Source organism: Pseudophryne corroboree, chromosome 2, assembly GCF_028390025.1.
Source record: "Pseudophryne corroboree isolate aPseCor3 chromosome 2, aPseCor3.hap2, whole genome shotgun sequence".
NCBI lineage: Eukaryota > Metazoa > Chordata > Amphibia > Anura > Myobatrachidae > Pseudophryne > Pseudophryne corroboree.
Window position 1 is genome coordinate 814,277,642 of NC_086445.1, and position 144,179 is coordinate 814,421,820.

The following is a 144,179-nucleotide window of genomic DNA, read 5'->3' on the forward strand; positions in this document are numbered from 1 at the left end:
CATTTCGCTAAGTATTTCTTCCCTACCCACACTCACAGTACTGTACGTAACTCTCCCTCTGGTGCTTAACCCTAAACCTAACCTAAGCTCCCCCCCACAGCTTAACCATCTAGTCCACAGCCTAACTGTAATGTTGTCAATCTGACAATGTCCACATGTTGTCTGTGACTGTTAACATTTTGACAATGTTGATATCATAATTGTCAGCATTGTGGTGTCAACATGTTGACTACATCCCAGTGTAAGAATAGGTCGAGTACGGGATGCAGTTAAATAGCCGGCAGTCAGATACCGACGCCGGAATCTTGACTGCTGACAATGCCACCAGCCGGAATCCCAGACCCCCAAAGAGTTGAAATAGATCCTATGGTGAGCACAGTGAGCCACCGAGCCCGGAGCGAGCCCTCAAGTGGACTTTCTGCGCTCACCCCGCTGCCAGCATACTGATGGCTGGGAAGCCGTTGTCTGTGTACTGACAGCCAGCATCCCGACTGTCAGTAATTCATACTAAACCCTCAAGTACACAGTAAGGACGTGGTCACATAAATGCGACGGATGCAGACCTGGAACAGACACATCTGTAAAGAGACAGTATATTTTACAGAAGCTCAATCGCTGGTACTGTAAGATGATAAAGACAACTGTCAGTCACTTCTGATTGGCTGGGTGAGTTTGGACTCTTCCCTCAGTAATAATTTATTAGTGTTGCTACTATATTAAATGAAGTCATAACTATCTATGCACATTACATAACTGATATGTCTGTCGGCAGTTTTGTTGTGTCAGTTCAGAATATTACAAATTAATTTTTACAGGGGAATACAGGTAGTATGTAATGAATTTAGGGACAGATTCAGACCTGATCGCTGGGCTGCTAATTTTGTTGTCCTGAGTTCAGATAGTTGCTTCCCCATGGGGAGTGTAAATTCAATGTGGAAGTGTGTGATCGCATGTGTACGCCGTGTGAAAATGTCCCTAAGTCAGCGGACAGCAGCAAATCCGTTCATACCTCACTCACCATTGAATGATTTTTCCAGTGTGCGCAGCCCAGGACTTACTCCTACAGTGCGATGAGAACAGGCTGATCAGGGCCGGAGCTGACGTTACATACATGCCCTGAAAACGCTTGGGAACGCCTGTGATTTCTCTGACACTCCCAGAAAACGGTCAGTTACCACCCACAAACGGCCTCTTCCTGTCAACCAGCTCGCGAATGGCTGTGCGATAGAAATTTTCGCACCACCTTGTTGCTGTTTGCGCATGCGCAGTCAATCGATAATCGGTCGCTGTGAAAAAATGCACAGCAGCTATCAGGTCTGAGTAAGGCCCTTAGAGTGTACTTTTCTTTTGAATTAGTGTTTTGGTTTTTTACATGGTATATGTGACTTTCGTAGTTATTAATAACATTTTCCAGACACTGTTCTATTTCATGTATATGACACTTTATTACATTATGACACTGGGCCTGATTCATGTTTGTACGTAAAGCAAAAAAGCACACTAATAGGCAAAACCATGCTGCATTGCAGGTGAGGCAGATGTAACATGTGCAGAGAGTTGGGAATGCCTGATATACGAGCTCTCATCCAGTTAATCTGCACATATTACCTTGAGCATAGGTTCTCAAACTCAGTCCTCAGGTTCTCAATTACTAACGCTTCTTTTTCACCCTGGGAGGGGGGGAGTAATTCTGAGTTGATTGCAGCAGCAAATTTGTTAGCTAATGGGCAAAACCATGTTGCACTGCAGGTGGCAGATATAACATGTGCAGAGAGAGTTAGATTTGGGTGGGGTGTGTTCAAGCTGAAATCTAAATTGCAGTGTAAAAATAAAGCAGCCAGTATTTACCCTGCACAGAAACAAAATAACCCACCCAAATCTAACTCTCTCTGCACATGTTATATCTGCCTCCCTGCAGTGCACATGGTTTTGCCCAACTGCTAACAAAGGACCTCATTCCGAGTTGTTCGCTCGCAAGCTGCTTTTAGCAGCTTTGCACACGCTAAGCCGCCGCCTACTGGGAGTGAATCTTAGCTTAGCAGAATTGCGAACGAAAGATTAGCAGAATTGCGAATAGAAATTTCTTAGCAGTTTCTGAGTAGCTCCAGACTTACTGGTTTGACGTCACAAACACACCCAGCGTTCGCCCAGACACTCCCCCGTTTATTCAGACACTCCTGCGTTTTTCCCAGAAACGCCAGCGTTTTTTCGCACACGCCCAGAAAACGGCCAGTTTCCACCCAGAAACACCCACTTCCTGTCAATCACAGTACGATCACCAGAACGATGAAAAATACTCGTTATGCCGTGAGTAAAATACCAAACTTTTGTGTAAAATAACTAAGCGCATGCGCTCTGCGAACCTTGCGCATGCGCAGTAAGCGACTAATCGCAATATAGCGAAAATCGGCAACGAGCGAACAACTCGGAATGACCCCCAAAGTTCTTGCTGCGATCAACTCAGAATTACCCCCATGGTTTTGCCCAACTGCTAAGAAATTTGCTGCTGCGATCAACTCTGGGTCTTCAAGTAGCCACACACTCGCAGCTGGAGGCCACAGTCACTGCAGTTGCTACCTTGTTACAGTTCCCATTACTTGCAGGTGGTGGAAGAGCAGCTGCATAGCATGCTCAGATGTAAAGCCCATATTAAAGGGGTAATTCAGAGTTGATCGCAGCAACAAATTTGTTAGCTAATGGGCAAAACTATGTGCACTGCAGGGGGGGGGGGCACATATAACATGTGCAGAGAGAGTTAGATTTGGGTGGGGTGTGTTCAAACTGAAATCTAAATTGCAGTGTAAAAATAAAGCAGCCAGTATTTACCCTGCACAGAAACAAAATAACCCACCCAAATCTAACTCTCTTTGCAAAAGTTATATCTGCCTCACCTGCAGTGCACATGGGTGGTCATTCCGAGTTGATCGCTAGCTGCATTCGTTCACTGTGCAGCGATGAGGTAAAAAAAGGCACTTCTGCGCATGCGTATGCGGCGCAATGCGCACGTGCGATGTACTATTACAACGAACAATGTAGTTTCACACATGGTCTAGCGAAGTATTTCAGTTGCACTGCTGGCTGCAGAGTGATTGACAGGAAGTGGGCGTTTCTGGGTGGCAACTGACCGTTTTCAGGGAGTGCTCGAAAAAAATGCATTAGTGCCAGGAAAAACGCAGGCGTGGCTGGGCGAAGGAAGGGCGTGTTTGTGATGTCAAAACAGGAACTGAACAGTCTGAAGTCATCGCAAGCACTGAGTAGATATTGAGCTACTCTAAAACTGCACAAAAAAACTTTGCCGCCGCTCTGCGATCCTTTCTTTCGCACTTCTGCTAAGCTAAAATACACACCCAGTGTGCGGCGGCATAGCGTTTGCACGGCTGCTAAAAACAGCTAGCGAGCGAACAACTCAGACTGATCACCATGGTTTTGCCCAACTGCTAACAAATTTGCTGCCACGATCAACTCTGAATTTGCCCCTAAGAGTGGTCAGTACAACACTATTTATCCGCTTGTGAGAGTAGCTGACTCATTATCAGCGTGCAACTTCATCATCGCTTTTGGAAATCTTTTTTTTTTCTTGGTGAAATCCTGTAAATCGTTTTATTGTTTTATAGTCCTACAGTACTAGTCTCAGTGAGAGCTTGATGCATTTTGTGCACCGCAAGTATGCATGAAGATTCTGTTGCAAAAAAGGGAGTGGTATATTAAGTTGACAATCATAATGTCAACTACAAGAATGTCAACATGGTTTGAATGTCGACATGTACAAAGACATTGCCTGAATGTAGACATTGTGAATGTCAACAGTTAGCAAGTTGACAATTAGTTTAACTTTCTATCGTGTAAGTCTAACCTTAATTTAACCCTAAAATTGGTTGCAATTATTGTGGCTTTTAACATTCACAATGTCAACATTCTGTCTACAAATCGCAAAAAAGCATATTTCTTTTACCAATAACATACATCCAACTTAAAAAATGTCTGTATTCTGCTCCAGGTGTACAGATCATAGAAATCAAAGGCAAACTCCTTTAGAGATTCAATGGGCATTTCTTTTTTGCAGTATTCCAAATATGACAAATAAATATTGCAACTAGACAGCCACTCCTTGATGTAATATAGACACCAAACTAATGACATAAGTACTATCATCTGGTGTATATCTTTATACCAAGGATCTAATTAAGGGTGTCCGAGCAGTGCCATTGCACAGGGACCTGAGGACAGTCCCATCATTGCTCCATGGCATTTGCATTTCCCTGCAGCTGATAGCTTTACTGCAGAGCTGCGGGCAGGCACCCTGTAACCTGCATAGGCAAATGCAGGGGGACTTTTGGTTGCCCAGAAACAGTGCTGTAACTACGTGTGTGCCAGGTGTGCCTGGCACACAGCGCAGTCGCACTGAAGGTGCAACGGCCAGCGGCTTGTAATGCATCAATGTGACTCATTACAAGCTGCCTGAGCCAGAGGAGGAGAGGGAGCAGCGGAGAAGGATGAGGAGGGAGGGGGAGGAGGGAGCCGCAGCAGCGCTATGTAATTGGTTGCGGCGCCGCTGCAGCAGTCCCTCTCCTTACGCATTGGATGTCCCAGCACTGCTGTGAATGCTGGGATGCGCTTCCTTCATCCCAGCATTCACAGCGGTGGCGGCCAGCCAATGCTGAAGGAGAGGTACAGCTGCATGCAGTGCCGCCGGTAATTACAGTGCGCTGCTGCGGCTCCCTCCTCCTCCTTCTCCCCTGCCACCCGGGCTTGAAAGCACCGAGGAGCCTGACTGCCTGAGATATGGTAAGTATCATCTATTCTATTCTATCAGGCTGTCTAGCTAATGTGTAAAAGGGGGACTCTATCTGCTGTAATGTGTAAAAAAGGGGACGCAGTTTGCCGTAATGTGTAAAAAGGGGGACGCTGTCTGCCGTAATGCGTAAAAAAGGGGACGCTGTCTGCCGTAATGTGTAAAAGTGGACGCTGTCTGTCGTAATGTGTAAAAAGGTGTAAAATAAGATTTTACTTACCGGTAAATCTATTTCTCGTAGTCCGTAGTGGATGCTGGGGACTCCGTAAGGACCATGGGGAATAGATGGGCTCCGCAGGAGACAGGGCACTTTAAGAAAGAATTAGGAATACTGGTGTGCACTGGCTCCTCCCTCTATGTCCCTCCTCCAGACCTCAGTTAAGGAAACTGTGCCCGGAAGAACTGACAGTACAAGGAAAGGATTTTGGAATCCAGGGTAAGACTCATACCAGCCACACCAATCACACCGTATAACTCGTGATAAACTTACCCAGTTAACAGTATGAACAACAACAGAGCACCAGATACACCTGATGCAACCATAACATAACCCTTATGTAAGCAAGAACTATATACAAGCATTGCAGAAGAAGTCCGCACTTGGGACGGGCGCCCAGCATCCACTACGGACTACGAGAAATAGATTTACCGGTAAGTAAAATCTTTTTTTCTCTAACGTCCTAGTGGATGCTGGGGACTCCGTAAGGACCATGGGGATTATACCAAAGCTCCCAAACGGGCGGGAGAGTGCGGATGACTCTGCAGCACCGAATGAGCAAACACAAGGTCCTCCTCAGCCAGGGTATCAAACTTGTAGAACTTTGCAAAAGTGTTTGAACCCGACCAAGTAGCTGCTCGGCAAAGCTGTAATGCCGAGACCCCTCGGGCAGCCGCCCAAGAAGAGCCCACCTTCCTTGTGGAATGGGCTTTTACTGATTTTGGAGGCGGCAATCCAGCCGCAGAATGAGCCTGCTGAATCGTGTTACAGATCCAGCGAGCAATAGTTTGCTTTGAAGCAGGAGCACCCAGCTTGTTGGATGCATACAGGATAAACAGCGACTCAGTTTTCCTGACTCCAGCCGTTCTGGCTACATAAACCTTCAAAGCCCTGACTACATCTAGTAACTTGGAATCCTCCAAGTCACGAGTAGCCGCAGGCACCACAATAGGTTGGTTCAAATGAAGAGAGGACACCACTTTCGGCAGAAATTGCGGACGAGTCCGTAATTCTGCCCTGTCCATATGGAAAACCAGATAGGGGCTTTTATGTGACAAAACCGCCAATTCTGACACACGCCTAGCCGAAGCTAAGGCCAATAGCATGATCACCTTCCACGTGAAATATTTTAACTCCACGGTTTTAAGTGGCTCAAACCAGTGTGATTTCAGGAAACTCAACACCACGTTAAGATCCCAAGGTGCCACTGGTGGCACAAAAGGGGGCTGAATATGCAGCACTCCCTTTACAAACGTCTGAACTTCAGGAAGAGAAGCCAGTTCCTTTTGAAAGAAAATGGATAGGGCTGAAATCTGGACCTTAATGGACCCCAATTTTAAGCCCATAGTCACTCCCGACTGTAGGAAGTGAAGGAAACGGCCCAGCCGGAATTCCTCTGTAGGGGCATTCCTGGCCTCACACCAAGCAACATATTTTCGCCATATACGGTGATAATGTTTAGCCGTCACGTCCTTCCTAGCCTTTATTAGCGTAGGAATAACCTCATCCGGAATGCCTTTTTCTGCTAGGATCCGGCGTTCAACCGCCATGCCGTCAAACGCAGCCGCGTTAAGTCTTGGAACAGACAGGGCCCCTGTTGCAACAGATCCTGTCTGAGAGGCAGAGGCCATAGGTCCTCTGTGAGCATTTCTTGCAGTTCCGGATACCAAGTCCTTCTTGGCCAATCCGGAACAATGAGTATTGTTCTCACTCCTCTTTTTCTTACGATTCTCAGCACCTTGGGTATGAGAGGAAGAGGAGGAAACACATAAACCGACTGGAACACCCACGGTGTCACTAGTACGTCCACAGCTATCGCCTGAGGGTCTCTTGACCTGGCGCAATACATTTGTAGATTTTTGTTGAGGCGGGATGCCATCATGTCCACCTGTGGCAGTTCCCATCGACTTGTAATCTGTGTGAAGACTTCTTGATGAAGTCCCCACTCTCCCGGGTGGAGGTCGTGCCTGCTGAGGAAGTCTGCTTCCCAGTTGTCCACTCCCGGAATGAACATTGCTGACAGTGCTTTTACGTGATTCTCCGCACAGTGAAGAATTCTGGTGGCTTCCGGCATCGCCACCCTGCTCCTTGAGCCGCCTTGGCGGTTTACATGAGCCACTGCGGTGATGTTGTCTGACTGAATCAGCACCGGATGGTTGCGAAGCAGAGGCTCCGCTTGACTTAGGGTGTTGTATATGGCCCTTAGTTCCAGGATATTGATGTGCAGACAAGTCTCCTGACTTGACCACAGACCCTGGAAATTTCTTCCCTGTGTGACTGCCCCCCACCCTCGGAGGCTTGCATCCGTGGTCACCAGGACCCAGTCCTGAATGCCGAACCTGCGACCCTCGAGAAGGTGAGCACTCTGCAGCCACCACAGAAGAGACACCCTGGCCCTGGGGGATAGAGTGATCAGCCGATGCATCTGAAGATGCGATCCGGACCACTTGTCCAACAGATCCCACTGAAAAGTCCTCGCATGGAACCTGCCGAAGGGAATGGCCTCGTATGACGCCACCATCTTTCCCAGGACTCGCGTGCAGTGATGCACCGACACCTGTTTTGGTTTTAAGAGGTCTCTGACCAGAGTCACGAGCTCCTGAGCCTTCTCCGTCGGGAGAAAAACCTTCTTCTGGTCTGTGTCCAGAATCATGCCCAGGAAGGGCAGACGCGTCGTAGGAATCAGCTGTGACTTTGGAATATTCAGAATCCAGCCGTGCTGTTACAACACTTCCCGAGAGTGTGCTACGCTGATCAGCAACTGCTCTCTGGACCTCGCCTTTATGAGGAGATCGTCCAAGTATGGGATAATTGTGACTCCTTGCTTTCGCAGAAGCACCATCATTTCTGCCATTACCTTTGTAAATATTCTCGGTGCCGTGGACAGACCAAATGGCAACGTCTGGAATTGGTAATGACAGTCCTGTACCACAAATCTGAGGTACTCCTGATGAGGTGGATAAATGGGGACATGCAGGTAAGCATCCTTTATGTCCAGAGACACCATAAAATCCCCCTCTTCCAGGCTTGCAATGACCGCTCTGAGCGATTCCATCTTGAACTTGAACCTTTTCAGGTAACTGTTCAGGGATTTTAAATTCAATATGGGTCTGACCGAACCGTCCGGTTTCGGTTCCACAAACATTGTCAAATAGTAACCCCTTCCCTGTTGAAGGAGGGGAACCTTTACCACCACCTGCTGGAGATATAATTTGTGAATTGCCGCTAACACTATTTCCCTCTCTATGGGGGAAGCTGGCAGGGCCGATTTGAGGTAACGGTGAGGGGGCATCACTTCGAATTCCAGCTTGTATCCCTGAGATACAATCTGTATAGCCCAGGGATCCACCCGTGAGCGAACCCACTGGTGGCTGAAATTTCGGAGACGCGCCCCCACCGATCCTGGCTCCACCTGTGGAGCCCCAGCGTCATGCGGTGGATTTAGTGGAAGCCGGGGAGGACTTCTGTTCCTGGGAACTAGCTGTATTGTGCAGCTTCTTTCCTCTACCCCTGCCTCTGGCAAGAAAGGACGCACCTCGGACTCTCTTGCCTCTTTGTGATCGAAAGGACTGCATTTGGTAATATGGTGCTTTCTTAGGTTGTGAGGGAATATATGGCAAAAAATTTGACTTCCCAGCCGTAGCTGTGGGAACTAGGTCCGAGAGACCGTCCCCAAACAATTCCTCACCCTTGTAAGGTAAAACCTCCATGTGCCTTTTTGAGTCGGCATCACCTGTCCATTGCCGAGTCCACAGGACCCTTCTGGCAGAAATCGACATTGCATTTATTCTAGAGCCCAGTAGGCTAATGTTTCTCTGGGCATCTCTCATATATAGGACAGCGTCTTTTATATGCCCCAGGGTCAGTATTATAGTATCCTTGTCTAATGTATCAAGTTCCTCAGATAAAGTATCTGTCCATGCTGCTACAGCACTACACATCCAGGCCGACGCAATTGCCGGCCTTAGTAGGGTACCTGAATGTGTATAAATGGACTTCAGGATACCTTCCTGCTTTCTATCCGCAGGATCTTTTAGGGTGGCCTTATCCTGTGACGGCAGGGCTACCTTCTTAGATAAGCGTGTCAAAGCTTTGTCTACCCTAGGGGAGGATTCCCAGCGTAACCTGTCCGTTGGCGGGAAAGGATACGCCATAAGCAACCATTTGGAAATCTGCATTTTTCTATCTGGAGATTCCCAAGCTTTTTCACATAACACATTTAACTCATGTGAAGGGGGAAAGGTCACCTCATGCCTTTTTTCCCCAAACATATAAACCCTCTTGTCAGGGACTGGGTTTTCCTCTGAGATGTGCAATACATCCTTCATTGCTATAATCATGTAGCGGATGGCTTTAGCCATTTTAGGCTGCAACTTTGCATCATCGCCATCGACACTGGAGTCAGAATCCGTGTCGATATCTGTGTCAACAATTTGGGATAGTGGGCGCTTCTGAGACCCTGACGGCCTCTGCGCTGTAGGAGCAGGCATGGGTTGAAACCCTGACTGTCCCAAGGCTTCAGCTTTATCCAACCTTTTATGCAAAGAATTAACATTATCATTTAAAACCTTCCACATATCCATCCAATCGGGCGTCGGCGCCGTCCCCACATTCATTTGTACCTGCTCTGCTTCCACATAGCCTTCCTCGTCAAACATGCCGACACAAGCGTACCGACACACCACACACACAGGGGATGCTCTATTTGAGGACAGAACCCCCACAAGGCCTTTTGGAGAGACAGAGAGAGAGTATGCCAGCACACACCCCAGCGCTATATGACCCAGGAATTACACAGTAACTTAGTGTTTACTCAGTAGCTGCTGTATATACTGATTTTGTGCTAAATTTATGTGCTCCCCCTCTCTTTTTACCCTCTTTCTACCGTGAATCTGCAGGGGAGAGCCTGGGGAGCTTCCTCTCAGCGGAGCTGTGGAGAGAAAATGGCGCTGGTGAGTGCTGAGGAAGAAGCCCCGCCCCCTCAGCGGCGGGCTTCTGTGCCGCGATTTTGTGTAAAATAATGGCAGGGGCTCATGCATATATACAGTGCCCAACTGTATACATGCCCACTTTGCCAAGAGGTCTCTAATTGCTGCCCAGGGCGCCCCCCCCCTGCGCCCTGCACTCTACAGTGACCGGAGTGTGTGGGTTTAATGTGGGAGCAATGGCGCACAGCTGCAGTGCTGTGCGCTACCTCATATGAAGACTGGAGTCTTCTGCCGCCGCTTTTGAAGTCTTCTTGCTTCTCACGCCGGGTTCTGGCTCTGCGAGGGGGCGGCGGCGCGGCTCTGGGATCGGACGACCAAGGGTGCGTTCCTGTGTACGATCCCTCTGGAGCTAATGGTGTCCAGTAGCCTAAGAAGCAAGACCTATCCACAGTGAGTAGGGCTGCTTCTCTCCACTCAGTCCCACGTAGCAGAGAGTCTGTTGCCAGCAGATCTCTCTGAAAAGAAAAAAATCCTAACAAAATACTTTCTATTTAGCAAGCTCAGGAGAGCTCACTAAAGTGTACTCAGCTCGTCCGGGCACAGATTCAAACTGAGGTCTGGAGGAGGGACATAGAGGGAGGAGCCAGTGCACACCAGTATTCCTAATTCTTTCTTAAAGTGCCCTGTCTCCTGCGGAGCCCGTCTATTCCCCATGGTCCTTACGAGTCCCCAGCATCCTGTAGGACGTTAGAGAAAAAGGGGACGCTGTCTGCGTAATGTGTAAAAGGGGACGCTGTCTGCCATAATGTTTAAAAAGGGGATCTCTGTCAGCCGTAATGTGTAAAAAGGGTAATCTGTCCGCCATAATGTGTAAGAGGGGCTGTACGTGGTGTAGTGGCGCTACTGTGCTGCGCAATTTGAATAATGGAGACTACTATAATATGTAATGTGAATTGGTATTATTTTGTTGCCACACCCCTTCTCCATGAAGCCACGCCCCTATATATCTTTCACGCTCGCCTGCGGCGCGTACTGCACCCTTTTTTTATAAAGGGAAGGGGGGGCGGGCGCCGATGCCCTATCTTGCACACAACGCTAAAATGTCTAGTTACGGCACTGCCCAGAAACCCCACTCCTCTTGGCAAGTGGCTCAAATTATGACAACAATGGCAATTGTATATAATACAATTACTAGAGCTGCCACCATATCATGCAGTTTAATGGACAGAGCAGAGTTGCTGCACATGGCCAGTGGTAGAAGCTTCTTCTACCGAGTTTACTGTGTGTGGATCTGAGTGCTCAATCAGTGCACTGGACCAGAGCGTAACTAGCAGGAAGAAGAGACAGGAGCCGTACTTTGAGGTGGGAGAATGTGTGCTTAGAAAGTGCAGTACTGGTTCTATTGTGTTTGTGTATTTATTTATTATGGTATGTTTAACCTTTTCCTGACCACTTACTTAGATTAATTAAATATGTTTGATACAGCCTATACTATAGACCACCCATAGTGTTAAATAGTAATACCGTATTATACAGTGTATAAAAAGACCAATGTTTACATTACTGTCCAGGGTTATTTCTAGGTCCTTCTGCCCCCCACCCCCCTGACTTCTGAGTAGGAGATTGTTGACTGCATTTGGAACCCCCCCCCCCTCTAGAAATCCTGCGTTTACCACTGGCCTGAGGGATGTTCCGGGCAAAACTCTATTTCCCAGAGCCAGCAGCCCTGCCCCCTAGGTGTGTCTTTGTGACATCATGGGTTTAGGAGACATGACCAGCACATGGTACTCTGTTGCCCTATTACGGCGTTGCTTTATACCGCTACCCACAAAAGATACGCCTCCTAAGATAAGGATTTGTCCAAGTATAATTATGCCACATCTCCTGTGCGCATATTACACTTATATCAACATACCCTCAGTATACTCAACTTACAACTGACTGCCACTATTCCTCTCAAGCTATTGAAGGACAAAAGACTAAAGGCCCATACACACTGGCCGATATATCGGCCGTTCTATTGAACGGCCGATATATCGCGGGACCATCGGCCAGTGTGTTCGGCCGATACGTCTGTGAACTCCGTCGTTCACAGACGTATCGCGTCGGCCCCGCAGCACAGCCGACGGCCAATATATCTACCGATATATTGGCGCGTCGCTGTGTGTGTACGGGGCGGTAGGCCGACCGCCCGTACACACGCTGCGGCGGCCGGCGGTGATTGACAGCTGAACTGGGCGGGCGTGTGTACACGCCCGCCCAGTTCATGACGTCAGTCCCTGATGGATCGGGCAGTGTGTATGCACAGCACACTGCCCGATCCGTCCATAGATATATCTGCAGATCAATTGATCTGCAGATATATCTTTCAAGTGTGTACCCACCTTAAGTTACATTCTAGTCATAAATTGGAAGCATTTTGGTGTGCATGTGCAGCACAGAAATGTGTATACTATATGTAGTATACAATATAATATTTTTATCCAGATATGAACCCCTGATGAAGTCCTTTGGGACGAAACGCGTTGGGTTGTGGTTCAGATGTGAGAACATCAGATATTCATTGAAAGACATTATTGGATGAACTCATTAAGTAATTTTATGTCAGATCCTAAATTGAAGTCTGTATTTTAAACATTGTCATGTACACATTACCTACTGCAAATGTACTGTTCAGTGGCAATATGTGAATAAATTGAACGTGTTTTAATGATTCTGTGGTCAAATAATCTAGGAAGAAAATTTTCATCTAAAGTTATAATTACATAGCTCCTTTAGACATTTTATCTTAGTACTCCAGCTAACAGAGGGTACGTCTTAAGGTTGGAGCTCATACATAGCGCGGAATTAGGTCTACACCACATCTATATATATAGATCCCCTTGATGAAGTCCTGCTGCTGACGGACGAAACGCGTTGGGACTACCTGCGGACATTTCCTCCTATGGACATATAAGCCATATACAAGTTTGAACTCTGTACGCATGCCTTCCAGCTATTTATGGACAGATAAACTTGATATATTCTCTTATTCTGTACGCATGATATACAGCTATTCATCTACTTTTATGTACTTTTCTATATTTTTATGTCATTTTGTGTATTAAATATTTTTTTTTTATATATACACTGCTCAGGCTATACATTGATTGTGTTTTGGGAATATGCTGGTTCCCTAATTGAGCCTATGGAACTTTTGCAGTGATATGCTTTGAAATTTTAAACGGTACACACTATGTTTGTTCTTCTTTGCTTTATCCACATGTATTAAGCGACAAAGAAGTACCGCTTGAATTAAGCTTCTCTGGCTATCAGATAAGTTGTCTAAACCGGTTTCCTTAAATACCTTCATTCACCCTGCTATACAAATTACACTCTTGGGCGCTTGTATTCACCAATTCCTTTAATATATATATATATATATATATGTAGATAGATATATATATATATATATATATATATATATATATGTATCTGTAAAGGGGCCCAGACCATGCATTAATGGTTAGCCAAGCCTCTAAGCATGGGCCCCCACCACTGCATTCCCCCGGTGGGCCCTTCAAGCCCCAGTGCAAAACTGTATGGCCTACACTGTGAGCAGGGCCGGTCGAGTCTAATATTTGTGATAAGCAAACATAGTTTTGGCCCCTCACTATGGATATTATGGGAGGAGCTACAACATGGGTGGGGCATTAACTGGTGCATAAAACTGTCAAAGTTTGGGCTGTGAGGGTGGGTGCTATTATAACAATCTATCATAATATATGAAACTATACCATACCTCTGAACTGTCCCGATTTTCGCAGGATAGTCCAGTTTTTTGGGGATTGTCCCGCTGTCCCACCCATGGCCCGCAGTGTCCCGTTGGGGGGGGGGGCAGTTGGGAGGATCTTGTCGCTCTTAGCAGCACCGGAGAGTCTCAGGAGACAGAGGGACTGGGAGCATGGCTAGCAGCTCACAGAGTGCTGGCCATGCCCCCACTGTGATGAAAACAGAGGCGTGGCAGGCGGTAGCGGTGCTGATACGTGGGTGCGGCTTTGCCACACAGAGCAGTCCCGATTCATTTATAATAAAAGTTGGGAGGTACGCTATACAAATACAGAAATATACATTAGGAGAGAAAATTGCTGCAAATTCACACATACGCACACACATACACACAGAGAGAAAACCAGTATCTATTCTAAATATATCGGGAAAGCCACAATGATTATATGTATGTGTGTGTGTGTGTGTGTGTGTGTGTGTATAAAACGCCAGATCCACATAAAATACAATGAAAAAGACAGATTCTATCTATCTGTCTATCTACAATATCTATCTACCTCTGACACCTCTCCTTCTCTCGGGTGTAGTATTGAAGGTCGACCACACTTAGGTCGACAGTGTCTAGGTTGACCACTATTGGTCGACAGTTACTAGGTCGACAGGGATTCTATGTCGACAGGGTCTCTAGGTAGACATGGTCTAGGTCGACAGGTCAAAAGATCGCCATGAGTTTTTAAATCTTTTTTGGTGTTGTTTTCGCCGTACAGTGACCGGGAACCGTAATTAGTGCACCGCGTCCCCTCGCAAAGTATGATAAAGTTCAAAAAAAATATATTTAAAAAACAACTCATATCGACCTTTTGACCTGTCGACCTAGAACATGTCGACCTATACACCCTGTTGACCTAGAAACCCTGTCGACCTAGTTGCTGTCGACCAATAGTGGTCAACCTAGACACTGTCGACCTAAGTCTTGTTGACCTAGATCCCCTTCTCTCACCCTTTGCACTTTCTATTTCTCACTCATGTACATTTCACACCTTCCTTCCCTCTATCAGACATACACGTCTCCTTCCCTCCCTCACCCTTTACACCTCTCACTCCCTACTTCCATTTCTCAGTCCTGTTCCTCTCACTCCTTCCTTGCCTCTGTCAGACACACACCTCTCCTTTCCTCCCTCTCTCACCCTTTGCACATCTCATTACCTCATTCCATCTCTCACTCCTGCACCTCTCTCTCACTCCCTCCCTCCTTCCAGGGCCGGCTCCAGGCATGTTGGAATAGAGCGGCCTCGCAGGGCGCCACCCTTAATGGGCGCCGCGCGCTGGTGCCGCCATATTCGAACTTGGAGCCAGCCCTGTGCAGCATTGTGCCTTGAACTCTTGTGTGTGCTATGCGTGCTGAGCGGCACCGGTGTCTAACATCAGGCGCCGCGCAGAGTGCATAGCGCACACAAGCGCTTTAGAGGCTGCACGCCCTCCCACCCGCCCGCACCCGGACCTGCACCCGCCCGCACCCGGACCTGCACCTGCAGACAGCAGTACTCTTCCCCCTCCCAGCGCCGCAGGTATTTGGGGGGGGGGGGGGCATTTATGGATGGCACTGTGTGGGGTCATATCTGCACTGTGGGGGCATGGCACTGTGTGGGGTCATATCTGCACTGTGGGGTCATTTATCTGGCACTGTGGGGGCATTTATCTGGCACTGTGGGGGCATATCTGCACTGTGGGGGCATTTATCTGGCACTGTGGGGGCATTTATCTGGCACTGTGGGGGCATTTATGTATCTGGCACTGTGGGGGCATATCTGGCACTGTGGGGGCATTTCTGTATCTACAACTGTGGGGACATATCTGGCACTGTGGGGACATATCTGGCACTGTGGGGGCATTTATCTGGCACTGTGGGGGCATTTATCTGGCACTGTGGGGGCATATCTGTATCTGGCACTGTAGGGGCATTTATGTATCTGGAACTGTGGGGACATATCTGGCACTGTGTGGCCATTAATGTATCTGGCACTGCTGGGGGGCATGTCATGTGTTGCTGGCACTGCTGGGGGGCATGTCATGTGTAGCTGGCACGGCTGGGGAGCATATCATGTAGTGTTCCCGCTAGGCGTCTGTGGCTAGGCAAAGTGTCTAATGTGCTCTGCCTGGCGCAAAGTGTCTAACGTGCTTTGCCTGGTGCAAAGTGTCTAACGTGCTCTGCCTGGCGCAAAGTGTCTAACGTGCTCTGCCTGGTGCAAAGTCTCTAACGTGCTCTGCCTGGCGCAAAGTGTCTAACGTGCTCTGCCTGGCGCAAAGTGTATAACGTGCTCTGCCTGGCGCAAAGTGTATAGGAGGTTCTACCTGGTGCAGTGTGTATTAACTGCACTAATGTGTGGTGTAATGCGAATTGCCACTATTATGTGGCCACGCACCTTCCCCACGAAGCAACGGCCCTAAATTTTTGCTGCGAGCCTTCGGCGTGCACTGTCCATGCTTTACCATGTAGGTAGATGAGCACCAAGCATTACAGTATGTACATCATTTTGCCTTCCTAACTTAAAAATGTGCCCTCCCTGTGATCAGCACCCTGCCCTAAAAAGTGAACACTATCATGTGTAGCTGGCACTGCTGGGGGGCATATTGTGTGTAGCTGGCACTGCTGGGGGGCATGTCATGTGTAGCTAGCACTGCTGGGGGGCATATCATGTCTATCTGGCACTGCACATTATGTGAATCTGGCACTATACTGGAGACATTGGGGGTGATTCCGAGTTGTTCGCTCGCAAGCTGCTTTTAGCAGCTTTGCACACGCTAAGCCGCCGCCTACTGGGAGTGAATCTTAGCTTATCAAAATTGCGAACGAAAGATTAGCAGAATTGCGAATAGACACTTCTTAGCAGTTTCTGAGTAGCTCCAGACTTACTCGGCATCTGCGATCAGTTCAGTCAGTTTCGTTCCTGGTTTGACGTCACAAACACACCCAGCGTTCGCCCAGATACTCCTCCGTTTCTCCAGCCACTCCCGCGTTTTTCCCAGAAACGGTAGCGTTTTTTCGCACACACCCATAAAACGGCCAGTTTCCGCCCAGAAACACCCACTTCCTGTCAATCACATTACGATCACCAGAACGAAGAAAAAACCTCGTAATGCCGTGAGTAAAATACCTAACTGCATAGCAAATTTACTTTATTTATAGTCTAATAATATGACGTTGTGAGGCCACGCCCACTTTTCCTGAGGCCACACCCACTTTCCTGGAGTTGGGGGGGGGGGCGCGCTTTTACATGTTCTCGCTCAGGGTACTAGTAGGCCTGGAGCCGGCCCTCCCTCCTTCCATATCTCACTCCTGGAGGAATAGCAAACCCAGTCTTAGCTCCAAGGAAACACAGGAGACAATTCACATAACAGATTATAATTTGGATACTATAAAAGTATACAGAGCAGCTGATTAGTTGTCATGGGCACCTTCTCCACTGGCTCACTTTTCCACTTGTATCACTGCTTAGTACATGTCCCCCAGAGAGTCAGACTCCTTAGAGCAGTGGCAGCACTAATTCGGGTGAGTAGGCTAGTAAAATCGGGCACTAAAGGGGAGCACTGAGCAGCTGAAAGGAGTACAGCCCTGGGATCACAACGAGCATAGGGCAGCACTGTGTCCCATGGGTGAAACAGCACTCAAAGAAGCACTAACAGAGGCAGTCTTCCAGGCGGGACGTCCGACTTCCCGAATCGCGATGAGAGCTGGGGCATCATGGGTCGAACAGCAAGAAGAGCTCTTTCAGCAGCAATAAGCAGCAGCCCGCGAAGAAAGAACCGCTGCAGTCTGGAAAAGCTGGTAACAATCTGCGGGTCTCCCGTCACTCCCAATGAGCAGAAGGTAGTGAGTCCTGAAGACAGGCTGAAGGGAAATGCCAGCCAGACCCGCAACTGTTTGGAACCATTATCATAATCACAGTTAGGTGGGTGATAGGCAGCCCTGGAGACAGAGATAGCCATGGTGGCATTTCAAATGTGGGGCCAGTCATGAGCCAATTGGAAATCGCAGTCTACCAGCCAATTAGGAGCTGACGCTGATGGACGCTCCTGATTGGCTGCCGGTCTACAAGCTCCAATTAGCTCACGTCTGGCATCTCTGTCTCCATGGCTGCCTGGCACCCTCCTCACTGTGGCGCTCTACTCAGCCGTGTAACCGACGTAATGGTCGGGCCTGCCCTGACTGAGATATCTGAGTGTATGGCCATGCTATCTGATCGGTGTCAGACTCTCAGATAAAATGTCTGTCAGTCTGACAGGAATTTTATCTGCCTGTGGGCCTAGTTCTGACCTCATCGCAACAGCAAACCTTTTCTCTAATGGGCAAAACCATGTGCACTGCAGGTGGGGCAGATATAACATGTGCAGAGAGAGTTAGATTTGGGTGGGGTGTGTTCAAACTGAAATATAAATTGTAGTGTAAAAATAAAGCAGTCTAACATTTGTGGGCTACATGCAAAAGCAGCTGGTATTTACCCTGCACTGAAAAAATATAACCCACCCAAATCTAAATCTATCTGCACATGTTATATCTGCCCCACCTGCAGTGCACATGGCTTTGCCAATTAGAGAAAGATTTTGCTCTTGCGATCAGATCTGAATTAGGCCCTGTGTATGCTCAGCATTAGGAATGAAAGTTAATCATCTGAGTGTATGAACATATTATTTGTTTGCCTAAGAGCCTGATTCAGAGGTGGAAGCAGTGTAGATGGGGGACGCAAGCGATCGATGGTTTAAATCTGCGCATCCATCTTAGTCACACTGCGCATGCGTCTCAGTGATTACTGCCAGCCAGTGACGTACGGTGTGGTGAAGCAGGTGAGGCAGAGACTTTCCTGTCATACTAACATATAACCCAGAGTTTTGACTATATAAAGTATATGAAAAATACAAAGACTATGGGGGTTATTCAGAGATGGAAGCAGATCGTTGCATCCGTAGCAAGATCTGCGTCCATCTCCTCACGTGCTGGGTGACCCCCAGCATGTGAGGAGATGGACGCAGGTCTTGCTGCGGATGCAACGATCTGCTTCCATCTCCGAATAACCCTGCATGTGTGGGAACGCCTCATGATGTGTCCGCAATTTATTTGCGGACGCATCGATTTAAGGTCAACCAATGCCTGTGCAGCCTGGCTGCGCTGGCAGGCAGTACACCACCATTTTGTTTATCAAAGCAGCTGCGTATGATGTCATGCAGCCGCCCCAAAAACACTTGCGACGTGCCCCGTTTTGGCCGTCATGCTCATGAAACGCCGCCCCTCGAACACCCGCCGCTATCAATCACCTTGCAGCCGCAAGGAGAAGGGTTGCGCACTGTGGCTGGTGTGTGTTGTGCAGACCAGATGGACGCGGCCGCTGCATACAGACGCGCGACTGCGTCCATCTCTGAATCGCCCACTATATTAGAAATATCTTCCCTGTATTATTCTAATTATTTTTATAGTCATAACTCTGGAGTAAATCTGGCTCTGGTACTAGTCAATGCCTCCTGAGCCATTTACCTCACCTCACATCCCTGTCGCCACCGTTCGCAGAACAAATCTGGGCGGTAACAGCCCGACGCAGCCATGTTCCAATGGACATTCTGTGTAACCATAGGGCAGCTCTAATCTCTGCTGTGCGACCGATGTGCGTTCAGTGGTGCATCTTTGTACGCAAGCGGTGGATTAGAGATGCAGCTGATAGGTCTTTAAGAAAGGTTCAGGTAGCACAGAGCAATTGCTCCATCTGGTCATAACATGTGTGAAAACACACAAAACACGGTTTGAACTTCCCTGGGTCATTACTACCAGAGTAAACTGCAATGGCGCTCTTGTTTTTTCCTTTACCTCATAAATCCCAGACATATAACTCCAGATGGTCGATGCACACACTACTGTAACAAATTTGTAGCCACGGTTACAAATTGTTTTTCCCAGGGTCGGATTAAGGGCCACATGGGCCTGGATCTTAAAATGATCAAAAGCCTGTTGTTATTGTTAAATGCAGAGGAGCTATGACCAGTGCGGTGTGGGTGTGGCCGTGCCATGTGGCCCCTGCACTATCGGCCCCAATAGCTCCCTAAATACAAGACATAATAAAGTGACGAGTGCTAAACACAAACTGAACGTTGAGGTGTGAAATAGTACTAAAACTTATAAAGTTGTTGTCACATGAAACAGTGATGTGGATGATTACATATACCGTATAAGAAGAGTGGAGGGGGTGGACTGAGAATCTGAAGAGCCTTTACTTACCTCGGCCCATGCCAGAACTACAGCATGTGGAGGGTGCCCCCTCCCTGGGTTTTCGTGCAGGGAATGGTCGTGAGATTGTGACATCAAATCCCTGCTACTGGCGGCAAGAGCAGGACCACTGCAGAGAGAAAGAGTCTGCGACTCGGAGAAATGAGGAGAGGGGAGGGGACCCTCCTCTTCTCCAAGGGTGACGCAGGTTTTTCTGTCACCTGGGGCAAAGACTCATTATGGTAACCCCTGTCCTAGTGGATAGCATTCACCCTTTACCTATATGACGACCTTATAATACAGACAGTATCAGTGACCACAATGTGCTGCAAACAGTATCAGTGACCTACATATACTACAGACAGCATTAGTGACAGCACTATACTACAGACAGTATTAGTGACAGCACTATACTACAGACAGCATTAGTGCCCGCTGTATACTGCATACAGCATTTGTGACCTACACATATGTTACACACAGCATTAGTGACCTATATATACTACAGACAGCATTAGTGACACTATATACTATACACAGCATTAGTAACTTACATATACTACAGACAGCATTAGTGACCCTATATACTACACAGAGCATTAGTGACCTACATATACCACAGACAGCATTAGTGACACTATATACTATACACAGCATTAGTAACCTACATATACTACAGACATCATTAATGACACTATACACAGCATTAGTGAACTACATATACTACAGACAGCATTAATGACACTATACACAGCATTAGTGAACTACATATACTACAGACAGCATTAATGACACTATACACAGCATTAGAGAACGACATATACTGCAGACAGCATTAGTGGCGCTACAAACTACACACAGCTTAGTGACGCTATATACTAAACACAGCATTAGGGACACTAGAAATAGGTTGACATGGCCATTAGGTCGACATGAACATGGTTGACATGAGAAAAGGTCGACATGAGTTTTTCATGTTTTTTTGTGTCGTTTTCTTTTAAAGTGGCCTGGAACCCCAATTAGTGTTCCGTGTCCCCTTGCACGGGCAAGGTGCCTCGCTCCGCTACCACTGCGCTCGGCACCGTTTCCAATCGTAGTCCACGTGTATCGTAAAGTATGAAAAATTAAAAAAATTAAAATAAATGTGAAAATCTCATTTTGACCCTTTTGCATGTCGACCTTATTCATGTCAACCTAATGGCCGTGTCGACCTATTTCTAATGTCGACCTAGCCACTTGTCGACAAATGGGTGTCGACATAAGTTGTGTCGACCCAGAGTCCGGATACCATCCCAGCAATAACCCAGGTTTTTCAGGCAGTGTAAAAGGCGTATTAGTTTCCTGACTCTGGGATAATACAAGGAGAAGGGCACAGTTACTATATGCTGCAAAACAATCTGTGTGAACTGGCATTGCAGACACTGCTCTTGACTTTGCCACTTACTTCACATCCAAAATTGACTCCATATGTCAGGACATCACATCACACCACACCACACCAGACCATCAGTAACCAGCCTTCTCCCATCCCATACCAACCCTCTACATCCCTCGCACCAACTCTGACATCTTTCTCCCATGCATCTGGAGAGGAAGACATGGCCCTCATTCGTTCCTGTCCCCTCACCACCTCCCCACTTGACCCTATCCCCTCCCACCTCCTCCGCTACCTCTGTCCTTCTGCTTGTTCCCATCTTTCCCACCTTCTCAATCTCTCCCTCTCATCAGGCACTGTCCCTTCTGCCTTCAAGTATGCACTCATCTCTCCTATTCTTAAAAAAACCTACCCTTGACCCAAACACTCTCTCCAACTACCGACCCATCTCTCTCGTCCCTTTTGCATCCAAACTCCTTGAGTGTATTGTCTACAACCGCCTTACTTCCTTTCTTTCCTCACACTCACTGCTTGACCCTTTCCAGTCTGGCTTCCGTCCTCTCCACTCCACTGAAACTGCCCTTACAAAAGTATGCAATGACCTCCATGCTGCTAAATCTAAGGGACACTACTCTCTACTTAATCTCTCTGCTGCTTTTGACACTGTGGACCATCTTCTCCTACTGCAAATCCTTCACTCCATTGGTCTGCGTGACACTGCCCTCTCTTGGCTGTCTTCCTACCTTTCTGACCGTTCATTCTCTGCCTCCTCTCATGACTCCACCTCCCTCTCACTTCCACTAACTGTAGGGGTTCCCCAAGGTTCTTTCCTTGGTCCTCTTCTCTTCTCTCTCTATACGTCCTCACTAGGTAAGCTCATTAGTTATTTTGGTTTCCAATATCATCTCTATGCTGATGACACCCAAATCTATCTTTTCTCTCCTGACCTCTCCCCTGCTCTCCTTACTCGTATCTCCAACTGTCTCTCTGCTACCTCTTCCTGGATGTCCCAGCGCTTTCTTAAACTTAACATGTCTAAGACCGAGCTGATCATCTTCCCTCCCTCCCGCATAACCTCACCTCCTACAATCTCATTATCTATTGATGGCACTACTATCTCCTCTAGCCCCCAAGTGCGCTGTCTTGGAGTAATCCTTGACTCCTCCCTCTCCTTTAAACCACACATTCAGCACCTCTCACAAACCTGCCGTTTTCATCTAAAAAATATTTCCTGGATCAGACCCTTTCTGACCTAGGATGCTACTAAGACTCTTATCCACTCACTGGTCATCTCCAGACTGGACTACTGTAATCTCCTCCTGACTGGCATTCCTGACAAATACCTCTCTCCACTCCAATCTATCCTCAATGCTGCTGCCTGGCTCATTTTCCTCACCAAACGCACTACGTCCACCTCTCCTCTCTTACTAGACCTTCACTGGCTCCCCTTCCCTTTCAGAATCCATTTCAAGCTTCTCACACTCGCTTACAAAGCCCTCACCCACTCCTCTCCCATCTACATCTCTGACCTTATCTCCCTTTACATTCCCACCCGTCCTCTTCGCTCTGCTAATGCAGACTCTCCTGCCTACGGATTACTTCCTCCCACTCCTACCTCCAAGATTTTTCACGTGCTGCACCACTACTCTGGAATTCCCTACCTCTCCCCCTCAGACTCTCCACAAAACTTCAAACGGGCTCTCAAGACCCACTTCTTCACCAAACCCAGCCAAATCTCATCCTAACCCTCTGTTCCACACTCTCTATATACCCCATCTGTGTCACCCCTGTCTGTCTACCCCTCCCCTTTATAATGTAAGCTCTCACGAGCAGGGCCCTCTTCCCTCATGTGTTTATCCTTTGTCTTACTTTAATAATCTTCAACTGCACCAAATCCAGCAGTCTTCTGCCACGATACTTATTCCAGTGTCATCTGCTGATGTAACTATGTTTATTTACCCTGTACTTGTTCTATACTGTCATCAACTGTACTCTGTAATTGGGCGCTGCAGAACCCTTGTGGCGCCATATAAATAAAGGATAATAATAATAATAATAATAATAATAATAATAATAAATTTACAGTTGGATGTAAATGAAAGTTGCTCCTTTTTTTGGTTGTAGCTTGTGTTTTCACAATCTGGGCCTTTTTCAGGCAATTTGCGCCAAGGTGGGAGCATGCAGAAGCACTTTAGTAGACTAAGGGCACATTGCAGGTTTGTTGACTGCGGCCAAGATGGCCCCCTGAAAGACACGTATGCGCCTGTTTGGAGGGACAATATTTGCAACTACTCCATCCCTGGTGCAAGTTGTCAGCTGATGAGGATGCAGGCTGCAACTGATTTGTTTTATATGATTAGCATGTCACATGCCTCAAGCACCTTGGGTGCTTATCTCTAGTTTCTAGCCAGGTAATGTAGTGCGTATGAATTATGTACTGCGATGTTTAGCACCTTATGTACTCACAGTGAAGCCACACCTCTTACTGTATTGCTGGTTCATCTGCACCTGTTACTAGCATGAGGAGGAGAGCGCAGTTGCTACCTACAGAGCAGGATCTGGTTGCATATTGCGTTTAGGTCAAAACAGGCAGCAATATGCACTCTTTTCACTGGGCACATTTTACATTTACATCTAACACTTGACTGATGTCAGAATGCAGCTGGGGCCGCTTTTTCAATTTGGTTTCTATTGGGGAATAGTAAGATGTTTAATTGAACGTAATTCCTCCTGCAGAATGATGAACCCCGTAATATCCATTTTTTTTAAATGTCGTTTTCCAAAATTATAACTTCACAATAGTATATGTCCTCTAAAATGTGTCTTAGATAACAATGTATATGGAAAAATGACATTTTCCCTAAGCTCGTATGAATATAAATGTCAGACTGACATTTATATTCATTGTCAGTGTACAGTAATAATGGAACCTGTTTATCGCTATTATCCAGCATATATAGCAGCATATAGTACCTCGCAGCACACAGGGGATGAAGCATTAATATAACAAGCGCGACCACATTCAGAGTGTACGCAGTGTGCTGCTGACAGTGAGTGTAGCGATGTACGGTTGCACTAGCAGCGCATGTATAATCATCGCTGTCTGCAGACAGGGAGGAACCCGGCGGCTCTCACCACACTGCTGCTGCTGCCGCCGAGGCCACGCCCACACACAACCCCGCCCCGTGTTGGGATCTCCTGCGAGTGACGTAACCGCTGATAGAAATAGCCGGCTGTGTGCTGCGTGATGTACAGACGGGAGTGAGAGACACTACTCGGGTCACACATCCCCCTGTTCCTGCTGCTGCTGTATGACAGGTAGGGAGCGGAGCCGGCCTCATGGGCTCATCACTTACCCTGAAAAAGTTTCATGTAGACTTTCCCCTCATGTTGTGTGTTTTTGTATTGCGGCGTTTTGTCTCCATCTGAGCCCCCGCGTTATGAAGAGACGTCATGAGATGGGGGCTTATTACTTGTCACATAGGAGGAGGCATATGATTAGTTCTGCTCCTTCATTGGGCGAGCTTTGTGGGGATATACACCTGTGCTATCATCCAGCAGCAGCAGCAGCAGCAGCACATAGCTGTGGATGGTGGCGGGAGGGTGATGTGAGATGCAGCGCGGATGGAGAGTCCTGTGTGTGTGCGCAGCACGAATTGTGCCACACAGACAGGAGGGCTCTGCTGCCCCTCACCCAGCGCAGATCTGCCCGTCTCTATGGGCTGTTCTCCCGACCCTCTCCCAGGCTGTTCACCTACCCCTCACCCAGGACTGCTCTGTAGCCCCTATCCATTGCTGTTTCCTTGCCCCTCACTCAGTGCTCTCTTTTGCCGCAAACTCGGGGTTGTTCTGTTGCCCCTCACCCAGTGCTGTTCTCCTGCACCCCATGCAATGCTGTTCTGTATCATCTAGAGCAAGTCCCCTGCCTCTCACCTGCCACTGGGCAGATGTACTAAGCCTTGGAGAATGATAAAGTGGAGAGAGATAGAGTACCAGCCAACCAGCTCCTAACATGCAGTTAGGAGCTGATTGGCTGGTTCTTTATCTCTCTCCACTTTATCACTCTCCAAGACTTAGCACATCTTCCCCCTGACAGTTCATCTATCCCTCTATAAGGACTCTTCCGCCGTTCATCCAGCGCTGTACCATTCCTGCCCCTCATCCAGGACTGGGTTCGTGCCCCTCACTCTAGTCTAGACTGTTCTGTCCCTCATCCAGGGCTGTCCAGCCCCTCATCCAGCTCTGTTCTCATGTTTCTTGTCCAGCGATGTTCTTCTGACGCTCATCCGTTGCTGTAATACTAGTGTGTTTGGCATATCCATGACACCAGTGCATCCCGCTTAATAGCATTACCAGTGGATTGAAATTCAACAATTTGGCAATAGCAATTAGACTTACTGTAATGTGCTTACATAATATGATGTCAGGACAGGTAGTGCCATATTCCTCTACTAAAGTGTTTTGGCATATTATTCCTTAGCTGTTCAACCTATTGCTGCTAAACACTTTACCAAACTTAATGTAAAAAGTCGCCACTGCCACTTTAATACGTAAAACAATGTATCCTATACATACAGGTTCAGTGTTGCTGAGTGTACAAGTAGAAGGGGGGCAGAGGTATGTTGGAGCCGACATGTCGGCATGCTACTACGATGATGTCATGTTGAAGGTTGTAAATCAGAGATGGTGACAATGCCGTACAGCGCAGTACTAGCATGTCAGGTACGACATACCGCTGTACCTCTTCCGCTTCTCCACATTGTAACTGTCACTCTGCCAACTACATCCCATTACAACAATAAATGTGTCACAATGAGAAATCTAGATGAAGTTACTACACACAGTAATACAACTACACAATAAGTGATTACAGTAAGTGTATTGCAGTGTGTGACCGCCCAGCCCTTGAGAGTTAACCTTAGAAAACTGCTGTAAAGACTGAGCGTTGTATGCTAACCACAGATGGAGATCTGTCAGTATATAATGGAAATGTATTGCTTTACTTGAGCAATAGAAACATGTATTAAGCATATTATGTTGTGCTCTAAGCCTCTAGTGCTCTAACCCTCTAACACGTACACAGTATTGGCATGCAACGTGTGCCCCTGACAGATCACATTTGGACCAGTAGTTCCACGGCAGCTGGGTAGCTAATGTTGCCTTATCCTGCTATACAGTAAAAACGACATTATTATATATCAATATTGAGAAAGTACTGAAATGTTCAGTGTGGAAATACCCACTAGTAAGGTCTGTACTCCTACAGACCTAATGAACAGCAGTAAAATGTTACTGAAGTAGCAATGTACATAGTACTCGGGTATCAGCGGAGTTGAGTTCAGGTAATCCCACACCTAACTCACCTTGTCACATTCATCGCGTGACGAGACATTTCAAACATATGGTCTGCTAGATAACAATATGTCTAGGTGTACATTATTATGACTTGTTCTCTCTTTCACCTGCACTGTATTTGCCTGCACTTAAATACATATGCCATAAATCAAAGGTTAACAGTTTATTTTTACAAGCCTTATAATGCGCCCATAACCATAAGTCTATATTTCTATGATCATATGTGGATCAGAACTAAGTCTTTCACTGTATTCTTCTAAACCAGCTATACGTATACATGCAGAATGCACTGTGCATTATTGTTTATGTAATGCATAGCATAGTTATACCCGGCGATGACTTACAGAAATGTGTGTCTCTTCCCTAAATCCTACATAATGATGTATGGAACGTATGTCCCGACATGTTCCTCTGTGTTCATGTGAAATGCTCTGGGGTACAGTATGCTTGTTTTGTGTAACGTTCTGTGCATCCTATTAATGAGAGGTGAAGCATAATCTCAGGTTCTGGTCTCATTTTACTCTAGGGCACCGCGCTGGTAGAACTTCTAGTTGTATTCTAGCTCATGGCACATCAATCTCTTCAACCAAATGACTCAGAGGGGCAGTGAAACACTCCATTCACTCTGCTGCTCAACATGTCCCGGGATACGGTCATTAGGTCGACCACACTTAGGTCGACACGGTCACTAGGTCGACATGAAAAAAGGTTGACATGCGGTTTTCACTTTTTTTTAAAAACTTTTTCATACTTTACGGTCCACGTGGACTACAATCGGGAATAGTAACCTGTGCCGAGCACAGCGGTAGCATAGCGTGGCACCTTTCCCGAAGCGTGGCGAATGACGCGAGCCATGCGAGGGGACACGGTGCACTAATTGGGGTTCCCCGTCACGTTGCGGAGAAAACGACACCAAAAAAAGTACAAAAACTCATGTCGACCTAATGACCCATACCCCATGTCCCACACATTTACATGAGTCTGTTCTCCATAGCAACCCAATAATCTACTGGATTTTCTGCTTTGATTTTAATTGTAAGGCCCTGGACCAGGCATGTCCAAACTGCGGCCCTCCAGCTGTTGTGAAACTACATATCCCAGCATGCCCTGACACAGTTTTGCTGTCAGACAATGCTAAAGCTGTGTCAGGGCATGCTGGGATGTGTAGTTTCTCAAGAGCTGGAGGGCCGCAGTTTGGACATGCCTGCCCTATACAGTTATCTATAAAGAAATGGTTAACTTTGCAATTGAAGAAGATATAATTTCATTTAAAGGCTGTATGTCCGCCCTCGAGGCATGTCATGACTTGTTCTTTGTATTGTGTCTGAGAAACAACAAGTGTCATTACTTAGGTGATCATTTGTCTTTACATGAGATCAGTGTCATTTAACTGAGAGCGCAAGTGATAGATATCAGTGGAAATCTAGATTTACTTACCTTTTTCATTCGAGTTATGCAACACAAGTGTGTCACAAGCACAGACTGGATCATTGTGTCACCAGATGTTACAGTATTTTTTGAATGCACTCCTTTTTTCACAATTAGGGTTTCTTAAGTGATAATATTGTAGCATGGGTTATGAAAACAAATAGCCTATAGTGACAGTAGGCGTGTCACAACATCATAAATGCTGAGCTATAGAATACTGATTTCTGAAACTGGGTGGGGTCTTGTGTTGATTTGAGTTATAAGGAAACATAGTATTGGCATGGAAATCTCCTTATGGTTACTGAAATGACAGTGCACCCTCTTTAGAACTGGAGCACTTTAGTATCTGCATCTGTCCGTCACTTCAGATAAATTATTTCGGAAGATCTCGACAAGCCAATTTAGAGGGTCACTTAAGCTGGGTACATATTAGACAATGTGGAAGCGGCACAGTGATCTTCCTGATTTCCCTTGAATTCCCGGACAAACGATATAGGACCCAATTCAGACTTGATCGCTGTTTTGCGAATTCGCACAGCGAGCGATTATCGAATGACTGTGCATGCGTGTGCACCAAAATGCGCAGGCGCGTCCCCAAACAGCGACAGGATGGTACAAAAATGTAGTTTGCATCGGCGTTCCCACGGTGCTTGACAGAAGAGGACGTTTGTTGGTGGTTGTTGGCTGTTTTCAGGGAGTGTCAGGAAAAACGCAGGCGTTCCCAAGCGTTTTCAGTGCGGGTGTGTGATGTCAGCTCCGTCCCCAATCAGCCTGTTTGTATCGCACTGCAGGAGTACATTGCATTGCAGTCATAGGAGAAGACGTGACAGACGACGCACGGAAATGTGCGTACACACTGGCCGATGTTGATGATTTGTCGCTCTGGTTTGGTTCATAACAGTGAATCGTCCCATTTATAGCACAGTGTGTACCCAGCTTTAGCTATTTTGAGAAAGGGGGCGGATCCCCAAAACGCATTGACGCTGTAGGACTTGTGAGCAGTTCTAGGAGAGGAGAATCACCAATCCGCACGTCTGAGGCTGTTGCCGGGACAGCGTTCTGAGACATCCCGGGCGTCTCAGCAGTAGAGCGCAGCCTCACCTAGGAAGGGGTACGATTTCCACTGTTCTGTGAACGCACCTTCTTTTACCTTGTAAAATAAATTCCCTGATGGGATCTTTTATTTTTACTTACGAGGTATTCAATTATGGCTATCTGTGATTTATCCACAGCTACTACTGGGATTGTGGGATTGCACTTTTAAAGCTACCTTTTGGTGAACATCATTCATTTATTTAAAGTGAGTGTCATTACATTAGAGAGCGACACAGCAAGGACGGTGATCTTGTTGATTCGATCCACCCTTGATAGTATATATTTTGGTGTGAAGTTTGCACAGCTATCTCTGCATATATAAACTTCATCCTATAGCCTTGATGGCTAACCTTGACATTCCAGCTGTTGTTGAACTACACATCTCAGCATGCCCTGCATCAGTTTTAGCCAAATAACAAAACTGTAGCAGAGCATGCTGGGATATCTAGTTCAACAACAGCTGGAGTGTCAAGGCCATCACTGTCCTATAGCATTCAGTGCTGCCCACTTCACTTATTTTGTCTGATTATGCTATGTTATATAACATAAGATACAAACATGGAAGCATTAGTGGGTTGTTGCATATGCAATTGGTCTATTTTACGTCTTACTTGTCCTCCTTCATAGTATGAAAAGTTGCCTACATTTCAGTTCCACTGAATGTAAGTGTAATAAAGATAGTTATTGCATTTAAACAATAATAGTGAAAAAAAATCAGTGTTATAAAAGACAGCTTCATTAATTACGGTATAACTTCATTAATTACGGTATAGGTTCATTTCAGTACTTCTAGTTATAGAAATCTACATGAGTTCTCTTAGATCCTCATTGGCTTGTATAAAACTACTGGTCCTTTCTTCGTGTGCGCAGATCTTTCCAAGCCTCAGCGTTTTTCCTTCATGTAAGCAAATCTTTCTGAGCATTGGTGTCCTCGTCATGTATACAAAACCTTAAACCTTAACAGGTCTCTCATCCACAAGTACAAAGGTTTGGAAACATAGATCTTTAATTTACATTTGAAGCTTAGAAGTTTGGTAATAATAACCCATAATTTCTGTAGGTGGGGGAAGCTCGTCATGGCTACACAAAGTATTAAGTGGAACATAAGGAGTGGCTGTGGCAAGCTCTGAGACTCCTGTGGCTTGTAGAAACCTAAGGATAACTCGTGTATAAGTCCTAATTAGAGGTGACACACCAAATTATCATGCACACTATCATAAACATGTCATTTAAAGCTTTGGAGATTGTATCTAGGGGGATATGGTAAAACCAGATTAACTAGACAGTCTCCTCCCTAGAGATGATGATTTGCACATAATGTCACAATGTATGCATTATATGTTCAATAACAGGTGGTTTTAATTCATCTTTATAGCTGCTGTAAGTTTCTGTTTTTATTTGATGCCTATTATGAAGTAACCACCTATTAGTTTCCTTGTTTCATCAAAATGTGAAAAGAGTTAATTTGCTTAGAATGAAGTTTGTAACTCCGTCTGAACTAAAAGAAAAAGATACATTTTTATTAATTTTAAGGGACACAAAAAGTTCAGAGAAGTTCTGTAGAGTGTCAAGATACAGAAGTAGAGCTAAAATAAAACAAATCAACTATATAAATATGTAGCTAATTTGGGCACATACTGTACGTTGAGTACAAGGTTTTACAGATCTGGTTATTCAGTGCTTACAGTTCAGACTCTAGTAGACCTACACATTGTTGATGACATATACAGACATATACTTGCCTGCACTCCAAGATATTCTGAGAGACTCCGAAATTTGGGGTAGTTCTCCCAAATAAACACCCCACCTGAATCCTGTCCACATCTCCATTACATTGCAATCATGCAGCCTACTGCGTAACGGCACCCACTGCTCCCACCTCTGACCTTGACACCCCCCCACCACAGAGGACACCCAGGGCTGCCATGACATCTGGCAAACCCTGCTGCTGGATAGTGGGTGCAGCTATATGCACCCGTAAAAACATCCACTTATTTCAGACAACCAGATTACATTTTACGCCTGGAATGTCCGAGAGACAGTTGTTGGGCTCCCCCAGACTCCCTAGAGAGTAACGCATCCTTCTGGTCCCACCCACTTCCCCAGTGAATTGTCAGGACTGGGATGTAATTATGCAATTCATGGTGAAGGACGTCGTTCTAGCCTTGCCTCCCATTGCTTGATAGCTCAATCATAGCATTTTGCAATGGGGGAGGGGGTAGGGGGGCTGGGATGATACAAATCACATTGTCATGCACCACACACTGGCACCCTGGATATCCCCTCCAGGATCCAGGATGGAGAGCAGGAAAGAGTCAGTAAGTAGGATGCAAAAGTAAGGTGCAAAAAAGTTTTGGCAACAAGGCTACCAATCAGATGTCTGCTTTCATATTCTCAAATACTGCCAACAGTGCTGACAGCTCATTAACAGTGCACCAACTTTTATAAATGGCAACCCCTGAAAGTTATGTTGTGTGTTTGATGGTGCGACACAGCCAGCAGAAAAATGCACTCTATAGTCACAACGTGCTGCACTCGTGATATGTCGGATCTAGGGGGATCCGATCGGATGCCCATGGGAACGTGCATCAGATCGGGGTCCTATAGACACACACCTGTTCATTTTCAGATTTCATTTTTTTACTACTCATTCCATTCTGCTCTAGCAAACTACAGACGCATACTCATACATCCTGCCGCAGTACGCCATGCAGCGTGAGATACCTGGTGTCATGCAATGCTCATAGCATCGGGCATCTTCTTTTGCAGAACATGTGTTTTAGTCACAACGCTATACAACTAAGACGCACCAGGAGACTGTGCTGATTAATTTGATATATGAGTTGAGTATATCTGTATGCGACGATCAAATTAATCAGCGTTGCGATTAAGCCGCATTTTCCGCAAACGAAGGTCAGACGCTAGCAGATTCTTGTGGAACATGGCGTGCCGGGAGGGGCCATTTGTAGCAACTGCAGCAATGATGTATGAGGACACATCTGTATCTCGCTGTGAGTTAATAGGGAAATATCCTGCATATATAAGTAAAGTTTATGTTTTTGCAGTCTTTAGCTGTTAAGGAAAACAGATATTTCTCTGTATGTAATATGAAGGAGACCACCAATCTTCTCACCCACTTACAGTAATATAAAAGCGAAACAATCAGAAAAGAGAGGATTACATGGGAGGTGGCAGCAAGCAATACCTGGTAAATCACATCTCTTTCGGTTATACTTTTACAAAAAAATTTGCTTACATTTCATTAGAGTGAACATTACACAGAGACACTAACGCTATAGTGTAGTGCATGAGTATGCAGAGGAATATGCTTGGACATGTCCCAGACAGTGCCTCTCTCCTCCCTACGACGTGTGACTAAACAGGGACCCAGATGACACTGAATGACGCTGCAGTGTTGTGAGCAGCTGGGTGACTCAGCCCTTTACACACCAACATGGGAAATGTGCCTGTTCTAGGAACAGAGAAAGAAATAGTAATATTCATGTCTAAATAAGGGGCCAGGGTTTCTGCACAATTTTTCCTGTAATACACGTTACATGTCTTTTACTTTGAATCCACTTCCTCTTTATTTAAATAGTTTTCTTTTCCTGAAAACTACCCTTTACTATTCCAATTAAGTACCACATCGTATGATACTGAAACTAACAGATATTCTGTTTCTCCAGAAGAAGGTCAGCACTTCTGTGTAATTGCGAGTATATTTTTGCTGTATATTCTGTTATATTAAGCTCGGTACACACTGGCCGATATATCGTGCATCCGATCGAGCGGGTGATATATATCACAAGCCCGTCAGTGGGTGCTTACCTCCGATATGTCTGTGAATGATGTTGTTCAGATATATCGGTGCATCTGGTTGTTGGTTGCTGCCGGGGGGGGGGGGGGGGGGGGGGAGTAGAAGCTGACCTCACGTTACCCGACCGACACGTCGAGCAGCCAATCGATAACGTTGTATACTTACCTGGACAAGGCACTCGGCGGGTCTGCCGGAGTGTCGGTCAGGTGTGTACTTGGACTGTGTATGAATAAATCTATCATAAACTGTTCCACGGTAGGTCGATTCAATTCACTGACAGTTGAATAGCGCCGGGAATTAGCTCCCGTCGCTATTCAATTCAGCTCAAGTTAAGTCCGCAAATGCCCGTTCTCCCGGACTTAACAGGTTGATTTGTCGGGAAAACTGGCATTCTCCAACTTAACTTTCCGCCGCGATGCTGATTCCCAACAGAATCAGCCTCGCGCCGGCCACGCGGCAGCACTTTTATCGGATTTCCTCTCGCATCCCCTGGGTGTGAGAGAAGAATTCCCGACAATTGAGTGTCACTTGGCGCTGTATTGAATAGCGCCGGGAGGTAATTCCCGGCGCTAATCAACTGTCAGTGAATTGAATCGACCCCTATGAGTCTTAAGCTGGATTGTAATATGACACCATACGGGATAGGTACGAAATGTCAATATTCATCATGTGGACATGAGAATGTCATCATCATGTAGACAGTGAGTAAATGTTGACATGTTAGAATGTTGACATTTCATCCTAGTAGCCCAGCGGTGACTAACTTTTCCTTGTGTCCCTGTGGTCATGTGACTATCACTTCTGGGTCAGACCTTCGATTCACCTGTGTTCTGGCGCTTATTTCTCAGCTATCCCTAACCATAACCCGCCCACTAGTGCCTAACCCTAACCTTCCATGCAGTCTAATGTTGACAGTCTAACAGTGTCAACATTTCACCTGTCGACATCCTGGCACTGTCGAAATGTTGCATGTCAGCATTTCAACAATGTCGACATTGTTATTGTCGACCTTTTGACTACATCCCCACCAGTCTGCTGTGTAACTAGCCTTGCTGTGACATGGCCCTGGTGAATTGTCGCTTTAAATGTATTTAAAGTTTGCAGACCTATGCCTTAGTCAGTGCACAGGTTCTCAAACTCAGTCCTCAGGACCCCACACAGTGCATGTTTTGCAGGTCTCCTCACAGAATCTCAAGTGAAATAATTTGCTCCACCTGTGGACCTTTTAAAATGTGTCAGTAATTAATACACCTGTGCACCTGCTGGGTTACCTGCAAAACATGCACTGTGTGGGGTCCTGAGGACCGAGTTTGAGAACCTGTGCCTTAGTGCATCACATAATTTCTTCCAATAAAAGAATGAACATTTGATGAATACCTTAAAAGTATTATAGAGGAAGCGATGATTTTGCACACCATATTAGTATGTTTTATTGGACTGTTGAAATTATAGCTTGGTGAACTCAAACAAGCATTGCATACCTCCCAACATGACCCTCTCCAGGAGGGACACAATGCTCTGCTAGTGGGCTTCCCTCTTAATTTATGATTGCCGGCACCTGTGTTGAACAGGTTTATGGATAAGAAAGGTGTTTCAGCACAGGTGATGGCAATCATAAATTAATAGGGAAGTCCAGGTGCAGAGCATTCTGTCCCTCCTGGAGAGGGTCATGTTGGGAGGTATGGCATTGTACATTGATGTATTGATCAGATGACAATATGACAATTTATGTGAACAGTAGTAGCTAACATCCATATTGATGAACACAATTCTGCGTAAGAAGGAGGGGTGAGTGGTCAGGATATAGATAGCAGTGTACAAATAAGTACCATCCGTATTGATTTTAACATCTGTTAGTTAGCTGTTATTTGCCATGATATAGTGTTCTCTTAGTAGCAGCAGAAAGTTTGTGGAGTCCAAGGTTAAAGCAAAGATAAGACTATATGATTTGTTATAAACAACATGTAATCACTACCTGAATTCTTCCCTTCCGTGTTATAGGGAAGATTGCCTCAGAGGTGACAGGTGTTTACGACAGCTTATTAAAAAGGGAAACTGATTCTTTTTGGCAATTTTCATGTATTGTTTTTCTTTTCATTTCTCTTACATACTGTAAATGGAAACTAACACATTCTGCTCTTTGGGCCGCCGTTTTGGGGGAGCGGTCCGGACCGTGCAGGGGGCAAGCAGCGGCGGCTGTGTGACGTCACAAGCAGCCGCTGCGACCCGTGATGCGACAAGTAGCTCCCTGTGCTGGTAGGAAGCTATTTGTCAAGTACAAAAGCATCGCCGGCGTGCGTTGCTTTTGTACTTGTGCGGGGGGGCCTGACATGCGGGATGGACTAGCCCCGTGCTGGGCGTCCCCCCGCATGTCAGAGTAAATGATCATAGATCTGCTAAATTACCCCCCATGGTCCTTGTCTTTGCTTTGTTGGCAATGGATGACTAATTGTTGCTGTGAATCGACAGAGCCACAGTTTACAGCCTACTGTAAATGATATATGATATATTTGATAAAAAAGAAATATGGATAACTGAGCACTGTAATACATTCTGCATTGTAGTTTGAGCTACAAATATTGCCACCTTGTGGGCAAAACAAAAAATTGTAACAATCACTGATTTCAGTAACTCTGGAACATCATACATACATATCCATTACTAGCGTTTGCCAGCGGCTTCGCTCGTGTGGATGCCTGTTATTGCTCAGCAGAACTAATTTGTCAAAGACAGCAGTGCCATCTAATATTGTGATGTTTATTTTATACTGTAGACACTGATCACAAAATGTATTTGTAACCAACGTTTGCAGTTTTTCCTGGGGCTACAAACGCGTGGGTAAGGTACGTGAGGCTACACATGGGAGAGGCAGCTGGTCCTGAGATCATACAGTACACCTGCAGCCCTGAGTGTTTGCCCTACGACTTGTTGATAGTCATAGCTAAACAGCTGCTTACAGGAAACTGCAGGCGCTTGAATTGAAAAGGAAAACTGTTGGGGATAAGGAGTATACACAATCTCACCTGGGCCACATCCTGTTAGAATCTTTGCCTCAGTTAGGTTCCTCTGCAGAGCAGTCACATTAAGTTGGGTTCCGTTGCATAACTTGGGCAAAGTCAAGTTCCACAGAAGCATGATCGGAACACCAACTTTCAGTGCGCAGAGTGTCAAGCATCTGGTTTTCCTTTATTGCCCCTCTCCCTGATGTCACATCGAGATCATACATTCCTCATATTTTTTTCTAGGTCACTAAGCTATACAATAGTGAAAACATGATCCAAATTAATCCAGTAGTTTTTGTGTGATGCTGGAACCAACAGACAGACAAAAATTCAGATATTTTTTTTCCGTCTCCAAAGTTTATAAACAGTCCATAGAGGTATATTTCTTAAAGAAATTGCTATGTACAGACACCGCCCTTTACGGTTTTATTATTTGTATAGATCACTATGGACAATTCATCATGAACAGTTTTATCTCTGCTTCTCTTTCCAAAATAGCTTTTCCTTCTGAGTCTAATCTGGGGGTTATATGTGTACTGTCTATAGCAGGCTTTTTCAACCAGTGTGCCGCGACCAGTTGCAAGGTGTGCCGCGGAGCCAGAGCAGCTTCCTGCACCTTTAGAGTGAACTGTTGGCCCAGGCTTTTTTTAGAGGATCAGTCGTGCTACAGCCATGACCTATGCCTTGAAAACGGTGTGATATCATATGTCACAGCCGCCGTGTCTCACCACCCAGCCAGCCCACCTGCTGCATACACATCTTCCAGTTCCCGCCTGCATACACAGCTTTCCTTGCCAACCCACATCCACACCTGCCCGACCGCCCGCTGCTCAGTATTCGCAGAACTCCACTATGAACAACCCCCCGCCACTGAGGGACGGAGGAGGACAGCTGATAATAATATTTGTTATTTTATTTCTGCTGTGGGGAACAATAGGATTTCAATAGGATTTATGTGGGGAGAATAAGAATTTATGGATGTATTTGGGGAACAATGTGAATAATTTATGTGTGGAGCAATAGGATTTATGTAGGGAGCAACATGATTTATGTGGGGAGTGATTGTTTTTTCTGTGTAGGCCAATGTGTGTGTGGATTTTTGTTTTACTGTGAGGGCCAATGTGTGTGTTTTGTTTTTTTTCTGTGGGGAACAGATGGTGCGCTTGGCAATTGAAAAATATTGTTCGGTGTGCCGCGAGTAAAAAAAAGGTTGAAAATCACTTGTCTATAGTATATGTATATGTATAATACTGTTATATGGAGAGGGAACATGGCTTCTGCACATGTATTGTCGTTATATCTCCATGTCACCTTGGTGGCTATTCAATATCTAGTACTAAATCTGCCTTCTTCCATTTGTACATTTTACAAAGATTTGGTATTATGCAGTATTTGTAGATCAACAGAAAGTGTTTGCAGGCTTAAGTATCATTATTATATAAGGTGATTATTGTGTAGTTTGTATAGGAGAAAGCATTGCGATAGGAGTGTACAGGTATCACTTTACTAACAATTGTTTGCATAATAATGTTATCTGACAACTTGACATATCCTGCAGCAGCAACAGACTGGCTATTGGCCAAAGGTACTTAGGCCTTGTCTAGGAGCTTGTTTACTAATAAGTGCTGCAAGCATGAGTTTTTTTTTGTAATAACATTATATTGCATTACTATTGTAGTTATTATATTGCTGTTAAGAATGCATCTGTAATGTGTTTATTCAAGCTGGACATCTGTTTTAACTAATATTGTAAAACACCCAATTTTTATATAATAGTTTACTGGTGTAACAATATATTAGACTAATACAATAAAAAGCCATGTACAATCCCAGTGCAATTTCTGACTAGTTGTTCATTTAAAATATCTTTTAACCCCTAAATATCAATGACACATCCGACCTGATTCTGGAAGCACCAATGTGCAAACTGAAATCTAAATTGCAGTGTAAAAATAAAGCAGCCAATATTTACCCTACACAGAAACAATAACGAACTCTCTCTGCACATGTTATAGCTACCCCCCCTGCAGTGCACATGGTTTTGCCCAACTGCTAACAAATTTGCTGCTGCGATCAACTCTGAATTACCCCCACTGTCTGCTTTCAATCTATGGATAGTTGATGTACTCTTGGATAAGAAAATAGCTTGACAGTTCCTAACAAAGGAAATACAGATGTGTCCTCATACACCCAGCCTCAATATACCATATAGTACTACTCTGCTAAAGGTATACCTCAATATACATATGGTATGCCTCAATATACCATATGGTATGGTATGACTCAATATACCATATAGTGCTACTCTGCTAATGGTGGTCATTCCGAGTTGATCGCTAGCTGCCATTGTTCACAGCACAGCGATCAGGCTAAAAATCGGCATTTCTGCGCATGCGTACGGGCCGCAGTGCGCACGCGCGATGTACTTTCACACAAAACTATGCAGTTTCACACAAGGTCTAGCGACACTTTTCAGTCGCACTGGTGATCGTTGAATGATTGACAGGAAAGGGGTGTTTCTGGGTGGTAACTGCCCATTTTCCGAGAGTGTGCTAAAAAAAACGCCGGCGTGTCAGGTAAAAACGCAGGCATGCCTGGGGAAACGGGGGAGTGGCTGGCCGAACGCAGGGCGTGTTTGTGACGTCAAATCAGGAACTAAACAGACTGAAGTGATCGCAAGGAAGGAGTAGGTCTGCAACTACTCAGAAACTGCATGAAAAAATTTCAGCACTATTCTGCTAACCTTTCGTTCGCACTTCTGCTAAGCTAAAATACACTCCCAGGGGGCGGCGGCCTAGCGTTTGCACTGCTGCTAAAAGCAGCTAGCGAGCGATCAACTCGGAATGAGGGCCAATGTCGGGTGTTTTTGCCAAAAATGCATTCTATTCGAACCACAATAGGACGCACGAGGAGACTGTGTTGATTGATTTGATATATGACACTTGTATATTGTGTGTACGGAGCAGAACAGAACTTGTATTGAGAAAAAATTTGTGGCTGTTTCATTGTGGCAAAATAAGATGCATTTTTAGCATAGAATAAGCAAAAAAAGACACCTACACTAGAAGAGTCTCGCGTGACCTGGCGTGCCAAGAGCGGCTCTTTGGCGGGACTGCAGCAAAACTGTATGAGGACGCATCTGTATATGCAAATCTGCCCAGACACAGTGTATTTTTGTGTAGAATAATAAGCACAAATATTTACTAACCATTCAGGGGATGCGTTCAATTTGCCGGCTGTCGGGATCCCGGCGGTCAGGATACTGACACTGGAATCCCAACAGCCAACAATGCCGCCAGCTGGAATCCCGGCAAAACAGGACTATTCCCACTCGTTGGTGTCCATAAGGGGACTCTTTGCGCTTGCCCCGCTGCTGGTATTCTGGTGGGCAGGATGCCGCTGTCGGGATATGGACAGCTGGCATCACGCCCGCCGGTAAATCATACTGATTCCCCATTAATGGCTCATACACGTAAACATTTCTCTAACGTCCTAGTGGATGCTGGGGACTCCGTCAGGACCATGGGGAATAGCGGCTCCGCAGGAGACAGGGCACAAAAGCAAGCTTTTAGGATCACATGGTGTGTACTGGCTCCTCCCCCTATGACCCTCCTCCAAGCCTCAGTTAGGTTTTTGTGCCCGTCCGAGAAGGGTGCAATCTAGGTGGCTCTCTTAAAGAGTTGCTTAGAAAAAGTTTTTAGGTTCTTTATTTTCAGTGAGTCCTGCTGGCAACAGGCTCACTGCATCGAGGGACTTAGGGGAGAGAATTTCAACTCACCTGCGTGCAGGATGGATTGGATTCTTAGGCTACTGGACACCATTAGCTTCAGAGGGAGTCGGAACACAGGTCTCGCCCTGGGGTTCGTCCCGGAGCCGCGCCGCCGACCCCCTTGCAGATGCTGAAGATTGAAGAGGTCCGGAACCAGGCGGCAGAAGACTTTTCAGTCTTCCTCAGGTAGCGCACAGCACTGCAGCTGTGCGCCATTGTCTGTCAGCACACTTCACACAGCGATCACGGAGGGTGCAGGGCGCGGGGGGGGGCGCCCTGGCAGCAATGTAGAATACCTGTATGGCGAAAAATACATCACATATAGCCCTTGAGGCTATATGGATGTATTTAACCCCTGCCAGACTTCACAATCTCCGGAGAAGAAGCCCGCCGAAAAGGGGGCGGGGCCTATTCTCCTCAGCACACAGCGCCATTTTCCCTCACAGAAAGGCTGAGGGGAAGGCTCCCAGGCTCTCCCCTGCACTGCACTACAGAAACAGGGTTAAATCAGAGAGGGGGGGCACTGATTTGGCGATATACATATATATTAAATGCTATATGGGAGGAACACTTATATAAGGGTTGTCCCTGTATAATTATAGCATTTTGGTGTGTGCTGGCAAACTCTCCCTCTGTCTCCCCAAAGGGCTAGTGGGTCCTGTCCTCTATCAGAGCATTCCCTATGTGTGTGCTGTATGTCGGTACGTGTGTGTCGACATGTATGAGGAAAATGTTGGTGAGGAGGCGGAGCAAATTGCCTGTAATGGTGATGTCACTCTCTAGGGAGTCGACACCGGAATGGATGGCTTACTTATGGAATTACGTGATAATGTCAACACGCTGCAAGTGGGTTGACGACATGAGACGGCCGGCGAACAAATTAGTACCGGTCCAGGCGTCTCAGACACCGTCAGGGGCTTGTAAAAACGCCCATTTACCTCAGTCGGTCGACATAGACCCAGACACGGACACTGATTTCAGTGTCGACGGTGAAGAAACAAACGTATTTTCCTTTAGGGCCACACGTTAAGGGCAATGAAGGAGGTGTTACATATTTCTGATACTCCAAGTACCGCAAAGAAGGGTATTATGTGTGAGGTGAAAAAACTACCTGTAGTTTTTCCTGAATCAGATAAATTAAATGAAGTGTGTGATGATGCGTGGGTTTCCCCCGATAGAAAATTATTGGCGGTATACCCTTTCCCGCCAGAAGTTAAGGCGCGTTGGGAAACACCCCTCAGGGTGGATAAGGCGCTCACATGCTTATCAGAACAAGTGGCGGTACCATCTACAGATAGGGCCGTACTTAAGGAGCCAGCTGATAAGAGGCTGAAAAATATCCTAAAAAGTATACACACACATGCTGGTGTTATACTGTGACCAGCGATCGCCTCAGCCTGGATGTGCAGAGCTGAGGTGGCTTGGTCGGATTCCCTGACTAAAAATATTGATACCCTTGACAGGGACAGTATTTTATTGACTATAGAGCATTTAAAGGATGCATTTCTATATATGCGAGATGCGCAGAGGGATATTTGCACTCTGGCATCAAGAGTAAATGCGATATCCATATCTGCAAGAAGATGTTTATGGACACGACAGTGGTCAGGGGATGCAGATTCCAAACGGCACAAAGATGTATTGCCGTATAAAAGGGGAGGAGTTATTTGGGGTCGGTCCATGGGACCTGGTGGCCACGGCAACTGCTGGAAGATCCACCGTTTTTTACCCTAAGTCACATCTCTGCAGAAAAAGACACCGTCTTTTCAGCCTCAGTCTTTTCGTCCCTATAAGATATCTGCCCAGGGATAGAGGAAAGGGAAGAAGACTGCAGCAGGCAGCCCATTCCCAGTAACAGAAGCCCTCCACCGCTTCTACTAAGTTCTCAGCATGACGCTGGGACCGTACAGGACCCCTGGATCCTACAAGTAGTATCAAAGGGGCACAGATTGGAATGTCGAGGCGTTTCCCCCCTCGCAGGTTCCTGTAGTCTGCTGTACCAATGTCTCCCTCCGACAGGGAGGCAGTATTGAAAACAATTCACAAGCTGTATTCCCAGCAGGTGATAATAAAATTACCCCTCCTACAACAAGGAAAGGGGTATTGTTCCACACTATAGGGTGGTACTGAAGCCAGAAGGCTAGGTGAGACCGATTCTAAATCTGAAAAATTTGAACACTTACAAGGGTTCAAATCCAGATGGAGTCACTCAGAGCAGTGATAGCGAACTGGGAACAGGGGGACTATATGGTGTCCCGGGACATCAGGGATGCTTACCTCCATGTCCCAAAATTTGCTTTTCTCACCAAGGGTACCTCAGGTTCGTGGTACAGAACTGTCACTATCAGTTTCAGACGATGCCGTTGGAGTGTCCAAGGCACCCCGGGTCTTTACCAAGGTAATGACCGAAATGAGGATTCGTCTTCAAAGAAAATGGACGACCTCCTGATAAGAACAAGGTCCAGAGAACAGTTGGAGGTCGGAGTAGCACTATCTCAAGTAGTGCTACGACAGCACGGGTGGATTCTAAATATTCCAAAACCGCAGTTGTTCCGACGACACGTCTGCTGGTCCTAGGGATGATTCTGGACACAGTCCAGGAAAAGGGTGTTTCTCCCAGAGGAGAAAGCCAGGGAGTTATCCGAGCTAATCGGGATCCTCCTAAAACCAGGAAAAGTGTCAGTGCATCATTGCACAAGAGTCCTGGTAAAAATGGTGGCTTATTACGAAGCGCTTCCATTCGGCAGATTTCACGCAAGAACTCTTCAGTGGGATCTGCTGGACAAATGGTCCGGATCGCATCTTCAGATGCATCAGCGGATAACCCTATATCCAAGGACAAGGGTGTCTCTCCTGTGGTGATTACAGAGTGCTCATCTTCTAGAGGGCCGCAGATTCGGCATTCAGGATTGGATGCTGGTAACCACGGAGGCCAGCCTGAGAGGCTGGGGAGCAGTCACACAGGGAAAAAATTTCCAGGGAGTGTGATCAAGTCTGGAGAATTCTCTCCACATAAATATACTGGAGCTAAGAGCAAATTTGTAATGCTATAAGCTTAGCAAGGCCTCTGCTTCAAGGTCAGCCGGTATTGATCCAGTGGGATAACATCACGGCAGTCGCCCACGTAAACAGATAGGGCGGCACAAGAAGCAGGAGGGCAGTGGTCAAAACTGCAAGGATTTTTCGCTAGACGGAAAATCATGTGATAGCACTGTCAGCAGTGTTCATTCCGGGAGTGGACGACTGGGAAGCAGACTTCCTCAGCAGGCACGACCTCCACCCGGGAGAGTGGGAACTTCATCGGGAAGTTTTCCGCATGATTGTGAACCGTTGGGAAAGACCAAAGGTGGAAATGATGGCGTCCCGCCCGAACAAAAAACGGGACAGGTATTGCGCCAGGTCACGAGACCTTCAGGCGATAGCTGTGGACGTCCTGGTAACACCGTGGGTGTAACAGTCGGTGTATGTGTTCCCTCTTCTGCTTCTCATAACCAAGGTATTGAGAATTATAAGACGTAGAGGAGTAAGAACTATACTCGTGGCTCCGGATTGGCCAAGAGGGACTTGGTACCCGGAACTTCAAGAGATGCTCACAGAGGACTAATGGCCTCGGGAGCTAAGATGGGATTTGCTTTCAGCAAGAACCATGTCTGTTCCAAGAGGAACCGTGGCATCTGCCTCTAAGAAAGGACCTGCTCCAGCAGGGACCTTGTCTGTTCCAAGACTTACCGCGACTGCGTTTGACGGCATGGCGGTTGAACGCCGGATCCTAAGGGAAAAGGCATTCCGGAAGAGGTCATACCTACCCTGGTCAAAGCCAGGAAGGAGGTGACCGCACAACGTTATCACCACATGTGGTGAAAATATGTTGCGTGGGTGAGGCCAGGAAGGCCCCACGAAAAAATTTCAACTAGGTCGATTTCTGCACTTCCTGAAAACAGGAGTGTCTATGAGCCTCAAATTGGGGTCCATTAAGGTTCAAGTTTCGGCCCTGTAGATTTTCTTCCAGAAAAAATTGGCTTCAATTCCTGAAGTCCAGACGTTTGTCAAGGGAGTATTGCATATACAGCCCCTTGTGTGCCTCCAGTGGCACCGTGGGATCTCAACGTAGTGTTGGGATTCCTCAAATCATATTGGTTTGAACCGATCAAATCTGTGGATTTGAAATATCTCACATGGAAAGGGACCATGTTGTGGCCCTGGCCTCGGCCAGGCGATTGTCAGAATTGGGGGCTTTGTCTTAAAAAAAGCTCATATTTGTTTTTCCATTCGGACAGGGCAGAACTGCGGACTCGTCCCCAGTTTCTTCCTAAGGTGGTGTCAGCGTTTCGCCTGAAACAACATATTGTGGTGCCTGCGGCTACTAGGGACTTGGAGGACTCCAAGTTGCTAGACGTTGTCGGGGCCCTAAAAATAGATATATATATATTTCCAGGACGGCTGGAGTCAGAAAGTCTGACTTGCTGTTTATATTGTATGCACCCCCAAAGATGGGTGCTCCTGCTTCTAAGCAGACTATTGCTCGTTGGATTTGTAGTACAATTCAGCTTGCACAGTCTGTGGCAGGCCTGCCACAGCCAAAATCTGTCAATGCCCATTCCACAAGGAAGGTGGGCTCATCTTGGGCGGATGCCCGAGGGGGTCTCGGCTTTAAAATTTTGCCGAGCAGCTACGTGGTCAGGGGGGAACACGTTTGTAAAATTCTACAAATTTGATACCCTGGCTGAGGAGGACCTGGAGTTCTCTCATTCGGTGCTGCAGAGTCATCCGCACTCTCCCGCCCGTTTGGGAGCTTTGGTATAATCCCCATGGTCCTGACGGAGTCCCCAGCATCCACTAGGACGTTAGAGAAAATAAGATTTTACTTACCGATAAATCTATTTCTCGTAGTCCGTAGTGGATGCTGGGCGCCCATCCCAAGTGCGGATTGTCTGCATTACTTGTACATAGTTATTGTTACAAAAATCGGGTTATTATTGTTGTGAGCCATCTTTTTTAGAGGCTACTTCATTGTTATCATACTGTTAACTGGGTTCAGATCACAAGTTGTACGGTGTGATTGGTGTGGCTGGTTTGGGTCTTACCCGGGATTCAAGATCCTTCCTTATTGTGTACGCTCGTCCGGGCACAGTACCTAACTGAGGCTTGGAGGAGGGTCATAGGGGGAGGAGCCAGTACACACCATGTGATCCTAAAAGCTTGCTTTTGTGCCCTGTCTCCTGCGGAGCCGCTATTCCCCATGGTCCTGACGGAGTCCCCAGCATCCACTACGGACTACGAGAAATAGATTTATCGGTAAGTAAAATCTTATTTTGTCTTCTGCTGTTTTAGGCTTGTAAAATTAGGAATAAATAATCTCTATGGAAAATGGTTCATCGCTACGTAACGGTCATTGACCTGGATTCTGTGGACTTTATTATTACATTTAACATATCCTTAACAATAAGGTTACACTCTTAAATAATTAAGGCCCCCCTAACTCTGTTTAGGTAGCACGTCTGTTATTTAATATATAAAAGATCTTAGGGATAAGATGCAAATGTAAGTGCTAACACATAAGTAGCTATTCTCTAACTCTTTCTTGCTTAGTGCATAGTGAAACAGGGAAAATATAAGCAACACCTATACCTGTTGTTATACAGTAGCTCATAAGCAATCGAGGAACATTACACAATGGAGATACTCTATATAGTATAACCACTGTAAACAATAACATAGACATACGCTGAAGAGTAATGAAGGGAGGGGGGCCCTAGTTTGCACACCATAATTAAGTAATGAGGTGCTACTCTGCTTGAGACTTGATACAGTATACAAGGGGAAAGAGGTGCAGGTGTACTATCTCACACTAGCTCAACCTGTAATAACCAAAGGCATTTAGCATAATCCTGGCCAGGGCTATGAGCTGATGAGTATGTATTTTCATTGAAGTAAAAAGACAAATAGTTATGAACAATATTGTCCCAAGTATGTTTCATTTTATTTATATTTAAACTTCTATGTATATATTGTAGCGTCAACATTCTATATACTTACAGGTTTCTTTCACATTTTAAATCATGCATTGCACACTTACCTACGAAGAAGTCTGTCATGGTACACCGTACACATGTGCAGTGATGTTCTGATCGGTTGCTGTTGAGGCACGTGTGCCTGTCACTGCCTACTTTCCAAGAGCAATGTATGGGACACCTCCCCACAGCTCCCTGACAACTGATTGGGATAATACTAAGCCTATAGAGGGGTACACAGGGAGAGATCCGTGCTTAAATTCTAATCAATATGACTAGATAGCTTAGAAATTAAGCACGGATGTCTCCGTGTGTATGCCCCATAGCGATGTGCGGCGCTTTTGCCAGTGCTAGATTGGCCAGCATGCAGGCACAATCTAGCACATCGCTCATTACACAGCTGGGTGAAATGAGCGCCCTCCCTCGCCCCCCCCCCCCCCCCCCCCCCTCGCTCTGCACACATCGCGATTTGTGCTAAGCGGTCTGTGCTAGATCACTCGGCTCACATCTCTGGGAGATATCTCCCTGTGTGTAAGGGCTTTAAAACCTGCCTGGGATAATAGCCTACACAGTGGTAAAAACCACTTTGCAATCGGATCAGTGGTTTCAGGGTTTATTGCATTCAGACAAACAAAGAAACACACGTTGATATAGAAGAAGTGTATAGTCAGAATTCATTTTCTTTAGCTAGGGACATTGAAATAGAAGTGTCTCAATGTTGTGAAGATGACATCACTAATGGTACAGAACATTCCGATTTATCATAGACATTAGTGTGAGTTTTCCATAGCTTCCAACTGCTTTGGTTACTATAGAAGTAAATAAGAAAAAGACTTCTGACAGAGATGAGATTCCATGTCTTTGTGTTATCACTTTTCCCATTTGTAGCAATATCCTGTCCAATGTTTCACCTCTAAAAAAAAAATCATTTTTATTTTTGTAGAAAAACGTTTTAATTAACAAAATAATAATATTTTTTTAATTACATCCAGGACCATTTATGTATAACTCAATTCTGGCGCTTAAATATTGTCTCACGTTTCATAGCTTTGTCTTGAGGAATTTTCTCAATTTCTCTAACGTCCTAGTGGATGCTGGGGACTCCGAAAGGACCATGGGGAACAGCGGCTCCGCAGGAGACTGGGCACAAAGTAAAAGCTTTAGGACTAGCTGGTGTGCACTGGCTCCTCCCCCTATGACCCTCCTCCAAGCCTCAGTTAAGATTTTGTGCCCGAACGAGAAGGGTGCAATCTAGGTGGCTCTCCTGAGCTGCTTAGAGTAAAAGTTTAAATAGGTTTTTTTATTTTCAGTGAGACCTGCTGGCAACAGGCTCACTGCATCGAGGGACTAAGGGGAGAAGAAGCGAACTCACCTGCGTGCAGAGTGGATTGGGCTTCTTAGGCTACTGATAAATATATAAATCTCTGATAAACTAGAGACAAACATAAGGAGCGCTGGTTTAAAATTCAATTCATAAATTTAATATCAATTTAAACACACATAGTATAGTAAAAACTCAATTGAGTATCTATATAAGCTGACGCTTCAATAAGCTCATAAAAGTGCACATAACTGTATTTAAAAGTTCAAAGATAGATTCCAATCATGATCTACAGCAACAGAAATCAGCTGGTAATTGTCGGTCAAAGCTTAATTAGCAATCCAGGGTTCCTTTTATCTGCCTTTCAGTTGTAATTATGTCCTCCAAGTGCGCAGATGATTAGAGAGCATAGAATGGTTTTATGATAATTCAGATTAGAGCTCTATAGCAGTTCAATTATCCGTTTAGTATAATCACACAGACAATGCAGAAGATGGAATTACCAGACCAGGCTGTCACGGAAATTTCTCCACCAAATTGCTAGTATTTTTCAAGCTGACACTGCATGGATACTTAACGGTGTTGGACCCAGCGGTCAGGATGTCCCGGGAGGGCTTGCCGGATATGGCGGTCACGGCGTTCGGTCCTCACAACTGGTAGACGCACTGAAAGGTTTGCACACTGAGGAAACGAGTGGCAGGGAACCAGGCTGACTGTAGCATACACGGTGCACAATGGAGCGTCCTCTACGCGTTTCTCCGCTCTAGTGGTAAGCGGTTTCCTCAGGAGGTTACTGGACATTAGCTCCAGAGGGACGATCACAGGCCCAGCCATGGATGGGTCCCGGAGCCGCGCCGCCGGCCCCCTTACAGAGCCAGAAGAGTGAAGAGGTCCGGAAAATCGGCGGCAGAAGACGTCCTGTCTTCAATAAGGTAGCGCACAGCACCGCAGCTGTGCGCCATTGCTCTCAGCACACTTCACACTCCGGTCACTGAGGGTGCAGGGCGCTGGGGGGGGGGGGGCGCCCTGGGACGCAATGAAAATACCTTAAATGGCTAAAAATACATCACATATAGCTCCTGGGCTATATGGATGTATTTAACCCCTGCCAGTTTTCCACAAAAAAGCGGGAGAAAGGCCGCCGAAAAAGGGGCGGAGCCTATCTCCTCAGCACACAAGCGCCATTTTTTCCTCACAGCTCCGTTGGAGGAAGGCTCCCTGACTCTCCCCTGCAGTCCTGCACAACAGAAACAGGGTAAAACAAGAGAGGGGGGGCACTAAATTGGCATATTAATATATACAGCAGCTATATTAGGGAAAAACACTTATATAAGGTTATCCCTGTATATATATAGCGCTCTGGTGTGTGCTGGCAAACTCTCCCTCTGTCTCCCCAAAGGGCTAGTGGGGTCCTGTCCTCTATCAGAGCATTCCCTGTGTGTGTGCTGTGTGTCGGTACGCTGTGTCGACATGTATGAGGAGGAAAATGGTGTGGAGGCGGAGCAATTGCCTGTGTTAGTGATGTCACCCCCTAGGGAGTCGACACCTGACTGGATGGTCTTATGGAAAGAATTACGTGATAGTGTCGGAACTTTACAAAAGACTGTTGACGACATGAGACAGCCGGCAAATCAGTTAATACCTGTACATGCGTCTCAAACACCGTCAGGGGCTATAAAACGCCCGTTACCTCAGGTCGATACGGACACTGACTCCAGTGTCGACGGTGAGGAAACAAACGTATTTTCCAGTAGGGCCACACGTTACATGATCACGGCAATGAAGGAGGTTTTGAACATTTCTGATACTACAAGTACCACAAAAAAGGGTATTATGTGGGGTGTGAAAAAACTACCCGTAGTTTTTCCTGAATCAGATGAATTAAATGAGGTGTGTGATGAAGCGTGGGTTTCCCCCGATAAAAAACTGCTAATTTCTAAAAAATTATTGGCATTATACCCTTTCCCACCAGAGGTTAGGGCGCGTTGGGAAACACCCCCTAGCGTAGATAAGGCGCTCACACGCTTATCAAAACAAGTGGCGTTACCGTCCCCTGATACGGCCGCCCTCAAGGAACCAGCTGATAGGAAGCTGGAAAATATCCTTAAAAGTATATACACACATACTGGTATTATACTGCGACCAGCAATCGCCTCAGCCTGGATGTGCAGTGCTGGGGTGGCTTGGTCGGATTCCCTGACTGAAAATATTGATACCCTGGACAGGGACAATATATTATTGACTATAGAGCATTTAAAGGATGCATTTCTATATATGCGAGATGCACAGAGGGATATTTGCACTCTGGCATCAAGAGTAAGTGCGATATCCATTTCTGCCAGAAGAGGATTATGGACGCGACAGTGGTCAGGGGATGCGGATTCCAAACGGCATATGGAAGTATTGCCGTATAAAGGGGAGGAGTTATTTGGGGTCGGTCTATCGGACCTGGTGGCCACGGCAACGGCTGGAAAATCCACCTTTTTACCCCAAGTCACCTCGCAGCAGAAAAAGATACCGTCTTTTCAGGCTCAGTCCTTTCGTCCCCATAAGGGCAAGCGGGCAAAAGGCCACTCATATCTGCCCCGGGGCAGAGGAAGGGGAAAAAGACTGCAGCAAACAGCCTCTTCCCACGAACAGAAGCCCTCCCCCGCTTCTGCCAAGTCCTCAGCATGACGCTGGGGCCTTACAAGCGGACTCAGGCACGGTGGGGGCCCGTCTCAAGAATTTCAGCGCGCAGTGGGCTCACTCGCAAGTGGACCCCTGGATCCTGCAGGTAGTATCTCTGGGGTACAAATTGGAATTCGAGACGTCTCCCCCTCGCCGGTTCCTGAAGTCTGCTTTACCAACGTCTCCCCCCGACAGGGAGGCGGTATTGGAAGCCATTCACAAGCTGTATTCCCAGCAGGTGATAATCAAGGTACCCCTCCTACAACAGGGAAAGGGGTATTATTCCACGCTGTTTGTGGTACCGAAGCCGGACGGCTCGGTGAGACCCATTTTAAATCTGAAATCCTTGAACACTTACATAAAAAGGTTCAAGTTCAAGATGGAGTCACTCAGAGCAGTGATAGCGAACCTGGATGAAGGGGACTATATGGTGTCTCTGGACATCAAGGATGCTTACCTCCATGTCCCAATTTGCCCTTCTCACCAAGGGTACCTCAGGTTTGTGGTACAGAACTGTCACTATCAGTTTCAGACGCTGCCGTTTGGATTGTCCACGGCACCCCGGGTCTTTACCAAGGTAATGGCCGAAATGATGATTCTTCTTCGAAGAAAAGGCGTCTTAATTATCCCTTACTTGGATGATCTCCTGATAAGGGCAAGGTCCAGAGAACAGTTAGAGGTCGGAGTAGCACTATCTCAAGTAGTACTACGACAGCACGGATGGATTCTAAATATTCCAAAATCACAGCTGATTCCGACGACACGTCTGCTGTTCCTAGGGATGATTCTGGACACAGTACAGAAAAAGGTGTTTCTCCCGGAGGAGAAAGCCAAGGAGTTATCCGACCTAGTCAGGAACCTCCTAAGACCAGGCCAAGTGTCAGTACATCAATGCACAAGGGTCCTGGGAAAGATGGTGGCTTCTTACGAAGCGATTCCATTCGGCAGATTCCACGCAAGAACTTTTCAGTGGGATCTGCTGGACAAATGGTCCGGATCGCATCTTCAAATGCATCAGCGGATAACCCTGTCTCCAAGGACAAGGGTGTCTCTCCTGTGGTGGTTACAGAGTGCTCATCTCCTAGAGGGCCGCAGATTCGGCATTCAGGATTGGGTCCTGGTGACCACGGATGCCAGCCTGAGAGGCTGGGGAGCAGTCACACAGGGAAGAAATTTCCAGGGCTTGTGGTCAAGCATGGAAACGTCACTTCACATAAATATCCTGGAACTAAGGGCCATTTACAATGCCCTAAGTCAGGCAAGACCTCTGCTTCAGGGTCAGCCGGTGTTGATCCAGTCGGACAACATCACGGCAGTCGCCCACGTAAACAGACAGGGCGGCACAAGAAGCAGGAGGGCAATGATGGAAGTGGCAAGGATTCTTCGCTGGGCGGAGAATCATGTGATAGCACTGTCAGCAGTGTTCATTCCGGGAGTGGACAACTGGGAAGCAGACTTCCTCAGCAGACACGATCTTCACCCGGGGGAGTGGGGACTTCACCCAGAAGTCTTCCACATGATTGTGAACCGTTGGGAAAAACCAAAGGTGGACATGATGGCGTCCCGCCTCAACAAAAAACTGGACAGATATTGCGCCAGGTCAAGGGACCCTCAGGCAATAGCTGTGGACGCTCTGGTAACACCGTGGGTGTACCAGTCAGTGTATGTGTTCCCTCCTCTTCCTCTCATACCAAAAGTACTGAGAATCATAAGAAGGAGAGGAGTAAAGACTATACTCGTGGCTCCGGATTGGCCAAGAAGGACTTGGTACCCGGAAATTCAAGAGATGCTCACGGAAGACCCGTGGCCTCTACCTCTAAGAAAGGACCTGCTCCAGCAGGGACCATGTCTGTTCCAAGACTTACCGCGGCTGCGTTTGACGGCATGGCGGTTGAACGCCGGATCCTGAAGGAAAAAGGCATTCCGGATGAAGTCATCCCTACCCTGATCAAAGCCAGGAAGGATGTAACCATACAACATTATCACCGTATTTGGCGTAAATATGTTGCGTGGTGCGAGGCCAGGAAGGCCCCTACAGAGGAATTTCAACTGGGTCGTTTCCTGCATTTCCTGCAAACAGGACTGTCTATGGGCCTCAAATTAGGGTCCATTAAGGTTCAAATTTCGGCCCTGTCAATATTCTTCCAAAAAGAACTGGCTTCTGTTCCTGAAGTTCAGACGTTTGTCAAGGGAGTACTGCATATACAGCCTCCTTTTGTGCCTCCAGTGGCACCTTGGGATCTCAATGTAGTTTTGGGATTCCTAAAATCACATTGGTTTGAACCACTCACCACTGTGGACTTAAAATATCTCACATGGAAAGTGGTAATGCTGTTAGCCCTGGCTTCAGCCAGGCGTGTCTCAGAATTGGCGGCTTTATCCTATAAAAGCCCTTACCTAATTTTTCATACGGACAGGGCAGAATTGAGGACTCGTCCTCAATTTCTTCCTAAGGTGGTTTCAGCATTTCACTTAAACCAGCCTATTGTGGTGCCTGCGGCTACTAGGGACTTGGAGGATTCCAAGTTGCTGGACGTAGTCAGGGCCCTGAAAATATATGTTTCCAGGACGGCTGGAGTCAGAAAATCTGATTAGCTGTTTATCCTGTATGCACCCAGCAAGCTGGGTGCTCCTGCTTCTAAGCAGACGATTGCTCGTTGGATTTGTAGTACAATTCAGCTTGCACGTTCTGTGGCAGGCCTGCCACAGCCAAAATCTGTAAAAGCCCATTCCACACGGAAAGTGGGCTCATCTTGGGCGGCTGCCCGAGGGGTCTCGGCTTTACAACTTTGCCGAGCAGCTACTTGGTCAGGGGCAAACACGTTTGCTAAATTCTACAAATTTGATACCCTGGCTGAGGAGGACCTGGAGTTCTCTCATTCGGTGCTGCAGAGTCATCCGCACTCTCCCGCCCGTTTGGGAGCTTTGGTATAATCCCCATGGTCCTTTCGGAGTCCCCAGCATCCACTAGGACGTTAGAGAAAATAAGAATTTACTTACCGATAATTCTATTTCTCATAGTCCGTAGTGGATGCTGGGCGCCCATCCCAAGTGCGGATTGTCTGCATTACTTGTACATAGTTATTGTTACAAAAATCGGGTTATTGTTGTTGTGAGCCATCTTTTCAGAGGCTCCTTCTGTTATCATGCTGTTAACTGGGTTCAGATCACAAGTTGTACGGTGTGATTGGTGTGGCTGGTATGAGTCTTACCCGGGATTCAAAATCCTTCCTTATTGTGTACGCTCGTCCGGGCACAGTATCCTAACTGAGGCTTGGAGGAGGGTCATAGGGGGAGGAGCCAGTGCACACCAGCTAGTCCTAAAGCTTTTACTTTGTGCCCAGTCTCCTGCGGAGCCGCTGTTCCCCATGGTCCTTTCGGAGTCCCCAGCATCCACTACGGACTATGAGAAATAGAATTATCGGTAAGTAAATTCTTATTTTTACCGTCTTTTATTTAAAATTGAACTACTTCTATTTTTCTAACTGCAGGATGCAATGCTCATTATGTACGTGGATCAGAGTTGCCTGCAATTCTGTCTGTGTACGGACTACACAATTTTTAGCAAAACCAAGCATGCTGCCTACAAAGCTTGGAGCTATTATGGGTGATTCTGAGTTGCATGGGTCTAAGTGGCCCATTTATCAACAAGTTTTAGTTATTTAAATGTCTTTACGTATAACAAATGGTGCTCCAGCCAATTAGCTTCCAACTTTCACTTTTCAAACACATGACAGTTAGAAGCTGATTGGCTGGAACACCATTTATCATATACGCAATAAGTTTAAAATCAGCAAAAACTCATTGATAAGGGGCCTCTTAGTTGGATCTCCACTTTTGTCTGAATTGAGAGTATGGGGCAGAAGCTACATACAGTATTTGCAAATAGGATAATAAGCATTCCATGGGTGTGCTATAGGCGTGTTGACGGAATCGCTGTCTATTCAGAGGTGAGCGCATGCAGAGATCGGGCTGGTGCACATGTATGCATGCTGCTTATGATGATGGTGGCATGGTCGCATAGATGCGGCCAACTCTGAATACAAGCATAGATCTGCATTTATTTTTGATTGTGGTAAGAGGCCACAATTGTGGACACTTTATGTGCAACTTTAAATCAGCCTCTTTATGTTTGTGTGTTATTCGCTGTATAAGTTATATTTATTGACAGGGAGTATTTCTAATACATAATACTGATGGCAGTGAGTACTACCGTGGGGCCACCTCCAAGGGCGCAAGGCTAATGGGGCAGCATGGCGACAGAGTTACTTCCCAGTTTCTGAAATGCTTGGAGAGGTACCTGGCTACCCATATAGCGGCCTGGTGCCCAACAACCTGCTTTCTGGTTCTGGCATTGTCATTGCAGGTAGGATCATCGAAGTTCCCTGCACTGTACATAATGGTATTTATAATACAGTACAACTAAATCATGACATTGTTTACTGGATGCGACATGGTGGTGGTGTGTTGGCAGTTACAATAGTTGTGTAGTTTTGTTAAACTAGCCATAAATGTGGGGATCTAGCTGTTGGTAACAATTTGCTGAATGCTCATATATGTGGCTAGTTTGGATACATATTTAGAATGCTAAACTGGACAGATTACAGTTGCCACATGCTGATCGTGCAGTCAGTTGGTATCAGGCCAAACATATCATGACGTCATGTCACAGGTCAGTTTGTTGAAAAAAAATTAAATCAGCATATCTAGATTTTTCTGTTGATTCTCACATGAACTGGGATACCAGCAACAATGGGTACATGCATAGCTACCATAGGTGCAGGGAGTGCACTACTATGGATCAGAATATGAACAGGGGCACTATGGGGCATAACACTAACTAAGGCACTACTATGGATCAGAATATGAACAGGGGCACTATGGGGCATAACACTAAGGCACTACTATGGATCAGAATATGAACAGGGGCACTATGGGGCATAACACTAAGGCACTACTATGGATCAGAATATGAACAGGGGCACTATGGGGCATAACACTAAGGCACTACTATGGATCAGAATATGAACAGGGGCACTATGGGGCATAACACTAAGGCACTACTATGGATCAGAATATGAACAGGGGCACTATGGGGCATAACACTAAGGCACTACTATGGATCAGAATATGAACAGGGGCACTATGGGGCATAACACTAAGGCACTACTATGGATCAGAATATGAACAGGGGCACTATGGGGCATAACACTAAGGCACTACTATGGATCAGAATATGAACTGGGGCACTATGGGGCATAACACTAAGGCACTACTATGGATCAGAATATGATCAGGGGCACTATGGGGCATAACACTAAGGCACTACTATGGATCAGAATATGAACAGGGGCACTATGGGGCATAACACTAAGGCACTACTATGGATCAGAATATGAATAGGGGCACTATGGGGCATAACACTAAGGCACTACTATGGATCAGAATATGAACAGGGGCACTATAAGGCATAACACTAAGACACTACTATGGATCAGAATATGAACAGGGGCACTATGGGGCATAACACCAAGGCACTACTATGGATCAGAATATGAATAGGGGCACTATGGGGCATAACACTAAGGCACTACTATGGATCACAATATGAACAGGGGCACTATGGGGCATAACACTAAGGCACTACTATGGATCACAATATGAACAGGGGCACTATGGGGCATAACACTAAGGCACTACTATGGATCAGAATATGAACAGGGGCACTATGGGGCGTAACACCAAGGCACTACTATGGATCAGAATATGAACAGGGGCACTATGGGGCTTAACACTAAGGCACTACTATGGATCAGAATATGAACAGGGGCACTATGGGGCATAACACTAAGGCACTACTATGGATCAGAATATGAACAGGGGCACTATGGGGCATAACACTAAGGCACTACTATGGATCAGAATATGAACAGGGGCACTATAAGGCATAACACTAAGACACTACTATGGATCAGAATATGAACAGGGGCACTATGGGGCATAACACCAAGGCACTACTATGGATCAGAATATGAATAGGGGCACTATGGGGCATAACACTAATGCACTACTATGGATCAGAATATGAACAGGGGCACTATGGGGCATAACACTAAGGCACTACTATGGATCAGAATATGAACAGGGGCACTATGGGGCATAACACCAAGGCACTACTATGGATCACAATATGAACAGGGGCACTATGGGGCTTAACACTAAGGCACTACTATGGATCAGAATATGAACAGGGGCACTATGGGGCATAACACTAAGGCACTACTATGGATCAGAATATGAACAGGGGCACTATGGGGCATAACACCAAGGCACTACTATGGATCAGAATATGAACAGGGGCACTATGGGGCATAACACTAAGGCACTACTATGGATCAGAATATGAACAGGGGCACTATGGGGCATAACACTAACTAAGGCACTACTATGGATCAGAATATGAACAGGAGCACTATGGGGCATAACACTAAGGCACTACTATGGATCAGAATATGAACAGGGGCACTATGGGGCATAACACTAAGGCACTACTATGGATCAGAATATGAACAGGGGCACTATGGGGTATAACACCAAGGCACTACTATGGATCAGAATATGAACAGGGGCACTATGGGGCATAACACCAAGGCACTACTATGGATCAGAATATGAACAGGGGCACTATGGGGCATAACACTAACTAAGGCACTACTATAGATCAGAATATGAACAGGGGCACTATGGGGCATAACACTAACTAAGGCACTACTATGGATCAGAATATGAACAGGGGCACTATGGGGCATAACACTAACTAAGGCACTACTATGGATCAGAATATGAACAGGGGCACTATGGGGCATAACACTAACTAAGGCACTACTATGGATCAGAATATGAACAGGGGCACTATGGGGCATAACACTAAGGCACTACTATGGATCAGAATATGAACAGGGGCACTATGGGGCATAACACCAAGGCACTACTATGGATCACAATATGAACAGGGGCACTATGGGGCTTAACACTAAGGCACTACTATGGATCAGAATATGAACAGGGGCACTATGGGGCATAACACTAAGGCACTACTATGGATCAGAATATGAACAGGGGCACTATGGGGCATAACACCAAGGCACTACTATGGATCAGAATATGAACAGGGGCACTATGGGGCATAACACTAAGGCACTACTATGGATCAGAATATGAACAGGGGCACTATGGGGCATAACACTAACTAAGGCACTACTATGGATCAGAATATGAACAGGAGCACTATGGGGCATAACACTAAGGCACTACTATGGATCAGAATATGAACAGGGGCACTATGGGGCATAACACTAAGGCACTACTATGGATCAGAATATGAACAGGGGCACTATGGGGTATAACACCAAGGCACTACTATGGATCAGAATATGAACAGGGGCACTATGGGGCATAACACCAAGGCACTACTATGGATCAGAATATGAACAGGGGCACTATGGGGCATAACACTAACTAAGGCACTACTATGGATCAGAATATGAACAGGGGCACTATGGGGCATAACACTAACTAAGGCACTACTATAGATCAGAATATGAACAGGGGCACTATGGGGCATAACACTAACTAAGGCACTACTATGGATCAGAATATGAACAGGGGCACTATGGGGCATAACACTAACTAAGGCACTACTATGGATCAGAATATGAACAGGGGCACTATGGGGCATAACACTAACTAAGGCACTACTATGGATCAGAATATGAACAGGGGCACTATGGGGCATAACACTAACTAAGGCACTACTATGGATCAGAATATGAACAGGGGCACTATGGGGCATAACACTAACTAAGGCACTACTATGGATCAGAATATGAACAGGGGCACTATGGGGCATAACACTAACTAAGGCACTACTATGGATCAGAATATGAATAGGGGCACTATGGGGCATAACACTAATGCACTACTATGGATCAGAATATGAACAGGGGCACTATGGGGCATAACACTAAGGCACTACTATGGATCAGAATATGAACAGGGGCACTATGGGGCATAACACCAAGGCACTACTATGGATCACAATATGAACAGGGGCACTATGGGGCTTAACACTAAGGCACTACTATGGATCAGAATATGAACAGGGGCACTATGGGGCATAACACTAAGGCACTACTATGGATCAGAATATGAACAGGGGCACTATGGGGCATAACACCAAGGCACTACTATGGATCAGAATATGAACAGGGGCACTATGGGGCATAACACTAAGGCACTACTATGGATCAGAATATGAACAGGGGCACTATGGGGCATAACACTAACTAAGGCACTACTATGGATCAGAATATGAACAGGGGCACTATGGGGCATAACACTAAGGCACTACTATGGATCAGAATATGAACAGGGGCACTATGGGGCATAACACCAAGGCACTACTATGGATCACAATATGAACAGGGGCACTATGGGGCTTAACACTAAGGCACTACTATGGATCAGAATATGAACAGGGGCACTATGGGGCATAACACTAAGGCACTACTATGGATCAGAATATGAACAGGGGCACTATGGGGCATAACACCAAGGCACTACTATGGATCAGAATATGAACAGGGGCACTATGGGGCATAACACTAAGGCACTACTATGGATCAGAATATGAACAGGGGCACTATGGGGCATAACACTAACTAAGGCACTACTATGGATCAGAATATGAACAGGAGCACTATGGGGCATAACACTAAGGCACTACTATGGATCAGAATATGAACAGGGGCACTATGGGGCATAACACTAAGGCACTACTATGGATCAGAATATGAACAGGGGCACTATGGGGTATAACACCAAGGCACTACTATGGATCAGAATATGAACAGGGGCACTATGGGGCATAACACCAAGGCACTACTATGGATCAGAATATGAACAGGGGCACTATGGGGCATAACACTAACTAAGGCACTACTATGGATCAGAATATGAACAGGGGCACTATGGGGCATAACACTAACTAAGGCACTACTATAGATCAGAATATGAACAGGGGCACTATGGGGCATAACACTAACTAAGGCACTACTATGGATCAGAATATGAACAGGGGCACTATGGGGCATAACACTAACTAAGGCACTACTATGGATCAGAATATGAACAGGGGCACTATGGGGCATAACACTAACTAAGGCACTACTATGGATCAGAATATGAACAGGGGCACTATGGGGCATAACACTAACTAAGGCACTACTATGGATCAGAATATGAACAGGGGCACTATGGGGCATAACACTAACTAAGGCACTACTATGGATCAGAATATGAACAGGGGCACTATGGGGCATAACACTAACTAAGGCACTACTATGGATCAGAATATGAATAGGGGCACTATGGGGCATAACACTAATGCACTACTATGGATCAGAATATGAACAGGGGCACTATGGGGCATAACACTAAGGCACTACTATGGATCAGAATATGAACAGGGGCACTATGGGGCATAACACCAAGGCACTACTATGGATCACAATATGAACAGGGGCACTATGGGGCTTAACACTAAGGCACTACTATGGATCAGAATATGAACAGGGGCACTATGGGGCATAACACTAAGGCACTACTATGGATCAGAATATGAACAGGGGCACTATGGGGCATAACACCAAGGCACTACTATGGATCAGAATATGAACAGGGGCACTATGGGGCATAACACTAAGGCACTACTATGGATCAGAATATGAACAGGGGCACTATGGGGCATAACACTAACTAAGGCACTACTATGGATCAGAATATGAACAGGAGCACTATGGGGCATAACACTAAGGCACTACTATGGATCAGAATATGAACAGGGGCACTATGGGGCATAACACTAAGGCACTACTATTGATCAGAATATGAACAGGGGCACTATGGGGTATAACACCAAGGCACTACTATGGATCAGAATATGAACAGGGGCACTATGGGGCATAACACCAAGGCACTACTATGGATCAGAATATGAACAGGGGCACTATGGGGCATAACACTAAGGCACTACTATGGATCAGAATATGAACAGGGGCACTATGGGGCATAACACCAAGGCACTACTATGGATCAGAATATGAACAGGGGCACTATGGGGCATAACACTAACTAAGGCACTACTATGGATCAGAATATGAACAGGGGCACTATGGGGCATAACACTAAGGCACTACTATGGATCAGAATATGAACAGGGGCACTATGGGGCATAACACTAAGGCACTACTATGGATCAGAATATGAACAGGGGCACTATGGGGTATAACACCAAGGCACTACTATGGATCAGAATATGAACAGGGGCACTATGGGGCATAACACCAAGGCACTACTATGGATCAGAATATGAACAGGGGCACTATGGGGCATAACACTAAGGCACTACTATGGATCAGAATATGAACAGGGGCACTATGGGGCATAACACTAACTAAGGCACTACTATAGATCAGAATATGAACAGGGGCACTATGGGGCATAACACTAACTAAGGCACTACTATGGATCAGAATATGAACAGGGGCACTATGGGGCATAACACTAACTAAGGCACTACTATGGATCAGAATATGAACAGGGGCACTATGGGGCATAACACCAAGGCACTACTAAGGATCAGAATATGAACAGGGGCACTATGGGGCATAACACTAACTAAGGCACTACTATGGATCAGAATATGAACAGGGGCACTATGGGGCATAACACTAACTAAGGCACTACTATGGATCAGAATATGAACAGGGGCACTATGGGGCATAACACTAACTAAGGCACTACTATGGATCAGAATATGAACAGGGGCACTATGGGGCATAACACTAAGGCACTACTATGGATCAGAATATGAACAGGGGCACTATGGGGCATAACACCAAGGCACTACTATGGATCACAATATGAACAGGGGCACTATGGGGCATAACACTAACTAAGGCACTACTATGGATCAGAATATGAACAGGGGCACTATGGGGCATAACACTAAGGCACTACTATGGATCAGAATATGAACAGGGGCACTATGGGGCATAACACTAAGGCACTACTATGGATCAGAATATGAACAGGGGCACTATGGGGTATAACACCAAGGCACTACTATGGATCAGAATATGAACAGGGGCACTATGGGGCATAACACTAAGGCACTACTATGGATCAGAATATGAACAGGGGCACTATGGGGCATAACACTAAGGCACTACTATGGATCAGAATATGAACAGGGGCACTATGGGGTATAACACCAAGGCACTACTATGGATCAGAATATGAACAGGGGCACTATGGGGCATAACACCAAGGCACTACTATGGATCAGAATATGAACAGGGGCACTATGGGGCATAACACTAACTAAGGCACTACTATGGATCAGAATATGAACAGGGGCACTATGGGGCATAACACTAACTAAGGCACTACTATAGATCAGAATATGAACAGGGGCACTATGGGGCATAACACTAACTAAGGCACTACTATGGATCAGAATATGAACAGGGGCACTATGGGGCATAACACTAACTAAGGCACTACTATGGATCAGAATATGAACAGGGGCACTATGGGGCATAACACCAAGGCACTACTAAGGATCAGAATATGAACAGGGGCACTATGGGGCATAACACTAACTAAGGCACTACTATGGATCAGAATATGAACAGGGGCACTATGGGGCATAACACTAACTAAGGCACTACTGTGGATCAGAAAATTAACTAGGGTACTGTTCTAGAAAGTAAAATTAACAGCACTGTACATGGTCCAGTAAGGCTGTGGGTATGCAGTCATATAGTTGACATTCACAATGTTGACACTGTAATGTTGAATGGTTCTGAAACTCAGCATTCAGAATGTCGACTACCTTTTTACATTTTCAACATGTCAGCAGTGATATCGTTTGGGTTAGGGGTTGGGTTAGGCTGTGGTCAGGGTTAGTTAGTATGGTCCTTACATCTACATGCATAATGCTTATGTTGAATATGTTGACATTATATCAGTTCCAACATAGAGTGTCTACATGTTGCATTTCGACTTTTAGACCCTGAAGACATTCAGGCCATGTTGTCTTAACTCGTATGCTACACCCACACAATCTAATGATTGTTGTTGTCAAGTCTTATTAAAAGGTGACTAGGGAAACAGGCCTCAGTTATGCCAGAAATGGTCCAGCCGCACTGAAGTGGCCGAATAACTGGGTCTTGTCTATTTTTGGCCACCTTTATGTGTCCCCATATTAGACATTGACCCTCATACATTGGCCGGATGTGTCCTGTGCATCCACATTTACAGTTGTGTATTTAGAGTTTTTGAGAAAAACATTCCCTGTATTTATATGTAAAGTTGCTTTTTTATGGCTTGGTGCCCATCCTAGTTTATTGAAAGGTTTGGTTCTAGAGCCTAATTCTATATTAGCATAATGGTTGCATTACACAGACACATTGGACGGTATTCAATTGATTATGTAAAGGGCGATATTCAAGTATATCTGGCTTTCGCGCTAATCGCGCCCATAGAAGTCAGGTTTAGCTGCGTAAAGCAGCTAAAGCCGACCAAAGTGCTGGATGCGATTGCGAAAAGTGCCATTTGGGCAACCAAGCGAGTAATTTTTTGCGCATTTCAGCTGGTCACCCCCTGGGGGTGCGAGCTGAATTGCAGGCACGCCATCATGCACAAACATAGCTACAATTGAATAGCTCTGTTTGGGCGCCATCTAGTGGCGTGATAACAATTGAATATCACCCATTGGGTAAATTCAGTTGTTGTTTTCGTGGCTGCCACTAGATGGCACCTGACGGTAGCAATTCCGTTTTTTTGCCGTTCGGGTGCCAATTAGCTGCGGAGGACACTTTTTTTTTCTCTCACAGCTTCCTGAGGTGTGAAAAAAAATGTGTGCAAACACGGCACTTTGGGCGTCCAAACTTTAGATTGGTTTAGCCATTTTACTAAGCTAAACCCTTTCTGTTTTGGGTGAAATATCCATGTGCGCCCAAACAACAATTGAATTGTTGCAATTATTTGGAGGTCTAAACAGTCCCATTTAGATGATCAGATAAATCTGTAAGATTTTGACTATATAATCTTATGAAAAGTGCATATCTCAAGGTGTTAGGCAGCTTGCGATACAGATTCGATGCCGATGCGCGCTCCCGTGGGGTCGGTATCGTAAGGCTAGAATGTGCAGGCAAGTCAATCTTGACTATCTAGTGTACAATCTAGTACAAAGTATAGTCAAAATTGGCACTTTGTCAAAATCGTACATAGACAAAATCTCAAGCACAGATAGTCAAAATCTGTACAATCTGTGCTATCTGGGCTTTGGGGGAGTGGAGTTCAAGGGAAATCGCATAGTCAAAATCGGGCATAGCAAGGATCTCACCGTGGGTACACACCTTTAGTCTTTGTATTGTTTAAAGTTTCTAAATATTTTTTCCATTTTGGTTTTTTAAATATATATTTTTTTATTAGTGAAACTAAAACCCCAAATCTGTCACTGACATGTATACAGAGACTGGCCCAGTAAAGCAGTTTAACCCTTTCTGATCTGAGTCCGTATCTCTAGGCCAGAATAGTACCCCTCTGCTGTCTGGAAAATAATTGTTTGCCAAAAAAACAAATATAAAACAAATTGTGCTAACCACAGCAGATAAACAGGCACCTAACTCTGGACACAAGAGCTGAGGTTTGTACTTGTACTGACATGTTCCTTCTAGTTCAAGGGCAAGGTGCATGTTTGAGCGGGTTGGGACATGCCTGACTCACTGTGCAATGATGTCAGCATGGGACTGTACTGGGTGGGAACAGTAGTAATATGATACAAGCAAACAAAACTATTTATATCACATTTGTTTTCCTTCTCTCTTTGCACAGAGTATTCCTCAGTGACTAACTTTATTGGCACATACATGTTTTATCAGCGGGAAAATGTGTGTGTACTGATGGGTATATGTAACCTTAACAGGATTGTTCAACAAATTTTATTTCCATGAGTAGATCAATACTGTCAATACACTATTTTATCTTGTTTATAGCAACGTATCTAGAATGGGTGCAGGGTACCTGGTCCAGGGAGGTCCACACTGCACCCCCTGCTCCCATACTTTATACTCACTTGTCTATAGTCTGGAGCCGCTGCAGAAATCACTGCGCTCACTGCCATTTTCCCAAGGATTTGTGCATGCACCGTAGAGAAATCACTGGGAACATAGTAGGGCTCATTCAGATGTGGTTGGAGTTGCTATTACTGCTGCTTCCTTGGGAGCGGCAGTGATAGCGCTGTATGGTGATGCAGCAGGAGGCGTCTATTACAAGTAGAGGCTTCCTGCTGCAGTAATGATCCGACCTGCGTCCTAGGATGCAGGTGTCAGATCACTGACTCACCATTGGACGGCTTACAGCACCCATGGTGCCATGCAAATCACCTGGTGCAGAGGCCAGGAAATGTTAATGCAAACACAGAGATCCCTGGCCTTTTCCATCCCTCAAATGGCAGTAACACCGCTGTTTTTACAAACGAAGGTCGTCGCCACCTCCTCCCCGCCGCCAAACGTCCTCAGACTGTCAATCACTGACAGCCTGATGCTGGACTGAGTTGTGTGTCACAGGACCCATTCACACACACACGCAGAACGGGTCCTGCACATGCTCAAAGTACCAATAATCTGTTCTTTTTGCATCAGGGCGTAACTACAACCACATCTGAATGTGCCTAGGGGTGGTCTTCAGGTTGCCGGCTGTCGGGATCCCGGCGCACAGTATACCGGCGCTGGAATCCCGACAGCCGGCATACCGACACTTTTTCTCCCTCTTGGGGGTCCACGACCCCCCTGGAGGGAGAATAAATAGCATGGCACGCCACCGTACTCGCAGCATGGCGAGCGCAGCGAGCCCGCAAGGGGCTCATTTGCACTCGCCACGCTGTCAGTATGCCGGCGGTCGGGCTTCCAGCGCCAGTATGCTGGTCGCCGGCATACCCTACTACACCTGTGCCTAGTGTGCACATGAGCAGTAGACTCTGGAGCAGTTCCAGAGTATACTCGCAATTACGCCACAAGAGAGGAGGGGGCCCTACGGAGACCCCCACCTCTCTTTAACCGCCCTTGCTTGCATAGCTGACACTTAATTCCATTATTTTATTGTGTATAAATAGGGTTATTTGTCTTTCACATTTACTGCTAACACTGTCAAGCCACATCCCTTTACTATCTCAATCCCTGCACTTCCTATCAGCTATTGTGACGCATAAATGTACACACTTATCACTCCTGACGTGAACCTGAATAGTGATGGAGATTTGGCCAGCCCACAATATACACATGCTTAGACATGTGCTCTTTCACGTGTCCTACACATGAGCCCCATGATGCCTAGTTTTTTAAATCTTAATCAATACAATTCTGTATTGTAATTGGATCATATATTGTATGCTATACTTAAGGGCCCTACACACTATGCGATCCACCGCCGAGCTGCCCGACGGCGGATATGGCTGACGGGCGACCTGGTGGTGGGGGGAACAGTGACGGGGCAGTGAAGTTTCTGCACTCCCCGCGTCACCCGGCTCCATAGCAGTACAGGCAAATATGGACGAGATCGTCCATATTGGCCTGCATGCACAAGCGACGGGGCACCAGTGATGAACGAGCGTTCATCGCTGGTGCCTCCACACTGAAAGATATGAACGGTATCTCATTCATTAATGAACGAGATCGTTCATATCTTTCAGTAATATCGCCCAGTGTTATTAGGCTTTTATTATTGTTCAATAATCAGTGAAAATTTATTTTTATACATGTCATTTTTATTTCTTGATTTAACTCTCAGGTTTATTATTTCATAGAAAACATGCGTTGCGCCAGTGCCATCCTGAAGTCCAATGACCGCGTCAGCAGAGAGGTTTGTCGGAACCTTTTTGGACCTGTGGATCATGAACGCCTTAAAATGGACTATAAAGCAGCGATAAGTGAGTCTGTGGAAGAGGCCAAACGCAGATGGAACTTTGATTTTGTCAATGAGGTTCCACTGGAAGGTGAATTTAAATGGGAGAAAGTTGAATTCCCAGATACTAATGGTCGCAAACGAAAACAAAAACTTATTACAGGTAATTCAAAATATTCTACAGTGTTTTTTGCAGGGGAAGGCCTACAGAGTTTCCAGCTAGCTTTGCTTTAAATAAAAAATATAGTCCATTAAGAACTGAGTTTATGTTCAATGTAATGATCAATAAAGTTTATGCAGTAGAGCAGTGTTTTTCAACCACTGCCGTGGCAGACTAGTGTGCTCTGAGCAGTCTCCAGGTGTGCCGCCATAGAACCAGAGCCAGGGCCGCCCGTGTTTTGCGCTACTGAGGCCCTGGAACGATCAATACTGTTGGGTTTAGTGGTTGCAGAGTCAGTTCTAATTTTGGGCCCGGGCACTCTTCTGGCTTTCTCAGATGTGGCTCAGGCTTTACCTATGGAGAAGCTGTGACATGACACAACTGCACCATGCATCACCAATATATTTGAGTGTGCCTTGGCAATATTTAGATCTTGTTCAGTGTGCCGCGAGTTGTAAAAGGTTGAAAATCTCTGCAGTAGAGGTATATTATGGTGTAAACCATAGTATGGTATAAAGACTAGACTGGGTGGTATTCAAATGATATATCACGCCCAATCGCCTTTCTGAAGTGATCCCCGTTATTGCGCATATCGTGCCCATAGTAATCAGGTTTAGCTGCATAAAGGGTTGGGTGGTTCGAGTGGAAATGATTATACCACACCCGTCAGCAGAAACAAAACGGGTGTGGTATATACAGATGATCGTCTTTGACATCAAATGGATTGCCTTGTGTTGTCATTATGCCAAATATCAGCTTCAATGTAACCATTTATATTCTCTGTATAATTTCTTATTCAGCCATAATGTTTGTCCAGTAGCCATAGCTATGACATTTTGGCCTAGAGCTGTAGTGCTCAAGAGACAAGCTAGAACTGCACTGGAAGCACACATACATCTGAACTGTACCTCTTTAAGTGGGACTGTTCCAATTTCAGAAAAGGAATCTCCCGTTCACCACTTCTATGCATAGCAGAGCTGCAGGGAATAGGTGCCACATGCACCGCAATGAACAGGTGTTTGGAGGTGAGGGTAGGGGACTAAGGGCCAGACTGTCGCTTTACAAGTGCTAGGCATGTCCATCAGGACCCTGACTGTGCCCCCATTCCTAGCTTAATATCATTGGAGCACAGTACATAGATAGGACGTGCATAGCTCCAAACTTTGCTCTTCCTTCAACCATTAATGGGAATGTGACCTTGTTATATGCTAAATGTCTAGTCGTCTAGTTACTCCTCTTAACTTTAATACTGATAACACAGTTTTTTTCCCTCAGCTTCACTATATTGATTTTCAACTGCATAGTCCTTTATAGATGTGTGTCATTAGTTACTGGACTAATGTGTCTTTGTGAGCTGTGACATATCCAGTCATATACGTACATTTGAAAATATATAATGAGCGGGCCGCCATCGAAGGGGAACTGCCGGGGCCCGCTCAGCCAGGCTGTCTCACACTGCTTACCGATATGAGCTGATGCATAGTGTCATAAGTGTGGCGGGTGGGTTGCAGGGCTACTGGGATTTTCGTTAGGCAGGGGAGCAGTGATGTAGCGTTAGTGACCCCCACCTTCACCCCAGACGATCACTACCACAGCCTTGTCATTCTTTTCTGGTCCTGCACCTTCGGTAAGTGTCACAGACCCCCTGCACTGCAACCTGTCACCACAATCCACCCCATCCTCTTCCTGACCTCAGGACATACACTATCCACACCCCAGGGACATACATTTCCAACCTTATCCCGGCCTCACCCCCCTAGACATACAGTAACCCCACCCATGGACATTCACTACCTGCCCTACAACCACCACCCCTGGCCCCAGGGACATATACTACCCGGCATCAGGAATATATAGACTCCCCACCCTACAAACCCCCACAGCCCCGGGGACATACACTGCCCGCCCTACCCCCTGGCCCTAGGGACATACGCTACCTTTTCCCCTGCCTTAGGGACATAAATCACCTGCCCTGCCCCTAGTCCCTGACACATACAGACACATGCCTGCTTAGGGCGCTGCGGCTCCTCGTTACGCCTCTGGCCGGGAAATGAACCAGCCAGGTGCCCCGCAGTTTGGGAGTAGGCTGCCTATTTTGTTAGGCCAGGGACATATGTGTCTCAGTGCTGGTCTGCATCTGTTTGCAATTACATGAACACGCCCGTACCGTACCAGGACAATGCGGTATGCCCAACTCAGGTTCAGGCCCTGTGTGTTTTTGAACCAACCCAGAGAAAGAGGATAGGAATGCTCAGAGCTCTTTGTTAAAGAGGAATTTCCACTGATACATAACAATGTGCCATAGCACACCCTTATGAACCACAGGTGTACTAGGTACATAGAATTATTACTTGGGTTATATTGTCTGTAGTATTGCCACTTCAGAATAATATTATAACAGCCACAAATTATTTAATGTTGTGATGGGTTAAATGCAGTTCATCTATTTTTGTATGAGTTTTTTTTAATGCAAGATGTTCAATTAATTTCACTTTGCTCTTTCCTCAGAGTTCTTTCAAGTGAAACGTCGCTGCTCTTCCTTCTCTAAGCCAGTCTAGCCCCTGACTGGCCCAGTTCCAGACTTCACAAAGCTTGTTTTCCAAGCGTCCTTCCTCAGGACAAGAATTAAAAGTATGCGTTTCCATATTAATATCCGTTTGAGGATGTAAATCGTCTACTTATGAATATATATAGACAATACCTGGATTGTTGAACAGCTGGAAATATAAATGCACTTCATACAGACTCTGGAGAGCGTCTAACCCCTTTGTTGCTATAGGAAAACAGATTTAGCTCAAAAGAAGTCATTAATCACTGCATATATATGAAGAAAGTTTTCCAAGGGCTAATGTGTGTCATGTGTACATATGTATTTTGTGGAACTATATAAGTTATAATTTCAAATTACAGTAAGCACATCAATATTTAAAAAGGGATGCTGTGAATGTAAACATGTTCACCAATGGGCGTTTTTATAAAAACAGATTAGAAGCATTTTAATGCTCTAAGTCATTCCTAAAATGCCTCCCTCTCCATTCACTTGCATTGGAGTCTAAACAAACAAGGCTATGAATATTTTCTCTTTAGAACCCGCCTTGTACAGTGATGTACATTTTCCACACACCTAAATGTTGCAACATGAAGAAAATTGCCTATAGCCATATATGTAATAAAAAAAAAAAAAGCCTGTGCGGTGTTAGTGTGGCGCAGCATATAATGGTCTGTATTCTATACACTCTATATAGCGAAGAAGAAAAGACAGGCTAAAAACACAAATGTAAACACAACACTTATACAAATACTGAATTTGATGGTACAGATGTATTAACTGAAACTATGCTTTTGTAAAGTGTTGCTGCCCTTAGTGTACTGTTATTTACTATACTGTATTGGTGGATGTTTAGGCAATTTACAATGTTTATTATACTAAGCACTCTGGGTTTTGGATCATATACCGTTTTCCTATATTCATCCTGCAAATCCATGTACAAACTCTCTGTTGTCTGACTTGTGTTGTGAAATGTTTTATTTATGTTTTGGAAATGTTAAGTGTATGGCAATATTTTGGGCTTTATGCTAATTTAAGATGTGGTAGAAACACACACATTTGTGTATATATGTTACTAAAGAAATTATATTAATTTATGTGCTTTAATAATATAATGTTTAGATTTTTGGCAACATTACTTTTAAGGACTGAAATATTTTTCTATTGTACAAAGTATAAGAGGGCTAAAATCGACAGAGCTACAGCTGTATTGCTTGTGTAATGTGTTGTTTACTTTACATCTTGGTTCAGGCCTGGCCAACCTGTGGCTCTCCAGCTGTTGTGAAACTACACACCATTCCATAATAGCAAAACTGTGGCAGGGCATGCTGGGACATGTAGTTTCACAATAGCTGGAGAGCCGCAGGGCTGTTTTAGTCGCGATTCCTTTGTTTGTACACAGGTGTACTCTGCACAGATTAAGATTACCATTACCTATGTATATTTCAATGCCTTGGGTACAGGGAAATGCTGGGTCTCTGTGACCTGCAATACTTCCTTCTACATACCAACACTTCAAGAGTGGGGTTTAAATGTAGCAGGGCAAAGTGTCCAATAAAATTAGAGGTTTGTATACAAGATCTGTGGTAAAATAAATCTGCTGTGATTCCGACACTTGTTACTTGGACCTTCCCCTGCAGCATAACATGGCTTAGTCTCTGTAAAACATTGCACCTTCTACTTGGAGTTACATTTAAACAAGGCCCAATACAGTATGTAGAGGTTACTACAAATATACATATGTATATAATATATATATATATATATATATATATATATATATATATATATATATATAATGTGTATATGTTGCAACACTAAAAGCCTCGATTCACGTCAGCACTTTACATTCAGCCAAACTTTGCACTTGTGTCCTTATACTGCAGGGCTGCGTTGTTTCAACAGGTGTCGGTCTTCTAGTTGGCCACATTCATTGTAAATATCTACAAGAGCCATGTAACCTTGTAAACAAAATAATTATACCTTTCTTCAAGGCTGCATTAAATGCTAGTTTGACCAAAATTATTAACATCTACTGTACATCCTCCCCACTATGTAATAAAATTATTACTACAACATTTTAAATGGCTTCCATTTAAAAATGGAGACCTACAGTAACTTCATAATAATAGTATTGTACTACTAGCTGGGTCCTGAGCAATCTGATAAACAGTAAAAATAAAGAGCTGTAACCAATAGCAACACTATTTACTTTCTTTTTCATTGCACACATAAAGTTACATCTGTAATCTATTTGCTTGCTGTAAGTTACACACCAGGTTCTATGAAACAATTTCATAAATGTTCCCCAGTGTTTTTCCAGTTTTGTTGCAGAATCTTAGGCTGGGTACACTACACACATGTCGATATATCGTTCACACAGCCGACGAACGATATATCGACTGAGCCATTGGCTCATGTGTACAGCCGATATGTCTGTGACACAGACATATCACATTGCCTGAGCAGCATGACAAATGGCGATATATCTTGCAGATATAGCGGTTCATCTGCCTGTGTTTATAGGCATCCTGACGATAAACCAATGTGCCCGCCATGGGAACCGCACCGCAGACAATGATGTCCACCAGTTCCTGTGGCCAGGCATGTTGGGCGGTGGATTGGTAAGTATGTATGCGCAGTTCTTTTGTGCAGAACACTTACCAAATCGTTGGATTTGTTGGCCCATTACGCAGCCAGCTCATCCATTATTAAGTTGTGTACCCAGCCTTACTCTATATTAAATGGTAACTTTTAATGCTTAGAAATCTGTCAATTTCAAAGGAAAAAAAATACATTTTAAATGTTATTTTAAATAACACATTTGTGCGAGCAATGTAGATATAGCTCTCTCATATTTGGGTTTAGCGGACCTTTGGGATTTGCAGGAGTTGGGTTCCTGCTGGGCTAATCTATATACATAGAAATGCAAAAGATATATACAGATGGATACTTCAAATTGTTAATAAATTTGTGCCAATATACATAAAAATGTATAATTGAATTATTGTAGTTCTTGTGTTTTAATTATTTTTGTGTGCGGGGATACTTGGCATAAAACATAGAGTATCCACTGAATCTTGGGTGGTCTTCTGGTTGCTGGCGGCCGGGCTCCTAGCGACCAGCATACCGGCGCCGGAATCCCGACCGGCAGCATACCGACATCTTTTCTCCCTCTTGGGGGTCCACGACTCCCCTGGAGGGAGAATAGATAGCGTTGTGCGCCACCATGCCCGCAGCGAGCCCGCAAGGGGCTCATTTGCGCTCGCCCAGCTGTCGGTATGCCGGCGGTCAGGATTCCGGCGCGGGTATGCTGGTCGCCGGGACCCCGACCGCCGGCAAACCATACTACACCCCTGAATCTTTTGTGGACATTTATAAAGAGTGGTACAAAAGTTGCTGTTCCCATGGCAATCAACCATGTTTGCTTTAATTTTCTAAACTGTACTACAAAAATGCGGAATACATCCACTCTCTGCAGAGGTTTTCAGGCATCCACCAGTCTGCAGAGGTTTTCAGGAAAGTTAATACTTAAGGCCATAATTTTTCAAACAATAATAACGTGTAAAAAAAGTTAGTAAGTACTATGAAGGGTTTCCAACTTTTGTGCTCTTCCAATGTTCATGTTTACTATAATGCACTTTGTATGCCAAACTGTTAGCACTAATTATTATTTTGTACATACTATGCTGGAGCATTGTGTAATTAAAAGCCTACAGTGTATTTATTAAGAATAAAGGAGTAATTCTAAGTACCTGGTCATGTGTTTCTTTATCTACATTTTGTGTTATTGTTTCTGATTTACGGTGACTGCAAATGTAAAAATGATAATCAAAGAAAAAGAGTTCAGTGATCAGACTGAGCAGAATGATCCTTTGGGCATAGGCATGCGCAGCAGCTGACACGGGTGTGCCGCTCTGGCACTTTCCCCCTCCGTCAGGTAACGGACTACCTCCTCCACCCTTTGCTATGGGACATAGGGCCTAATTCAGACCTGATCGCACGCTAGGTTTTTTCGCTGCGCAGCGATCAGGCCTGTACTGCGCATGTGCGTTGTACGGGTACAAAGCGGATCGGTGCTGTGCGATGGATTTAACGAAGAATCCATTCGCACAGCCGATCGCAAGGTGATTGACAGGAAGAAGGCGTTTGTGGGAGTCAACAATTGACCGTTTTCTGGGAGTGTTTGGAAAAATGCAGACGTGTCCAAGCGTTTGCAGGGCGGGTGTCTGACGTCAATTCCGGGCACGGATAGGCAGAAGTGATCGCAGCAGCTGAGTAAGTCCTAAGCTAGCAAAAAAGGGGTTTGGGTAAGGCCGCACTGGAACTAACTAAACAATATATAGATACCTCAGAATTAACTGACACTCTTGGGAAATTCTCTCCCTTGATTGGTCAAATGTATACCTACACCGAATTGGTATTATTGGTAACAAAAGATTTTGACGGTCAGTGGTGCTCCCAAGGGTATGAAAACACGTATCACAAAAAAGACTACAGAGAAGACAAGATAACCCTGGTAGGGAGCACTCTTATCTGAGGTAACAAAATAATTTTTTATATTAATGAAACAATCTTAAAATTACAAATTTTATTAGATATGCCTTAAAAATTGAAATCTACAAAGCCCGTGTGGTTTCACTAGTAAATATGTGATCATATGCGAAAATATGTTGGATAATATATATATAGTGTCTTATCTAAATGACCTCAGAACAATTAAATATGTTAAAGTCCGTCTGCGTAATAATTCCCTTAACACTGGTGTGTGGCTAAATAAGGATATATTTAAAAATTAAGTGGTGTGACCATCATCTTATCAATTGTATAGCCCATATACAGGTTTCTCAGGGCAATCAGTTTGAATCACAGGTCACTGATTGGTTATTTTAGATTGGGTCACCTATACAACAGTGTGAGGCCCAGTTGTCAAAGAAAAATATCTGTAGAGCTGTTTTCGAGAATATAGTGGACATGGACATACCATCCACCAGCCGTATGGTATTGCCACCTGTGTGAAAAAATGGTTGGTTTATGTTAAATCACACACATATATACTGAATAAAGGGGTGTGAGGCCCTGGTACTTAGAAACAATTGCCCAAGAGGGACACAGTTGCTCTATATCAGATAGTCATGTGCTAATCACTAAGAAACAGAAACAAAACAGTTTACCTTCAGTATAAATCAATTGTGCTTTATCGGAGGTATGAGGCACATATACCTCAATTTCTCAGCAGCTGCCAAACAGTTTCAAAATGCTGGATTCATAACGTAGTAATTTTAAATATTGATTACAGTCATGCTTAAACAGAGGTATGAAGCACATATACCTCAATTTCTCAGCAGCTACCAAAGGGTTTTAGAATGCTGGATTCATAACATGTATACCTCAATTTCTCAGCAGTTACCAAATGGTTTCAGAATGCTGGATTCATACAGTAGAAATTTGAAAAATTAATTACAATCGTGCTTTAAAGATTTTAGAATGCTGGATTCATAACATATATACCTCAATTTCTCAGCAAGAGATCGCATCGCATCCCAGCAGTCACAGCGGCGGAGGGCAGCCTATGGTAAAGGAGAGGTCCAGCAGCAGCAGCGCTTCTACCAATGACATAGCGCTGCTGCGGCATATCTGGCACTATGAGGGCATATCTGGCACTATGAAGGCATATATGGCACTGTGGGGGCATATGTAGCACTGTGGGGGCATATCTGGCACCGTGGGGGAATATCTGGCACTATGGCAGTATGAGGGCATATCTGGCACTGTGGGGGCATATCTGGCACTGTGGGGGCATATCTGGCACTGTGAGGGCATATCTGGCACTGTGGGGGCATATCTGGCACTGTGGGGGCATATGTAGCACTGTGGGGGCATATCTGGCACCGTGGGGGAATGTATGGCAGTATGAGGGCATATCTGGCACTGTGGGGGCATATCTGGCACTGTGGGGGCATATCTGGCACTGTGGGGGCATATCTGGCACTATGAGGGCATATCTGGCACTGTGGGGGCATATCTGGCAGTATGAGGGCTGTGTACGGCTAGAGTTGCATTTCCCACCCTAGGCTTATACTCGAGTCAATAAGTATTCCCAGCTTTTTGGGGTGAAATTAGGTGCCTCGGCTTATATTCGGGTTGACTTATACTCGAGTATATACGGTACCTACATCCCACGCCGGTCACGTCCACTTGTCCAGTAGAATCCAATAGGGGTACCTATAAAAATGAGAGAGAGATTACTTACCTACATCCCACGCCGGTCACGTCCACTTGTCCAGTATAATCCAATAAAACCTGTAAAACAAGTAATTTAGGGAGGGATGTACTAACCTCCGCCATCGCGATAACTGCACTTTTCTCTGCGCTCTGACACTCCCCGCTCCGCTGCCCGCCGCTCCCCTATCTGCTTTCTCATCCCCTTCTCCCTCTTCCTCACTGCCGCGGCCACTGTATTCTCTCATCGCTGCGCTCCCCCATGCCGTTTAGCGCATGTGCATCCGGGTTCTGCTTTTCCGGGCATGTGCACACTGGTTCATCAATAAGTCAGTCCGCGCATGCCCGGAAAAGCAGAACCTGGATGTGCATGCGCCAAACGGCCAGGGGGAGCGCAGCGATGAGAGAATACAGTGGCCGCGGCGGTGAGGAAGAGGGAGAAGGGGATGAGAAAGCAGACGGGGGAGTGGGGGGGAGTGTCAGAGCGCAGAGAAAAGTGCAGTTTTGGCAGAGGTTAGTACATCCCGCCCTGAGACATAAAAACTTCAATACAGAGGAGGGGCAAAAAAAGGAGAGAGAGAGAGTGCTCACCGATGCTCCCCGTCCTCACGGCCTTCCGCATTATCACCTCCGCAGCCAATGATTTCCCCCGCGCTTTCCGTGCAGCTTACTCAGCGCTGCGCCCCCGGCTCTGACGGAACCAGCCACGTGATGCGCCTCTAGCCGCAAAGTGTCCTCCCCTGGTCCCGCACTGGCCAATCGCTGCTTCAAAGCGGCACTACAAGTAGGTGCCGCTTCTAGGAGGTTTTTTCAATGCTTTCTCCTGCCCTATTCCTAGCCCCGCCCCCCGCTTCCGGCCCTTACACACAGACACCGGGAGGCACTGACAGCGCTGCCTCAACAACACTGACAGGACCGCTTTTACACAGGTACGAATTGCTAAAATAATACAAATAAAAAAAACATTTAATAATAAATATGGTGGAAACAACCACTTTGAGTAATTATTGGAAGTTTAAAAACAAAAATAGTGCAAATACATATACATATATAAGTATATTTCACATTCACAGTGGATGAATTAGCCTAAAAACGGCTTAAGTGCCCAATATATAGTTGCAGTCCACAATCATAGAGTAAGCTGGTTGCTTTCCGTACTGTTGGGAATTTGATACCAGCGCTCCTTTAATGTTTTTTATTGAACATTAAACCATATACCTTTGATTAAGGCACCCAGTTGCCCGTTAGGAGCTGCTATTATAAGAGATATATATACTCTTTATCAGGTGTTTTTTAAATATACTTTACTAGCGCCCGATCTAATGGGGTACATACTCCCCGTAACTCTTTTTTTCTGAATCTATTTGTATCTGGACAAATCGTTTGGGCAGCTCTTAGAATAGTTTTTTAACAATTTTTCTTGTTTATGCAACTTTGCAGTTTATCTATTTATTAATTTGTGTTATGGCATCCCAGAGGAGATTTTTAGAAAGGAATGAAAGACGTAATGTACTATTACAAGAGCGGCTAGCTGCAGAGTCTCACTCCACGGAGGCTAATCCTTTAGATATGCATCATCTATTTAATATATTGGAAAGCCTCCTTAAAGCAGAAACCAGACATTGGCTTGACAAAATGACATTATCAAAATATATTAAAGAAAAAATGATTCCTAGGGGCCTGAGGCTACATAAGTCATGTTCCTTTAAGGATGATGCGGATCTGCTTAAAAAGTGGAATGAGATTCTGGACAGCTGCTCTTTCTCCTTGATGGAGCTCCTTGTAACCTATCGTGAAAGTAAGGTTACCAACATATGCACTGAGATAGAAAAAGTACAAAATATGTTGGAACCATTTAACATTAGGTCGGATTTCAACAATTGCGATTATGTTCTGAATCAGAGAGTAGAAGAATTTGAAAAGGAGATTATTTTCAATAAAAACAAGAAGCTAGATAGAGATAGACATGACTACTCTAATAATACTGTACATTCCTATAATAGAGGGGGGAGAAGGACATCAGATATGCTTAAACAACCGTATGGTGCTAAAAAACAGCCAGATCCCTCCAAGAACTATTATAAAAATAATAAAACTACCTCTAACTCTACCAGAAGTAATATACAGACAGAGCAGAGGAGAGATCTGAGACAAACATCACCTAGGGCAATCCCGACACATGTAAGTGAGTATGCCCAAAAAGGAGCGAGACCTAAGCACTCACCACAAATGTCTATTAGACATGAGGAGTCAAGGAAGGTACCCGATTCACAGTCTTTTTTAGAAGAGGAACTCTACCCCATCTGGAAGAACAGGAACAGATTCAACCCCCTAGACTCAAGGTCACCAAATGAGGGAGGGATTCCAATTTAGAGGATGTAGAGGAGGAAGAAACGAATCCCGCAAAAAACTCAAAACAAAAGTGAGAAATAAGGGGATCTTTAATCTTTCCTCCAGAACACTATCTGAGAGTGAAAAGGCTATATTAGCCAAAGGGCTAAAATTCGCTCCCACCAAAGGTCCCCAACTCTTCGACCTCTACATCGAACTAAATAGGTTCACACGTGATCTGTGCAGAAAGAGATACTTCTTGAATAAAAACTTGAAGAAAAAGGGGATCCTGGGAACCCCCATTATATTAGACTCTAGTGATCAACCCTCCCTAGACATCCTCATAGATCTACAATCTGAGGGGAACCAAATACAACCTATTCCAATTTATGATACAAAAAAAAGTAATAACGTCTTTCGAAACAAAAGTGAATTCTATCCCACATACTATAAAAGCGGTTATATCGAATCATTCTATGCTACCACTCTCCAGGATTTGAGAAACCTCTGTGGAGATGTGGGAAACATGAGAGAGGGAAAAAATAATTACAAGAGAGCGAAATCCAGGGATAACTTACACACCAATGAAAGACAGGCCCTTAAGACTCTTCAGAAAGATAAATCCATTATAATCAAGGCAGCCGACAAGGGGGGCGTAACAGTTATACAGAATGTCTCAGATTACCTGCAAGAAGCCTACCGTCAACTCTCTAACACTAAATTCTACTCCAAATTACCCGGAGATCCCACCCCGAGGTTTGTGGGGGAACTCAAGGGGCTACTCTTGCAGGCTGTCGAATGTGGCGCGATATCCAGGACTGAGTATCATTATTTGCTTAACACCTATCCGGTTATCCCCACTTACTATCACCTCCCCAAAATACACAAATCACTTACCTCACCACCTGGGCGTCCTATCATTTCGGGAGTGGGTTCACTTACCTCTAATTTATCAGCATTTGTAGATACATACCTTCAACCTTTTGTCAAAGATCTTAAATCATATATCAGAGACACTACCCATTTCCTAAATCTTATTAAAGACATCAAGTGGAAGGAGAACTATCTCCTAGTCACTTGTGATGTCGAATCACTTTACACCAATATTCCTCACGATAAAGGTATCAAAATCATTAAGCACTATTTAGATCTTGAACCGTCCATCTCTAGTAATCTTAACCAATTCATTCTTAAAGCTATACACTTCATACTCACACGTAACTATTTCACATTTAGTGGTGATTTTTATTTACAGACTCACGGCACCGCCATGGGCACCAGGTTCGCCCCTAGTTTTGCTAATCTTTATATGGGTCACCTCGAAGATGAATACATCTGGGGGGGCCCCTTTGGGGTGAACCTGGTGCTCTATGGTAGATATATAGACGATCTCTTTATCATTTGGGATGGGGATTATCACTCTGTCACTCACTTTGTAGATCACCTTAATACTAACACTTTTGGGCTCACTTTCACAAGTACTATTCACCACACTGATATCACTTTCCTGGATATCGCGTTACATATCGACCCAATTTTAAATAAAATATCAACTAAAACATTCAAGAAACAAGTGGACTGCAGTTCCTTCCTAAACTATTCAAGTTGCCACTATCGTCCATGGATAACTAATATCCCTAAGAGCCAATACTTGAGGCTAAAAAGAAATTGTTCGAACGAAATCGACTTTCTAACACAGAGCAATGAATTAACACAGTCCTTTATAGATCAAGGCTATCCCCAAGAGGTTTTGGACAGAGCTCTGGTTGAAACACAACAAAGAAATAGAGACGATTTATTAAAAATAAGAGCCATTGATACTTCCTTCTTCTTTAGAACCTAGTGATAGTGATAGTGAACCTATATTTATTTCGAAATACAATAGTGCCTCACATTCGGTAAGGAAGATTCTCAATAAGAATCTTCCCATACTTAAAATGGATAGAATCCTTGCAGGGTCTCTGGAAAAGGAAGTGAAGATCATTTTCAAGAAAACCACGAATCTCCAAAACCTTCTGTCTCCTAGTCATTTTTCAAACCCTCTTTTTGGTTCTAGCCTTGACCCCTCGAGTCTAGAAGCTAGCTCAGTGACACCCTCCTCCATCTTTGGACATGGGAAACGCAGAACAGGATGTCAAAAATGTAATAGATCTAGATGTATAACCTGTCGATTTATCATTGAGAGTAGCCAATTCTCCTCATCCAAAACTGGAAATACCTTTGATATTGTTGGTCACATCACATGCCAAACGTCCTTTGTAATCTATCTAATTACCTGTAGTTGCGGGGTACAATATGTAGGTAGAACGATTAGACATCTTAATACTAGATTCTTAGAACATAGAAGACTGGTTCTCAAAAAATCAATGAAACACAGTGTACCTCGACATGTCAATTCCCTGCATAATGGGGACTGTAGGGTCCTGTCAATACAGGGGATAGAACATATCAGCAAAACATCACGGGGTGGGGATAGATACAACCACCTCTGCAATAGAGAAGCTTTTTGGATTTGCAATCTGGAAACTCTGCACCCTATGGGTCTTAACGAAAATATCGAACTTAATGGTATCTGACTTCTTTTTATTAATAAACCATCTGTACATGTGGGTGTGTGCATACGTGCCTATATGCCTGTGCGCGCAATTGGTACGTGCAGGCATGTTGGCATGTTGTTCACATACACACCTGTTACAGATTATTTGCCTTAGGTTGGTGCTTATATGCTTCTGTCCTTGTGAGTTGGTCACATATTCTGACCAAATTAATTTACTAGAAGCACTCTCTCCTCTATTGTATTACACAGCCTTGGTCCCAATTTGAACTGTGTATGACCATATTTATTGTTAGATTGTTATGATCTCTCATCTCTCTCTGTATATAAGAATAGATATTTATTATATATATAAAAAATAGTACTACTAGGATTAACTAATTCTCCTTATTCTTCCGTAAAACTGACTGTGAGAATTTGCTCCTTGTCCTCATCCTTGAACTGATGACCCTGTGGCTGAAGTCTGTAGCTCTAACCACTGGGCTACTGCAGCTGTGAGAATAAATTGGTTCTCTATATTTAGTTAACCTCTCTGGGATGCCATACCAATGTTATTAGCCGCCGCCACTATCGAGGTGAGGAAACAATGTTGATTACCATCAAATAATAAAAACTAAAATAACTAAAAAATCAAATTATACTGTATCAAGGGTGGTCAAAAAAGTAGACATCTGATAACCCCTGTATATTATATACTTTAGGAGCGCAAAGCTCACGAGCTCCATATGCTAACTATATAAACCATTTATATATATCTAAATTATAAGATCTTCAATATATATTTCCTTGATACCTCGTATACTGACAGCGGCAATTTGATGCTTATGTTTTTTATGTATTTTTACATTTTTCTCTATGAAGCTTATTTTGCTTTTTATTATTATCATCTGGTAACTATTCAATATATACACCTGATGTAAATCAAACAAATCAATCATTGAACAGATCATGTGCAAACGATTCAACCCAGGGTGATATCCAACTATAACCTTCAGGTGTGAATCAAGAGATTACAAAGCTGATTGGCTGTTGACCATTTAAATACATGCACACCTGAAAAACAGGTATCCACACCTCCTGAGGAAACCGCCGGTATCGTGGGCAGAGAAACGCGTAGAGGCTTACTTTCACTCCTGTCCACTGCTGGAGATCTTCATAGACTTTCCGTCTCTGAGACTGGGGATCCCAGGACGTTCTCTTATCACCCAACTGGAATAATTATCTGCCAAATAAACCCCCGCTGTGCTTGAAAAGGCCCCGTTCTGCCGAGGTATCACGCTGTCTGCATGACTCTCCTTTCTGGACATCCTGACATAGCCACCGTCAGATGCTGAGAGCTACCTCCGCTGATTGCTATCGACGGGAACCAGCGCTCATACTAACGGGTGAGTACGGATTCTATCACCAGGGGTGAGCAATTGCAATCCAACTTTTCGTTCTAAACCTAACAACAGATTTCAAATTAAATTGTTGAGACTATTTTTACACCCCCCAACAGTACGGAAAGCAACCAGCTTACTCTATGATTGTGGACTGCAACTATATATTGGGCACTTAAGCCGTTTTTTAGCTAATTCATCCACTGTGAATGTGAAATATACTTATATATGTATATGTATTTGCACTATTTTTGTTTTTAAACTTCCAATAATTACTCAAAGTGGTTGTTTCCACCATATTTATTATTAAATGTTTTTTTTTTTTTTTTTATTTGATACCAGCGCTCCTTTAATGTTTTTTATTGAACATTAAACCATATACCTTTGATTAAGGCACCCAGTTGCCCGTTAGGAGCTGCTATTATAAGAGATATATATACTCTTTATCAGGTGTTTTTTAAATATACTTTACTAGCGCCCGATCTAACGGGGTACATACTCCCCGTAACTCTTTTTTTCTAAAATAATACAAAGGCTAAAGCAGATACTTATAACACATAACATGTGTCATAAGTATCTTCTTTGTATTATTCCAACATTATTCCAACATTAATGTCAGGGGAGGCACTGCCTCCCCTGACTGCACGTCCCTGGCGATTACACAGCCCAATTCGGGCATTTGGGTCGATATATTGGGTGAAATCGGGCATTTTGGCTGTGTATCCAATCCGATGCGCTTCCCCATGAGTGTCGGATCGGATCCTCCAGGCCGCTAGTGCTGCACTCGTGATATATCGTGATCGCCTGGAATCGTATGAAAAAAGGTGTGCCCGCGATATATCGCCTGCGATACGTTGTAGGAAGTTTGACTGGCATTCTCAGGACACTCCCATCAGCGGCAGCAGCAGCAGCAGCAGCAGGAGGAGATCACACAGATATATCCTATTTGATTGGATTTCTCATTGCCCCAAGTACAGTATGTATTTCCACACTGACCGCCAATCACTGTCCACCAGTGTAATCATACTGACCACCAATATAATCACACTGACCACCAATATAATCACACTGACCACCAATATAATCACACTGACCACCAATGTAATCACACAGACCACCAATGTAATCACACTGACCACCAATGTAATCACACTGACCACCAATGTATTATAAATAATTGTTCACATTTTAGTATTTTCATGTGGGCCCAAAGTCATTTTCAAACCCCCTTATGGCCATGTGTTTCCCCGCCACTGTACCCCAATGCTGTACCATGTGTTTCTGTGTGCCCAAAGTAATTTTAACCCCTTATGGCCATGTGTTTCCCCACCACTGTACCCCAATGCTGTACCATGTGCTTCTGTGTGCCCAAAGTAATTTTCTCTTACATCCTAGAGGATGCTGGGGACTCCAAAAGTACCATGGGGACTCCAAAAGGACCATGGGGTATAGACGGGATCCGCAGGAGACATGGGCACACTATAAGACTTTGGATGGGTGTGAACTGGCTCCTCCCTCTATGCCCCTCCTCCAGACCTCAGTTAGATTATGTGCCCAGAGAGACTGGACACACACTAGGGGAGCTATCCTGAGTTTCTCTGAAAAGACTTTATGTTAGGTTTTTTATTTTCAGGGAGACATGCTGGCTACAGGCTCCCTGCTTCGTGGGAGTGAGGGGAGAGAAGCAGACCTACTTCTTCTGAGTTAAAGGCTCTGCTTCTTAGGCTACTGGACACCATTAGCTCCAGAGGGTTCGATCACTTGGTGTGCCTAGCTGCTTGTTCCCGGAGCCACGCCATCACCCTCCTCACAGAAGCCAGAAGAAAGAAGCCGGGTGAGACTTCAGTGACGGCAGAAGACTTCAGTAATGAGGTACAGCGCAGCGGTCGCGCTGCGCGCCCTGCTCCCACGCATACTTCCAACGGCACTTACAGGGTGCAGGGCGCAGGGGGGGCGCCCTGGGCAGCATGTTACTGAGGTAAAGACTGGCTGAAAGAGATATATTATAAGTGCCTAGGCACTAAATATAAGCCCCCACCAGTATAAAGATTCACAATTGAGCAGGACTATAGCGCGCAGAGGTGGGGGCGTGGCTTAGCCCTCACAGCTTACCAGCGCCATTTTCTCTCTTCACAGACTGCAGAGACACTGGCCCGGACCTCCACTCTCCTGATCAAGTACAGGGAGCAAAACGGGGGGGGTGATGGGGGCACAGTAATTTGGTGCTATTATAACAGCGCAGACATCTGATATTCTTTCTCAGTATTGAAATAGGCGCTGGGGTGTGAGCTGGTATACTCCCTCTGTGTTTCTCTAACAGGCTTCCCTGTGGGTCTGTCCCCTATAACCAGTGTGTGTGTGTGTGTGTGCGTGTCGGTATGGTGTGTCGACATGTCTGAGGCTGGGTGCTCCTCCCCGGAGGAAGTTGCTGGGGGCGCAGAGAAGGATTTGGGAGTGACTCTGACTGCTGATTGGGTTAATATGTTGAGTACATTGAATGCAAATGTGGCGTTATTGACTAAAAGGCTGGATAAATCTGATTCTCAGACACAAACGAGGAGGAAATCCATGGAGGACGCCTTATCCCAGGTACAGGCCCCCTCAGGGTCACAAAAGCGTTCATTTTCCCAAATAGCGGATACGGATACCGACACGGACTCTGACTCCGGTGTCGACTATAGTGAGGCCAGTTTACATACAAAATTGGTTAAGAGTATTCAGTACATGATTGTGGCTATTAAAGATGTTTTACATATTTCTGAAGTACCTGCTGTTCCTGATACAAGGGTTTGTTTGTATAAGGGAAAGAAGCCTGAGGTGACGTTCCCCCCCCTCTCATGAACTGAATGCTCTTTGTGAAAAGGCTTGGGAATCTCCTGATAAAACGTGGCAGATTCCCAAGAGAATTTTTATGGCATATCCTTTCCCCTCTGACGACAGGGAAAAGTGGGAGTCATCTCCCAATGTGGACAAAGCTCTGTCACGGCTGTCCAAGAAGGTGGCGCTTCCGTCTCCCGACACTGCTGCCCTCAAGGACCCTGTGGATCGTAAGCAGGAAACGACATTAAAGGCCATTTATGTCACTACGGGTGCACTCCTCAGACCTGCCGTGGCGTCGGCATGGGTGAGTAGTGCTATTGCTAAGTGGGTGGATAATTTGGCATCTGATATGGATACCCTGGATAGGGATAACATTCTTTTGACTCTCGGTTATATCAGGGACGCTGCAGCTTACCTAAAGGATGCAGTGATGGATATTGGCTTCTTGGGATCAAGGGCCAATGCCATGGCAGTCTCGGCCAGGAGAGCGCTGTGGATTCATCAATGGAATGCTGATGCTGACTCCAAGACAGCTATGGAAGCTCTCCCATATAAAGGTAGTGTCTTGTTTGGTGACGGCCTCACTGACCTGGTGTCTACCGCTACAGCGGGTAAGTCATCTTTTCTTCCTTATGTTCCAGCACAACAGAAAAAGGCACCCCATTATCAGATGCAGTCCTTTCGGCCTAATAAACACAAAAAAGGAAGAGGATCATCCTTCCTTGCCTCTAAAGGTAGAGGTAGGGGAAAAATGTTCCCTGCAGTGCCAGGTTCCCAGGACCAGAAGTCCTCCCCAGCCTCTGCCAAGTCCACCGCATGACGCTGGGGCTCCCCTACGGGAGTCCATACCGGTGGGGGCGCGTCTCCGACTCTTCAGTCAGGTCTGGTTTCACTCGGGCCTAGATCCTTGGGTGTTAGACATAGTGTCCCAAGGGTACAAACTGGAGTTTCAGGAGGTGCCCCCCCCCCACGAATTTTCAAATCAGCCTTGCCAGTTTCTATCCCAGAAAGGGAAGTAGTGAGTGCTGCGATACAAAAGCTGGGTCAACAGAGTGTCATTGTCCCGGTACCCCCGTCTCAACAGGGAGAAGGGTTTTATTCGAGCCTCTTTGTCGTGCCAAAGCCGGACGGCTCAGTCAGACCGATCCTGAACCTAAAATGCCTCAATCTGTATTTGAAAACTTTCAAGTTCTAGATGGAATCTCTTCGAGCAGTGATCTCCAGTCTAGAAGGGGGGGATTTTATGGCGTCAGTCGACATAAAAGATGCCTGCTTACATGTGCCAATATATCCTCCACATCAAGTTTTCCTGAGGTTTGCGGTGCAGGATTGTCATTACCAATTTCAGACGTTGCCGTTTGGTCTTTCCACGGCCCCGAGGGTCTTCACCAAAGTGATGGCGGAAATGATGGTACTCCTACGCAAGCAGGGTGTCACAATTATCCCGTACTTGGACGATCTCCTGATAAAGGCGAGATCAAAGGAGCAGCTGCTAAGAAATGTGGAACTCTCCCTGACGGTTCTGCAACATCATGGTTGGATTCTAAGTTTGCCAAAGTCACAGTTGATTCCGACAACTCAGCTGCCTTTCTTGGGCATGATCCTGGACATGGAACTGCAGAGAGTGTTTCTTCCAGCGGAATAAGCTCTGGAAATCCAATGCATGGTCAAGGAGATTCTGAAACCGGCAAGTGTGTTGATTCATCATTGCACTTGAGTGCTGGGGAAGATGGTTGCGGCTTACGAAGCCATTCCGTTTGGCAGGTTTCATGCCCGGGTGTTTCAGTGGGACCTGCTGGACAAATGGTCCAGGTTTCCCCTGCACATGCACCGGAAAATAAGTCTATCTTCCAGGACCAGAATATCTCTCCTGTGGTGGCTTCAAAGTTCTCACCTCCTAGAGGGACGCATGTTCGGAATCCAGGATTGGGTCCTGCTGACCATGGATGCAAGTCTCCAAAGCTGGGGAGCAGTCACACAAGGAAGAAGTTTCCAGGGAAAATGGTCAAGCCAGGAAACTTGTCTCCACATAAACGTTCTGAAATTAAGGGCCATTTACAACGGCCTTCTGCAAGCGGAACACTTTCTTCGAGGTCTACCTGTCCTGATTCAGTCAGACAACGTAACAGCGGTGGCGTACGTAAACTGCCAGGGCGGAACAAAGAGCAGAGTGGCGATGGTGGAGGCCACAAGAGTCCTCCGCTGGGCGGAAAAGCACGTGAGCGCTCTGTCAGCAGTCTTCCTTCCGGGCTTGGCAACTGGGATGCAGACTTCCTCAGCAGGCATGATCTCCATCCAGGAGAGTGGGGTCTTCATCAAGAGGTCTTTGCAGAAGTGACAAGGCGTTGGGGAATTCCTCAAATAGACATGATGGTGTCTCGCCTCAAAAAGAAGCTTCCGAGATATTGTTCCAGGTCAAGGGACCCTCAAGCCAGTGCAGTGGACGCCCTGGTAACTCCGTGGGTGTTTCAGTCGGTATATGTGTTCCCTCCACTTTCTCTCATTCCAAAAGTGTTGAGGATCATAAGACGAACAAGGGTTCCGGCAGTACTCGTAGTTCCAGATTGGCCACGGAGGGCCTGGTATCCGGATCTTCAGGAATTGCTCATAGAAGATCCTTGGCCTCTTCCTCTCGGAGAGGATCTGTTACTGCAGGGGCCATGCGTATTTCAAGACTTACCGTGGCTGCGTTTGACGGCGTGGAGGTTGAACGCCAAATCCTAGCTCGAAACGGTATTTCCGGGGAAGTCATCCCTACTCTCCTTAAGGCTAGAAAGGAGGTCACGGCGAAGCATTATCACCGTATTTGGAGAAAATATGTGTCGTGGTGTGAAGCCAAGATAGCTCCTACGGAGGAGTTTCAGCTGGGTCGTTTCCTGCATTTTTTGCAGGCAGGTGTGGATGCAGGCCTAAAATTGGGTTCCATAAAAGTGCAGATTTCGGCTTTATCTATTTTCTTTCAAAAAGAATTGGCCGCCCTTCCAGAGGTTCAGACTTTCGTGAAGGGAGTGCTGCACATCCATCCTCCGTTTGTGCCACCCGTGGCTCCGTGGGATCTTGACGTGGTGTTGCAATTTCTTATGTCTCACTGGTTTGAACCTTTGCGAAAGGTTGAGTTGAAATTTCTCACTTGGAAAATGGTCATGCTTTTGGCCTTGGCGTCCGCAAGACGGGTGTCGGAGTTGGCGGCTTTGTTTTACAAGAGCCCCTATTTGATTTTCCATGAGGATAGAGTGGAATTGAGAACTCGTCAACAATTTCTGCCGAAGGTGGTTTCTTCGTTTCACATAAACCAACCCATTGTGGTGCCTGTGGCTACGGGTGCCTTGGCTATGTCAAAATCTCTCGATGTTGTTAGGCTTTGAAAATTTATGTCGCCAGAACGGCTCAAATTAGGAAATCAGAGGCTCTGTTTGTCCTATATGCTCCCAACAAAATTGGGGCTCCTGCTTCCAAGCAGACTATTGCACGCTGGATCTGTACTACGATTTGGCATGCTCATTCTATGGCTGGATTGCCGTTACCGAAGTCAGTGAAAGCTCATTCTACCAGAAAGGTGGGCTCATCTTGGGTGGCTGCCTGAGGAGTCTTGGCGCTTCAACTTTGCAGAGCAGCTACGTGGTCGGGTTCAAACACTTTTGCTAAGTTCTACAAGTTTGATACCCTGGCTGAGGAGGACCTCATGTTTGCTCAATCGGTGCTGCAGAGTCATCTGCACTCTCCCGCCCGGTCTGGAGCTTTGGTATAGACCCCATGGTCCTTTTGGAGTCCCCAGCATCCTCTAGGACGTAAGAGAAAATAGGATTTTAATACCTACCGGTAAATCCTTTTCTCCTAGTCCGTAGAGGATGCTGGGCGCCCAGCCCAGTGCGGACTGTTACTTGCAGTTGTATTGATAGTTGTTGTTTTCGGTTACACGAAGGTTGTGTATCGGTTATATTCAGCTTGTTGCTGTCTTTAGTTCATACTGTTATCTGGTATTCCTGGTAATCCAGTTGTACGGTGTGTTGTGGTGTGAGCTGGTATGTATCTCGCGGGTGTAGTACGGCTGACCGGCGGTCTCCTGACCGCCGGTCAGCTTACCGACGCCGGGATCCCGGCAGCATACCGACGCCGGGATCCCGGCGGGGAGGGGCGAGTGCAGCAAGCCCCTTGCGGGCTCGGTGGCGACCTGCAGTCGCCACGGGTTCTATTCCCACTCTATGGGTGTCGTGGACACCCACGGGTGGAAATAGTCCCTGTTGGTCGGCATGCCGACCATCGGGACAGTGACCCGTCGGGCTGGTGGAGGAGGTCATTTGACTGTCGGTCAGCTGACCGGCGGTCACATGAATACCACCCGTATCTCACCCTTAGTTTAACAAAAATCCTTTTCCTCAAAATGTCCGTCTCCCTGGGCACAGTTCCTATAACTGAGGTCTGGAGGAGGGATATAGAGGGAGGAGCCAGTTCACACCCATTTAAAGTCTTATAGTGTGCCCATGTCTCCTGCGGATCCCGTCTATACCCCATGGTCCCTTTGGAGTCCCCATGGTCCTTTTGAAGTCCCCAGCATCCTCTACGGACTAGGAGAAAAGGATTTACCGGTAGGTATTAAAATCCTATTTTAACCCCCTTATGGCCATGTGTTTTCCCCGCCACTGTACCCCCATGATGTTCTATTGATGTTTGTGTAATGAGGAAAGTATTTACTAAAAAAAAATCTTTATTTATAAATAATAATAATTATTACAAATTAAAAACCATTTAACCATAAAAACTTTAAACCATAAAAACATTTAACCATAAACCATTTGTAACACACTAAATATGTGCACCACTTTTTTTTTTATCATTACAGATATGTCTCTAGATAGTGACAATGACTTTATCACCGGCCTACTGGAGATGTACTGTGGACATGAATGTCTCTGGAAGGTCAAGGCCAAGGGGTATTCCGATAAAGTGCGCCGGAATGCGGCATTGGAGGAGTTAGTGGACTACTGTAGGCCCTTTGTGTCCACTGCAGAGAAAGAATGGGTCAAGAAAAAGATCCAGAACCTGCGTACAGTATTCCTGAAAGAACACAAAAAAATGGAGCAGTCTAAAAAGTCTGGAGCACGTTCGGCCCAGATTTACAAAACCTCGCTCTGGTACTACAGCATGCTGGAGTTTGTCCTGGACCAGGAGCATACCCGGACAGGTTTCACCTCCCTCCCTCGGACTGCCACACAAGAGACACCAGAGCCTGAAGACGGTGACCTATCTCTGACAGCATCTGTAAGTATATTTTTTTAAATACGTTTTTAAGTTTATCAAAGTTCCACCATCAGTCCAACACAGTACACACACAGTACACTAATTAAATGTGGGCCTCTTGCCAATCGACTGCACCCACCCTGTTAAAATAGGCCAGGTACTCGTTCCACAGAGGGAAATGGTGAAGTCTCCTCCGGGTGTTCTGGGTCTGGGTTTCTGGGCGCTCCTCTGGGCTGTGTCCTATGCTGGGTGGTTTTGCTGCGCAAATAGTTATGCAGAATACAGCACGCAGTCACCACCCAATCAATCTTCTCCACCTGCAAATTGATAGCCGTAAGGAATATGCGGAAGCGGCTAGACAGGATCCCAAAAGTGTTCTCTACAATTCGCCGTGCCCGAGATAGCCTAAAATTGTAGATGCGCTTCTTCCTTGTCAGGTGCCTTTGGGGGTACGGCTTCATAATGTTCTCGTGGAGTGCGAATGCCTCATCAGCCACGAAAACAAAATTGAGGCTGTGCTGGGTTTGCTCCCTAGATGGCAAGCTCAGTGCCTTTGTGGTGAGCCGCTCGTAGAAGGTGGTATTCTTCAGTGACCCACCATCTGATGCACGTCCGATTTTGCCAACGTCAATGAAGATGAATTCATAGTTGGCATTCACCACTACCATCAGCATGATGCTGAAATACCTTTTATAATTATAATAAAGAGAGCCGATGTTTGCAGGAGGGTTGATGCGGACGTGCTTGCCATCTATCGCTCCCCCACAGTTGCGGAAATGCCAGATGGTGGCAAACTCCTCTGCCACAGCTTGCCATTCAGATGTACTTGCAGGGAGCTATAAAAAAATAGAAATAAAAAATAATAAAACATGTATTTTAACAGTGTTTTTTTTAATCTACTACAGACTGGAAGTGTGGAGATTCCCGCCACTTCAGACCTCAGCATCATCCACAATACAGAGGAATCCCAGCCCCAAGTTCCTACCCCTGAAACACCCGCTACCGCGGATACCCCTGCATCAACAGCTCCTCCGCCGCGCCCCCGGAAGAGAGCCCAAAAAAGAAAGGACATCACCCAGGAGGGTGAAGACATTATCTTTGAGCAGATTAAGGCAAGACTTGCTCGCCTCCACACCCCCGTTAGAGGCACTGAGTACCGCCTATGGAAGAAGTAACTGGATGTTACGAAACGCGTCTAGGACTCCCTATTTAAGTGATTGCTGAATAGTTCAGACTTCTGCCCGGCACCTCCAGAACACTCGGCACCCGTTACCAGCTTATCGTGTAGGACGCCATTTATTCAGTGCCGCAGTGATCAGTGCTTTCTGGATGCCGGAGCGGCTGTGCGTTTGACCGCTCGAACGGGTGTAGCAAGAGTGTTAACCCACTCGTTGGAGCTGCCTGGCTGCCCGTACGGAAACCTCCCATCAGCGTGACTCATCCAGCCGCACGGTTAGAAGCCGCTAGCTAACTGCACTACACCGCTACGGTTCACAGGTAACAGCCGTATATCGCATCGTGCATCCCCGGGGACGCTCGGCTGCACTAAAAACTCCTCGTACTGGCAAACAGGTCCCGTATTACAAGCATAAGGGACAGAGTGAGCAAATGTACCTGTGACCGATTTTATCTGTGGTGCACAGCTTTTGGATATAAATACCGGTGTCCTTTGGACTCAATTATCGGGTGCAATTTAACACGGAGGATTCCATTCCTCACTGAACTTGTGGCTTAATTCTTGTCAGTTTGGACAATATACTTTTCAGCACACTTATTTATGATGAGAATTGTCTCTTTTTAATTGCTATATTGATGTATTTGAGGGTGTTGTGACCACACCAGATCTTAAACATCACAAGAATAATATATGTTTATATGGTTATATGTTTTAAATAAATATTTGATAATTGAGAATGGTGTGGAACAATTAATTGGCTCTATAGCGCAACCTCTTTCTTATTCAATCCTATATCCAAATTGTGATAAACTGTTTTATTTTTATGTGCCATGTTGGCAACTAATTGCATAGAGTTCTTTGTGCCATGTTGGCAAATAATTGCATAAATTTGCACAGTTGGTTAAAAAAAACCCCCACAACTTTGTTTTCTATAAACCGTTTAAAAGTAACTAAACAGGTGTGTGTATTTTATTTACCTTTAAATACTGGTCCTGCAGCACCTTCACAATGGCCTTGCAGGTGTCAGGGATTATCCGGCCCAAAGCCTGGGAGGAGATGAGTGTCCCAAACTTCATGTCCTCCAGTGACCGCCCTGTAGCCAGGAACCTCAGCGTAGCAGTCAGCCTCTCCTAGACAGTCAAAAGGTCAACAGACAATAGATTGACAGGTACAAAACGGTCAACAGAGTAAAAAGGACGACATGAAAATGGTTGATATAAAAAGGTCTACACAATTTTTTGGGGGTGTTTTTAGTTTAACCATATGTGACCCATCTTAGTAGAAACGTGCCCCCATGCTGGCTCGCATCGCTGTTTACGCTTCTGTCACAGCGGCTCTCTCTGCTTACCACAAGGTTACTAACCATAATAGTTTGTGATATGGATAGCAAATTCAGCAAAAAATTGTAAAAGCATGAAAAAAAAGCGTTAACCATGTGTGTTAACCTTTGTTATGTTGACTTTTTGAACCTGTCGGCCTAATGTACCTGTCCACCTTTTGTTCTGTCTACCTTTTGCATGTCGACCTTTTCACCTTTTGTACCTGTCGACCTGTTGACTGTGGACCATATGGTGTTGACCTATTGACTGTGGACTATATGGTGTCGACATATTGACTGTGGACCATATGGTGTTAATCTATTGGCTGGACTATACGGTGTTGACCAATTGACAGTGGACCATATGATGTTGACCTATTGACTGTGGACTATATGGTGTTGACCTATTGACTGTGCACCATATGGTGTTGACCTATTGACTGTAGACTATATGGTGTTGACCTATTGACTGTGGACTATATGCTGTTGACCTATTGACTGTGGACCATATGGTGTTGACCTATTGACTGTGGACTATATGGTGTTGACCTATTGACTGTGGACTATATGGTGTTGACCTATTGACTGTGGACTATATGGTGTTAACCTATTGAGTGTGGACCATATGGTGTTGACCTATTGACTGTGAACTATATGGTGTTGACCTATTGACTGTAGACATTATTACTGTCTATCTATCATCTACCCCGTGCAAAGTATCAATTATTTCCAAGTACCTCTAAATGTGTTAAATGTCTGCTACATTACTTCTTTATGGTTTTAAACATTTAAAAAAAATGGTTTAGTTTCTTTAGTGCTTATACTGTATGTAAGGTAATTTAACAGGTGGAAGAACCCCTTGAACTTGGTTGAGACACTTTGGTTTAGGTCCCTGGTTCCTGACAGGTAACAGACTTATGTGTGCAGGCAAGATCATTTAGAATTTTATTTTGTTTCAAATAGTCATCAGTATTCTATAGTAGGTGTTACACTCTATACAGTTGACACCAATAAAATTGCACACTACTCTAGGGACCAATTGAAATACCAATAATAGTGGAAGAAATCATAGTCATAGTATCTAAGGTTGAAAAAAGACAATTTGTCCATCAAGTTCAACCTATTTGTGGTCTCCTATGCAGGATTATTTTGGTCTACATTTTATCTGATGCTGATGTCAGCCGTTGTGTTTTATTCCTATTTTCGTAGTAACTATACTGCGCGACTACGCTCCATAACCCTGGATATCCTTATCCATTAGGAATTTATCTAACCCATTCTTAAAGGTGTTGACTGAGTCCACCATTACAACTCCATCAGGCAGGGAATTCCAAACACGTATTGTCCTTACTGTGAAAAATCCTTTACGTTGCATTGTGCGGAATCTCCTCTCCTCTAACCTAAGCGAGTGTCCACGTATCCTCTGCGCTGATCTTACCAAACACAGGTCCCGTGCAAGCTCTGTGTATTGTTGCCTTATATATTTGTAGATGTTAATCGTGTCCCCTCTTAATCTCTTCTTTTCCAGTGTAAACATGCCTAGCCTTGCAAGCCTTTCCTCGTATCCCAGCATCTCCATGCCCTTAATTAGTTTGGTCGCCCGCCTCTGAACCTTTTCTAGCTCCAGAATATCCTTTTTGTAGTATGGTGCCCAAAATTGCACACAGTATTCAAGATGTGGCCTCACTAGTGATTTATATAATGGTAGTATAACACTCTCGTCCCTTGCATCAATTCCCCGTTTTATGCATGCTAATATCTTATTAGCCTTCTTTGCTGCAATCCTACTTTGGGTACTGCTGCTTAGTTTGCTATCTATGTAAACACCTAAGTCCTTTTCCAGTACAGAATCCCCTAATGTTACCCCATTTAGTATGTAGGTGTAATTTTTGTTCTTGGTACCATAGTGCATTACCTTACACTTGTCTGTATTGAAGTGCATTCTCCATTTGTCTGCCCATGCTTCTAATTTAACTAAGTCGTTCTGAAGAGACTCAGCATCCCCCTCCGTATTTATAACTTTACACAATTTGGTATCATCTGCAAAAATTGACACAATACGCTCTAGACCTTTTGTTAGGTCGTTAATGAAAATGTTGAACAATAGTGGTCCAAGTACAGACCCTTGTGGCACACCGCTTAGCACTTCAGTCCAATTTGAAAATGATCCATTAACCACAACGCGCTGTTCCCTATTATCTAACCAATTTTTGACCCAAGTGCATATTGTGCTCCTTAGCCCTATTTCTTGTAGCTTATAGATAAGATGCATGTGTGGTACAGTGTCGAAAGCTTTGGCAAAGTCTAAAAAGATTACATCCACCTCCTTACCCTGATCAAGGTTCGCACTTACTGTTTCATAAAAGCCAAGCAAGTTGGTTTGACATGATCTGTCTTTCACAAATCCATGTTGATTCCAGTTAATGACCTTATTGACTTCAAGGAACTTCTGAATACTGTCCCTTAGAATACCTTCCAATACTTTCCCCACTATAGATGTAAGACTAATTGGTCTATAATTACCCGGTTCAGCTTTACTTCCCTTTTTGAATATTGGCACTACTTCCACTATATGCCAGTCTTTGGGAACCATACCTGATATAACTGAATCTTTAAAGATCAAAAATAGCGGTCTTGCAAGTTTAGAGTGAAGCTCCATTAGAACCCTTGGGTGAATTCCATCGGGACTCAGTGACTTATTAATCTTTACATTTTTTATCGGTCACAGACTACCTCCTCACTTAAATAAGCACTTATCAGTGGGACATTATCATTATTGAGATTGTGTGTTAATCCCTGAATTTGGTCCTCTCTTGTAAATACTGTTGAAAAAAACTCATTTCGTTTGTCCGCTATGTAATTATCATTTTTGACTAAGACTCCCAACTTGTCTTTTAAAGGGCCTATACACTCCTTCTTTAATCTCTTGCTGTTGATGTATTTAAAGAATTTTTTGGGATTCGCTTTGTTTTCCTTTGCTACTAGTTTTTCTGTTTCTACTTTAGCCGCTCTAATTTCTTTTTTGCATATTTTGTTACAGTCCTTATATTGCTGAAATGCATTCCCGTCAGATTTGTATTTTTTGAATGCTCTCCTTTTCTTGCCCATAAATTCCTTTATCTTTTTGTTAAGCCACATTGGTTTGGGATTTTTATTCCTTTTTTTGCTGCTCGTGGGAATAAATTGGAGAGTATTTTTAACTAGCAGTGATTTTAATACATCCCATTTCTCCGTAGTATTTTTCCCTTGAAACAAAATTTCCCATTCAATATCCCTTAAAGCTTCCCTCATCATGTCAAAGTTGGCTTTGCTAAAGTTTAGTGTCCTAGTTGAGCCATTATAGGACTGTTTATGAAAACTGATATTGATCGTTTCCTATGGGCTCCCCTACTATAATATTTGATAGAAATGATCCATTGTTTGTTAATACCAGGGCCTATATTTACTAATAATCCGAGTTTGTCCGATTAGTGTTTTTTTCTCTAAGTCCCAACACGGGAATTCACTAAGCACAAATCTCGGCAGTGTTTGGGCTATTCGTAATGGTTTGAATGACAAAGTTCAGAAATACGAATGAATATACCATCGGTCAAACGCGGCTGTTATTTCATACAACACGGGTATTCACTATTCATTCGTATTTGGGTGTTAGTCTCTGAGTGATCAATTGCGGTCGTATTATTTTGCGAATCGTAAATAAAACCAGCAAAAAAATAGACCTGCTTTTTTCAGGTGTGTTTACATGTGTTGGCACTTACAAATCATTCACACCTGAATTAGGATGCCTATAAAAGGGACACAAACTTGTCTCATCCAAAATAATTTATTGCCTTATGTTTGCTGGAGTAAACTTGGAGATTTGTAAGTCAATACACATTTTTCAACATATATCCATTATTATACACATTAGTGTTAAACTTCAAATATTTCACATTTTGTTGGTTCTGCCTCATGTTTTTTTAATATGATTACTCATTTTTAACACACACAAACATGCCACAACAATAATGTCATTCATTTTGGCCCTGAAATTTAAAAATTTGACCCCAACATATTAGGACACTTTTACCCAACTCTATTGTGTTTTTCTTGTAAACTCGTCTACAGAAGAAATGTAAAAGAGTTTTAAGTCACATTCTAAGTTGCATTGGTCATGGATGAATCTGCCTGGCTGCCAATTATTGTGTCTGCATGAGATGAGAATGATTGGAATCTAGAAAGAGTAATTATTAGAAAAAAATCAAGTGGTCTGGTTACTGCATGCTAAAGACATTCTGCCTGGCTGCCAATTATTGTGTCTGCATGAGATGAGAATGATTGGAATCTAGAAAGAGTAATGATTAGAAAAAAATCAAGTGGTCTGGTTACTGCGTGCTAAAGACATTCTGCCTGGCTGCCAATTATTGTGTCTGCATGAGATGAGAATGATTGGAATCTAGAAAGAGTAATGATTAGAAAAAAATCAAGTGGTCTGGTTTCTTCATGCTAACATCTATGTGCAGCTCAAACAACATTTTCCTCCTCCAAAAAAATACAAAGATGGTAAAGAATAAATGTGCATACAAATTTCTTGTTGTTGTTTGTACCAGTTATAATTAATGATGTTCTACAAATTGTCAAGGAGCTAAGTGTTATATCTATTCTGACAAACATACACTTACTATTTTTTTTATTTTACTTCTCTTTAAAGAAATCGTTGTGGTTTATATTTTAACTTTTTTTGGGTGGCTGCTTGTCCTGGCCTTTGCCTTTACCACTGTCATGTTGGCATGCTCTGGTGGAGCGCCTTGGTGGTGATGACACTGGCATTATAATTGGAGTAGTCGTACCAGAACTGCTGCTTGGTTGCTGTTGGTGCAGGGATCTGAGTGTTTCATTGAGGTTAGTGAGAGTGGCATTGAGTTTGCGTGTTGCAGCATTTTGATTGTCTACAATTCTGGAGATAGATTCATTGATCTTTTGATTGTTTTCTAAAATGTTGATATAGCTTTGCTGTTGTCTGTGCTGTTCTTCCATTATGCGCTGTAAGTTGCCCATGACATGTGTAATGTCTGCACGCATGATTTCCATGGTATTGCCAATTCTCATGGTTTGTTCATTTTGTCTACTCATATTTCTGATGATTCTTCTGAGGTGAGATGGTAGGCTTGCAAACATTTGTGTCTGCCTACGCAGGCAATCTTCATTAGTGGCCTGCTGTCTAGCCCAAATGTTCCAAAACACTTGATCAGGGCCTTGGGTTACTGGTGTTGTTGGGCTGTGTTGTGGTGGTGGTGTGCTTTGCTGTGGTGGTGTACTCACAGGTGCTGGGGGGCTGATTCCTTGGCTTAATGGCTGCATTTCTAACATGATTGTCTCATCCATGTCACTGTGTTGCTGGTGTTGCGTAGGGATGCTGGTACCAGGACTAGAAGCTGAAATTATAAACATTTATCCATTAGTTATCCATATGTTTGAGAAATTATAACAAAGCACTAAACATGGAACACATGTCATTGACTGGTGCTTTCAGATATCCTGCCTAGCAACATCATCACTCATAACTTAAATACATACATATGCCTGTTTGTGGCAAATGTGTCTGGTTACTTCATTCTGAAAGCAAACACATGAGTTGTATGGTAGATCAGACATACTCCACCATAAAAACACATTGTAATCCATAATGTGTTGCCTTATAGTGTCTCAAACAAAAACATAGTAATGTTTTTGTATGTATTTGGCAATGTTAGGTCAAACACACATGTGAAAATGATTAAAACAACCTTACTATTTGCCAAGCTTACACATGAGTTTCTGTTGCAGCATCTTCCACACAATGTGCTACTGTATGGCTGAAGTAGACATACATATCTTTACTGGATGTGGACAAAGCCATTTTGCTAGGATTCCATTTCATGTTTTACTGACTTCGGTTACTATAGCAGATTTTGATGGGTTTTGACTTAATGCGTTTAAGTAAATGGATTATTAAGATCTGACATTTATTTAATTTATTTCAGTTTGTTACTCACAATCAAGATGAGGGGAGTGTGGTTGGCGTCTTGGAGGTGTGTCCAAAATTTGGAGTGGGGGGACCGAACATACTGACGATAATCTTCGTGGCGGGGTAGCCTGCTGTGGTTGGCCCTGGACATCAGACCTTGCTTTTTTTGCTGCAACATGTTTTATTTTGTGGTGTGTTACAGAAGTCCGCCTTCTGCTGCTCAAGACTTCTTTTGATGGACCTAGTATTGAAAGTGACATTTTGTTATGGTCATTCCTTTACAAACATAACCTATACTACAATGGACACTTTACCTGCTTCCGGTGCGTCATCATCATCAGATGTCATGGGAGTGACTGTAGGACGACCAGTACTGCTTTTTTCCAACACTGTAAATCAAGAAACAAATAACATAACTCATGTATTCATGCTATTGTTGATACATCCACCCATTATGCTTATAAACATTAAATCTTTAAAAAAAAGGTTGTTTTTTTATGACTCAAAACATAAGGACCTTAAACCAAAAAACCACAACATAAAACCAAAAACATTGTCCAATACTATGGAAAGTGCAACACAGGGAATCATGTACAGGACACAGACATAGGACACAATCACAAATACATACACTAACAAGCCAAAACACACACATCTTCATTTTGTAATGAAAGGAAAAAAATTACAGATGCAATATAGAAATTGCTCTGTGATGTGGCACTCCAAACACACATTACCACAATATGAGCCAACCAAACCCCCTTCCCCCAAAAAACAAACAAAAAACAAATAGTAAGGTAACTAAAGGTGGGTACACACTAACAGATATATCTGCAGATCAATTGATCTGTGTCAGGATTCTGATTTTGTCTGTCCCCGGCGGGGGCGCTAGTGGGTCAGTGTTGGTGTGACGTAATACACGAGGAGACCGAAGAATAGTCCTGCGCATAGGCGCTGATATTTATTATGTCACAGGGATCACAAAGCAATTGAATAACAGGTGCAGTGGAATGCAATTGCAGTGGAATGCAAAACCAGAAATAACAGGAAATAAATATTCAAAAGTCACTGGTAACTATGATTGAAACAAACAGAACTCCGGTAATTGTAAAAAGCACACAGTCTCAGTATAACTCAGGATGAAATAACTTTGGAAAAACAGAACTCTGATAAATGTACAGTCTCTATGAAGCACAAGTCCAGATAGCCTAACGGGCTTAAGCAGGAGACAGTCTCTAAGCAAATAGATGTTAACTGCTGAGATGCACAGATGGTAATGATAAAACACCTGAGGAGAGTCTCTTACTGCTGGTGGATTGTGGCTGGCTGTGGCTGGAGTTTGTAGTTCCACAGGAACACTGGAACAGGGAGATGACTTGGAGATGCCAGAAATGAAGACTGCTGGAAACAAAGGATTGAAGACTGGAACCTGGAACTGGAAACTGGAACGGAACTGGAACTGCTGGGACCTGTAGTTCCACAGGTCCAATACACAGGGGTATCTCTGCAGACAGAGGACTGCAAACAGGAGATGCCTGTTCACAGAATGTGACGTGTTGTCCAAGGCGATGAGACTGAGCCAGGAACTGGAGTTTATACCCCTTGGTCTGTGATGATTGGATGTTGCATCTGTGAGGACACACCCTGCTGGATTAGGTGTTCAGATCAGCTGTGGGTTAGCTGAAGCACTGTGTACTCCAGGCTGCAGTAGACTGAAAACTGGAACTGGAACAGAACTGAACTGCTGGAACCTGTAGTTCCACAGTAGTGATGCGATGGAGAATGCAGATTCCTGACAGTACCCCCCCCCCTTTTATGGGTGGGCACCGAACACCCACGCTGAAACTTGGAAGGCTGAATGTCAATTGAAGTCTCAGAAGACACTGTAGGACACTTGAAAGTAGAGGACTGGAATAAGCATTCATAAGCAGGAGTAGAATCAACTTGAAATACTCTAGGGTGGAGAGAGGACATCATCTCCAAAACTGACAGGAGTTTCTTACTTGACACACTGGAGAGAACCACACCGGGTTCGGAGGAACTGGAATCGGTAGGAACCGACGGCGACTTTGGACAGACGGATGGAACCGGGATTTGTCCAGGACTACTTAAATTGACTTGAACTGAAGGAAGCTGATCTGTACAGACGGATGGGACCGAATTGGGTCCAGAAAAGCTTGAACCGGCTGGAACCGGAGGAGTCCTCGGACTGACGGATAGGACCGGATTTGATCCGAAGATGCTGGAATCGGCTGGAACCGAAGGAGGCTGATCCGGACTGACGGATGGAACCGGATTGGGTCCGGAAGAGCTTGCACTGGTTGGAACCGGAGGAGTCTTACTGGAATAGGCAGGAACCGAAGGAGGCTTATCCGGACAGACGGATGGGACCGGATTGGGTCCGGAAGAGCTTGAACCGGAGGAGTCTTACTGGAATGGGCTGGAACCGAAGGAGGCTTACTGGAATCGGCTGGAACCGAAGGAGGCTTACTGGAATCGGCTGGAACTGAAGGAGGCTTACTGGAATCGGCTGGAACCGAAGGAGGCTTACTGGAATCGGCTGGAACCGAAGGAGGCTTACAGGAATCGGCTGGAACCGAAGGAGGCTGACCCGGACAGACGGATGGGACCGGATTGGGTCCGGAAGAGCTTGAACCGGCTGGAACCGGAGGAGTCTTACTGGAATGGGCTGGAACCGAAGGAGGCTTACTGGAATCGGCTGGAACCGAAGGAGGCTTACTGGAATCGGCTGGAACCGAAGGAGGCTTACTGGAATCGGCTGGAACCGAAGGAGGCTTACAGGAATCGGCTGGAACCGAAGGAGGCTGACCCGGACAGACGGATGGGACCGGATTGGGTCCGGAAGAGCTTGAACCGGCTGGAACCGGAGGAGTCTTACTGGAATCGTCTGGAACCGAAGGAGGTTTACTGGAATCGGCTGGAACCGAAGGAGGCTGATCCGGACAGACGTATGGGACCGGATTGGGTCCGGAAAAGCTTGAACCGGCTGGAACCGGTGGAGTCGTCGGACTAACGGATAGGACTGGATTTAATCCGAGGATGCTGGAATCGGCTGGAACCGAAGGAGGTAGCTCAGCATTGGAAACATAGCTACTCGGGCTGGCTGGAACCAGAGGAGGCTGACCCGGACAGACAGATGGGACCGGATTGGGTCCGGAGACAGTTGAATCAGCTGGAACTGATGGAGTCAGAATCCGGTTAGAACCGGAATGAGTGGTATCCGAGTGTTCAGTTAGACCATCCTGGATCTGGTCCATGCTGGATGCCAACAGGGTGGTGCTCTCTGAAGACAGCAAACAGGAGTTCATAACTGCATCTGTAGCACAAAAATTTCCATCTGAGAACTTGGCTCTGGATACTTCCCTTGGGGCTGAAATTTCGGTGACCCCTCCTGGGGTTGACGAATCAGACACCTCTCTCAGGGTTGTTTTCTCCAGCACCCCTCCTGGGGTTGACAGATCAGAAACTCCTTTTTGAGAAGACTCATATGCCCCTACTAGAGCTTGAACATTGGATACCCCTCCTTGGGCTGTAGACACAGACGCCCCTCCTTGGGCTGTAGACACCAAACATTGGAGTGACCCTGACCCCACACTCTGACCACCGTCCGGGTCCATGGGCCTTGGACAAACTGTCAGGATTCTGATTTTGTCTGTCCCCGGCGGGGGCGCTAGTGGGTCAGTGTTGGTGTGACGTAATACACGAGGAGACCAAAGAATAGTCCTGCGCATAGGCGCTGATATTTATTATGTCACAGGGATCACAAAGCAATTGAATAACAGGTGCAGTGGAATGCAATTGCAGTGGAATGCAAAACCAGAAATAACAGGAAATAAATATTCAAAAGTCACTGGTAACTATGATTGAAACAAACAGAACTCCGGTAATTGTAAAAAGCACACAGTCTCAGTATAACTCAGGATGAAATAACTTTGGAAAAACAGAACTCTGATAAATGTACAGTCTCTATGAAGCACAAGTCCAGATAGCCTAACGGGCTTAAGCAGGAGACAGTCTCTAAGCAAATAGATGTTAACTGCTGAGATGCACAGATGGTAATGATAAAACACCTGAGGAGAGTCTCTTACTGCTGGTGGATTGTGGCTGGCTGTGGCTGGAGTTTGTAGTTCCACAGGAACACTGGAACAGGGAGATGACTTGGAGATGCCAGAAATAGAAGACTGCTGGAAACAAAGGATTGAAGAGTGGAACCTGGAACTGGAAACTGGAACGGAACTGGAACTGCTGGGACCTGTAGTTCCACAGGTCCAATACACAGGGGTATCTCTGCAGACAGAGGACTGCAAACAGGAGATGCCTGTTCACAGAATGTGACGTGTTGTCCAAGGCGATGAGACTGAGCCAGGAACTGGAGTTTATACTAGAGATGAGCGCCTGAAATTTTTCGGGTTTTGTGTTTTGGTTTTGGGTTCGGTTCCGCGGCCGTGTTTTGGGTTCGAACGCGTTTTGGCAAAACCTCACCGAATTTTTTTTGTCGGATTCGGGTGTGTTTTGGATTCGGGTGTTTTTTTCAAAAAACACTAAAAAACAGCTTAAATCATAGAATTTGGGGGTCATTTTGATCCCAAAGTATTATTAACCTCAAAAACCATAATTTACACTCATTTTCAGTCTATTCTGAATACCTCACACCTCACAATATTATTTTTAGTCCTAAAATTTGCACCGAGGTCGCTGTGTGAGTAAGATTAGCGACCCTAGTGGCCGACACAAACACCGGGCCCATCTAGGAGTGGCACTGCAGTGTCACGCAGGATGTCCCTTCCAAAAAACCCTCCCCAAACAGCACATGACGCAAAGAAAAAAAGAGGCGCAATGAGGTAGCTGTGTGAGTAAGATTAGCGACCCTAGTGGCCGACACAAACACCGGGCCCATCTAGGAGTGGCACTGCAGTGTCACGCAGGATGGCCCTTCCAAAAAACCCTCCCCAAACAGCACATGACGCAAAGAAAAAAGAGGCGCAATGAGGTAGCTGTGTGAGTAAGATTAGCGACCCTAGTGGCCGACACAAACACCGGGCCCATCTAGGAGTGGCACTGCAGTGTCACGCAGGATGTCCCTTCCAAAAAACCCTCCCCAAACAGCACATGACGCAAAGAAAAAAAGAGGCGCAATGAGGTAGCTGTGTGAGTAAGATTAGCGACCCTAGTGGCCGACACAAACACCGAGCCCATCTAGGAGTGGCACTGCAGTGTCACGCAGGATGTCCCTTCCAAAAAACCCTCCCCAAACAGCACATGACGCAAAGAAAAAAAGAGGCGCAATGAGGTAGCTGACTGTGTGAGTAAGATTAGCGACCCTAGTGGCCAACACAAACACCGGGCCCATCTAGGAGTGGCACTGCAGTGTCACGCAGGATGTCCCTTCCAAAAAACCCTCCCCAATCAGCACATGATGCAAAGAAAAAGAAAAGAAAAAAGAGGTGCAAGATGGAATTGTCCTTGGGCCCTCCCACCCACCCTTATGTTGTATAAACAAAACAGGACATGCACACTTTAACCAACCCATCATTTCAGTGACAGGGTCTGCCACACGACTGTGACTGATATGACGGGTTGGTTTGGACCCCCCCCAAAAAAGAAGCAATTAATCTCTCCTTGCACAAACTGGCTCTACAGAGGCAAGATGTCCACCTCATCTTCACCCTCCGATATATCACCGTGTACATCCCCCTCCTCACAGATTATCAATTCGTCCCCACTGGAATCCACCATCTCAGCTCCCTGTGTACTTTGTGGAGGCAATTGCTGCTGGTCAATGTCTCCGCGGAGGAATTGATTATAATTCATTTTAATGAACATCATCTTCTCCACATTTTCTGGATGTAACCTCGTACGCCGATTGCTGACAAGGTGAGCGGCGGCACTAAACACTCTTTCGGAGTACACACTTGTGGGAGGGCAACTTAGGTAGAATAAAGCCAGTTTGTGCAAGGGCCTCCAAATTGCCTCTTTTTCCTGCCAGTATAAGTACGGACTGTGTGACGTGCCTACTTGGATGCGGTCACTCATATAATCCTCCACCATTCTATCAATGTTGAGAGAATCATATGCAGTGACAGTAGACGACATGTCCGTAATCGTTGTCAGGTCCTTCAGTCCGGACCAGATGTCAGCATCAGCAGTCGCTCCAGACTGCCCTGCATCACCGCCAGCGGGTGGGCTCGGAATTCTGAGCCTTTTCCTCGCACCCCCAGTTGCGGGAGAATGTGAAGGAGGAGATGTTGACAGGTCGCGTTCCGCTTGACTTGACAATTTTGTCACCAGCAGGTCTTTCAACCCCAGCAGACCTGTGTCTGCCGGAAAGAGAGATCCAAGGTAGGCTTTAAATCTAGGATCGAGCACGGTGGCCAAAATGTAGTGCTCTGATTTCAACAGATTGACCACCCGTGAATCCTTGTTAAGCGAATTAAGGGCTGCATCCACAAGTCCCACATGCCTAGCGGAATCGCTCCCTTTTAGCTCCTTCTTCAATGCCTCCAGCTTCTTCTGCAAAAGCCTGATGAGGGGAATGACCTGACTCAGGCTGGCAGTGTCTGAACTGACTTCACGTGTGGCAAGTTCAAAGGGCATCAGAACCTTGCACAACGTTGAAATCATTCTCCACTGCACTTGAGACAGGTGCATTCCACCTACTATATCGTGCTCAATTGTATAGGCTTGAATGGCCTTTTGCTGCTCCTCCAACCTCTGAAGCATATAGAGGGTTGAATTCCACCTCGTTACCACTTCTTGCTTCAGATGATGGCAGGGCAGGTTCAGTAGTTTTTGGTGGTGCTCCAGTCTTCTGTACGTGGTGCCTGTACGCCGAAAGTGTCCCGCAATTTTTCTGGCCACCGACAGCATCTCTTGCACGCCCCTGTCGTTTTTTAAAAAATTCTGCACCACCAAATTCAAGGTATGTGCAAAACATGGGACGTGCTGGAATTTGCCCATATTTAATGCACACACAATATTGCTGGCGTTGTCCGATGCCACAAATCCACAGGAGAGTCCAATTGGGGTAAGCCATTCCGCGATGATCTTCCTCAGTTGCCGTAAGAGGTTTTCAGCTGTGTGCGTATTCTGGAAAGCGGTGATACAAAGCGTAGCCTGCCTAGGAAAGAGTTGGCGTTTGCGAGATGCTGCTACTGGTGCCGCCGCTGCTGTTCTTGCGGCGGGAGTCCATACATCTACCCAGTGGGCTGTCACAGTCATATAGTCCTGACCCTGCCCTGCTCCACTTGTCCACATGTCCGTGGTTAAGTGGACATTGGGTACAACTGCATTTTTTAGGACACTGGTGAGTCTTTTTCTGACGTCCGTGTACATTCTCGGTATCGCCTGCCTAGAGAAGTGGAACCTAGATGGTATTTGGTAACGGGGGCACAGTACCTCCAACAAGTCTCTAGTTGGCTCTGCAGTAATGATGGATACCGGAACCACGTTTCTCACCACCCAGGATGCCAAGGCCTCAGTTATCCGCTTTGCAGTAGGATGACTGCTGTGATATTTCATCTTCCTCGCAAAGGACTGTTGAACAGTCAATTGCTTACTGGAAGTAGTACAAGTGGGCTTACGACTTCCCCTCTGGGATGACCATCGACTCCCAGCGGCAACAACAGCAGCGCCAGCAGCAGTAGGCGTTACACGCAAGGATGCATCGGAGGAATCCCAGGCAGGAGAGGACTCGTCAGAATTGCCAGTGACATGGCCTGCAGGACTATTGGCATTCCTGGGGAAGGAGGAAATTGACACTGAGGGAGTTGGTGGGGTGGTTTGCGTGAGCTTGGTTACAAGAGGAAGGGATTTACTGGTCAGTGGACTGCTTCCGCTGTCACCCAAAGTTTTTGAACTTGTCACTGACTTATTATGAATGCGCTGCAGGTGACGTATAAGGGAGGATGTTCCGAGGTGGTTAACGTCCTTACCCCTACTTATTACAGCTTGACAAAGGGAACACACGGCTTGACACCTGTTGTCCGCATTTCTGGTGAAATACCTCCACACCGAAGAGCTGATTTTTTTGGTATTTTCACCTGGCATGTCAACGGCCATATTCCTCCCACGGACAACAGGTGTCTCCCCGGGTGCCTGACTTAAACAAACCACCTCACCATCAGAATCCTCCTGGTCAATTTCCTCCCCAGCGCCAGCAACACCCATATCCTCCTCATCCTGGTGTACTTCAACACTGACATCTTCAATCTGACTATCAGGAACTGGACTGCGGGTGCTCCTTCCAGCACTTGCAGGGGGCGTGCAAATGGTGGAAGGCGCATGCTCTTCACGTCCAGTGTTGGGAAGGTCAGGCATCGCAACCGACACAATTGGACTCTCCTTGTGGATTTGGGATTTCGAAGAATGCACAGTTCTTTGCTGTGCTGCTTTTGCCAGCTTGAGTCTTTTCATTTTTCTAGCGAGAGGCTGAGTGCTTCCATCCTCATGTGAAGCTGAACCACTAGCCATGAACATAGGCCAGGGCCTCAGCCGTTCCTTGCCACTCCGTGTGGAAAAATGGCATATTGGCAAGTTTACGCTTCTCCTCCGACAATTTTATTTTAGGTTTTGGAGTCCTTTTTTTACTGATATTTGGTGTTTTGGATTTGACATGCTCTGTACTATGACATTGGGCATCGGCCTTGGCAGACGACGTTGCTGGCATTTCATCGTCTCGGCCATGACTAGTGGCAGCAGCTTCAGCACGAGGTGGAAGTGGATCTTGATCTTTCCCTAATTTTGGAACCTCAACATTTTTGTTCTCCATATTTTAATAGGCACAACTAAAAGGCACCTCAGGTAAACAATGGAGATGGATGGATTGGTTACTAGTATACAATTATGGACGGGCTGCCGAGTGCCGACACAGAGGTAGCCACAGCCGTGAACTACCGCACTGTACTGTGTCTGCTGCTAATATATAGACTGGTTGATAAAGAGATAGTATACTCGTAACTAGTATGTATGTATAAAGAAAGAAAAAAAAACCACGGTTAGGTGGTATATACAATTATGGACGGGCTGCCGAGTGCCGACACAGAGGTAGCCACAGCCGTGAACTACCGCACTGTACTGTGTCTGCTGCTAATATATAGACTGGTTGATAAAGAGATAGTATACTCGTAACTAGTATGTATGTATAAAGAAAGAAAAAAAAACCACGGTTAGGTGGTATATACAATTATGGACGGGCTGCCGAGTGCCGACACAGAGGTAGCCACAGCCGTGAACTACCGCACTGTACTGTGTCTGCTGCTAATATATAGACTGGTTGATAAAGAGATAGTATACTCGTAACTAGTATGTATGTATAAAGAAAGAAAAAAAAACCACGGTTAGGTGGTATATACAATTATGGACGGGCTGCCGAGTGCCGACACAGAGGTAGCCACAGCCGTGAACTACCGCACTGTACTGTGTCTGCTGCTAATATATAGACTGGTTGATAAAGAGATAGTATACTCGTAACTAGTATGTATGTATAAAGAAAGAAAAAAAAACCACGGTTAGGTGGTATATACAATTATGGACGGGCTGCCGAGTGCCGACACAGAGGTAGCCACAGCCGTGAACTACCGCACTGTACTGTGTCTGCTGCTAATATAGACTGGTTGATAAAGAGATAGTATACTACTAATATTATATATACTGGTGGTCAGGTCACTGGTCACTAGTCACACTGGCAGTGGCACTCCTGCAGCAAAAGTGTGCACTGTTTAATTTTAATATAATATTATGTACTCCTGGCTCCTGCTATAACCTATAACTGGCACTGCAGTAGTGCTCCCCAGTCTCCCCCACAATTATAAGCTGTGTGAGCTGAGCAGTCAGACAGATATATAATATATATAGATGATGCAGCACACTGGCCTGAGCCTGAGCAGTGCACACAGATATGGTATGTGACTGACTGAGTCACTGTGTGTATCGCTTTTTTCAGGCAGAGAACGGATATATTAAATAAACTGCACTGTGTGTCTGGTGGTCACTCACTATATAATATATTATGTACTCCTGGCTCCTGCTATAACCTATAACTGGCACTGCAGTAGTGCTCCCCAGTCTCCCCCACAATTATAAGCTGTGTGAGCTGAGCAGTCAGACAGATATATATAATATTATATATAGATAATAGATGATGCAGCACACTGGCCTGAGCCTGAGCAGTGCACACAGATATGGTATGTGACTGAGTCACTGTGTGCTGTGTATCGCTTTTTTCAGGCAGAGAACGGATTATAAATAAAACTGGTGGTCACTGGTCACTATCAGCAAAACTCTGCACTGTACTGAGTACTCCTAATGCTCCCCAAAATTAGTAAATCAAGTGTCTCTCTAATCTATTCTAAACGGAGAGGACGCCAGCCACGTCCTCTCCCTATCAATCTCAATGCACGTGTGAAAATGGCGGCGACGCGCGGCTCCTTATATAGAATCCGAGTCTCGCGATAGAATCCGAGCCTCGCGAGAATCCGACAGCGTCATGATGACGTTCGGGCGCGCTCGGGTTAACCGAGCAAGGCGGGAAGATCCGAGTCGCTCGGACCCGTGAAAAAAAACATGAAGTTCTGGCGGGTTCGGATTCAGAGAAACCGAACCCGCTCATCTCTAGTTTATACCCCTTGGTCTGTGATGATTGGATGTTGCATCTGTGAGGACACACCCTGCTGGATTAGGTGTTCAGATCAGCTGTGGGTTAGCTGAAGCACTGTGTACTCCAGGCTGCAGTAGACTGAAAACTGGAACTGGAACAGAACTGAACTGCTGGAACCTGTAGTTCCACAGTAGTGATGCGATGGAGAATGCAGATTCCTGACAATCTGCAGATATATCTATGGACGGATCGAGCAGTGTGTTCAGCATACACACTGCTCGAACCGTCGGGGACTGACGTCATGAACTGGGCGTGCGTGTACACACGCCCGCCCAGTTCACCTGTCAATCACCGCCGGCCGCCGCAGCATGTGTACGGGCGGTCGGCCGACCGCCCCGTACACACACAGCGACGCGCCAATATATCGGTAGATATATTGGCCGTCGGCTGTGCTGCGCGGCCGACGCGATATGTCTGTGAACGGCGGAGTTCACAGATGTATCGGCCGTACACACTGGCCGACGGTCCCGCGATATATTGGCCGTTCAGGAGAACGGCCGATATATCGACCAGTGTGTACGGGCCTTAAGTCTGCAGTGTTGTGTCAGGGTACAAATACAGACTCAAACTGAACAAACAAATAGTGGGTTTGTCTTAAACAATATTACATTCAGTACTAATGAAATTACACATGTAAATGGATTCAAAGCCACTTTGCACTACTCCAGCCTCTAACATGACAACCACTGTTTTGGCAACATTGCACATGGATAACCAAAATAAAAAACATAGGTGGTCATTCCGAGTTGTTCGCTCGCTAGCTGCTTTTAGCAGCATTGCACATGCTAAGCCACCGCCCTCTGGGAGTGTATCTTAGCTTAGCAGAATTGCGAACGAAAGGTTAGCAGAATTGCGAATAGAAATTTCTTAGCAGTTTCTGAGTAGCTCGTGACTTACTCCTACATTGCGATCAGTTCAGTCAGTTTTGTTCCTGGTTTGACGTCACAAACACACCCAGCATTCGGCCAGACACTCCCCCGTTTCTTCAGACACTCCCGCGTTTTTCCCAGAAACGCCAGCGTTTTTTCGCACACTCCCAGAAAACGGCCAGTTTCCGCCCAGAAACACCCACTTCCTGTCAATCACACTACGATCACCAGAACGATGAACAATCCTCGTTATGCCATGATTAAAATACCTAACTTTTATGTAAAATAACTAAGCGCATGCGCTCTGCGAACCTTGCGCATGCGCAGTAAGCGACTAATCGCAATATAGCGAAAATCGGCAACGAGCGAACAACTCGGAATGACCCCCATAGTCAAACTTTAAAACTGTTAAATGTGCAAAAGTAAAACATTATTGCTGGACAATTCAATGACACACCAAGTCCAAACTACACATGGAAAATGTACTGAAAAAAAAAACACATGACAAACAATAAAGTAATATGTTACATTGGCTTTTGTAGAAAACATTACCCAAAACAATGTATTTGCTTACACACACTTGAAGATGGGAGTAATATGCAACGTCACATGACACACATTTTTTTTTTTTTTAAAAGCCAGAAGTAATGTCATAGAATGTTAAGGCAAATACACATGCTCACCATTCTTCCTGGGCCGATCGGAATCCCGGACATGGGTTGCAGACAGTAGCGGATCTTGCCACGGGCAAGCAGGACTTTTGCCCGGGGCGCCGGCGCCATCCGGAGGGCACCGCACCAGGGCAAGATCCGCTGCTGCTGTGCCCCCCGCTGCCCGCTGCCGCTGGCCGCTGTGAAGGGAAACTAGAGTTTCCCTTCGTGGAGAGGTCCTTTACTGTGCGGTGCGCGATGACGTCATCGCGCACCGCACAGCAAAGGTCCTCTCCACGAAGGGAACTAGACGCTACGCGTCTAATTTCCCTTCGTGGAGAGGACCTTTGCTGTGTGGTGTGCGATGACGTCATCGCGCATCGCACATTAAAGGACCTCTCCACGAAGGGCTTCCCGCAGCGGGCAGCGGGGGGGCACATTTCAGAGCGCTACAGTAGTCTGTACAGGGGACGTAAATGAACACGCCCCCTGTACGAAGCCACGCCCCCCATTGCCGCCCGGGGCGCGCAAAGCCCCAGAACCGGCCCTGGTTGCAGACACTACTTCTGGAGGTATTAAACTCCGCATGGGCTCCTCATAGTCCAGATATCTTGCAATAAAGGGCTGGCCTTCACCGGTTTTTCGAGCCGACTTCGCCTCCTTGGCCATTTTGGACTTGACACGTCGCTTTAAGTCATAGTACCGTTTGCAGCACGTGTCCTCCGTCCGCTTGACCACCCCCTCACTATTGACAGCAGCAACAACTTTCGCCCACAACATCGTCTTCTTCCGTGTTGGTAACTTGGCGGACTCAGGCCCAAATAGCTGCCGCTGATACTTCATCAGCTCCCGCACCAATGCCACATTTTCTGCATAACTAAACTTGACATTCCGCCCAGTCTTAGTAGTGGTGCGTGGCTGCGGAGCTGTCTGACTGTCACTATCACTGTCACTTGAGGCTGCTGCAGCAACCTCACCCACCTCACTAACCTCACTCTCACTCACCTCCTCCACCTGACCAACCTCCTCCCCCTCACTCACACCCTCCACCTCACTCACCTCAGCCACCTCTGAGTCACACATAATTGTGTGTCTAAACACTTAACACAGAAAAAAAAAACAACAACACACCCCTCCACTATCACTGCACAACTCAGACACACACACACACACACACACACACACACACACACACACACACACACACACACACTGACAAGGGACTATAAAGAAAAAAAACTTGGACAAAAAATGAGACAAAACCAAAAAAAACAAGACTACAAGAATGACAAGATGACTTTCAAACACAATACTACACTCAGAAATCGCAAACAACACTCCTCGCCAAACCAAAAACTCACCAACCTCCACAGCACAACCTCCCTCCTCACCACTAACTAAACCCACGAGGTGCGGACGGTTTGGGGCGTATTTATATGGTTGCGCACAGACACTCCTACATCTGAAACACAACCAATCACGAATAGGGATGAAAAACGAGACTAAAAGTCAAAATGCGGCAGTGGTTGAAAAATAACCCTGCCGCATTTAACATAAAAAAAACCCCTGAAAATACTACAAAAACACGTACGCAAACGACAATGACGGCCGTAAATGTGCCACAAAAAAAAAAACGACTGGCATCGACATCGGAAAACACGAAAACCATAAAGTCGACTGCTTAGTAACTTGGCGTATATAGTTTCAAAAAGTTGCATGAAAATGCACCCGATACAAAACGAGTTTAAACACTACACAAACCGACTCAAACACGAATATTAGTAAATATAGGCCCAGGTCTAAAGGTGTGTACACATGGTGAGATCCTTGCTATGCCCGATTTTCACTTTGCGATTTTACCTGAACTCCCCGAAGCCCAGCACCACCGATTTTGACTAACTTTTCTTGAGATATGGACTATGTGTGCTTACAATTTTGGCTTATGTGAGATTTTGGCTTATGTCAGATGTAATTGACATGTGAGATGAACTAGATAGTATAGTACACCATTCTAGCAAGGATTGACTTGCCTGCACAGTCTATCTTTTCTTGCGATGCCGACCCCGTGGGAGTGCGCATCGGGACCGAATCGGGATCGCAAGCGGCATAACACCTTGCGATTTGCACTAACTTTTCTTGTGATTTTGACTATATAGTCAAAATCAAAAGAAAGGGCAGCGACAGACAGAGCCTCCCAACTGACCCCCCCACCGCGGGACACTGCGGCCCGCGGGTGGGACAGCGGGACAGTCCCCAAAAAACGGGACTGTCCTGCGAAAATCGGGACAGTTGGGAGGTATGCATACAACTAAGATAAGTATTTCCCCTTGTGCTTAGGACATCACTCACTTTATGCAGCATCGATGACCCGTATTCGTTATTAGTTAGTGTTATGATAAAACCTTTTTTAGTACCCATGTATATACCCTTACCGGCTACTCTTCCCCTCCCCCCTATTCATCCCCCATTTCGTTTACTACCGCCATCCCCTCTATTCTCACTGCAAGACCCGTAGTTTCTATCTAAACCCTCCCCCCAGGCTCCTAGTTGTTTCTCCAATCATCGTATGTGTATATAACAGCCTTCTCTCCCCATATTTTGAAAAACCCTGCTGAGCTAACACTGTTATACACATTGGCGTGCGCACGGGGGGTGCCTGGTGCGCACAGGCACCCCCTAATGTCCGGCACCCCCCACATGCAATGTCTGCAGCACGCTGCTCATTCCTGTTCCTGCCACAGCGCCGGCATTACAATGAGTCACATTGACTCATGTTATGCTGCTGCGCCGCCCGCTAATTCTCCCCCAGAGTCTTCAGCAAGTACAGCAACGCGGCTGCGGCAATGAGCGGGTCCCGACCGGGAGGGGGAGGAGGAGCCACGCTCTCAGCCCCTCCCCCCAGAGTCAATAATGATGCCTGTGTGGGACTAGCTGGCCGGAGGGGAGGGGAGTGGCCGCTCTCTCAGCTCCTCCCCCATATTCCATAATGCTGCCTCTGTGGGACTCCCCAGCTGGAGGGGGGAGGAGGGGTTGATCTCTCAGCTCCTCCCCTTTCATACTTCTCCACATGCCCTGATGTCCCCAGCTCCAAAACGTCAATTGGAGGGAAGCAAAGGCGCTGACCATAACGACGTGTAGCAGCACTTGATTGTCCAAGTAGGAGAAACACAATCCTAGATCTGTTCAAGTGCTGCTCAGCATCTCTGTCTCTCCATCGCCCCCCCCCTCTCTCTCTCTTTCCACTTCAGTTCCCAGTCTCTCTTGCCCCATCCTCTCTCTCTCCCTCTGCCTTCTCTCTCTTGTGCATTATTTCTCCCTCGGCCCCTCTCTCTCTCTTTCCACTTCAGTTCCCAGTCTCTCTTGCCCCATCCTCACTCTCTCCCTCTGCCCTCTCTCTCTTGTGCATTATTTCTCCCTCGGCCCCTCTCTATCTCTCTCTTCACCACCACCCTCTCTCTCTATCCCCCCACCTCTATTTCCCACTTCCCTGTCTCTTTCTCTGCCCCCCTCTCCCCCTCTTTATCTCTCTCTGTCTATACCCTCTCTCTCTGTCTCTCCCTCTACGCCCCTCTCTCCATCTAATGTCTCTCTCTGTTCCCCTGCACCACTCTTCCTTCCTCTTCACCCCTATCTCTCTCCCTCTCTCTCCCTCACTCTCTCCTATTCCCTAATATAATTCCTCTTCTATGCCTCTCTCTGTGTGTCCCCCTCTCTATCTGTCTGTCTCTCTCCATCTCTGCTTCTTTCTCTCTGCCCCCGTTTCTCATTCTCCACTGCTCTCCCTCTCAAATCTCCTGTGTGTGTGTGTCTCTCTCAAACTCCCCCATCTGCCTCTCTCTCCATCTCCACCCCTCTCTCTCTGTCTCCACCCCCTCTCTCTCTCCCTCTGTGTGCTTCTCTCTTCCCCTGCACCTTTCTTCCTTCTTCACCACTCTCTTTATCCTTCGCGCCATCTCCCCTGTCTCTCGCTGTCTACCCCTTCTCTCTCTCTGTCTACCCCCACTCTCTCTGTCTACCACCTCTCCATCTCCGCCTCTCTGTCTCTCTCTATCTCTGTCTCCGCTCCTCTCTCTCCCTCCATCTCCTAATAGGTGATTCTAGACACGCCCCTCCAATCGTGCACCCCCTAATAAAATGTGCTGCGCACGCCTATGGTTATACACCAACCAATGGAGGTTCAGACTCAAGTGAATAACTTTTAAGATATTGTCTGTTGTAGTTGCATTTGTTCTGGAGAATGCGTGATATGGAGAGTACTGTAGTCTTTGTATTACCACTAATAACAATCACAGTATCAGCATCAGTAGAAAGTGCACAGTAGGGAGTGGTACAGAGCAGTCTAGACGTTACATAAGCTGGCCATTCAGGAATACGGGTGTAGTACGGGTGACCGGCGGTCTCCTGACCGCCGGTCACCTTACCGACGCCGGGATCCCGGCAGCATACTGACGCCGGGATCCCGGCGGGGAGGGGCGAGTGCAGCAAGCCCCTTGCGGGCTCGCTGCGCTCGCCACGCTGCGGGCTCGGTGGCGACCTGCGGTCGCCACGGGTTCTATTCCCACTCTATGGGTGTCGTGGACACCCACGAGTGGAAATAGTCCCTGTTGGTCGGCATGCCGACCATCGGGATAGTGAGCCGTCGGGCTCACGGAGGAGGTCATGTGACTGTCGGTCAGCCGACCAGCGGTCACATGACTACCACCCCAGGAATACAATAGGTGGTCAAAGAAAAATCAATGAAATGGAAAGCTTCATATTGTAGTTATACCTTAGTTATGCTTTGTGTTTTTCATTAAGACAGTTTCATGAAAAATGTATGTTACAAGCAATCAAGGGGGTAAAAAAAGGCTGGGAAAATAAAAACTACATCAGTTTCTACTCACAATTTTACTGATAGTTCTATTACATGAGTACATGGGAACTTTTTTATGAACATAGATGTAGAATATGTGAATTTCATATTTAATAGTAATTCTCCTGTTGACATAAAATATTTTACTTATTGGACAGAATAGTGTATACAGTGGTAATACTTTGGATACATTTATTACCAAAGAGAATCAGATTGGATTCCATTTTTAAGACATGCAGGAATGTAAATATGGCCCTTTTGTGCCATGATATTCTGCTCCTATTTTTTCCCTAGTGAAAGGTGAAAAATATTTTGATTATAGCTTATTTTAGTTCCTGTCACATGGTGACTTGATTGGATCGTACACCTGTAACGCTATGGTAATAATACTGTACAATGGTTAGCATAGTGTAATTTGATTAATACTTTGATGTTCAAAAGTACTGTATTATGCCATTTGCCAAAAAAAAAAAAGTACACTCTATGGAAAAATCTGTTCGTAATTCTAAATGACTACCTAAGTAAGGATTCCTCACAGAGATTTAGGGGGTCATTCCGAGTTGATCGCTAGCTGCCATTGGGGGTCATTCCGAGTTGTTCGCTCGCAAGCTGCTTTTAGCAGCTTTGCACACGCTAAGCCGCCGCCTACTGGGAGTGAATCTTAGCATATTAAAATTGCGAACGAAAGATTAGCAGAATTGCGAATAGACACTTCTTAGCAGTTTCTGAGTAGCTCCAGACTTACTCGGCATCTGCGATCAGTTCAGTGCTTGTCGTTCCTGGTTAAACGTCACAAACACACCCTGCGTTCGCCCAGACACTCCTCCGTTTCTCCAGCCACTCCCGCGTTTTTCCCAGAAACGGTAGCGTTTTTTCACACACTCCCATAAAACGGCCAGTTTCCGCCCAGAAACACCCACTTCCTGTCAATCACATTACGATCACCAGAACGAAGAAAAAACCTCGTAATGCCGTGAGTAAAATTCCTAACTGCATAGCAAATTTACTTGGCGCAGTCGCACTGCGGACATTGCGCATGCGCATTAGCGACTATTCGCTCCGTTGCGACAAAAAAATAACGAGCGAACAACTCGGAATAACCCCCATTGTTCGCAGCGCAGCGATCAGGCTAAAAATCGGCTTTTCTGCGCATGCGTATGCACCGCAATGCGCACGTGCGACGTACGGGTACAAAGCCCTTTGTGGTTTTGCACAGGTTCTAGCGAAGCTTTCAGCCGCACGACACAATGCAGGAAGATTGACATGAAGTGGGAGTTTCTGGGTGTCAACCCACCTTTTTTAGGGAGTGCTTAGAAAAACACAGGCGTATCGGGGAAAACACAGCGTGGCTGGGTGAACGCTGGGCGGGTGTGTGGCATCAAAAGCCATCCCTCCATCGTTAGAATCAACGCACACGAAGAGTAACTACAGGGCTGGTCTTGTTTTGCACAAAAAGATTTTGCAGGCGCTCTGCTGCACAACCGTTTGCACTCCTGCACAGCGAAAATATACTCCCCAGTGGGTGGCGGCAATGAGTTTGCACGGCTGCTAAAAACTGCTAGCGAGCGATCAACTTGGAATGACTCCCTTAGTTTGTACCTCAGTCCAGTATTCTTACTGTACTATAAAATAAGAATTTACCATAGGAGTTCTTTTAATCATTGTGGCCCCAAAGTGCAGTATTGCAAGTGATATTGGGCTATTAAATGAGCGCAATGTCACATAATTAGCAATGACACAATCAGCAGGGTCATTATGATTCTCTGTCCACTTTGGGGGACATTTACTAAGCAGTGATAAGAGCGGAGAAGTGAGCCAGTGGAGAAGTTACCCATGGCAACCAATCAGCACTGAAGTAACATCTATAATTTGCATACTATAAAATGATACAGAGCTGCTGATTGGTTGATGGAGAAATTTCTCCACTGGCTCACTTCTCCGCTCTTATCACTGGTTAGTAAATGTCCCCCTTTATCTCTTTCCAAGGCTTAGTAAATAGCCCACAAAGTACCAACCAGTCAGCTCCTGCCATGTTACAAGATGTGTTTGAAAAATGTCAGGAGCTGATTGGCTGGTACTTTATCTCCTTCCACTTTAACTCTCTCCAAGGCTTAGTGCATAGAGCCCTAAAGACTTTATTAGCAACATCCCATCAGCCAAATGAACAACCCTGGAGTTCTACTTATATGCCACAGTCAGGTACTTTACAAATAAGAGAGGAGATTTATCAAATCTTGGGGAGAAATAAAGTGGAGAGAGATAAAGCAACAACCGTTATTTTTCAGACTGACAGAAGCTGATTGGTTGGTACTATATCCACTTTATCACTCTCCATGGCTTAGTACATCTGCCCCTTTAGCTCAACATTATCTCTCTCCAAGATTTAATGAATCTCCTCTAGAGCCCAGGGGAGTTTTAAGAGTGGAAGAGGCTGTGTGCATCCGCCTCTGTCCAGACTTCCTCCTCTCTAGCTGGCAGCACTGTATAGTCTGGGCATTAGGGGCTTAGACTAAAATACGCATGCACAGATCTCTGGGAAAATGCCATGGTGGTCATTTTCCTGGTGATTTCTCTACTGTGCATGCGCAAAATGTGAGGAAAATGGCTGCTGCGCTATTATTACTATTATTACAGAGATTATTTGTGCTCTTGCTGCCGCCGACGGGGGACATCAAAGAGGTGAGAATTAAAAATATGAGTGCGGTGTGGGCCTCCCTGGACTCAGGGACCATGTGCACAGCACACACTGCACCCATTATAAATACGTCAGTGCTAGAGCCGTACTCCTGCATTCTGGGTGCTATTCTCAGTCACCATCTTAGGAGAGGTTTAGGACGCAGAGATGGTGCCCAGCATGTTTCATTTGCACTGGGCACTGGGGGCAGCCCTGGTAACAAGTACATAACTAAATACTTCCAAGTTTATCAAACTTCTGGACAGAAATCACAAAGTAACTTATAGAAAAGAAAAACACTGTCTTGAAAATGATGTCGTTACAGTCAATTCTAAACTACAATCTTCTTTGTAATGGTGTTTGTTTATAATTTATGGTCATTGAAAGGATTACTATATATTTAAATCTACTATAGATTTAAATCTGTATTCTACTTTTAAAACTTCCAGTTAAATCTAGAGGTGGGTACACACTGGCCAACATATCGGCCGTTCTATTGAACGGCCGATATGTATCGCGAGTCCGTCGGCCAGTGTGTATGGGCGATATGTCTGTGAACTCCGTTGTTCACAGACATATCGCGTCGGCCCCGCAGCACAGCCGACGGCCAATATATCTTCCGATATATTGGCACATCGCTGTGTGTGTACGGGTGACCAGCCGGCCGTACACATGCTGCAGCGGCCGGTGGTGATTGACAGCTGAACTGGGCGGTCAGTCCCCGACGGATCGGGCAGTGTGTATGCATAGCACACTGCCTGATCCGTCCATAGATATATCTGCAGATCAATTGATCTGCAGATATATCTATCAGTGTGTACCCACCTTAACTCTGAACATTTCATATCTGCCCCAACTGCAGTGCACATGGGGGGTAATTGAGATCTGATCGCTGCTGTGATTTTTCGCAGAGCGTGCGATCAGATCCAAACTGCACATGCACCACACTGCGCTGGCGCAACATACGGCTGCAAAGGGGATCGACGGTTAGCTACAATGTATTCCAGCCAAACACTGTAACATACTGTAATTAGATACAGTCGCAATTACACACTGAATATAGCCATGCTGCACATCATTTAAATCAGCATAAACTGCTTGTGCGTCCTGGAGGACTGGGGATTATTTAAGGTGTGTGTTGCTTTAATCATGGGACTTTTTGGGGACAATGGGTGTTTTTCTCTGACACTGTGGACCTCCTATACTAAAAGACAGATTTCAGTTGGTGTGAAAAGAAAATATCGGACGTTTTCTAGTCTAAATACCGCAACACCTCGGATCCAAGACACTAAGGACGGGAAATAGACGCACTCCATTACATTTGTAATGTCCGATGTGGTGCATTAATTTCCCGTTTATGGGGGGTAATTCCAAGTTGATCGCAGGAGGATTTTTTTTAGCAGTTGGGCAAAACCATGTGCACTGCAGGGGAGGCAGATATAACATGTGCAGAAAGAGTTAGATTTGGGTGGGTTATTTTGTTTCTGTGCAGGGTAAATACTGGCTGCTTTATTTTTACACTGCAATTTAGATTGCAAGTTGAACTCACCACACCCAAATCTATCTCTCTCTGCACATGTTATATCTGCCTCCCCTGCAGTGCACATGGTTTTGCCCAACTGCTAAAAAATTTCCTGCTGCGATCAACTTGGAATTACCCCCATGGTCTCTGATATTTATATAGCTGACAGCTACTCATGTCTTTATGGTATTTAAAGTCTATGCTGGGTTTCACCTCTTCTAAGATATCCATGTCCATTAATATTTGTATTATTCCTTATGTTATTTGATACTGTCCGATATTCCTTAGAGTGTACTGCAGTAATTCCCCTTTTTTTCCCTTCTGTATGTCCATCCTCCCTCCCAGTTTACATTGTGTGAAGAAATCCCTTAATAAAAATGAATATGTAAAAAGAGAGAGAGAGAGAGAGAGAGAGAGAGAGGGGGAGGGGGAGAGGGAGGAGGGGACATTTGTGCAGTATCTGTCTGAGCCCCCTCCTCTCTCTATAACCGGCAGTGTAGTCTCTGTAAGCGGCAGCACTAGTAGACTCTATCAATGTGCTAGAATCTACCGCGCATGCGCAGGACTCCAAGGAAAATAGCTGCTGCGCCATTTTCCGAGTGATTTAGCATGGCCACCGCAGGGGACACAGGTGAGTATAGAAGAAATTGAAAATTTCTGTGAAATCTCCTGCATTAGGCTATTAGTACATACAGTGTCGGAGTGGGGCATGATGGGCCCACCGGGGGGATGCAGTGATAGGGGCCCATGTTTAGGGGTGTGGCCACTATCCAGAGGAGGGAAGGGGGGCAGCTGCCAGAAAGGTTGATTAATTAGTGCATGGTCTGGGCCCCTTGATATATTTATATAGTAAATACTGCTAGTGCATTCATGTTAATGTACCAGATTAATAACAGCAATTCACAACAGAAAATACACCGTAGTCCTGTGCAGTTCAAGATAACATATGTATAATGTATAATTCAAGTGCACAGTCTAGAACCAGATTCCTAGAGGAGGAGGTGGGGCCCCAGGCAGTGGGGCCCACAGGGGGGGTTCCCCTCTACCCCTGTGGGCCAGTCCGGCACTGCGTACATAGCAGGAAAACATACAATTATGCAGAAACTGCAGTTTCAACATGATTTTATGAATTCTTTTTTTTTACATTTTAAATGTAAAATTCACAAAACAACCTGATTATTCTGGTAAATTAAAAGGTATGAGCCATTTACAAAAAATGTATGTTTAATGATTATTCTGGTAAATTAAAAGGTATGAGCCATTTACAAAAAATGTATGTTTAAACATAATTCAATACAGTTAATTGTCTGTTTTTGAAGGGACCAGGAAAATGTGGTGTCAAATCTGCTTAAGTATGAAATGAGGAAATACAGTAGTCCAAAAACACTCCATGCTTCAAGCAATTGCACATGTGGCTATTTACAATTGGCCTTAGTAAAGTATTATGTTACACAGTTTGTTTCATCATGTACGGGGCAGGATGTATCATGCAACGCATATTGCATGCGATACATCCCACAACTTATTGCATGCACAGTTGTGTTTATTAACGCCGATAGGCGCTGTCCTTTGTATTGTGAGAACTTCCGGGTTTTAGACCAGGGAGTCCTACTACGCATATGCAAGCAGCGGTGGGGTCAGAGAAGGATCCTTCAGATCCCTCTCAGGGGTACGCTGCATTAAGAAGCCATAGGCTTCTATAAGCAACACCATATATAGATGGCATTGCCTATCCAGAACAAGTTCTGGAAAGTTTAACTTTTTGGAGCTAGATGATTTTGGCACATCACAGCCCTGTAGCATTGTATACCTTTATGCATATGGGGATTGCGGGTCACTATATGCAATGTTTGTAGAATAAATTGTGTTAAAATGTGGTATAAAATCAGGGAACTGTGGGGGTCATTCAGACTTGCTATGTTTTTTTTTGCAGCGCTGCAATCAGGTCAGAACTGCGCATGCATATGCTCCACAATGCACAGGCGCGTCGACCCCCCCCCCCCCCCCGGTGATGGAGATCGCCGGACAGTGACAGGTTTAACGAAGAAAGCGATCGGACGGGCGATCGCAAGAAGACTGACAGGAAGAGGGCGTTTGTGTGTGTCCACTGACCGTTTCTAGGGAGTGTCCAGAAAAACGCAGGCATGCCCATCCGTTTGGAGGGAGGGTTCCAGACGTTAGCTCCTGGCCGGATCATCGCAGCGGCTGAGTAAGTCCTGAGCTGTGCAGAGACTGCAGCTCTCTGCACAAGCGTTCGCACCCGTGAACATCAACTATGCCCTCCCCCTGTAGGCGGCAACTACCTGATCACAGCACTGCAAAAAAACGTCTGCATGCGATCAGGTCTGACTCACCCCCTGTATCCACTGAAAATGTGTAAAGCAACAAAGGGATATGAGAAACATGTAAAATCATGGAAACTGTAAAATAGGCTTTAGCCTGTACTCTTGGAGGGGGTGTTTATATGGAAGCAGCATAAAAAGGGAATATTGTGCCAGATGGCGCAATGGCAGGAGAGATGCAGGGGAATCAGACATTTAGGTCTTGTTGTTCATAAAATTGCAAATATTTCAGAGGAGAAAATAAACATAAACAATTTTGGGGTTAGAAGAAGTGTGCAGAAGGATTACTGATGGCCTAATGGCTTGTAACTAGTCTCCATATGGTACACATTTATTACAAATTGCAATCTGTCTTTGAAAATGAATATAATTTCCTTATCATATATTGTGGATATAAGGAATATTTTTGTGACTATGTGTTATCTTTCAGTCACCAGGACATGAGCCCATCCTGGCGATAAGTAAGAAGTTTAGTAATATCTTACATCACTTTACTTCCGGGTTGTGGACCCAGCCATACTACCCCACAATGGGGGTAATTCCAAGTGGATCGCAGCAGGAATTTTGTTAGCAGTTGGGCAAAACCATGTGCACTGCAGGGGGGGGGGGGGCAGATATAACATGTGCAGAGAGAGTTAGATTTGGGTGTGGTGTGTTCAATCTGCAATCTAAATTGCAGTGTAAAGATAAAGCAGCCAGTATTTACCCTGCACAGAAACAAAATAACCCACCCAAATCTTACTCTCTCTACACATATTATATCTGCCCCACCTGCACTGCACATGGTTTTGCCCAACTGCTCACAAAATTCCTGCTGCGATCAATTTGGAATTACCCCCATTGATGGCTATACAGCCACTCGTGCAGTGTGAAGTACAGCCATGCATTGCATTCAACTACAGCCAACTAGAGAGGAATCTCATGACCATTGGCCTGGCTGCTTCATTGAGGTATAACATTACCTCAACTTTTGGTTGTTAAATTGCACTACTTCAACATCCCCATATGTACTGTATGTATGGGGATGGCAGTATGCTGTTGTTTGAGTCCCAAATACAGGTGATAACTGCTATGCCCCCCTACCCCAGGAGTAAGCAGGTAGCAGCTGCCGCTGAGGATAATGCCATCTAAAGATGGCATTACCAACCACATACATGCATACCGGAGCTTGGTGCATATGCGATAACCGAAGAAACCTCAGAAAATTGCATTTTCAGAGGTTTGCCCACATTTGTAGTGTTGCTGCATTTAATATTATAAACACATGAAAATAGTGATTGGTATCACATCATAGAAAAACATACTTATAGCAAACACCTACTCAGCGTCATATCAGGGCAGCAGTGCATCCTGTGCCAGTCCCGCCCCCTACACTTGTGACATCATGACATCATATCTAGGAGGCTTATTCCTTAGACCAGGCATGTCCAAACTGTGGCCCTCCAGCTGTTGAGAAACTACACATCCCAGCATACCCTGACACAGTTTTAGCATTCTCTGACAGCAAAACTGTGTCAGGGCATGCTGGGATATGTAGTTTCACAACAGCTGGAGGGCCGCAGTTTGGACATGCCTGCCTTAGATGCTTGGGGCAGCTCTGCAGTAGGGTTACGGGCTGCAGGGTGCAGACACCCTGCAAGCCATATCAAGTTGCCGTGGGGCAGTGATGGTGCCACTTCCAGGGCCATGCGTCCTGTGTGATGCCAACGCTCACACAACCTAAGTTATGGCCCTGCATCTGATAAATATACCACAGGAAACTTCTCTATATTAATCACAGTAGGAAATAGTCCAGAAGCAATAAATGTGTATATTATAGTATTTTTCCAAAACAAGCTGATATTTTCAGCTGACAACAAAATATCTCCAGGGTTAGTGCAAGAAGTCTTGACGCCTTAATATGACAACTACAGTAAAGTATTTGGTGAGATACTATATCAACTCGGAATAAAACAGTCCTACAAATGGAAATATACAGATGACAGTGCCAGACAGATGGTAAGTTCTACTTACTGCCTGTTGTGTGAGGCTACTGATCACTGGATATATAAGTAGGGATGTACTGAGTTGTGGCCGCTTGGTAGTGAGTTCTGGCTGGGAATGTTTGGCAGTATTTGAGGCGACAGTTGGCGTGGCTCCCCTATTTGAATTTTGGACTGCGATACAGCTCCTCCTCTGGTGCCGCCACAGGTGCTAAGCATTGCATCCGCTATGTAGTACAGCCCTCCTCATATTGGGTACATACCAATGAGAGCTGTCCCTTGAGGTGTGGGGATTTCTGGGTTTAGGACCCCACAGCCCTACTGCCCATGCACAGGGCGCTGCGGGGGGGGGGGGGGGGGGTGCTGGGAGGGATCCTTTTCAGGAAGAAATGTGAAAAGAAGTCCATAGGATTATATTGGGTAAAGCCACCTAAAGATGGCGTTACCCACCGGGACCAAGCTCTGGAATGCATCACATCCTGAGTTGGTAACTATGATAAATTCAGTTAAAACCCCCCAAAAAGGAATGTTCAGTGTTTTAGTCGCATTTCAGGCTTTAGTACATCCTGCCCATAGACTCCGAACACCTGTGTGGATGATACTGTATTAGGGACTGCTGTATAAACTCTGGGTATGATGATGAATCACAGTCCACAGCACATGTAATAAGTGAAGTTAAATACTTAAGCACACAGGACACGCATTTTCTAGGCATTGGCCAAATGTGGATCAATCGATGTGAGCACCAGAGGCGTAACTAGGGTTTTTGGAGCCCAGGGCAAGATCAATAATGGCGCGCCCCCCCCCCCCTCCACAAAAAATACAAAAGGAAAGTATGTGCGCACGCCACTGGCGCACTCTGAAAAAAATGGCCATGAGGGGGGGCGTGGACACTGAAAATAGGATGTGCCAACATGACACGCCAGCTGTTTCATGTCATACTGGGAACATTCTTTATAATTCCACATGAACCTTACCATCATCATCTCCTACACAAATAGGTGTCACTGTGTATAAAGATGTCTGGATGTGTATGTATAGATGTAGGTGCAGTGGTTGAAGTGGAAGTTTTCAAGTAAGGGTATGGAAAAGTGAAGGGTGTAATTATGTGCGCGCCGAAGGCGCGCCCGCTCCGGGAAAGGGGGCGTGGCCACTCAAAAGGGGGGGTGTCCTTCAGTGTAGTAGGACCCCTTATACTATCTAGTACTGGTTATACTAGTATTAGACCTTATACTATTCTTATACTATTTAATACTAGACCTTTCACATTATAGCACACAGGATGACTCGAAATTCACATTAAAGCACACAGGATGAGCCGAAATTCACATGATAGCACACAGGATGACCCGAAAATTAACATTAAAGCACACTGAATGAGCCGAAATTCATATTATAGCACACAGGATGAGCCAAAATTCATATTATAGCACACAGGATGACCCGAAATTCACATTATAGCACACTGAATGACCCAAAATTCACATTAAATCACACAGGATGACCCGAAATTCACATTATAGCACACAGGATGACCCGAAATTCACATTATAGCACACAGGATGACCCGAAATTCACATTAAAGCACACTGATTGAGCCGAAATTCACATGATAGCACACAGGATGAGTCGAAATTCACATTATAGCACACAGGATGACCCGAAATTCACATTAAAGCACACTGAATGAGCCGAAATTAACATGATAGCACACAGGATGAGCCGAAATTCACATTATAGCACACAGGATGACCCGAAAATTAACATTAAAGCACACTGAATGAGCCGAAATTCATATTATAGCACACAGGATGACCCGAAATTCACATTATAGCACACAGGATGACCCGAAATTCACATTAAAGCACACTGAATGAGCCGAAATTCACATGATAGCACACAGGATGAGCCGAAATTCACATTAAAGCACACAAGATGAGCCGAAATTCACATTATAGCACACAGGATGAGCCAAAATTCACATTATAGCACACAGGATGAGCCAAAATTCATATTGTAGCACACAGGATGACCCGAAATTCACATTTAAGCACACGGGATGACCCGAAATTCACATTAAGGCACACTGAATGAGCCAAAATTCACATATTATATATATATATATATATACACACACACTCACAATTGTGGCGGCACTCGGATATAAATACAGTTTTACTACAACAATAGTAGCGAGGGCGACTTGCCTCTGCTCTGTGTATACCCCCCCCCTATTCTATGTCTCTCTTTCTGTGTACCTCCCCCCATTCTATGCCTCTCTTCGTGTATAGTATACCCCCCTATTCTATGCCTCTTTGTGTATAGTAAACCCCCCCTCTCCCCCTATTCCATGCCTCTCTTTGTTTATAGTATTATAGTATACCCCTCTACCCCTATTCTATGCCTCTCTTAGGCATAGGGGAAAAGGGGGGGGGGTATACTATAAACAAAGAGAGGCATAGAATGGGGGAGAGGGGTTTACTATAATAATATAAACATAGAGAGGCATAGAAGAGGGGGAGAGGGGGGGTAGTCTCTTTGTGTGTCGCTGTCTAGTGTTACCCCCCCTTCTCCCTCCTCACCTCTCAGCGGCAGGCAGAAGTTCGGCCTCTTCCCCTTCATCCTCCTCCGACTCCCCAGGGGCCTCCATCACCGGCCGCACCGGGACCTCTGCAGCGTCTTCTGCCTCCTCCGCCTCATCGCTGTCCTCCTCACACCCGGCAGGGCCTCTCCTCCGCCATCGTCTGTGGGTGCCGCCGGCAACAGCAGGCCCGTCGCCCCGTCCCCGCAACAGCAGGCTGTACCTCCTCAGCACTCAGTGGCAGGTGGAAGTTAAGGGAGCGTGACGCTGGCATCGCGGTCACGCTCCCGGCAGCAGCAGTAACGCCGCCGAGCACCACAGCGGTTCTTGCTCGGCGGCGTACAGGTGCGCTGGCAGTGGCGGCAGCTGCGGGCAACGGCTGCGGGCGGTCAGGCGGTGGCGGCTGTGGGCGCGTGGGCGGGAGCAATGCCCTGGATGGCGGTGCGGGCGCCCCCCTTAGCTGTGCCCGTCACGGCGCCCAGGGCACGTGCCCTGCTCGCCCTACCCAAGTTACGCCTCTGGTGAGCACAATGTGAGTCCTGTGAAGAACAATATAAGTAAGGTGCAACATTATAACTCTGGTGTCATCCGAGGTGTCAAAGTCAGAAAAATATCACGCTACACATTGCCATATATGCACCTCGTGCGTGTGCACGCTGCACGAGCATGAGCTCTCCTGTGCGTGCGTATACTCGCGGTCGCGTGCACTCGCGGGCGCGCGGTATGCGCATTTACGGTAGAGTTTGTGTGCGTCTAGCGGGCGATTCAATCATAACATATTTTAGTCATATAATGTATTTTGTAGATTATGGTCCCTTTGATAGAATCTGAAAGTTTAGTTAATATAGCATGTTCGGGGACAAAGAGATTCCTCTTTGTTTGATACGAAGGGTCAGACAGGGGTTACACAGTGGTGTTTAGTATCCATCGGAAGAGAATATAATTAGCAATATTCCGGTGTTGGTTTGAAGCGGATTACTCGCTCGTGCGTATAGTTATGGATGTAAGAAGTTTATGGACATTTACTATATTTGCACTTTATTACCCATGCGGCGGGAAACCCAGTTTCCCTCCCACCTGAGCAGTTTGAAATAGTCACAGCCCACCTGTATGAACCAACCTATGACCTTTTGTTATAATGCAGAGACGAGTTCCTGTGTCCAATGAACAATAAGAATGTAGGGACCATTGTACTGTACTGTGTGTAAGTGTATATAAAGACAAGCCGATCTGGGCCAGCTCTCTACTCTCTTCAACGGTTCTCATTGCTGATAATCGGGAGCTGGATATCCAGAAAGGCGCATGCGATTGTTCCCCTTGTGCGTAAGTTCTCTGCAACCATATTGTCTCTTATTTTTATGTTATAAGCCATTCTCTCTCTCCTTCCCCTCCTTTAAATGTAACTGTATCTGTAGTGTATTTTATGTGTAGTTATCCGGTTAGGTATTTTATGTTATCTTGGTAGTGTATAACTTGTATTGTATTATTCTTTTGCGATTGAACGTTCATTCATTTCCTTAAAAGGCGTTAGACCCTTAGACCGGTATTTGGGTGTTTATTATATTGCTAAAGGGTTCTCAGAGTGTAAGAGTCGCTCATACAGCTTAAACTAACAAGGTTACACTGTGTTGCATTTACACCTTATCACTGCACAAGGGTTTACAGTATAAGTACATTGTTTATGGTATTGTTTTAAAGGTTTAACTCTGTGAGCGTCAGCGCCGCTTGTGATCTCCTCGTGGTCTCGAGCGTCCGCTACGCTGATAGCGTATCATTACGTCAGTCGGCAACCTATAGCGTGCTTGCCTTTACGCTCTAAGCCGTGAGCGAACGTGCCGCTCATGCGTCTCGTCCACGGCTAAGCGTTCGTTACGCAACGTGCGTACTCTTACGGTATTCCATACGCCAACTGCGTACTGTGTTCTTTAACCTTTTAGAGTGTTTTATACAAGGTATAGAATAGGCATTGTCAATTGGGGGCTCGCCCGCTCTTCACATATCTGCACTAGGTAATTTCAGCAGACATTATCGGTCAGCAAAAGGCGGGAGGTAATATTCCTCGTAGTGCTGACCAGATAAGCGTCTGCTTCGCTTAGTAAGGAGTGCTGAAGGAATCCGGAACCGGAAGGTAGGAACAGTACGTTATTGTCTTTTAAAACCTGTTTAGTTTCTGTTTTGCGAACGTACACATAAGCACACACACCTGTATTTCTTGCTTAGTAGTATTTTCACATATCACCTTCCTGTTTGCCATTTCACAATTGATAACGTGCTGAGAAAGATTTGTTGCTATTGGTAGTTAAAAGTTAATATTAATACGTTAAGGAGTAATTTGTAATACACGCGCACGGCTTGCCTAAAATACAAGGAAGTCTGGTGTGGTGTCAGTGAATGATTACTGTTAAAGATCATTCACATTGATAAACGTGTAGTGGGTTACTGTGGACGTACTTGGTCTGCGTACACGTGTCCTTACAAGGGCAGGGCGTACGCAACGCAAGGGTCGACGCACGGAGCGTATATTACGCAACGGAGCGTCTGGGTACGCCCACCGAAACTCAAATCGCACAATAGCATTATTTTAGTGGGGGCGGTATAGTATAGCCACGCGATAATAGCACAAATTGATTTCAGTTTCCAAAACTTAGTTTAAATACCTTACTTTACTGTAATGCCTCTGGGGAGAGCTATCAGATTACGGGAAATTATTTTTCTGATCAGAAAACTATAGAATGATAGTGGGTTGAAAACGGTATGAGTGTATTGAACTCCTCTTGGTGAAGTCTTGGTGAAATCTTTGTGGAAGTAAATCTTGGTGAAGTAAGTCTTGGTGAATATGAGCATGGTCTAGGTGAAAACGTGCGACGGAGTGTGATAAAGTTTTCATTGTATTACGCTCTGGCTGTTTTGGAGCACAGTAGGGAGACTCCAATGATCCTACAATTTATAGGCAACAAGTGTCTATAAGTGGTACGATTGGACCGCACGGTTGTATGTGTGACCAATAACGCAACATGATATGAGGTCATATATTAAATTGCCCCCATGCGTGTTGTAGGGAGCACATGCAAGTGTGATTTGTGTAGAAAGAAGGAATTTTCGCTGGTAGGGCCTGCAACGATTACGTGGGTCTGCAAAAATGGGCGGATTCGTTGTACTCGGAGCAGAAGAAGCTGGTGGTAGAGCTTGGAGAACTTCCACCGTAGACTTCTGTGTTTGGTGCATTTTAGGAAGTTTTTCTGTGTTAAAAAGGTCCACAATGGCAGCCAAGTGCACAACACAGGGACGTTTAGCGGTCAGGGTACAGACTGAAGAGGCTCGCAGACCCCGAGGGTCTGCTCGGTTAGTAATGTGGGGGAGGTATGGTCCCCACACTGAGACCTTTTGTGACGAATGGACACGAATGACTGTGGGGGATAAAGCACCATTTCCTGGGATAGGTAGTTTTGACTCAGAGGTATTGCATAATTTAAGGCGAAGGATCTGTCTCATAAAATCCTGGAAACAACGAATTAGACATTATGATTGTTTACAGTTATGGCAACAGGAAAGTGAAATGCAAAGAAATTTAACTTACATATCTGACTCTCATCTTGGGAGGAGAGACATGGCAATGGAGAGGATTATGGCTGCAGAGAATGGCACGAGGGGGTATGATAAACAGGCACTTAGCAACTGTATTATAGAGGATAAGACTAATTGTAATAAACGTAACGATGATAATTGTAATACTGTTAAATGTACAACTATTAACCCATGCAAGTTGCACCCCATGTTAAACTTCCCTCAGGATTACAAACAAGAAAGTGAGCCCAGCACGATGTCGGTACCTCTTCCAGAAGCCATCCTACAAGACATCCAGGTGGACGCGACCAAATCGGTAAAGGCAGTAATCAAACCCCCTAACGGAGGGTCAGGTGAGGTCGTGTCCACAGGTACGTATGGTGTTATACATCACACACAAACAAATGTACCTCATATTGCAGAACCAACTCAGAATGACGTTATTGGACTTAATCCTGTCAGGGTAATTGCAGTACCAAATGGGAAAACTGACACTTCAGGAGTCACTCCTGTCAGGAACATCGCCATGCACTGCCCCTTTTCCCGAACAGAATTAAGAACAATTTTGTCTGAATTTCCTGACCCTAGGAAAGACTTAGTGGCATGTCAAAAGTATATTAGAGACCTAGGAAATTCTGCAGAGCCAAATAACAAAGATTGGAGTACAGTTTTGAGGGCATGTTTACCCCCCCCCCCCCCCCCCCGATGTCGACTCAGTGAAATTTATCGCTGACTGTAAACTAGATGAAGAAATACCACTAACAGACGAGTATAATCAGGATAATGTAAAGAGAATCAACTTACAGTTAGGAGTATATTTCCCTGCAGTGGTAAAGTGGAATAAAATTTTTACAATAAGACAAAAAGAAGGTGAATCCACACCAGAGTATTTTCACCGGGCTCTGCAGGATATGGCTAGATACACTGGTATAGATGACATTAAAACTAATGTACACCACAGAGAAGTAGCTGTGTCCGTATTAATGGACGGCTTAAAAGACACACTAAGAATCAGGGTACAAACCTCTCTACCTCACTGGAGAGGTATCTCGGTGGCTGCATTAAGAGAGTCCGCTATCGAGCATGACCGTAATATCCAAAGAACCAGGGAAGCACAGGGAGAGCGGTTGATGGTAATGAGCATCCAAGCACTAGAGGAGGCATCAAGTCGACCGAAACCCCAGGCCACTAGCACATGGAGGAAGCCAAGGATTTGTTATCTTTGTAAAAGAGAAGGGCATTATGCCAGCAATTGTAATAGCCCACATAAAGTCAGACCCCCTAGACAAAGAAATGAGCAAAGTTATGACACACCAAATTATAATCAGGGATCATATAGGAAGAATTTTGGGCCACACCCATGATATGTAGTCAGGAAAAGGTGATCATTAGGACTGATGGTAAGCCTGAGGTAACGGTTAATAAATTGGGAGGTCATTCCCTGAAGACACAGGAATGACCGGGTAAAATTTGTAATGTATCTGTGAAATGTTTTCTTTTTCCCCATCTCTGACGGTCATCAGCAGGACTCAAACATTGCATAGCTACTTGGTCTTTGCAGAAGTCTACCAAACCCCAGCATGACCTACCCGCATCAATGTATCCTGGCCAGATACAAAGGGTGGAGTATGGAGGTGCTGGTGGGAGGGACTGTGCAAGGACACCATTGGACATGTAGATATGACAGCCTGATGATGAACGGCAGATCTGACAATGTTTTAAAATGTTTGAAAAATGTTTTTTGGTTCATGTAATATATATGTATATGAATTGTTCTCTCTCTCTTTTTTTTTTTTTTTTTTTTGTTTTCTCTCTTCTCACTCATGTTTTCATGTTTTAAAGATGGTATGTCACACATTAGTTGGACAAATGGTGATGCAAGATTTATTCTCCTTACAGAAAGAGCGCTGAGCTAGAAGAAATATTGTATCACCAGAATGTTTAGAAGACTGAGAGACAGCACCTTTGAGATGACAGCAGAACAAGAAGAACAACAAGACTAGAGAACTAATTATCGTAACAAGTTTCTCTCGCCCTCAAACTGTTTTTTTTGTACCCCCATTACAAATTTCTCCTTTTCTCCTCCTGTAAGATGGACTTGCCCCAAGAGACTGTGATATGGATTTTCCTGTTGACCATGATGTTGACCAGAGCAGTCTGTTTCGGTGAGAGTACCAGTGAGGTCGAGAAAGGATCCAGAAGGGTTTCTGATGACTAAGACGGAGGTGTAAATTTCCAATAGCAACACAATCACCGAGCAAAGGCGAGTACCGGAAACGATCTAGCAGCCATGTTATTTGTAAACATTGTGAAGGAAAGTTAGCTGAAGAGAACTGTATCTGTAGACTCTGTGACAGTGTAGTTGAGGATGGGTGTATCAAGAAATGTCAGTCCAGTTTTAACATTTAACATGGACCGGCATCCATTGGGTGACTACCACTCATTAGTGGGTAAGGTGTTAAACCAAACAGACTGTTGGGTATGCTCTCAAGTACCTCAAGGCCATAGCAAATCAGGATTAGTGCCCTTCCCTTTAACTATAGGGGAGGTACTTGAGCTAAGTGGTGGGAGGCCGGTGGACAGGAGGTTTAATATCTCCAGTCCTCCTAGTTTGAAGCTCCACCAATATCATGTGGATAGATCCCTAGTATGTTTTAACATTTCCAATCCCCGAAAGCCGGGAAATTGGGAAGTGTCATGGAATAACCAAACCATGACCTTTTCATACAGAGCCGATAGAATGCCTACAGATACAGAACTTATACGCCACATAGCCGGTAGCGGAAAATATTTCCGATATAGGTATACCCTAGGAAGTAGGACCATGAGAGTTGGAGAGGTATCACCAGGATACTGTGCACATATCGTACAAACTGATACGTGTACTAAACAGATGGGAGAATTAGGGTTAGGAGATTTCATATGGAAAATGTGTAATATGGTAATGTCCTACTCCGTCCCATATATTCTCCCCGATGATGCATATTTCATATGCGGGAGGAAGGCGTATAAGTGGCTTGCCCCAAACTCAGAAGGGTTATGTTACATTGGAAAAGTACTGCCTGAGGTAATGACCGTATCCCACACTAAAATGAAGGATATTCACCGCAGTGCCCAAGCTCCTTATACTCACACTCATTACGAGCACATCGTTAAACGGCACCTGATAGAAAGAACAGAGCACCCGGCCTCTGACCTGATCAATGAATCCACCGGGATTCAATTCCTAATCGCGTTAGATATCACTCGTACCGCCAGAGGAGTGATAAATTATAAATATATATCTGCGCTTGCAAATTTATTAGACAATATCACTGAAATGTATGATGACACATTCAGGTATACCGGAAGGGAGCTCCAAGCTTATAAAACAGAACTGGTTCAGCATAGGATGATTCTCAATTATCTCACAGCTGTGACAGGTGGGTATTGTGTTACCCTAGCGACTCAGTATGGAATAAAGTGCTGCACGTATATTACAAACAGCACAGAGGACCCGGCCGAGGTCATAGACCAAAAGATGGATGACATTTTGCAATTAAAATGGGAGTTCCGGAGGAAACACAATCTCACCCTTGCAGCTGTGAGTAATGAGCTGACCGGTTGGGTGTCATGGTTGAACCCGCAAAATTGGTTCTCTGGTTTAGGAGAATGGACCCAAGGTATTATCATGGATGTAGGTAAATTTCTTTTGTCTATTCTGGGTGTCATCATATTGGTCGGTCTGATATTTAGATGCGTTCGGGTTTTAACAAAGTGTAAACGTAGCGCCCGAGTGATGAGTTTAAGAAGTGAAGATACTGTAATAACAACGACTGATTTGGTTTATGACCCAACGATAGAGACAATGTTGTGATGAAAATGTGATTCCACGGTCCGTTTCTTTCACCCGTTTCTCCTTTGTTTTCCTCCAAGGTACAAAGACATCCGCTTGGAAGAAGAATTTGACAACCTTTGACACAGACAACTGATGGACTATGCCATAGACCCCCATATCCCTAGTACCTTTAATTTTACGCTAGCCCAACACTTTTTGTAAGTCTATGGACATTGAGAAAGCTTTTGCTCGCACTTTGGCAAAAGCCCAAGGAGACTACAGTCAACATGTACATCGAGACAAGACAAGACACAAGACAAGACCTCAATCGGCAAATGTACATTAAACTCACATAGTTTACGACTGCATTTACCATAATTGCTTCTTATCTTCATCTCTACAACCTTCAGGTAATGACACACATAGTCGATAGGGAATATAGGCACAGATATCAGCACTCACATATCCCCCTATTCATGTATCATCAACTAAAATGTGCTCCCCCATTTTGTTGCAACCAAAAGCCGAAAAGAGCTCGGTAAAGTTTGACAGCCCATCCACAGACCCGTACCACGGAATAAGAAGGAATTCAAATGTATACTTCGCAATACCTCGAAGCTTGATTTAAAACATGTACGGCACGATGATACATGACCCCCCAAACATGGATTCATACACACATGCTTCTGCTATCTCACTAGGTCATACCCTTTTCCTACCTTCTCCTCTCCTCCCCTACCCAATCATAGAAATGTATTATACATGACATATATTTTTCTCTTTTTGAACTGTTTTAGGGAGTGGCAGTTATTGGTGACTGCCAAAGGGTGGACTGTCAAAGTCAGAAAAATATCACGCTACACATTGCCATATATGCACCTCGTGCGTGTGCACGCTGCACGAGCATGAGCTCTCCTGTGCGTGCGTATACTCGCGGTCGCGTGCACTCGCGGGCGCGCGGTATGCGCATTTACGGTAGAGTTTGTGTGCGTCTAGCGGGCGATTCAATCATAACATATTTTAGTCATATAATGTATTTTGTAGATTATGGTCCCTTTGATAGAATCTGAAAGTTTAGTTAATATAGCATGTTCGGGGACAAAGAGATTCCTCTTTGTTTGATACGAAGGGTCAGACAGGGGTTACACAGTGGTGTTTAGTATCCATCGGAAGAGAATATAATTAGCAATATTCCGGTGTTGGTTTGAAGCGGATTACTCGCTCGTGCGTATAGTTATGGACATAAGAAGTTTATGGACATTTACTATATTTGCACTTTATTACCCATGCGGCGGGAAACCCAGTTTCCCTCCCACCTGAGCAGTTTGAAATAGTCACAGCCCACCTGTATGAACCAACCTATGACCTTTTGTTATAATGCAGAGACGAGTTCCTGTGTCCAATGAACAATAAGAATGTAGGGACCATTGTACTGTACTGTGTGTAAGTGTATATAAAGACAAGCCGATCTGGGCCAGCTCTCTACTCTCTTCAACGGTTCTCATTGCTGATAATCGGGAGCTGGATATCCAGAAAGGCGCATGCGATTGTTCCCCTTGTGCGTAAGTTCTCTGCAACCATATTGTCTCTTATTTAATGTTATAAGCCATTCTCTCTCTCCTTCCCCTCCTTTAAATGTAACTGTATCTGTAGTGTATTTTATGTGTAGTTATCCGGTTAGGTATTTTATGTTATCTTGGTAGTGTATAACTTGTATTGTATTATTCTTTTGTGATTGAACGTTCATTCATTTCCTTAAAAGGCGTTAGACCCTTAGACCGGTATTTGGGTGTTTATTATATTGCTAAAGGGTTCTCAGAGTGTAAGAGTCGCTCATACAGCTTAAACTAACAAGGTTACACTGTGTTGCATTTACACCTTATCACTGCACAAGGGTTTACAGTATAAGTACATTGTTTATAGTATTGTTTTAAAGGTTTAAATCTGTGAGCGTCAGCGCCGCTTGTGATCTCCTCGTGGTCTCGAGCGTCCGCTACGCTGATAGCGTATCATTACGTCAGTCGGCAACCTATAGCGTGCTTGCCTTTACGCTCTAAGCCGTGAGCGAACGTGCCGCTCGTGCGTCTCGTCCACGGCTAAGCGTTCGTTACGCAACGTGCGTACTCTTACGGTATTCCATACGCCAATTGCGTACTGTGTTCTTTAACCTTTTAGAGTGTTTTATACAAGGTATAGAATAGGCATTGTCAGAGGAATTCTGTGCACCCAGGGGTAAATTATGACAAAGAATTTGCCCATAGCAACCAATCAGATGCTATCATTTTGTAAAAGGCAATAGAGAAATGATAGACAGCATCTGATTGGTTGCTATGGACAACATCACCAATTCTCTGTTTTAGAAGCTTTAGTAAATGTATCCCCTAAAATCTAATACCACTTTTACACCAAAAGCTCAGGTTTGACCAAGGTTTCCAGACACAGGGCCTAATTCAGAGCCAATCGTAGATGTGCGAAAAAACGCACATCTACGATCAAAATCTCTGACATGCGGAGAGACGCCAAGCACAGGTCTATGCCTAGCCCAATCCCCCCCTCTACCCCGCAGGCCTGCAAAAGCATCGCACAGCGGCAATGCTTTTGCACCTGAAGAGTAGATCCTTGCATATGCAGCCTTGCTGCAAAGTCTGATGGCTACCTGCCATGTTTTTGGCACAGCGGCGATGCTTTTGCACCTGAAGAGTAGATCCCTGCCTATGCAGCCTAGTTGCAAAGGCAGACGGCTACCCGACATGTTTTTGTCCGCAGGGGCTGCATGTGACGTCACGCAGCCGCCGCGGCCCGCTAAGCGAACGGTCCGGACTTGTCCCCCCAATACCATCCAAGCGCCGCCGACATGCCCCGCAACTGTCTCTGCCTGTCAATCAGGCGACCGCACCAGTGAGATGCCTTTGCATCTCACTGTGTGCGCATGCGCAGTGCGGCTGTTGCATGTTTGAATACCTCACTGAGCTACAGCCTTCGATCGTTGTCGCTGCAGTGACCAGGTCTGAATTAGGCCCACAGTTCCAACCTGGGACAGACCCAGGTTAGACCCTGTTTACACTGCACATTGGACCCGTGTTATTCCTGAGTCAGCATCATTTACACTGAACATGGGTCTGCCCTGCATGTCACTCATACCCCTTTCACACCGCACAAATAACCCGGTATCGACCCGGCATATTGCCGGGTCGACACGGGTTAGTGTGGGGTGTGAAAGCGCCATAGCTGAAATCCCGGAACGCTTGACCCGGCAATTCAACCAGGGAATAAAGCAGTGTTATGAATACCAGGTCAGTGGCAGCGTAAACGGGCTCCCGGAGCGATGCGACCCGGGACCCATTCACTACAACTGGGAGAGGCGGCATGGAGATGAGCTCATCTCCCAGTGCCGCCTCTGACTCCGCCCCCCGCCACTATGGCAACCCGCCCGGCATATTGCCAGGTCAGAGAAGCCAGCGGTAGCGTCCAGTGCCGAATCCCACCCGGGAAGGACCCGTTTTCAATTCCCGGGTGGGATCTGGCAATGGTAGTGTGAAAGGGGTATCACAGACTTCCTTAAGGTGGACCTCTGCATGCATAGCCAATCAGCAGCTTTTAAGCATAACCTGGGTCGGATAACCCGGGTCAAGCTGTTTACACTGCATCGTTACCTGGGTCCAACCCTGGTAGGTACCAGGGTTGGAGTCCCTGGTCACTCGACTTGGGTTATTTTCAAGGACCCTTTTACATCGAGCTGTGACCTGGGTAGACCCAGTAATAACCCGGGTCAAAGGCTCGGTGTAAAAGGGGTATTATCAATGTGCAGTCGCTGAAACATAGGCTCTTATAAGAGCCTGTCCTGGCGATACGTAAGAAGTAAAGTGATAGTTTGTGCATACAGTATGTAGCCTACAGCAGACAAGTTGCAAGAATTGCAGACAGCTCCAGCCAATTGGATAAGGATTGAAAGTCTCTCCAGCTGGGCTGCTTCATTAAGCTTTTTGGAGCTTGTCTCAGTTAGCTATCACAAGCTAACTGAGGCAAACTCCGAAATATCTCGCTAAATTAACGTGAAACCTAATTCTGCTGTAAACATGTGGAAGCACCTTTTTCTGCATGTATTATGGACAGAATATTATTTTGATAAATTCTAGAGTTTGTAATTATGTAGGTGAATGAGGAGAGTGGTAACAAGCACCATCAGAGGAGAGCAATGCTCCTCCAGCGTTTGCATGTGATCAACAAAGTAAACGTGCCAGGGAACAATTGCTTGCAAACCAGGCAGTAGTTTTAAACTGTGGAAACAAAAGCTATTGCAGAGTATGCTATGGTACAAAACTTCCATTTATTACAATTTATGGCACACATCTGACAAGCAATAATATATATTTTTTTCAATACAACTTGCATTATTTATTCTTACGTAATTTTTATACTGAAGTTTAAGCTTCACACCATCATTAACAAGGCTTTTCTTTCACAAATAGCTTCATCTGTGTGCTTTGTACAGTATGGTGAAGTCAGTAGCATAAAAGTGCACTGCTTACTTCATACTGTTAGGTATATTTCCCTAAATGTGTCTTGCATCGTCTCTCTGAGTTTTAACACAACATTACAGTTAGATAAACTACACCCTGAGCGGCCTAATTTATGTTTGTGCGCACGTGCTTTAGCGCGTGCGATTTTCTCGGCCCAGAAATGGAAAGAGACGCCCACTGAAGCCATCGGAAACTCATTGTGTGCACATATATGCCAAAACAAGGAACATCGGGTCTAAGGTTTGGCCTATTGCTATGCAAACTGGACACGGAAGTAGCGACGCAGGCGCCATGTTTTTGTACACATGAGCTCGTAGCTGAAAGCCTCCCCCAAACGGTCACTTCCTTTCAGTCACTTTCCTATGAAATCTCATTGCGAGCAAGATTGCAGCAGCACCTTGATGCATGCGCGGTGCAATCGCAGAGCATGCTCAATCTGCCCATAATCACTAACTTGCAGAGGCGGATTGGGCATAGGGCCCACAGGGAAGACTCCCGGTGGGCCGACGCACCCTCGGGGCCTGTTTTGTTTGAGGACATGTGGTCCTATTTATAGACATAATGAATAAGATGCCAAACAATTTGCATATATGAAAATTACTTTGCCACTTAGCCTGGGATTGCAGATGATCTAGTGTATGCTCTCTCTGCCTGCTTGGCTGACATATAAGATTGAGTAAATAGTGATTGGGATACGGTTGGTGTAATAAGCAAGAGAATATATATTTCTAAAGGTGTATCATATAATGGTCTTATAACATTTAATTTTATTTCCTTTTAACTTCCCCCTTGATGCTGGACATCCCCACTATCTGGAAAGTCTTGGGGGGAGGGTGCTGCTTCCATGGCCCATGGCTAGACCTTACACCTCTGGTGCTGCCCAAGTGGGGCCACTAGTACAAATTTTTCCAGGGCCGCTTTTTGTTCCCAATCTGCCCCTGCTCACTTGCGTAAACATCAGCCATAGCGTACAAACATGAAGTAGGCCCTTAATGCAGGTTCACCAGTCAAACAGTCACAGAGAGCAATAAAGCTAAGTGAGACACAACATTTCCACATGCAGATAACTGACACAATCCCTGAACTCGGGGTCAGTGAGTATGTTACAGTCAATGTGTGATTGTCAGGCCCGGGTGTTTTTGTGAATCCGTTAACCCGGAACCAACCACAGGTGTAGGTGCTGGGGTATGAAGAAAGCAGGGAGGACAAAGAAAGTTCCGCTTCATATATTTATTAAATAACAATTCAGTAAGGAGTTAAATGACTAGTTGTTAATCATCATTATACTGAAGTATTGCAAGAATGGCAGAAATAATATGCAAGAGAAAACTCAAAAATAAATAAAAGAAATATTCATGGAAACATATGCAAAAGCAAGCTGAAGAATAAATGTTGGATTGTCCAAATATAAACAAGCTTTGATGCAGAACTGCAGATTGTGTTTAACTGGTTAATGCAGACATGGTGAATTAACTGTAAGAATTTGCAATGGAGTTTTAAGGGTTAACTGAGAGACTGTGATGAATTATCCTTGTAATGACAACATAGCAAATAAAAAGTACTGAATTGGGTTACTTGCGGGTTCCGGAGATCACTGTGAAACTGTAGTAGAAGACAAGGTGATGAATGGGTTAAATGCAGAGTTGAACAAACGAACAGCTGAGAGAAACGGAATCCTCCAGACTTTGAATGATAGGCAGACTGACAAGGTAACCTCATGCAGGACACTGGGAATCCAACTATTTCCAATAGGAGTGCAATTAACTGACAGCACAGCGGAGAGCCGGTGGATCTTTCAGCAGTGAAGGCTGCAGACGGACCTCTGGGAACGGAGGCGATATCTGGACCACGGGAATCACACAGGAATGCACGGAGAGAGCTCAGAGCTAGAGCACAGCTTTGATACAACAAAGCACTGGCCCAGAGTGACATAATCCCAGCCTACTTAAAGGCAGCACAAGCACGGGATTGGCTTACACCTGCCCACAGGTGTTTTCACAAGTGCTCAGTATTAGCTATTTGGTCTCCAACATGGCCACCTCCTATACAGCAGACACACCGCAGTGCCTTAGGCCATTTGGTCCCCGCACTCACAGTTCCCAGACTCTGCATTACCTGTGCCATTGATCACGCCGTGTCCCCACACGGGCGCACAGCACCGCGAGCAACCGCACTGGCAACGGATGAACCCCAGAACCCGCAAAGGTGAGAGACCGGTTCGTGACAGTACCCCCTCTTCTACGGGTGGTCTCCGAACACCTTTGAACCTTGTCAGGATTTTGGGAGAAGTATTTCTGTACCAGTCTTGGAGCATGAACATCTTCAGAGAAAACCCAGGATCTTTCCTCCGGACCGTAACCCTTCCAGTCGACCAGAAACTGTAAACGTCCATATCGGGAACGTGAGTCCACAATCTCTTTAACTTCAAATTCCTCATTCTGCAAAGAGTGAACTTTAGGAGATTTGGACTGGGTAGTACGGAATTTATTGAGAATCAAAGGCTTCAGTAAAGATGTATGAAAGGCGTTAGGAATTCTCAAAGACGGTGGCAGCTTGACTTTGTATGACACAGGGTTGAGTACCTTTACAATGGGAAATGGACCAATAAACCTGGGAGCAAATTTCTTAGAAGAAACTTTGAACTTGAGATTGCGCGTAGAAATCCAAACTTGGTCTCCCACTTTGTAATTCGGTACAGCTTTACGTTTTCTATCTGCAAAAGATTTATAACGAGCGGAAGTTTTGACCAAGGACTTACGTACACAACTCCAGATGCTAGATAGACGTTGAAGCTCTTGATCTGCCGCTGGGACCTCTAGGGCTGGCAATGGATGAAACTCTGGCACACGAGGATGAAAGCCGAAGTTAATATAAAAGGGCGTAGATTCTGAAGATGAATGGAAGAGATTATTATGAGCAAATTCTGCCAATGGAAGGTAGTCAACCCAGTCATCCTGTGAGGACGATATATATAGCCGGAGAAATGTTTCAAGGTCTTGGTTGACTCTCTCAGTTTGTCCATCTGTCTGAGGATGATATGCAGAAGAAAAGTTCAACTTGACATTTAAAGATGAACAAAGCGACCTCCAAAACTTGGCCACAAACTGTGTTCCCCGATCAGAGATAATTTCTCGAGGAAGGCCATGCAACTTGAAGATTTCAGAGATGAACAATCTGGCTAGTAAAGGGGCTGATGGTAACCCAGTTAATGAAATGAAATGTGCCATTTTCGAAAATCGATCCACTATCACCCAAATGGTATTTCGCCCTTTTGATGGAGGTAGATCGGTCACGAAATCCATTGAGATATGAGTCCATGGTTGTTTGGGTATGGATAGTGGATGTAGTAGACCTGGTGGAGAACTTCTTGGACTCTTATGTTGGGCACATTTAGGACATGCTGCTATAAACTCTTGGACATCGGCTTTGAGACGTGGCCACCAATAAGACTGTTGAATAAATTTGAGAGTCTTTAGAACCCCAGGATGACCCATGAAGGAAGAGGAGTGAGCCCAGGTAAGCAGCCGTTTTCGAAGACTTGTGGCGACAAAGGTCTTGCCAAGCGGAGGAACTGGAGAGGTTCGAGTCATTAAAAAGGACGTAGGATTCACAATGGCTTGATTCGTGGTAGCATCATTTAATTCAGAAGAAGCAAAGGACCGGGAAAGGGCATCTGCCTTTTTGTTCTGAGACCCTGGACGATAGGTGAGTTTGAAATCAAATCGTGAGAAGAAAAGCGCCCATCGAGCTTGTCGTGGATTCAAACACTGAGCTGACTGCAGATACAGAAGATTCTTATGATCAGTATAAACTGTAATGCGATGTTGAGCTCCTTCTAGAAGGTATCTCCACTCCTCAAATGCCAACTTGATGGCAAGTAACTCTTGCTCACCGATTGCATAATTACGTTCCGCCGGGAGGAACTTACGGGAGAAATATCCACAGGGATGGACCTTTTTATCTTCAAAGACTTGTGACAACACAGCTCCTACTGCTTCTGTAGATGCATCCACCTCTAGTAGAAAGGGACGATTCAAATCAGGCTGTCGAAGAATGGGGGCTGACACAAAGGCTTGCTTTAAATCAGAGAAGGCTTTGATTGCTTCAGAAGACCAGTTCGTAGGATTTGCTCCCTTGCGAGTTAGGGCTGTGATGGGAGCAGCTAACGTAGAATAATTCTTGATGAATCTCCTATAGAAATTCGCAAAGCCAAGAAATCGCTGAATCCCCTTGAGAGTTGAAGGAGTGGACCAATCTCGGATAGCTTGTACCTTACCTGGATCCATACATAGCTCTGATCCAGAAATGATGTAACCAAGGAACGGTATGGAAGATACTTCAAAAGTGCACTTCTCTAACTTACAATAAAGTTGATTTTTCCTCAGACGTGTCAGTACCTCTTTAACTTGGTGACGGTGAGACTTTAGATCCTTAGAGAATATTAGGATATCATCCAAGTACACTACTAGACACTTGTAGAGAAGATCACGAAAAAGTTCATTCACATAGCTTTGAAAAACTGCAGGTGCATTACAAAGACCAAAGGGCATTACGAGGTATTCGTAATGCCCATCCCGGGTATTAAAAGCAGTCTTCCACTCGTCCCCTGCACGGATGCGGATTAAATTGTAGGCCCCTCGGAGATCCAGTTTTGTAAACACAGTAGCTCCCTTTACCCGGTCAAATAATTCTGGAATTAAGGGTAATGGATACTTGTTTTTCACAGTGATCTCATTGAGTCCACGGTAATCTATGCATGGTCGTAACCCACCGTCCTTCTTCTTAACGAAAAAGAATCCGGCTCCTGCAGGTGAAGAAGATGGTCTGATAAATCCTTTGATTAGATTTTCCTGTATATAGTCAGACATAGCTTGCGTCTCTGGGATGGATAGCGGATAAATTCGTCCCCTAGGAGGGGTTTTGCCTGGAACCAGGACGATTGGGCAGTCCCATTCGCGGTGAGGAGGTAGAGAGTCTGCTGCTTGTTTACTGAAAACATCTGCAAAAGATTGATACACCGGAGGTAGGTCGGGAAGGCTAATTGACCGGAGAGGTACAATTGAGGCTAAACAGTCCTTGGTACAAGATTTACCCCACGAAAGGACTTCCATGGTTTGCCAATTGAGTTGAGGATTATGTTTCTGCAGCCAAGGTAAACCAAGTATCACATCTTGAGAGGCTTTGGGAATCACGTAGAAGGAGAGGTATTCGGAATGGAGCACACCAACTTTCATCTTGAGACATACGGTTCGATGAGTAATTATACCATCTGGAATTCGACTTCCATCCACTGCTGCAACGGCAACTGCTGCTTCCAGAGGCATGGTTTGAACTTTAGACCGCATGACAAAGGCTGAGGAGATGAAGTTCTCGGCTGCCCCGGAATCTAGGAGAGCTGAAACTTTCACTGTAGAACTTGGAACTTCTAATTGAATAGACAAGGTCGGCTCTTTCCCAGAACGTGATTCTAGAGTAACTCCTAGCTTAACCTCTCTTGAATAAGCTAGGAGCGAGAGTTTCCCGGTCGGAGTTTGCAGAATTTAACTAAGTGTTCGGAGGACCCACAGTACATGCAGAGGTTACCCTGTCGACGACGAAGTCGTTCCTCTTCTGTGAGGCGAGAGCGCCCAATCTGCATAGGTTCTTCTGTCGTTACCGGAGACTGTGAAGAAGAGTCTTGTCGAGGCCTAGGATGATAACGTGGACTGGATCGCTCTGCCCTGGATTTCTCTAAACATCGCTCCCTGTAGCGTAGGTCAAGTTTGTTACAGAGAGAAATCAATTCATCCAGTTTAATTGGCACATCCCGGATAGTTAAATCATCCTTGATTCTCTCTGAAAGTCCATTCCAAAACGCGGCGATCAGGGCCTCCTCATTCCAGTTTAACTCTGAAGACAACGTGCGAAACTGAATAATATATTGACTGACAGGACGTAAACCTTGACGTAGACGGAGAATCTCCAAGGATGCTGAGGTGGTCCTGCCTGGTTCGTCAAAGATTCTCCGGAAGGAAGATACGAACTCTTTGTAATTAGAGAGGATAGGATCACCTCTCTCCCATAATGGTGATGCCCACTCCAGAGCCTGACCAGAGAGAAGGGCAATAATATATGCGACCTTAGAACGAGCTGATGGGAAACTGGCGGACATCAGTTCGAACTGGATCTCGCATTGATTCAGGAATCCTCTGCAAAGTTTTGGAGTCCCGTCAAACTTACTTGGAGAGGGTAACTGCAAGCGGGACGTAGGCAGCATCACAGGAGAAGCTGTAGTGGTAACTGGGACAACCGGAGTTGGAATCTGAACTTGAGACGTTTTAATAGCTGTATGAAGAGTCTCTAAACGGTCTGCCATAGTTTGCATAAACTGCACTATTTGTGTCTGTATAGACTCCTGGTTTTCCAGACGGGAAAGGATATCTGACGTAGCACCGCCTCCTGCGAATTGGTCACTTGACGGATCCATGTGGCCAGTGCTTACTGTCAGGCCCGGGTGTTTTTGTGAATCCGTTAACCCGGAACCAACCACAGGTGTAGGTGCTGGGGTATGAAGAAAGCAGGGAGGACAAAG

At 45.4% G+C, this 144,179-nt stretch overlaps 3 protein-coding genes across 3 annotated transcripts; 2 read left to right on the top strand and 1 right to left on the bottom strand.

The window, feature by feature from the left end:
* Window positions 1–24,532: 24,532 nt before the first annotated feature.
* LOC135049798 (cyclin-dependent kinase inhibitor 1-like) lies at window positions 24,533–72,286 on the top strand. Its single transcript, XM_063955673.1, has 3 exons — window positions 24,533–24,648; window positions 65,730–65,990; window positions 68,496–72,286. The coding sequence occupies exons 1-3, from the start codon at window positions 24,642–24,644 to the stop codon at window positions 68,543–68,545; spliced, it is 318 nt and encodes a 105-aa protein (XP_063811743.1). The 5' UTR covers window positions 24,533–24,641; the 3' UTR covers window positions 68,546–72,286.
* A 16,394-nt stretch (window positions 72,287–88,680) lies between these two features.
* On the top strand, window positions 88,681–90,883 carry LOC135051280 (uncharacterized). Its single transcript, XM_063957350.1, has 2 exons — window positions 88,681–89,100; window positions 89,985–90,883. The coding sequence occupies exons 1-2, from the start codon at window positions 88,684–88,686 to the stop codon at window positions 90,252–90,254; spliced, it is 687 nt and encodes a 228-aa protein (XP_063813420.1). The 5' UTR covers window positions 88,681–88,683; the 3' UTR covers window positions 90,255–90,883.
* A 5,077-nt stretch (window positions 90,884–95,960) lies between these two features.
* LOC135051281 (uncharacterized) lies at window positions 95,961–97,660 on the bottom strand. The gene is made up of 2 exons (XM_063957351.1): window positions 97,589–97,660; window positions 95,961–96,988 (listed from the first exon to the last, which is right to left on the bottom strand). Exon 2 carries the CDS (start codon window positions 96,936–96,938, stop codon window positions 96,285–96,287), a length of 654 nt encoding a protein of 217 aa, XP_063813421.1. The 5' UTR covers window positions 96,939–96,988; window positions 97,589–97,660; the 3' UTR covers window positions 95,961–96,284.
* Window positions 97,661–144,179: the final 46,519 nt, after the last annotated feature.

What these genes read in the sequence shown, in the direction of transcription:
- LOC135049798 (XM_063955673.1), top strand. An exon ending in AAAACAAAAACTTATTACAG is followed by an intron (nt 65,991 to 68,495) that starts GTAATTCAAAAT and finishes CTCTTTCCTCAG; the next exon opens with AGTTCTTTCAAGTGAAACGT.
- LOC135051280 (XM_063957350.1), top strand. Translation starts at nt 88,684, where the DNA reads ATGTCTCTAGATAGTGACAATGACTTTATCACCGGCCTACTGGAGATG. An exon ending in ACCTATCTCTGACAGCATCT is followed by an intron (nt 89,101 to 89,984) that starts GTAAGTATATTT and finishes AATCTACTACAG; the next exon opens with ACTGGAAGTGTGGAGATTCC.
- LOC135051281 (XM_063957351.1), bottom strand. Translation starts at nt 96,938, where the DNA reads ATGGATGAGACAATCATGTTAGAAATGCAGCCATTAAGCCAAGGAATC.